Source organism: Pelophylax lessonae (assembly GCF_965119305.1).
Source record: "Pelophylax lessonae genome assembly, chromosome: 6".
Classification (NCBI taxonomy): Eukaryota; Metazoa; Chordata; class Amphibia; order Anura; family Ranidae; genus Pelophylax; species Pelophylax lessonae.
The window spans coordinates 2071093-2213680 of NC_138773.1; the positions used below are offsets into that span (position 1 = coordinate 2071093).

At 50.5% G+C, this 142588-nt stretch overlaps 4 protein-coding genes and 1 long non-coding RNA gene across 5 annotated transcripts; 2 read left to right on the forward strand and 3 right to left on the reverse strand.

Annotated features, from left to right (window-relative positions):
- Positions 1-9685: 9685 nt before the first annotated feature.
- Positions 9686-24458, reverse strand: LOC309558882 (uncharacterized protein). The gene is made up of 13 exons (XM_082261972.1): positions 24375-24458; positions 23763-24176; positions 23632-23681; positions 19357-19438; positions 18832-18893; positions 13773-13906; positions 13457-13559; positions 11993-12059; positions 11765-11831; positions 11582-11684; positions 10216-10332; positions 9948-10007; positions 9686-9862 (listed from the first exon to the last, which is right to left on the reverse strand). Exons 1-13 carry the CDS (start codon positions 24409-24411, stop codon positions 9773-9775), a joined length of 1386 nt encoding a protein of 461 aa, XP_082118098.1. The 5' UTR covers positions 24412-24458; the 3' UTR covers positions 9686-9772.
- Positions 24459-25654: 1196 nt separating this feature from the next.
- LOC309559105 lies at positions 25655-26321 on the forward strand. The gene is made up of 3 exons (XR_014225446.1): positions 25655-25773; positions 25806-25883; positions 26264-26321. It is a non-coding gene; the product is annotated as an uncharacterized lncRNA (long non-coding RNA).
- Positions 26322-37282: 10961 nt separating this feature from the next.
- Positions 37283-43834, reverse strand: ELOB (elongin B). Its single transcript, XM_082262444.1, has 4 exons — positions 43705-43834; positions 37995-38129; positions 37806-37914; positions 37283-37736 (listed from the first exon to the last, which is right to left on the reverse strand). The coding sequence occupies exons 1-4, from the start codon at positions 43705-43707 to the stop codon at positions 37624-37626; spliced, it is 360 nt and encodes a 119-aa protein (XP_082118570.1). The 5' UTR covers positions 43708-43834; the 3' UTR covers positions 37283-37623.
- Positions 43835-50827: 6993 nt separating this feature from the next.
- On the forward strand, positions 50828-78231 carry PKMYT1 (protein kinase, membrane associated tyrosine/threonine 1). The gene is made up of 7 exons (XM_082259941.1): positions 50828-51233; positions 53045-53532; positions 64046-64152; positions 64371-64543; positions 66167-66417; positions 74384-74470; positions 77955-78231. The coding sequence occupies exons 1-7, from the start codon at positions 50877-50879 to the stop codon at positions 78133-78135; spliced, it is 1644 nt and encodes a 547-aa protein (XP_082116067.1). The 5' UTR covers positions 50828-50876; the 3' UTR covers positions 78136-78231.
- Positions 78232-83046: 4815 nt separating this feature from the next.
- On the reverse strand, positions 83047-111496 carry PAQR4 (progestin and adipoQ receptor family member 4). Its single transcript, XM_082261331.1, has 3 exons — positions 109943-111496; positions 85929-86147; positions 83047-83604 (listed from the first exon to the last, which is right to left on the reverse strand). The coding sequence occupies exons 1-3, from the start codon at positions 110106-110108 to the stop codon at positions 83171-83173; spliced, it is 819 nt and encodes a 272-aa protein (XP_082117457.1). The 5' UTR covers positions 110109-111496; the 3' UTR covers positions 83047-83170.
- Between the last annotated feature and the right edge of the window lie 31092 nt (positions 111497-142588).

Sequence of the window (142588 nt, forward strand, 5' to 3'; positions counted from 1 at the left end):
GTGTCGCAGGGTGCTCTGGGTGTCACAAGGTGTTGCAGGGCTCTCTGGGGGTCACGGGGTGTCGCAGGGTGTCGCAGGGCTCTCTGGGTGTCACAGGGTGCTCTGGGTGTCACAGGGTGCTCTGGGTGTCACAGGGTGTCGCTGGGCTCTCTGGGTGTCGCAGGGCTCTCTGGGGGTCACAGGGTTTCGCAGGGTGCTCTGGGTGTCACAGGGTGCTCTGGGTGTCACATGGTGTCACAGGGTGCTCTGGGTGTCACAGGGTGTCGCAGGGCTCTCTGGGGGTCACGGGGTGTCGCAGGGTGTCGCAGGGCTCTCTGGGTGTCGCAGGGCTCTCTGGGGGTCACAAGGTGTCGCAGGGCTCTCTGGGGGTCACGGGGTGTCGCAGGGTGTCGCAGGGTGTCGCAGGGCTCTCTGGGTGTCGCAGGGCTCTCTGGGGGTCACAGGGTGTCGCAGGGCTCTCTGGGGGTCACGGGGTGTCGCAGGGTGTCGCAGGGCTCTCTGGGGGTCACAGGGTGTCGCAGGGCTCTCTGGGGGTCACAGGGTGTCGCAGGGCTTTCTGGGTGTCGCAGGGCTCTCTGGGTGTCACAGGGTGTCGCTGGGCTCTCTGGGTGTCGCAGGGCTCTCTGGGTGTCAAAGGGTGTCGCAGGGCTCTCTGGGTGTCACAGGGTGTCACAGGGTGTCGCAGGGCTCTCTGGGTGTCACAGGGTGTCGCAGGGTGTCACAGGGTGTCGCAGGGCTCTCTGGGTGTCGCAGGGTGTCGCAGGGTGTCGCAGGGTGTCACAGGGTGTCGCAGGGTGTCGCAGGGTGTCACAGGGTGTCGCAGGGCTCTCTGGGTGTCGCAGGGTGTCGCAGGGCTCTCTGGGTGTCGCAGGGTGTCACAGGGTGTCGCAGGGCTCTCTGGTTGTCGCAGGGCTCTCTGGGTGTCGCAGGGTGTCGCAGGGTGTCACAGGGTGTCGCAGGGCTCTCTGGGTGTCGCAGGGTGTCGCAGGGTGTCGCAGGGTGTCACAGGGTGTCGCAGGGCTCTCTGGGTGTCGCAGGGCTCTCTGGGTGTCGCAGGGTGTCGCAGGGTGTCGCAGGGCTCTCTGGGTGTCGCAGGGTGTCGCAGGGTGTCGCAGGGCTCTCTGGGTGTCGCAGGGCTCTCTGGGTGTCGCAGGGTGTCACAGGGTGTCGCAGGGCTCTCTGGGTGTCGCAGGGTGTCACAGGGTGTCGCAGGGCTCTCTGGGGGTCACGGGGTGTCGCAGGGTGTCGCAGGGTGTCGCAGAGTGTCACGGGGTGTCACAGGGTGTCGCAGGGTGTCGCAGGGCTCTCTGGGTGTCGCAGGGCTCTCTGGGTGTCGCAGGGTGTCACGGGGTGTCGCAGGGTGTCGCAGGGTGTCACGGGGTGTCGCAGGGTGTCGCAGGGTGTCGCAGGGCTCTCTGGGTGTCGCAGGGCTCTCTGGGTGTCGCAGGGTGTCACAGGGTGTCGCAGGGTGTCACGGGGTGTCGCAGGGTGTCACAGGGTGTCGCAGGGTGTCACGGGGTGTCGCAGGGTGTCGCAGGGTGTCGCAGGGCTCTCTGGGTGTCGCAGGGCTCTCTGGGTGTCGCAGGGCTCTCTGGGTGTCGCAGGGTGTCACAGGGTGTCGCAGGGTGTCACGGGGTGTCACGGGGTGTCACAGGGTGTCGCAGGGTGTCGCAGGGCTCTCTGGGTGTCGCAGGGTGTCACAGGGTGTCGCAGGGTGTCACGGGGTGTCGCAGGGTGTCGCAGGGTGTCGCAGGGCTCTCTGGGTGTCGCAGGGCTCTCTGGGTGTCGCAGGGTGTCACAGGGTGTCGCAGGGTGTCACGGGGTGTCGCAGGGTGTCACAGGGTGTCGCAGGGTGTCACGGGGTGTCGCAGGGTGTCGCAGGGTGTCGCAGGGCTCTCTGGGTGTCGCAGGGCTCTCTGGGTGTCGCAGGGTGTCACAGGGTGTCGCAGGGTGTCACGGGGTGTCACGGGGTGTCACAGGGTGTCGCAGGGTGTCGCAGGGCTCTCTGGGTGTCGCAGGGTGTCACAGGGTGTCGCAGGGTGTCACGGGGTGTCACGGGGTGTCACAGGGTGTCGCAGGGTGTCGCAGGGCTCTCTGGGTGTCGCAGGGCTCTCTGAGGTCTTTGCCGATAATTTAATGGACAGAAAAGTTTCGTCATATTTTTGGTTGGCTGCGAATTTTCGGAGATGAAAGTAAAATGAAAATAAAATTGGAATCGAATGACAAAAATAAATTACAATATTTGTCAACAAATGAAAATGGAACAAAAATGTGAGGGAGGGGCTTTTACCCACCAGAGCTTCCTCTTTCCTCGGAGCCCCTCCTGTCTGTTAAAGCCCCGCCTCCTGACTCTATCGGCACGCTGTATTGGCTGAGAAACGCAGCCTCCCACCAATTCTTTCCCTTTCCTATTCAGTTGCACACATTCCACTCATTCACATTACCTATTTGGCGCCCTCTGCTGGCCTTTACTAAATCAGCAACACAATTCCACCCCCAGCCAATAATGTATTGCACCACCGCATAATCATCAGTAGGGGGCGTCTACTGAGCTGCGGAAAGGAAAATGGCTCTTCTTATTATTTCATGTTGGTAATATATTGGGGTACAGGGCCGGGACAAGGGGTGGGCAGAAGGGACGGCTGCCCTGGGCGAAGTTGGGGATTTGGAAGGTTGTGCTTGATGATCTGGAGGGGGATTTGTACTGGTAGGGTGGGATTGTGTTAGGAAGAGCAATTGGGGGGGGGGGGGGAGGATTTGTGCTATTAGGTATGAATCGGGGCATTTATCATAGGAGGGGAAATCGGGGGGAGGATTTGTGCTGGGAGAGGGTATTTGGGGGGATTCGTGCTAGGAGAGGATATTTGGGGGGATTTGTGCTAGGAGAGGGTATGGGGGGGGGATTAGTGCTAGGAGAGGGTATTTGGGGGTATTTGTGCTGGGAGAGGGTATTTGGGGGGATTAGTGCTAGGAGAGGGTATTTGGGGGTATTTGTGCTGGGAGAGGGTATTTGGGGGTATTTGTGCTGGGAGAGGGTATTTGGGGGATTTGTGCTAGGAGAGGATATTTAGGGGGATTTGTGCTGGGAGAGGGTATTTGGGGGGATTTGTGCTAGGAGAGGGTATTTGTGCTGGGAGAGGGTATTTGGGGGGTTTTGTATTAGGAGAGGGTATTTGGGGGATTTGTGCTGGGAGAGGATATTTGGGGGGATTTGTACTAGGAGAGGGTATTTGGGAGGATTTGTGCTGGGAGAGGGTATTGGGGGGAAATTTGTGCTGGGAGAGGATATTTGGGGGGATTTGTGCTAGGAGAGGGTATTTGGGGGGATTTGTGCTAGGACAGGGTATTTGGGGGGATTTGTGCTGGGAAAGGGTATTTGGGGGGATTTGTGCTGGGAGAGGGTATTTGGGGGGATTTGTGCTAGGAGAGGGTATTTGGGGGGATTTGTGCTAGGAGAGGGTATTTGGGGGGATTTGTGCTGGGAAAGGGTATTTGGGAGGATTAGTGCTAGGAGAGGGTATTTGGGGGGATTTGTGCTGGGAGAGGGTATTTGGGGGGATTTGTGCTGGGAGAGGGGATTTGGGGGGATTTGTGCTAGGAGAGGGTATTTGGGAGGATTAGTGCTAGGAGAGGGTATTTGGGGGGATTTGTGCTGGGAGAGGGTATTTGGGAGGATTTGTGCTGGGAGAGGGTATTTGGGGGGATTTGTGCTGGGAGAGGGTATTTGGGGGGATTAGTGCTAGGAGAGGGTATTTGGGGGGATTAGTGCTAGGAGAAGGTATTTGGGGGGATTTGTGTTTGGAGAGGGTATTTGGGGGTATTTGTGCTGGGAGAGGGTATTTGGGGGATTTGTGCTAGGAGAGGGTATTTGGGGGGATTTGTGCTGGGAGAGGGTATTTGGGGGGATTTGTGCTGGGACACAGACATCCCCCGATCCTTCTCCCCCAGTACACAGACATCCCCCCGATCCTTCTCCCCCAGTACACAAACATCCCCCCGATCGTTCTCCCCCAGTACACAGACATCCCCCGATCCTTCTCTCCCAGTACACAGACATCTCCCCGATCCTTCTCCCCCAGTACACAGACACCCCCCCGATCCTTCTCCCCCCGTACACAGACACCCCCCCCCCCCCCGACCTCAATCCTTCTTTCCCAGTACACAGACAATCCCTCTGATCCTTCTTCCTAGTACACAAATATCCCCCCAATCCTTCTCCCCCAGTACACAAAGATCCCCCGATCCACCTCCTTCAGTACACAGCCATCCTCCCCCCCCCTTTCCTTCTTCCCTAGTACACAGCCCTCCCCCCTAGCCTTCTTTCTTAGTAAACAGCTCCAGTACACAGACATCCCCCGATCCTTCTCCCCCAGTACAAAGACACCCCCCGATCCTTCTCCCCCAGTACAAAGACACCCCCGATCCTTCTCCCCCAGTACAAAGACACCCCCGATCCTTCTCCCCCAGTACAAAGACACCCCCCGATCCTTCTCCCCCAGTACAAAGACACCCCCCGATCCTTCTCCCCCAGTACAAAGACACCCCCCGATCCTTCTCCCCCAGTACAAAGACACCCCCCGATCCTTCTCCCCCAGTACAAAGACACCCCCCGATCCTTCTCCCCCAGTACACAGACACCCCCCCGATCCTTCTCCCCCAGTACACAGACACCCCCCTAATCCTTCTGCCCCAGTACAAAGACACCCCCTGATCCTTCTCTCCCAGTACACAGACACCCCCCTAATCCTTCTGCCCCAGTACACAGACACCCCCCTAATCCTTCTCCCCCAGTACAAAGACACCCCCTGATCCTTCTCTCCCAGTACACAGACACCCCCCTAATCCTTCTGCCCCAGTACACAGCCACCCCCCCAATCCTTCTCCCCAGTACACAGCCATCCCCCCAATCCTTCTCCCCAGTACACAGACACCCCCCTAATCCTTCTGCCCCAGTACACAGCCTTCCCCCCAATCCTTCTCCCCAGTACACAGACATCCCCCCAATCCTTCTCTCCCAGTACACAGACATCCCCCCGATCCTTCTCTCCAAGTACAAAGACATCTCCCCGATCCTTCTCCCCCAGTACACAGACATCACTCCGATCCTTCTCCCCCAGTACACAGACATCCCCCCGATCCTTCTCTCCCAGTACACAGACATCTCCCCGATCCTTCTCCCCCAGTACACAGACATCCCCCCGATCCTTCTCCCCCAGTACACAGACATCCCCCCGATCCTTCTCCCCCAGTACACAGACATCCCCCGATCCTTCTCCCCAGTACACAGACATCCCCCGATCCTTCTCCCCCAGTACAAAGACATCTCCCCGATCCTTCTCCCCCAGTACACAGACATCCCCCGATCCTTCTCCCCCAGCACACAGACATCCCCCGATCCTTCTCTCCAGTACACAGACATCTCCCCGATCCTTCTCCCCCAGTACAAAGACATCTCCCCGATCCTTCTCTCCCAGTACACAGACATCTCCCCGATCCTTCTCCCCCAGTACACAGACATCCCCCGATCCTTCTCTCCCAGTACACAGACATCTCCCCGATCCTTCTCCCCCAGTACACAGACATCCCCCGATCCTTCTCCCTCAGTACACAGACATCCCCCCTATCCTTCCCCCAGTACAAAGACATCTCCCCGATCCTTCTCCCCCAGTACACAGACATCCCCCGATCCTTCTCCCTCAGTACACAGACATCCCCCCTATCCTTCCCCAAGTACACAGACATCCCCCGATCCTTCTCCCTCAGTACACAGACATCCCCCCTATCCTTCCCCAAGTACACAGACATCCCCCCGATCCTTCTGCCCCAGTACACAGACATCCCCCGAATCCTTCTCCCCCAGTACACAGACATCCCCCGATCCTTCTCCCCCAGTACACAGCCATCCCCCGATCCTTCTCCCCCAGTACACAGACATCTCCCCGATCCTTCTCCCCCAGTACACAAACATCTCCCTGATCCTTCTCCCCCAGTACACAGACATCCCCCCGATCCTTCTCCCCCAGTACACAGACATCCCCCCGATCCTTCTCCCCCAGTACACAGACATCCCCCCGATCCTTCTCCCCCCAGTACACAGACATCTACCGATCCTTCTCCCCCAGTACACAGACATCCCCCCGATCCTTCTCCCCCAGTACACAGACACCCCCCCGATCCTTCTCCCCCAGTACACAGACATCTCTCCGATCCTTCTCCCCCAGTACACAGACACCCCCCCGATCCTTCTCCCCCAGTACACAGACATCTCCCCGATCCTTCTCCCCCAGTACACAGACATCTCCCCGATCCTTCTCCCCCAGTACACAGACACCCCCCGATCCTTCTCCCCCAGTACACAGACACCCCCCCGATCCTTCTCCCCCAGTACACAGACACCCCCCGATCCTTCTCCCCCAGTACACAGACACCCCCCTAATCCTTCTCCCCCAGTACAAAGACACCCCCTGATCCTTCTCTCCCAGTACACAGACACCCCCCTAATCCTTCTGCCCCAGTACACAGCCACCCCCCAATCCTTCTCCCCAGTACACAGCCATCCCCCCAATCCTTCTCCCCAGTACACAGACACCCCCCTAATCCTTCTGCCCCAGTATACAGCCATCCCCCCAATCCTTCTCCCCAGTACACAGACATCCCCCCAATCCTTCTCTCCCAGTACACAGACATCCCCCCGATCCTTCTCTCCCAGTACAAAGACATCTACCCGATCCTTCTCCCCCAGTACACAGACATCACTCCGATCCTTCTCCCCCAGTACACAGACATCCCCCCGATCCTTCTCCCCCAGTACACAGACATCCCCCCGATCCTTCTCCCCAGTACACAGACATCCCCCCGATCCTTCTCCCCCAGTACACAGACATCTCCCCGATCCTTCTCCCCCAGTACACAGACATCCCCCCGATCCTTCTCCCCAGTACACAGACATCCCCCCGATCCTTCTCAACCAGTACAAAGACACCCCCCGATCCTTCTCCCCCAGTACACAGACATCACTCCGATCCTTCTCCCCCAGTACACAGACATCCCCCCGATCCTTCTCCCCCAGTACACAGACATCCCCCCGATCCTTCTCCCCAGTACACAGACATCCCCCCGATCCTTCTCAACCAGTACAAAGACACCCCCCGATCCTTCTCCCCCAGTACACAGACATCCCTCCGATCCTTCTCTCCCAGTACACAGACATCCCCCCAATCCTTCTCCCCCAGTACACAGACATCTCCCCGATCCTTCTCCCCAGTACACAGACATCCCTCCGATCCTTCTCTCCCAGTACACAGACATCCCCCCGATCCTTCTCTCCCAGTACACAGACATCCCCCCAATCCTTCTCCCCCAGTACACAGACATCCCCCGATCCTTCTCCCCAGTACACAGACATCTCCCCGATCCTTCTCCCCCAGTACACAGACATCCCCCGATCCTTCTCCCTCAGTACACAGACATCCCCCCTATCCTTCCCCCAGTTCAAAGACATCTCTCCGATCCTTCTCCCCCAGTACACAGACATCCCCCGATCCTTCTCCCCCAGTACACCGCCATCCCCCCGATCCTTCTGCCCCAGTACACAGACATCCCCCGAATCCTTCTCCCCCAGTACACAGACATCCCCCGATCCTTCTCCCCCAGTACACAGCCATCCCCCGATCCTTCTCCCCCAGTACACAGACATCTCCCCGATCCTTCTCCCCCAGTACACAAACATCTCCCCGATCCATCTCCCCCAGTACACAGACATCCCCCAGATCCTTCTCCCCCAGTACACAGACATCTCCCCGATCCTTCTCCCCCAGTACACAGACATCCCCCCGATCCTTCTCCCCCAGTACACAGACATCCCCCCGATCCTTCTCCCCCAGTACACAGACATCTACCGATCCTTCTCCCCCAGTACACAGACATCCCCCCGATCCTTCTCCCCCAGTACACAGACACCCCCCCGATCCTTCTCCCCCAGCACACAGACATCTCCCCGATCCTTCTCCCCCAGTACACAGACATCTCCCCGATCCTTCTCCCCCAGTACACAGACATCTCCCCGATCCTTCTCCCCCAGTACACAGACATCCCCCCGATCCTTCTCCCCCAGTACACAGACATCCCCCCGATCCTTCTCCCCCAGTACACAGACATCTCCCCGATCCTTCTCCCCCAGTACACAGACATCCCCCGATCCTTCTCCCCCAGTACACAGACACCCCCCCGATCCTTCTCCCCCAGTACACAGACATCTCCCCGATCCTTCTCCCCCAGTACACAGACACCCCCCCCGATCCTTCTCCCCCAGTACACAGACATCTCCCCGATCCTTCTCCCCCAGTACACAGACATCTCCCCGATCCTTCTCCCCCAGTACACAGACACCCCCCGATCCTTCTGCCCCAGTACACAGACACCCCCCCGATCCTTCTCCCCCAGTACACAGACATCTCCCCGATCCTTCTCCCCCAGTACACAGACATCTCCCCGATCCTTCTCCCCCAGTACACAGACATCTCCCCGATCCTTCTCCCCCAGTACACAGACACCCCCCCCCCGATCCTTCTCCCCCAGTACACAGACAACCCCCCCCATCCTTCTCCCCCAGTACACAGACACCCCCCCCATCCTTCTCCCCCAGTACACAGACATCTCCCCGATCCTTCTCCCCCAGTACACAGACATCTCCCCGATCCTTCTCCCCCAGTACACAGACATCCCCCCAATCCTTCTCCCCCAGTACACAGACATCTCCCCGATCCTTCTCCCCCAGTACACAGACATCCCCCCGATCCTTCTCCCCCAGTACACAGACACCCCCCCGATCCTTCTCCCCCAGTACACAGACACCCCCCCGATCCTTCTCCCCCAGTACACAGACATCTCCCCGATCCTTCTCCCCTAGTACACAGACATCCCCCCGATCCTTCTCCCCCAGTACACATACACCCCCCCGATCCTTCTCCCCCAGTACACAGACATCCCCCCGATCCTTCTCCCCCAGTACACATACACCCCCCGATCCTTCTCCCCCAGTACACAGACATCTCCCCGATCCTTCTCCCCCAGTACACAGACATCTCCCCGATCCTTCTCCCCCAGTACACAGACATCTCCCCGATCCTTCTCCCCCAGTACACAGACATCTCCCCGATCCTTCTCCCCCAGTACACAGACACCTCCCCTGATCCTTACATCCTTGAAAGGAACAATACCCAACTACAAATCATTGTCCCGATTGATGTCACCTCACATAACACATCTTCTGGGACATTGACCATCTTTTATTCTGTCATGTTGTATGTACACAGCTGAGTGCCTCCTGGAATAATTTTATCTTTAATATAAAATATCTGACCGACAGGACAAGAAAGGGGACATTACATACAGAGAGGGGACATTACATACAGAGAGGGGACATTACATGGAGGAGGGGACATTACATGCAGAGAGGGGACATGAGACAAGAACCATTTCTGGTATTGAAGTAGTCAGTCTATAATATGAAATACTGATCAGACAACGTCCAAGAGTTGAAGTCCAATCATAATGTAACAATGCAGCCAATCACATAGTCCAATGTTCACCTGGCCGGACAGAGATTATGTACTTCATGTAGAATGGGGCCTCCTTAAATAAAGGAACTTTGTGACCCAATCACAGCAGATAATTCTATCCAATCACAGAGCAGGATCCAGCAGGAAATGCTATCAGTCTATCTTCTGGATCCAGCAGACCATGGTGGACAATCTGGAATTGATTTCCATCTTCATGCCTCGAATTTCTGGTAAATGGATTCAACGTAGAGAAGAACTTTCTGCCAATCGGGGCCCTGCATCTGGAGCATGTGATCTACAGACTGCCGGAAAGAAAGAGAAGAGGGCAAATTAGAAGAAAAGGGGAAAGGGGGACGGTGGTGGTGGGGTAATAATAGGAAGACTTACCAAGAGAGGGGCGATTCCAACACCCTCCGCTACCTGAAACGCCAACTGTAGATTTTTCCTCTGAGGAAAAGGAGGAGATTGGTAATTGGAGCCAACAGTGGGGTGGATTATGAGAGGCCAGAGAAGAGGTGGAGATGCCGGCTATCCCCACAACCATTCCCGTTTCATGCTTTTAGAAGCAACCGGATTTATTATTATGGCCAACGGCCTCACCTGTTCTCTAGCTTCCAAAAATCTGAGATGTGAAATGTATTTATGAGGGTCTTACCTTCTCCAGAGGGCGCAGCTGGTTATAGGGAATCGTCTGCGGGAGGTAGGAGTGAAGGAGCGCGCACAGAGCCATGCCGTCCACCCAGGAAGAGCTGAAGTTTGTAATGACCACATGCTGCAAAAATAGATGTGGTCAGCTTGTATGATGATCAAACAAAAAAGAAGGATGGCGCTCTAGCGTGCGCATATAGATGGTAAAGTTTAAGTAATGACCCCAAAAATAGTCTCATTGTACGCCTTGAAGGTTTAATGAACACACACAGATTAAAATAATTGATCAATAAATATACTTCCAAACCGAACCCTAAAGCCTCTGTATCTCCTTGGGGTGCTGTGGGGATCCCTGATGGTGATCGTGGGACTCCAATAACATCGGGTAACCCAAGTGGGAAAAAAGGTGCTCCCTGATGATAGATGTCAACATCCGATGGTAGTGGCTCACACGGTCCTGTGTGCGGCCTCTACACGGAACCAGGGCCAATGTGTTGTCTGAAACCGAGTCCTCCGTGAGGACTGGAAGTGGCGCATGGATGACGTCACTGGAAGTGACGCTGCGGAGGTAAACAGGAAGCTTTATCAAAGCTAGACATAGCGAAACATGTAGTTGTGGCAACCAGAAGCTCTTCAGAAGCTCTTACGATACTCCCTCCGTCCCGCCTGGCTTCCTGTTTACCTCCTCGGCGTCACTTCCGGTCACTTCCGGTGACGTCATCCATGCGCCACTTCCGGACCTCACGGAGGACTCGGTTTCAGACAACGCATTGGCCCTGGTTCAGTGTAGCGTCCGCACACAGGACCGTGTGAGCCACTACCATCGGATGTTGACATCTATCATCAGGGAGCACCTTTTTTCCCAATTGGGTTACCCGATGTTATTGGAGTCCCACGATCACCATCAGGGATCCCCACAGCACCCCAAGGAGATACAGAGGCCTCAGGGTTCGGTTTGGAAGTATATTTATTGATCAATTATTTTAATCCGTGTGTATTCATTAAACCTTCAAAGCGTACAATGAGACTATTTTTGGGGTCATTACTTAAACTTTACTAACTATATGCGCACGCTAGAGCGCCATCCTTCTTTTTTGTTTGAACTGTTTTTATACACCATCCCATGTTAAGGATTGGGCGGCCAGTGGCGCACTTGATGTACTGTTTTTACTAGTTCACAGCTTTTGAGGTCAGGACACAACAGGAAAATTGCATTTAGGATTAGCGCTTGAACCTTTTTTGTGTTAGCTTGTATGATGTGAAGACCTTGAAGACCTCATAAAAAAAAACCACCACATCTGCAGAGTATTCCACCCTGCCCTATGCTAAGAATCCCAACCCTTGCAAAGAACATATCATAGCTCCTCACCCACCTTATAGCCGCAGGTACGGTCCTGTGCCCAACGCAGGAAGACTCCTCTCTTGGAGCCACCATATCGGCGTAGGAAGGATCCAGAGTCCTCAGTCAGATTCTCTCTGCAGGAAGAAGACGGATAAGAGATCAGAAATCTCATGCGGTGATTACTGGTTGGTGTTAAGGGACACGAAGGACCTACGTGGCTTTAGACTGGTTCAGTAAGGTCTCTAGACTTCCTCTGCGCTCCTTGCGGGCCGACGCCGCGTCTAACAGAGGAAAGACAGACATAAATGTACAATGGTGTCTCTACTGTGGAAAAGAAACAGCAGGACTGGGGCCAGAAATACCACAAACAGGAATAGGACCAGCAGGTGAGGGATGGGAACAAGGAAAAAAGACTACTACACCAAGCCACACTCACCCATACCTGAGTCTGGGGGGGAGGACCCTCTGGGGGGGACACTCATGAGGCTGCTGGACTTCACAATTCCATCCTGCGAAGGAGGGAGATATAAGAATGAAGGTGGTGGGTAGGAAGGTAGGTGATGGGATAGGCAGGAAAGGAAGGTAGGTTATGGGTGTAGGGAGGGAAGGAAGGTAGGGGATGGATGTAGGGAGGGAAGCAAGGTAGGTTATGGGGGTAGGGAGGGAAGGAAGCTGGGGATGGAAGTAGGAAAGGAAGAAGGCATGGGATGAATTAAGGGTTAGGAAGGAAGGTAGGTTATGGGATAGGCAGGAAAGGAAGGTAGGTTATGGGGGTAGGGAGGGAAGAAAGGTGGGGATGGAAGTAGGGAAGGAAGAAGGCAGGGGGCAGATTAAGGGTTAGGAAGGAAGGTAGGTTATGGGATAGGCAGGAAAGGAAGGTAGGGGATGGATGTAGGGAGGGAAGCAAGGTAGGTTATGGGGGTAGGGTGGGAAGGAAGCTGGGGATGGAAGTAGGAAAGGGAGAAGGCTGGGGACAGATTAAAGCTTAGGAAGGAAGGTAGGTTATGGGGTAGGGAGGTAAGCAAGGTAGGTTATGGGGGTAGGCAGGGAAGGAAGGTGGGGGATGGAGGTAGGGAGGGAAGGAAGGTAGGTTATGGGGGTAGGAAGGGAAGGAGGGTGGGGATGGAAGTAGGAAAGGGAGAAGGCAGGGGACAGATTAAGGGTTAGGAAGAAAGGTAGGTTATGGGATAGGCAGGAAAGGAAGGTAGGTTATGGGGGTAGGGAGGGAAGAAAGTTGGGGGATGGAAGTAGGGAAGGAAGAAGGCAGGGGATGAATTAAGGGTTAGGAAGGAAGGTGGGTTATGGGATAGGCAGAAATGGAAGGTAGGTTATGGGGTAGGGAGGGAAGAAAGTTGGGGGATGGAAGTAGGGAAGGAAGAAGGCAGGGGACAGATTAAAGCTTAGGAAGGAAGGTAGGTTATGGGGGTAGGAAGGGAAGGAAGGTGGGGGATGGAAATAGGAAAGGGAGAAGGCAGGGGACAGATTAAGGCTTAGGAAGGAAGGTGGGTTATGGGATAGGCAGGGAAGGAAGGTGGGTTATGGGATAGGCAGGGAAGGAAGGTAGGTTATGGGGGTAGGAAGGGAAGGAAGGTGGGGGATGGAGGTAGGGAGGAAAGGAAGGTAGGTTATGGGATAGGCAGGGAAGGAAGGTAGGTTATGGGGGTAGGGAGGGAAGGAAAGTGGGAGATGGAAGTAGGAAAGGGAGAAGGCAGGGGACAGATTAAAGCTTAGGAAGGAAGGTAGGTTATGGGGGTAGGAAGGGAAGGAAGGTGGGTTATGGGGGTAGGGAGGGAAGGAAGGTGGGAGATGGAAGTAGGGAAGGAAGAAGGCAGGGGATGAATTAAGGGTTAGGAAGGAAGTTGGGTCATGAAGAAAATGAAGGTGGGGATAAAGTAGTGGCACATACATTAACCCTCAGCGAGGAGAGGATGACACCCCGAGGGAGGCTGCGGTATCCTTGGACAGTGCCATTCACAGGGGAGGTCTCAGCCCAGTCCACGGTGTCTGACCTTTAATATAACAAATGGAACACTCAGTACTTTGTCTGTATCTGCTTCATCTTACACAATTTACATCGTCCTCTATGTCCATCCTCTGAGCAGATCACAGAACACTCTCCACACTGTCCAATCCTATATCAGGCCATGTGACTCTACTGTTCAATGCAAATCCTGTCCAGCCTGAACCTCCAATCACAGAACCCCATCTATCATAATTCTCACCCCTTAACTCGTAACCTCTTGTTCTCTTTCTCACTCCTCTCCAGCTTCTCCTGGGCTTCCTCCCGAAATCTCTCTGCTACAGCTACAGCGGTGCGGAGGTCAGACTGGAGAAGGTTCAGATCCTGCACCTCGCCCTGTAGAGGAAGAAGAAATAAAAGTCAGGCATTCAGGATGTTTAAATTTCCGAGCCCCATCCAAGGTGAGCAGAACATCTGATACAACACTGAACTCCATCCAAGGTGAGCAAAACATCTGATAAAACACTGAGCACCATCCAAGGAAAGCAGAACATCGGATACAACACTGAACTCCATCCAAGGTGAGCAAAACATCTGATACAACACTGAGCACCATCCAAGGAGAGCAGAACATCTGATAAAACACTGAACTCCATCCATGGTGAGCAGAAAATCTGATACAACACTGAGCACCATCCAAGGAGAGCAGAACATCTGATACAACACTGAGCACCATCCAAGGAGAGCAGAACATCTGATAAAACACTGAACTCCATCCAAATCCAAGGAGAGCAGAACATCTGATAAAACACTGAACTCCATCCATGGTGAGCAGAAAATCTGATACAACACTGAGCACCATCCAAGGAGAGCAGAACATCTGATACAACACTGAACTCCATCCAAATCCAAGGAGAGCAGAACATCTGATAAAACACTGAACTCCATCCATGGTGAGCAGAAAATCTGATACAACACTGAGCACCATCCAAGGAGAGCAGAACATCTGATACAACACTGAGAACCTTCCAAGAAGGGCAGAACATCTGATACAACACTGAGCACCATCCAAGGAGAGCAGAACATCTGATACAACACTGAGCACCATCCAAGGAGAGCAAAACATCTAAAACAACACTGAGAAACTTCCAGTGAGAGCAGAACATCTGATACAACATTGAAAACTATCCAAGGAGAGCAGAACATCTGATACAACACTGAGCACCATCCAAGGTGAGCAGAACATCTGATACAACACTGAGCACCATCCAAGGAGAGCAAAACATCTGATACAACACTGAGAACCATCCAAGGAGAGCAGAACATCTGATACAACACCGAGCACCATCCAAGGAGAGCAGAACATCTGATACAACACCGAGCACCATCCAAGGTGAGCAGAACATCTGATACAACACCGAGCACCATCCAAGGTGAGCAGAACATCTGATACAACACTGAGCACCATCCAAGGTGAGCAGAACATCTGATACAACACTGAGAACCATCCAAGGAGAGCAGAACATCTGATACAACACCGAGCGCCACCCAAGGAGAGCAGAACATCTGATACAACACTGAGCACCATCCAAGGAGAGCAAAACATCTGATATGGGTTGGGGGTTGGTGTGTTTGGGTTGGGGTGGGGGGGGGTTGGTGTCTATGGGTTGGGGGTTGGTGTGTATGGGTTGGGGTTCGGGGTCGGTGTGTTTGGGTTGGGGTGGGGGGGGGTTGGTGTGTATGGGTTGGGGGTCGGTGTGTTTGGGTTGGGGTGGGGGGGGGTTGGTGTGTATGGGTTGGGGGGGGGGGTTGTTGTGTATGGGTTGGGGGGGGAGTTGGTGTGTATGGGTTGGGGTTGGGGGGGGTTGGTGTGTATGGGTTGGGGGTCGGTGTGTTTGGGTTGGGGTGGGGGGGGGGGGTTGGTGTGTATGGGTTGGGGTTGGGGGGGGGTTGTTGTGTATGGGTTGGGGGGGGAGTTGGTGTGTATGGGTTGGGGGGGCGGTTGGTGTGTATGGCTTGGGGTTGGGGGGGGTTGGTGTGTATGGCTTGGGGTTGGGGGGGGTTGGTGTGTATGGGTTGGGGTTGGGGGGGTTGGTGTGTATGGGTCGGAGTTGGGGGGGTTGGTGTGTATGGGTTGGGGGCTGGTGTGTATGGGTTGGGGCGGGGGGTTGGTGTGTATGGGTTGGGGGGGGGGGGTTGGTGTGTATGGGTCGGGGTTGGTGTGTGTGGGTTGGGGGTTGGTGTGTATGGGTTGGGGTTGGGGGGGGTTTGGTGTGTATGGGTTGGGGGGGGGGAGTTGGTGTGTATGGGTAGGGGTTGGGGGGGGTTGGTGTGTTTGGGTTGGGGTTGGGGGGGGGGGGGTTGGTGTGTACGGGTTGGGGTTGGTGTGTATGGGTTGGGGCTGGGGGGGGGGTTGGTGTGTATGGGTTGGGGGGTTGGTGTGTATGGGTTGGAGTTGGGGGGGTTGGTGTGTATGGGTTGGGGTTGGTGTGTATGGGTTGGGGCTGGGGGGGAGGGTTGGTGTGTATGGGTTGGGGCTGGGGGGGGAGGGTTGGTGTGTATGGGTTGGGGGGGGGGTTGGTGTGTATGGGTTGGGGGGGGGTTGGTGTGTATGGGTTGGGGGGGTTGGTGTGTATGGGTTGGTGTGTATGGGTTGGGGTTGGGGGTTGGTGTGCATGGATTGGGGGGGTTGATGTGTATGGGTTGGGGGGTTGGTGTGTATGGTTTGAGGGGGGGGGGGTTGGTGTGTATGGTTTGGGGGGGTTGGTGTGTATGGGTTGGGGGTTGGTGTGTATGGGTTGGGGGGTTGGTGTGTATGGGTTGGGGTTGGGGGGGGGGTTGTTGTGTATGGGTTGGGGGGGGGAGTTGGTGTGTATGGGTTGGGGTTGGGGGGGTTGGTGTGTATGGGTTGGGGGTCGGTGTGTTTGGGTTGGGGTGGGGGGGGGTTGGTGTGTATGGGTTGGGGTTGGGGGGGGAAGTTGGTGTGTATGGGTTGGGGTTGGGGGGGCGGTTGGTGTGTATGGCTTGGGGTTGGGGGGGGGGTTGGTGTGTATGGCTTGGGGTTGGGGGGGGTTGGGGGGGGTTTGGTGTGTATGGGTTGGGGTTGGGGGGGTTGGTGTGTATGGGTCGGAGTTGGGGGGGTTGGTGTGTATGGGTTGGGGGCTGGTGTGTATGGGTTGGGGCGGGGGTTGGTGTGTATGGGTTGGGGGGGGGGTTGGTGTGTATGGGTCGGGGTTGGTGTGTGTGGGTTGGGGGTTGGTGTGTATGGCTTGGGGGGTTGGTGTGTATGGGTTGGGGTTGGGGGGGGTTTGGTGTGTATGGGTTGGGGGGGGGAGTTGGTGTGTATGGGTAGGGGTTGGGGGGGGGTTGGTGTGTTTGGGTTGGGGTTGGGGGGGGGTTGGTGTGTACGGGTTGGGGTTGGTGTGTATGGGTTGGGGCTGGGGTTGGTGTGTATGGGTTGGGGGGTTGGTGTGTATGGGTTGGGGCTGGGGGGCCGGATTGGTGTGTATGGGTTGGAGTTGGGGGGGTTGGTGTGTATGGGTTGGGGTTGGTGTGTATGGGTTGGGGCTGGGGGGGAGGGTTGGTGTGTATGGGTTGGGGCTGGGGGGAGGGTTAGTGTGTATGGGTTGGGGCTGGGGGGGAGGGTTGGTGTGTATGGGTTGGGGCTGGGGGGGAGGGTTGGTGTGTATGGGTTGGGGGGGGGGGGTTGGTGTGCATGGGTTGGGGGGGTTGATGTGTATGGGTTGGGGGGTTGGTGTGTATGGTTTGAGGGGGGGGGGGTTGGTGTGTATGGTTTGGGGGGGTTGGTGTGTATGGGTTGGGGGGGTTGGTGTGTATGGGTTGGGGGGTTGGTGTGTATGGGTTGGGGTTGGGGGGGGGGGGGTTGGTGTGTATGGTTTGGGGGGGGGTTGGTGTGTATGGGTTGGGGTTGGGGGGGTTGGTGTGTATGGGTTGGGGGGGGGGGGGTTGGTGTGTATGGGTTGGGGGGTTGGTGTGTATGGGTTGGGGTTGGGGGGGGGTTGGTGTGTATGGTTTGGGGGGGGGTACGTGTGTATGGGTTGGGGGGGGGGTTGGTGTGTATTGGTTGGGGGGTTGGTGTGTATGGTTTGGGGGGGGGTACGTGTGTATGGGTTGGGGGGGGGGGTTGGTGTGTATGGGTTGGGGGGTTGGTTTGTATGGTTTGGGGGGGGTTGGTGTGTATGGGTTGGGTTGGTGTGTACAGGTTGGGGTTGGGGGGGTTGGTGTGTATGGTTTGGGGGGGGGGGGGGTTGGTGTGTGTATGGGTTGGGGTTGGGGGGGGTTGGTGTGTATGGTTTGGGGGGGGGGTTGGTGTGTATGGGTTGGGGTTGGGGGGGGTTGGTGTGTATGGTTTGGGGGGGGGGGGGTTGGTGTGTATGGGTTGGGGTTGGGGGGGGTTGGTGTGTATGGTTTGGGGGGGGGGGTTGGTGTGTATGGGTTGGGGTTGGGGGGGGTTGGTGTGTATGGTTTGGGGGGGGGGGTTGGTGTGTATGGGTTGGGGTTGGGGTTGCGGGGGGGGGGGGGGTTGGGGGTCGTGGTTGAGTTCCAGCACCTATTTTCTGAGAAAAAAGCCCTGGAGGGTGAGTATATTGTACAGTAGTATGGAGGGTGGTATATTACTGTGGTATGGAGGTGGTGCATTGTAGTATAAATGGTGGTGTATTGTAGTATAGTTTAGTGGGGAGGGTGTATTGTAGTATGGAGGATGGTGTATTGTAGTATAGTGTGGTAGGGAGGGTGTATTGTAGCATGGAGGGTGGTGTATTGTAGTATGGAAGGTGGTGTATTGTAGTATGGAGGATGGTGTATTGTAGTTTAGTGTGGTTCGGAGGGTGTATTGTAGTATGGAGGGTGGTGTATTGTAGTATAGTGTAGTAGGGAGGGTGTATTGTAGTATGGAGGGTGGTGTATTGTAGTATAGTGTAGTGGGGAGGGTGTATTGTAGTATGTAGGGTGGTGTATTGTAATATAATGGGTGGTGTATTGTAGTATATTGTAGTGGGGAGGGTGTATTGTAGTATGGAGGGTGGTGTATTGTAGTATATTGTAGTGGGGAGGGTGTATTGTAGTATGGAGGGTGGTGTATTGTAGTATATTGTAGTGGGGAGGGTGTATTGTAGTATGGAGGATGGTGTATTGTAGTATAGTGTAGTGGGGAGGGTGTATTGTAGTATGTAGGGTGGTGTATTGTAGTATATTGTAGTGGGGAGGGTGTATTGTAGTATGGAGGGTGGTGTATTGTAGTATATTGTAGTGGGGAGGGTGTATTGTAGTATGGAGAACGGGTATCAGAGACGTCTCACCTGCAGCTCGATGATTCTCTGGGTCAGGGTGACATTCTCCCTCTCCAGCTGATACACCCGATCTAGGAGGAGAGAGCACAGTACTGAGTATACACGCAGACTATTATAGTATCATGTGACCAGATGTTTCAGGCTGCAGCTGCCTGGAACTGCTCTATAGATAACAGTGCATTTCCTGCCAAGACACAAATCTAGGCCTATCACTGACTCTCCACCTTGGTGTGTATCTCTCGCAGAGCATCCCTCCCCCAAGGATCTTAACCCCTATACAATGTGCTTCCCCTGTGAAGCCCCTACCCCTTACAGAGTAGCTCTGCTGCAGTGAACCTCCCCTGTGTAGATCCTCCCCTGAGGAACATCCCTCCCCTGTGTAGATCCTCCCCTGAGGAATATCCCTCCCCTGTGTAGATCCTCCCCTGAGGAACATCCCTCCCCTGTGTAGATCCTCCCCTGAGGAACATCCCTCCCCTGTGTAGATCCTCCCCTGAGGAACATCCCTCCCCTGCACAGCATCCGACCTCTCACCTCTCAGTCTCTCCTTCTCCTTGTTGTCCTCCTGTGAGGGTCTCAGGGGTTCCGGGACATTTGGCACCTCTGTGAGCTCCTCCTGTAGACAGAGATTGGTCAGAGTGGACTGTGAAGTCATTGTGTGCCCCACTGATAGTTTATACTGGGGGTGAGAGAAAACTTACTATGGAATACTTCTAGTGTGGAGCATTCTGGGTAATGTGAAGTGCCATGCAGGGTGGAGCAGTCTATGTGATGTGGAGGAGTACAATGCAGGGTGGAGCAGTCTATGTGATGTGGAGGAGTACCATACAGGGTGGAGTAGTCTATGTGATGTGGAGGAGTACCATACAGGGTGGAGTAGTCTATGTGGTGTGGAGGAGTACAATGCAGGGTGGAGCAGTCTATGTGATGTGGAGCAGTCTATGTGATGTAGAGGAGTACCATGCAGGGTGGAGCAGTCTATGTGATGTGGAGGAGTACCATGCAGGGTGGAGCAGTCTATGTGATGTGGAGCAGTCTATGTGATGTGGAGGAGTACCATGCAGGGTGGAGCAGTCTATGTGATGTGGAATAGTCTATGTGGTGTGGAGTAGTCTATGTGGTGTGGAGGAGTACCATGCAGGGTGGAGCAGTCTATGTGATGTGGAGGAGTACCATGCAGGGTGGAGCAGTCTATGTGATGTGGAGGAGTACCATGCAGGGTGGAGCAGTCTATGTGATGTGGAGGAGTACCATGCAGGGTGGAGTAGTCTATGTGATGTGGAGGAGTACCATGCAGGGTGGAGTAGTCTATGTGATGTGGAGGAGTACCATGCAGGGTGGAGCAGTCTATGTGATGTGGAGGAGTACAATGCAGGGTGGAGCAGTCTGTGTGATGTGGAGGAGTACCATGCAGAGTGGAGCAGTCTATGTGATGTGGAGGAGTACCATGCAGGGTGGAGTAGTCTATGTGATGTGGAGGAGTACCATGCAGGGTGGAGTAGTCTATGTGATGTGGAGGAGTACCATGCAGGGTGGAGCAGTCTATGTGATGTGGAGGAGTACAATGCAGGGTGGAGTAGTCTATGTGGTGTGGAGGAGTACCATGCAGGGTGGAGCAGTCTATGTGATGTGGAGGAGTACCATGCAGGGTGGAGTAGTCTATGTGATGTGGAGGAGTACCATGCAGGGTGGAGTAGTCTATGTGATGTGGAGGAGTACCATGCAGGGTGGAGTAGTCTATGTGATGTGGAGGAGTACCATGCAGGGTGGAGCAGTCTATGTGATGTGGAGGAGTACAATGCAGGGTGGAGTAGTCTATGTGGTGTGGAGGAGTACCATGCAGGGTGGAGCAGTCTATGTGATGTGGAGGAGTACCATGCAGGGTGGAGTAGTCTATGTGATGTGGAGGAGTACCATGCAGGGTGGAGTAGTCTATGTGATGTGGAGGAGTACCATGCAGGGTGGAGCAGTCTATGTGATGTGGAGGAGTACAATGCAGGGTGGAGCAGTCTGTGTGATGTGGAGGAGTACCATGCAGAGTGGAGCAGTCTATGTGATGTGGAGGAGTACCATGCAGGGTGGAGTAGTCTATGTGATGTGGAGGAGTACCATGCAGGGTGGAGTAGTCTATGTGATGTGGAGGAGTACCATGCAGGGTGGAGTAGTCTATGTGATGTGGAGGAGTACCATGCAGGGTGGAGCAGTCTATGTGATGTGGAGGAGTACAATGCAGGGTGGAGTAGTCTATGTGGTGTGGAGGAGTACCATGCAGTTGGGAGCAGTCTATGTGGTGTGGAGGAGTACCGTGCAGGGTGGAGCAGTTTATGTGATGTGGAGGAGTACCATTGAGTAATGTGAAGTATAGTTCAGGGTGGATCTGAGTAATGTGAAGTATGGTTCAGGGTGGAGCTGAGAAATGTGAAGTATGGTTCAGGGTGGAGCTGAGTAATGTGAAGTATGGTTCTGGGTGGAGCTGAGTAATGTGAAACATGGTTCAGGGTGGAGCTGAGTAATGTGAAGTATTGTTCAGGGTGGAGCTGAGTAATGTGAAGTATGGTTCAGGGTGGAGTTGAGTAATGTGAAGTATGGTTCAGGGTGGAGCTGAGTAATGTGAAGTATAGTTCAGGGTGGAGCTGAGTAATGTGAAGTATGGTTCAGGGTGGAGCTGAGTAATGTGAAGTATAGTTCAGGGTGGAGCTGAGTAATGTGAAGTATGGTTCAGGGTGGAGCTGAGTAATGTGAAGTATAGTTCAGGGTGGAGCTGAGTAATGTGAAGTATGGTTCAGGGTGGAGCTGAGTAATGTGAAGTATGGTTCAGGGTGGAGCTGAGTAATGTGAAGTATGGTTCAGGGTGGAGCTGAGTAATGTGAAGTATGGTTCAGGGTGGAGCTGAGTAATGTGAAGTATAGTTCAGGGTGGAGCTGAGTAATGTGAAGTATGGTTCAGGGTGGAGCTGAGTAATGTGAAACATGGTTCAGGGTGGAGCTGAGTAATGTGAAGTATTGTTCAGGGTGGAGCTGAGTAATGTGAAGTATGGTTCAGGGTGGAGCTGAGTAATGTGAAGTATAGTTCAGGGTGGAGCTGAGTAATGTGAAGTATGGTTCAGGGTGGAGCTGAGTAATGTGAAACATGGTTCAGGGTGGAGCTGAGTAATGTGAAGTATGGTTCAGGGTGGAGCTGAGTAATGTGAAGTATGGTTCAGGGTGGAGCTGAGTAATGTGAAGTATGGTTCAGGGTGGAGCTGAGTAATGTGAAGTATAGTTCAGAGTGGAGCTGAGTAATGTGAAGTATGGTTCAGTGTGGAGCTGAGTAATGTGAAGTATGGTTCAGGGTGGAGCTGAGTAATGTGAAGTATTGTTCAGGGTGGAGTTGAGTAATGTGAAGTATAGTTCAGGGTGGAGCTGAGTAATGTGAAGTATGGTTCAGGGTGGAGCTGAGTAATGTGAAGTATGGTTCAGGGTGGAGCTGAGTAATGTGAAGTATAGTTCAGGGTGGAGCTGAGTAATGTGAAGTATGGTTCAGGGTGGAGCTGAGTAATGTGAAGTATGGTTCAGGGTGGAGCTGAGTAATGTGAAGTATGGTTCAGGGTGGAGCTGAGTAATGTGAAGTATTGTTCAGGGTGGAGCTGAGTAATGTGAAGTATGGTTCAGGGTGGAGCTGAGTAATGTGAAGTATGGTTCAGGGTGGAGTTGAGTAATGTGAAGTATTGTTCAGGGTGGAGCTGAGTAATGTGAAGTATGGTTCAGGGTGGAGCTGAGTAATGTGAAGTATGGTTCAGGGTGGAGCTGAGTAATGTGAAGTATGGTTCAGGGTGGAGCTGAGTAATGTAAAGTATAGTTCAGGGTGGAGCTGAGTAATGTGAAGTATAGTTCAGGGTGGAGCTGAGTAATGTGAAGTATGGTTCAGGGTGGAGCTGAGTAATGTGAAGTATAGTTCAGGGTGGAGCTGAGTAATGTGAAGTATGGTTCAGGGTGGAGCTGAGTAATGTGAAGTATGGTTCAGGGTGGAGCTGAGTAATGTGAAGTATGGTTCAGGGTGGAGCTGAGTAATGTGAAGTATGGTTCAGGGTGGAGTTGAGTAATGTGAAGTATAGTTCAGGGTGGAGCTGAGTAATGTGAAGTATAGTTCAGGGTGGAGCTGAGTAATGTGAAGTATGGTTCAGGGTGGAGCTGAGTAATGTGAAGTATAGTTCAGGGTGGAGCTGAGTAATGTGAAGTATGGTTCAGGGTGGAGCTGAGTAATGTGAAGTATGGTTCAGGGTGGAGTTGAGTAATGTGAAGTATTGTTCAGGGTGGAGCTGAGTAATGTGAAGTATGGTTCAGGGTGGAGTTGAGTAATGTGAAGTATAGTTCAGGGTGGAGCTGAGTAATGTGAAGTATAGTTCAGGGTGGAGCTGAGTAATGTGAAGTATAGTTCAGGGTGGAGTTGAGTAATGTGAAACATGGTTCAGGGTGGAGTTGAGTAATGTGAAGTATAGTTCAGGGTGGAGCTGAGTAATGTGAAGTATGGTTCAGGGTGGAGCTGAGTAATGTGAAGTATGGTTCAGGGTGGAGCTGAGTAATGTGAAGTATGGTTCAGGGTGGAGCTGAGTAATGTGAAGTATGGTTCAGGGTGGAGTTGAGTAATGTGAAGTATTGTTCAGGGTGGAGCTGAGTAATGTGAAGTATGGTTCAGGGTGGAGCTGAGTAATGTGAAGTATAGTTCAGGGTGGAGCTGAGTAATGTGAAGTATGGTTCAGGGTGGAGCTGAGTAATGTGAAGTATGGTTCAGGGTGGAGCCCTCTGGGTGGTAGTGCTGTGGATCTCTCACCTGAGTGTCCTTGGAATCTGATCTCCCCGCCCCCACCATCAGTATTTTTCCTGGAAGAGACAGGAGATTGGTCAGAGATATGAGGGACACAGGGAAGATGGCGGAAAGCATTGTCCCCTCCCCCGCAGTACCTGCACTCAGAGCCTCATACTGGCCCTTTAGGTTCCCGAGTTCCCTCAGTCCACACTTCAGTTCTTTTCTGACTTCTGTGAGGCGGGCCTCCCAGCGAATGGCGGAGGCCGCTATCCGGGGCCCATCGCTGCCATTCCCAGAGGCCAGGAGACCCCGGAACTGGCTGTGCATTTCATCCAATGAGAGGGAAGCCTGCTGAATCTGTTCCATCGCTCCGTTAAAGGGGGCGCCCCAACCTTCTAAGTATTTCTGCTCATTACTGGATGCCTTCGGCTCCTCGGGGGCAGGGCCTGTGTCAACGAGGCGTCGCTCAGGACTGGCCACAGGTGTGTAGAAAAGTTCCTCCCTGGGGGTCTGTGAAGGGCTTTGGTGGGGTTTGTACAGAGAAGGCGAAGTTGGGGATGCGGAGGAATCTGAGAAAAGACAAAACATCCGCCATGAAGAGCCCAGAGGAGGAAGAAGAGAGACATCACATGACATGGAGAGATGAGACAGAGGAGGAAGAAGAGAGACGTCACATGACATGGAGAGAGGAGACAGAGGAGGAAGAAGAGAGACGTCACATGACATGGAGAGAGGAGACAGAGGAGGAGCCAGTGGAGGTCACTTACCTGTGTCAGGAGCATTCTTTACACTGTTACCACCCATCACCAATAGACAACCCAGGAGGAGACTGAAGGCCCTTGGAAGAAGATGGAGGTCCGGAGAGGATAAAATGGTCACAGAAAGTGACAGAGGGAGACAATATTCCTGGAGATCGGTCCTAATCCACGACTGACCCGGGAGATGGACGTTGGTCTTGGAGAAGAGCCTGGGAAATGTATGCAAGATGGTGTGCTGGACAGATGGGAGTCCTCAGGGGCTGGGCTCAAGATGGATGGTGTGCTGGACAGATGGGAGTCCTCGGGGGCTGGGCTCAAGATGGATGGTGTGCTGGACAGATGGGAGTCCTCAGGGGCTGGGCTCAAGATGGATGGTGTTCTGGGCAGATGGGAGTCCTCAGGGGCTGGGCTCAAGATGGATGGTGTGCTGGACAGATGGGAGTCCTCGGGGGCTGGGCTCAAGATGGATGGTGTGCTAGACAGATGGGAGTCCTCAGGGGCTGGGCTCAAGATGGATGGTGTGCTGGACAGATGGGAGTCCTCGGGGGCTGGGCTCAAGATGGATGGTGTGCTGGACAGATGGGAGTCCTCAGGGGCTGGGCTCAAGATCATTTAGGTGTCCAAAGAAGAAAATGCCAGTCCTGGAAGATGGATGGTGGTCAAATGACATAACGGGAGGAAGTTGAAGGTTCTCAGGGGGACATGGAAACCTCTGGTGAAGGATGGAGGTCCAAAAAAAAAGAGGAGCTTCTGGAACAGATACCACAGAAAGTGACAGAGGAAACCGTATTCCTGGAGATTGGTCCTAATACACAATTGTCCTGGGAGATAAGCACTGGTCCTAGAGGAGAGCCTGGGAAACGAATGAAAGACCTGCAAGATAATGTGCAGACTGGGCTCAAGACCAGGTAGGTGTCCAAAGATAATACCAGTCCTGGAAAGTGGTCAAATGGACATCATAATAAGAAGTTGAAGGTTCTCAGGGGGACATGGAAGCTTCTGGTGAAGGATGGAGCTCCTGAAGAAAGAGGCAGAGGAGCTTCTGGAACAGAAACCACAGAAAGTGACAGAGGAAAACCGTATTCCTGGAGATCGGTCCTCATCCACAATTGTCCTGGGAGGTGCTGGACTGATGGTAGTCATTAGGGGCTGGGCTCAAGACCAGTTAGGTGTCCAAGGAAAATGTCAGTCCTGGAAGATGGATGGTGGTCAAACGGACATCATAACAAGAAGTTGAAGGTTCTCAGGGGGACATGGAAGCTTCTGGTGAAGGATGGAGCTCTTGAAGACAGATGGTGCTCCTGGTTGTCAGTCCCTGAAGGCAGATGGTGCTCCTGGTTGTCAGCGGCCAGTCCCTGAAGATAGATGGTGTTGCTTGTTGTCAGTGGTGAGCCCCTGAAGACAGATGGTGCTCCTGGTTGTCAGCCCTGAAGACAGAAGGAGCTCCTGGTTGTCAGTCCCTGAAGACAGAATGTGCTCCTGGTTGTCAGTCCCTGAAGACAGAAGGAGCTCCCGGTTGTCAGTCCCTGAAGACAGAAGGAGCTCCTGGTTGTCAGCCCTGAAGACAGAAGGAGCTCCTGGTTGTCAGTCCCTGAAGACAGAATGAGCTCCTGGTTGTCAGTCTCTGAAGACAGATGGTGCTCCTGGTTGTCAGTGGTCAGTCCCTGAAGACAGATGGAGCTCCTGGTTGTCAGTGGTCAGTCTCTGAAGACAGAAGGAGCTCCTGGTTGTCAGTGGTCAGTCTCTGAAGACAGATGGTGCTCCTGGTTGTCAGTGGTCAGTCCCTGAAGACAGATGGAGCTCCTGGTTGTCAGTGGTCAGTCTCTGAAGACAGATGGAGCTCCTGGTTGTCAGTCCCTGAAGACAGATGTTAGTCCCAGGATCAGGCGAGGCAGCAGTGAGACGGGGACACACCTGTAGCAGACGGCTCAGACTGGGATTTCCTGCATTACTTCTTTCTCACTCTCATTCCATCACTTTCCCCGTCACTCAGTGTGCGCAAATCCTGTGTGACCGCATTACTGTGCACACCCAGCACCCCAGCCTGGCACACCGTGAGACTCCACACCCAATCACAACCACTCCCTGCTACATGCCCTGACCTGTGTGCGTACAACCTGACATAAAGCCATCACACACAATGCAGCTTACAGAGATCGAATCCTGCACTACTAATAGTAATAGTGATCACCTGGCATTCCGGGAATCCGGCTCCTCCAGGTTTTATTCGGATTTGGATGGAAACAACAAAGACCTGGCTGGGGTCTCCTCACACCTAATGCCATAACCTGGGGGGAAGTCTCAGCTGGGGTGGGCGATGTGCTCAGATCTGCCTCTTCCAGGGACCCAACTCTGCTGCATTCCTCTATACCAGGCCATGGAGATGTGTGAAATCAGAATTGTCTCTGTCCCAGAGTAGCCAATCAGCACCCTGTACTACAGAAATTCCCGAAAGTCCAATATATAAAGCTGGGGAGCTGCCCGACCTTGTGTACAGAGTGCCCCCTGCTGGTCAGGATATATATATATATATATATATATATATATATATATAGTGCCTTGCGAAAGTATTCGGCCCCCTTGAACTTTTCGACCTTTTGCCACATTTCAGGCTTCAAACATAAAGATATAAAACTGTAATTTTTTGTGAAGAATCAACAAGTGGGACACAATCATGAAGTGGAACTAAATTTATTGGATATTTCAAACTTTTTTAACAAATAAAAAACTGAAAAATTGGGCGTGCAAAATTATTCAGCCCCCTTAAGTTAATACTTTGTAGCGCCACCTTTTGCTGCGATTACAGCTGTAAGTCGCTTGGGGTATGTCTCTATCAGTTTTGCACATCGAGAGACTGAAATTTTTGCCCATTCCTCCTTGCAAAACAACTCGAGCTCAGTGAGGTTGGATGGAGAGCGTTTGTGAACAGCAGTTTTCAGTTCTTTCCACAGATTCTCGATTGGATTCAGGTCTGGACTTTGACTTGGTCATTCTAACACCTGGATATGTTTATTTGTGAACCATTCCATTGTAGATTTTGCTTTATGTTTTGGATCATTGTCTTGTTGGAAGACAAATCTCCGTCCCAGTCTCAGGTCTTTTGCAGACTTCATCAGGTTTTCTTCCAGAATGATCCTGTATTTGGCTCCATCCATCTTCCCATCAATTTTAACCATCTTCCCTGTCCCTGCTGAAGAAAAGCAGGCCCAAACCATGATGCTGCCACCACTATGTGTGACAGTGGGGGATGGTGAGTTCAGGGTGATGAGCTGTGTTGCTTTTACACCAAACATAACGTTTTGCATTGTTGCCAAAAAGTTAGATCTGAGCAGAGCCCCTTCTTCCACATGTTTGGTGTCTCCCAGGTGGCTTGTGGCAAACTTTAAACGACACTTTTTATGGATATCTTTAAGAAATGTCTTTCTTCTTGCCACTCTTCCATAAAGGGCAGATTTGTGCAGTATACGACTGATTGTTGTCCTATGGACAGAGTCTCCCACCTCAGCTGTAGATCTCTGCAGTTCATCCAGAGTGATCATGGGCCTCTTGGCTGCATCTCTGATCAGTCTTCTCCTTGTATGAGCTGAAAGTTTAGAGGGACGGCCAGGTCTTCCTAGATTTGCAGTGGTCTGATACTCCTTCCATTTCAATATTATCGCTTGCACAGTGTTCCTTGGGATGTTTAAAGCTTGGGAAATCTTTTTGTATCCAAATCCGGCTTTAACCACTTAAGCCCCGGAAGATTTTACCCCCTTCCTGACCAGGGCCTATTTTGCCATTTGGCACTGCGTGACTTTAACGGACAATTACGCGGTCATGCGACGCTGTACCTAAACAAATTTGACGTTCTTTTTTCCCCACAAACAGAGCTTTATTTTGGTGGTATTTGATCACCTGTGCAATTTTTACTTTTTGCGCTATAAACAAAAAAAGAGCGTCAATTTTGCAAAAATAACAATATTTTTCACATTTTTTTTATATGAAACAAAGTAAAAATCAAAATTTTTTAACATTTTTGGCCAATTTTTTTTTACCATATGTTTGGTAAAAAAAAACGCAAAAAGCGTATTTTGATTGGTTTGCGCAAAAGTTATTGCGTTTACTAACAAAGGGAAAGATTTTTGTCATTTTTGTTTTTTTTTAACGCGTAATGGCGGCGATCTGCGATTTTTTTTGCGGGACTGCGACATTGCGGCGGACAGATCGGACCCCTAACTGACATTTTTGACACTTTTGGGGTTACCAGTGACATTACTACAGTAATCAGTGCTATACATATGCACTGTTACTGTAAAATGACACTGGCAGTTAACTTTTATGGGGGGTTATGTGTGTCCCTAGGAGCGTGATTCTAACTGTGATTGGCTGTGGCTTGAGGTGTAGGAACAGTGATCAACGGTCCTACATAGTAGAACCGTATGATCACTGTTCATACACAGGGGAGAATGACAGTTTACATTAGTCGCCTGCCTTTCTCCCGCTCTAATGGACGATCGCAAGTGACCGGCGGACATCGGGTCCGCTGGGCACACGCGCGGGGGGGCCCGTGACCGCGCGGGAGCGCGCCTCCGACGGTGCGCACTCGCTCCCTAGACCCTCACAGGCTAGCGACGTAGCCCTACATCGCTTTGCCTGTGAGGGGCTGACCGCCGATGTAAATAGTCGTGCGACGGTCGGCAAGTGGTTAAACTTCTCCACAACAGTATCTCGGACCTGCCTGGTGTGTTCCTTGTTCTTCATGATGCTCTCTGTGCTTTAAACGGACCTCTGAGACTATCACAGTGCAGGTGCATTTATACGGAGACTTGATTACACACAGGTGGATTCTATTTATCATCATTAGTCATTTAGGTCAACATTGGATCATTCAGAGATCCTCACTGAACTTCTGGAGAGAGTTTGCTGCACTGAAAGTAAAGGGGCTGAATAATTTTGCACATCCAATTTTTCAGATTTTTATTTGTTAACAAAGTTTGAAATATCCAATAAATTTCGTTCCACTTCATGATTGTGTCCCACTTGTTGTTGATTCTTCACAAAAAATTACAGTTTTATATCTTTATGTTTGAAGCCTGAAATGTGGCAAAAGGTCGCAAAGTTCAAGGGGGCCGAATACTTTCGCAAGGCACTGTACATATATATATATACACACACACACACAGTGTTTCATAAAATTAGAATATCATCAAAAAGTTAGTTTATTTCCGTAATTCAATTCAGAAAGGTAACCTCCTGTATTTTCTATAGATGTGTCACACAGAGTGAGAGATTTCCAGCATTTCTTTCTTTTATTTTTGATGATTATGGCTTCCAGCGAGTGACGCCCCAAAATTCAGCATCTCAGAAAATTAGAATATTACATAAGACCAATAATAAAAAAAAAAAAAAAGTATTTTTAATACAGAAAAGTTGTCTTAGTGAAAAGTCTGTCCATGTACAGTATAGGAGGAGAAGTCTGTCCATGTACAGTATAGGAGGAGAAGTCTGTCCATGTACAGTATAGGAGAAGTCTGTCCATGTACAGTATAGGATGCACTCAGTACTTGGTCGGGGCTCCTTTTGCATGAATTACTGCATCAATGCGGTGTGGCTTGGAGGCGATCAGCCTGTGGCACTGCTGAGGTGTTATGGAAGCTCAGGTTGCTTTGATAGCGGCCTTCAGCTCCTCTGCATTGTTGGGTCTGGTGTCTCTCATCCTCCTCTTGACAATTCCCCACAAATTCTCTATGGGGTTTAGGTCAGGCCAGTTTGCTGGCCAATCAAGCACAGTGATCCCATGATCATGTGATCAGGTATTGGTAGTTTTGGCAGTGTGGGCGGTGCCAAGTCCTGCTGGGGAAAATGAAATCAGCCTCTCCATAAAGCTGGTCAGCAGAGGGAAGCATGAAGAGCTCTAGAATTTCCTGCTAGAGGGCGGAGCTGACTTTGGACCTGATAAAACACAGAGGACCAACACCAGCAGATGACACGGCTCCCCAAATCATCACTGACTGTGGATACTTCACACTGGACCTCGTGCAACTTGGATTCTGTGCCTCTCTATACCTCGTCCAGACTTTGGGACTATGAAGTCCAGGGTGAAGTTTCCACAGTCAGTGATGATTTGGGGAGCCGTGTCATCTGCTGGTGTTGGTCCACTGTGTTTTATCGAGTCCAAAGTCAGCGCAGCCCTCTAGCAGGAAATTCTAGAGAACTTCACGCTGCCCTCTGCCGACCAGCAGATTTAATTTTTTTTTTTAACTTTTTCCCCTCTTTGCATGGCAAATTTTACACTTCCATCAAGAACAAGATCTATTCAGATCCTCAGTCACGGGGAACAAATGGGGAGCTATATAGGGAAACATCCTGTACATGGTTTAGGAGCGAGAGGCCAACAGTCCCTAAAACAAGATAGACAGAGCAGAAACCAAATTGTCCAAATTAATCCACATCTGATGACCCCTCCCAAGCAGGATGGTCCAATGCTGCAGCAACAGCCAAATCTTTCAAAGCTCCAGGAGGATGATCGGGAAGAGACTAAAGCCCCGTACACATGATCAGATTATCAAAAGAGCTGTCGTCCGTTTTTTGTGGCATGCTAGTCTGATGTGGAAAGTGAAGAGGTTTTTTTCATACGAATTTTCCCGTACGACAGAATTCTACTTCGGAAGTAATGTCATGTGTTGGATTGCTTTGTATGCGTTCTTTCATCTCTGAGAATGCCTAATCTTGCTCTTAAGATTTTTTTCCGTCGAAATCTGTACTAATGAGACAAAAATCAGACGTTGTATTACAGACAGCAAAAATTTTATAGCCTTCACATCAGGATTTTGTCAGCCGAAAAAAAGCACCATACTAACAATCCGAAAATCAGCAGATCGGTCGTCGGACGATAAGAAAATCTGAAGGGAAATTTCGTCCGACGACCGATCTGCCGATTTTCAGCTTGTTAGTATGGTGCTTTCAACAGCCGACTCCGACTTTTCGGCTGACAAAATCCTGATGTGCAGGCTATAAAATTTTTTGTTGTCCGTAATACAACGTCCGATTTTCGTCTCATTAGTACAGATTTCGACGGAAAAAATCTTAAGTGCAAGACTAGGCATTCTCAGAGACGAAAGAACACATACAAAGCAATCCAACACATGACATCACTTCTGAAGTAGAATTCTGTCGTACGGGAACATTCGTATGAAAAAAACCTCTTCACTTTCCACATCAGACTAGCATGCCACAAAAAAGGACGACAGATCTTTGGATAATCTGATCGTGTGTACGGGGCTTAACAAATAAGTCTCCTACACCGGCAAGGTGCCCAGAACTCCTACCCGGCCTGACAGGCTGGTATCCTTTGCGAGGATCTTCCAAAAAGGCAGGAAGTTCCAAATTCAGAGCCCAATTTCTAAACCACCAAGCCTGGGACAAACTGGTTCTCGTGCCAAAACAGATCTGTCTGTCCAGAATTATCTGATGACAACAGAATGTTACATTGTAGAAGTCTGAAGAGAAACTGGGCAAACGGGACTGCCTCGAAAAAAGGCCACCATCAGACCCCAAGAATCATGAAAAAGTTGACTAAATTGAAGATGGGAGAGCTTAAATGACCTCCTGTGGAAAAAAAACACTTTGGTAGTCTGTACTTTGTCCAGGATTAGACCCAGATACTCCAAATAGTGAAAGTTCCAGCAACCATTTCTGAAGGTTCAGGATCCATCCAAACCACTAATGTCTGGGCAGTCAAAGCCACATTTGTCTGGCAGAGCACACGCCGAATGTTCAACAGAAGATTTCTGCAGTTCCAATCCCCACTGCCACAAGAGTGCATTCAACTAGGGCCAGCCAAGGTGCAGACAACAGACAGAAGGGCAGTATCACAAACCGTGTAGTGAAGGGTCCTACAGCAAAATATAAAAAATGCTTGTGTGTTGGAAGGACAGGGGCATGTAGGTACAATTCCTTAACGTCCACCAAAGCTAGAAAGTCTCCCCGGGAAAGAAAGCCGATGACAGACCTGGTGGATTCCACATGGGTTTTCTGAGCTCAAATGAAGACATTCAGTGCTTTGAGAGCCAAGATGGGGTGGATGTCGCCTTTGAGTTAGGGAACAGTAAACAGAAGAGAAGCAGAGAAACTGGCCACCTTTGACAAAGATAAGGAAGACTCCCAAGACAGGACAGCCTCTAGGAGCAGTGGGCAACAAGATTCCAGACTGCAGGCATTGGTGGCATCAGTAGATGTGGTGCAACAGCTACAGAGCTGTACTAAGGCAAGGCTATGGGCACTCATGAACCTGAACAGTTGGTAGTCAATGAAGGTCATGTAGCTCTGGACCAGAGAAGTACTTTGCGACTGTTTACGAGATTGGCATCTGGAAGGTCCCCTATACAAGAGTCAGTCTAGACCAGTGATGGCGAACCTTGGCACCCCAGATGTTTTGGAACTACATTTCCCATGATGTTCATGCACTCTGCAGTGTTGAGTTGAGCATCATAGGAAATGTAGTTCCAAAACATCTGGGGTGCCAAGGTTCGCCATCCCTGTTCTAGACTATGTACTGTCAATGCAGTCTGTGACTTCAGAACATTTAATTAACAGTTTCAGTATAGAACTATGAAAAAAAAAAAAAAGGGACTAGAGGGCGGGGCCCTCCAGGGCCACAGCTACACAGAAGCGTTTTTGTTCTGCTTGATGAAAAATGATCACGGTCCCCAGAGAGCACTGCCCTAATGTAGAACAATTCCATCTCTCTGTACCAATGATCCAATCACAAAACCCAGCTCAGGGTATAGCATATGGCACATGGCATACAACCAATCCCCACCATTACCCTAATCTCCGCAGAGCTAATTCTCATTGCACCATTACCCCAATCTACGCAGAGCTAATTCTCATTGCACCATTACCCCAATCTACGCAGAGCCAATTTCCATTGCACTATTACCCCAATCTCCACAGAACGAATCCCACCACACCATTACCCTAATCTCCGCAGAGCTAATTCAAATTGCACCATTACCCCAATCTCCACAGAACGAATCCCACCACACCAATCTCCGCAGAACCAATCCCACCACACCTTTACCCCAAACAATGCAGACCTAATCCCCACCACACCATTACCCTAATCCCTGCAGCACCAATCCCCTCCCCCACCGCACCATTACCCCAATATCCGCAGTGCCAACCCCCATCGCACCATTATCCCAATCTCCGCAGAGTTAATCCGACCACATTACCCCAATCTCTGCAGAGCCAACCCCCACCGCACTATTATCCCAAACTCTGCAGTGCCAATCCCCACCGCATCATTACCCCAACCTCCGCACAGCCAACCCCCACCGCACTATTACCCCAACCTCCGCACAGCCAACCCCCACCGCACTATTACCCCAAACTCTGCAGTGCCAATCCCCACCGCATCATTACCCCAACCTCCGCAGAGCCAACCCCCACCGCACCATTACCCCAATCTTTGCAGAACCAATCCCACCGCACCATTACCCAAATCACTACAAAGCCAATCCCACCACGCAATTACCCTGATCACTGCAGAACCAATCCCCATCGTACCATTACCTCAATCTCTGCAGAGCCAACCCCCACCGCACCATTACCCCAAGCTTCGCAGAGCAAATCCCCACCACACCATTACCCCAAGCTCCGCCGAGCCAATTCCCACCACACCATTACCCCAATCTTTGCAGAACCAATCCCACTGCACCATTACCCAATTCACTACAGAGCCAATCCCGATCGTCCCCATCGTACCATTACCTCAATCTACACTGTATCATTACGCCTATCTCCAAATAGCCAAACCCCACTGCACCATCACTTCAGTTTCTGCAGCGCCAACCCCTACTGCACCATTACCCCAATCTGTGCAATGCCAATCCCCACCACACCATTTCCCCAGCTTCTGCAGTACCTGTTCCCTGCACCCTTACCCCAATCTCCACAACACCTTTGTGCCAATCTTCACAGCAGCAGTCCCCACCACTCCAATCTTTACAGCACCCATTCCCACCATCTTTCAGTCAATAGATCTACAGAATAAGCCTCCATTCACCAGTGTATAGATGCTATGTCCATCACCAGAGGGAGGAGACACACAATCTCCCACTGGGGCAATTAATGCAGAATTACCCTGCAGAGAGAGATTGGCTCTAACCCCACAAATTAGAAAATTGAGCTTTTCCGGCAATCAGCACTGTAGGGAGCCTCACTGAAGAAGGAAACCTCCAATCAGCACTGTAGGGAGCCTCACTGAAGAAGGAAACCTCCAATCAGCACTGTAGGGAAGCCTCACTGAAGAAGGAAACCTCCAATCAGCACTGTAGGGAAGCCTCACTGAAGAAGGAAACCTCCAATCAGCACTGTAGGGAGCCTCACTGAAGAAGGAAACCTCCACTCCATGGTCATCACACAAACTAAACATCCTGGATATAGTTTGAGTATGGAGTCCCCCGCATCTAATCGCACACTCATGTGACTGGCATTGTCCCTTAATTCTAGCAGCAGCTACAAGTCAAATAAAAGGACATCTCCCACACCAGGAGCTTTGAGAAAACAATGGTAAAAAGGATGGATACTCTTCCTCTTGATCAAAACACTGAGAATGCTCAATGAAACAAAAAAAAAGCCGCTGCTGGTGAGTGAGCCTCTAGGTATTCCCAACAAACACTAGTCAGGTGCTAGCCCAGCTCGCATGCTGTATATCATAAAGGAAATAATTCTGGACGGCTGCACTTCCACAAATTCTTTTATTGAAGCTTCATTTGACAAGTGGTTGACAGATGGTGCAGGGGACAAAGAGGTACCGTAGTAATGACTAAGTGCTAACACTTGCACTAAACAGGTCTGCCTCTTTGTCCCCTGCGCCATCTGTCAACCACTTGTCATATAAAACATCAGCAAAAGGGTTTTTGGAAGTGTAGCTGTCCAGACTTATTTCCTTATGACTGAGAATGCTCAGCTGATAACGAAGGCCGCTACTAGAACCCCTACTTTGGTCAAGCGTACCACAGCCTAACCGCTGTTACTGTGAGAACCCCCCTCCTAAGACATAAGTCACACTTTACTACATTCACTTGTCCCCCAGGTGGCAGATAGACTGCCCCCCCCCCATTAACCACTCCATTCAGATGCCCCCCAGGTGGACCGGCCCCCATCTCCCATTCATTTATCCCCCAGGTGGAAGGAAGGACTGGCCCCCGACCCATCAGTCCATTCAGTTGTCCCTCTGGTGCCAGATGGACTGATGCCCACCTATCCACCACTATTCAGCTGCCCCCAGGTGGCAGATGGACTGGCCCCCTGTAACAGAACCACGACCGCACAAGGTGCTTCCGTCAGAATACCGCTTCCTTCAGTCTGAGCATAGATATCAGATATTCTAGCCGCCCTCATACAAAACTAGCAAAGAATAGCTTGTATAAGATCTGGAACATTTAGTGAACAAACTCACATCGAATATATACCCCACCATGTCAGGTGCCTGATTACATTATCATATGCAGATGAAATTGTGTACAGAATTAACATATCTAAGGAACAACCAACACAAACAGTATTCTACTTTCCCACTAGTAACAGAGATTACAGTGATTTAATTAACTTGGTCTAATTAACTAGCAGACTTGCCATCATCAAGCTCATGAAGTACAATAATTATAAGTGTAAACACATCCCCACAATAGGGGAGTTAATTAGCACAATCAACAATGTGTGGAAGACAGGTGGTTGAGCTGTTGACATTAGCATCTACTATGAGTCCGACTGTGCAGTGCAGTCCCCTATTGGCAATAGGCAGCTAGGCCTTTAACATGGATCCTAGGTCTAGAGTCCCAGAGTCTGTGTGTCTTGGTGAGATGTGGACTTGAATCCAAAACAACATTACTCCAAGGGTCCCCCCAACATACACCCCCACAAAGAGCAGTGTTCCCTCAAAAGCCAGGGCCCATAGTCAGTAGTCAAGAGGCTAGCCTGCAGTCCCCTCCAAAAGCCCCTGTCCTGAGTGAGTTTGTCACACCCCCTATCCATCTACCTCTCCATTCAGTTGTCCCCAAGGGGCAGATGGACTAGACCCCCACCCCTGTCCACCCACAAATGGGTTTCAATAAAAGTGCAGCATCCCTAACATACCATCTAAAGATCTTTTGAAAAAGGAAACATGATGGTACTTTTGAGGCACAATTTTCACAACAACAAATAAGAAACTTACAAATATGTTATTGTACAATACCATCAATGTTGTCCCTTGGGTGGCAGATGGACTGATGGACCCCCCCCCCCCCCCCCCCAGTCAGTTGTCCCTCGGGTGGCACCCCCTCAGCCATATACCACTCTATTCAGGGGTCTCATGGGTGGCAGATATAATGACACCCCCTCCAACCATCCAGATGTCCCCTCGGGTGGCAGAAAGAACAGCCCCCCTCATCCATACACCACTCCATTCCGCTGGACCTCAAGGGGCAGAAAGACCACCCACACACCCCATTCAGATGTCCCTTGGGTGGCATAAAGAACCCCCCCTATACACCACTCCATTCAGTTGGAATTCAGGTGGCAGAAAGACCACCCACCCCCTATCCATACACTCCATTCAGATGTCCCTCGGGTGGCAGAAAGAACTCCCCCCCTCATCCATACACCACTCCATTCCACTGGACCTCAAGTGGCAGAAAGACCACCCACACACTCCATTCAGATGTCCCTTGGGTGGCAGAAAGAACCCCCCCACCATACACCACGCCATTCAGTCATCCTTCAGATGGCCCGAACCCCCCCCCATTCAGGTTTTCCCCATCCCTGTTCATGCACCACTCCATACAGTTGTACCCAGATGGCCTGGCCCCCACTTCCATTCACCTCCCCCTGTTCCCCAGATGGGTAATGGACCAGAAGTACAGAATACAGAGTAAGGATCCTCCAATCACCACGAGACAGGCAAACAAAATTTATTGTGTTTAAAAAATAAAATAAAACAAAACCAATACAAGACCAACCCGAACCCCAAAAACACAATAGAGAGTGTGCGCAGCCAGGAAGGTGACATGGAGGGGAGAGAAGCCTTTTGGGAGGGTGGGGTCACGGTGAATGAGGGGGAGGGGGACTAGAGGAGAAGCATGGGGGTTGGATAGGAAGGGGGAAAAGGATGTTTGAACCCCTTGGCTGGTCGGAGGAAACCCCAAACATTGCTAAGCAGAAACTGTGGCCTCATCCGACAGGGTGGGGGATACATGGAAGATGGGAGGGGCTAGCACAGAGCTCCCATAATTCACTGCACAGCCTGTTCATTAGCACTGCCACTCGTCTCCTGCGGTTTCATGACATCGGGAAGCTCAGGCGGGCTGGAGAAGGGCTCTATTCGGAGGGGCTCGAAGGAGTCACCTGGAAACAGAGACAAACGTTAGGGTGGAGCCATTGGAGAACATTTTACATCTGAGGAGCTCTACTCACCCGAGCAGCGGAAAGCTAATCCGACTGTGGCTGGAGCCTGAGGCCGTGCGGTCTGACTGGTGAAGCCACAGTCGCCCAGGCTTTTATTATCATCTAGGAGCTGGTCATCCTATAAGAGAGGAAAGCAAGGTGAGAATGGAGGAGATAAGGTCAGAGATAGGAAGAGGCTGGAGGAGGACCATCTCCCACCTTGTACAATCTCTGGTCTTCAGGAGCTCGCTTTAAGATTCCTTCCACAATTCTCTTTAGCTCATACACTGTGGTGTTCTCCTTGGCGTCGGTGAAGATTGTGGTCTTGCCATGACGGATCATCAAAAAAACATCCTGTAAAGAGAGGAAATACAACATTCATAGATGATGGAGGATATACAGAGGACAGCTGGAGCAGCTCAGACTCTACATCACGTCTCAAACAAGGCCCGAGAGCCAAAGCCAGGAGGCCCTCACCTCTCCCCCTCACCTCGTCTCAGTAGTCAGCCGCAGAGAGGAGGAATGAGCTCCTCCTACAGATCCTGCACCTTTCTGTGCAGCCACAGAACCCCCTCATTTCTCCCTCTCCTGGTCCTCCTCCAGAAACTGCACTTGGTTTCACAGCTCTGCCCCCAGCGTCTTCCCCGCAGCAGTACAAGGTAAGAGGGGTGCACTGATGTTAGGGAGAGTTGGGGGGGGGGAGGCGACTTCTGATGGTGAGGGGGCTCTGACATCTAATGTAAGCTGGGAGGGCTCTTAAAATCTAGTCTGACAAATACAATAGGCACTTTGAGGGCAACTGTAATGCAGAGGCAGATGTGTGTGTGTAGCTTTTTTTTCTCAGAGAATAGGTGCAGGAACTCCCTCTTTTGGACTTATCCCCTGTCTCCGCCCCTACCTACCTCCGTGAACAGTTCCTTGGTTCCACCCACTACCCACCTCCCAGTACCATCCCTTTTAGAAAATACAGAACAAAGTAACATTTGTAATACTAAGTAATTTGTATAGAATTTGTTAATGATAAACAAAAAAAACAGTAACATAGATCCCATGCAGCCAACAACAATAGATCCCCAGCAACAATAGATCCAGCCAGAAACAATGGGCCCCCAGCAGCAACAACAGATCTCCCAGCAGCCAGCATCAATAGACTGCTGCCTAAACAGTAGATCCCTCCCAGCAACAACTGTGACCCCCTCAGCAACACAAGACCCACCCCAGCAACAATAGATCCCCCGCAGCAATAAATCCTCCTGCAGGAATAGATCCCCTCCAGCAACAATAGGTTCCTCAGCAGCCAGCATCAATAGACAGTGTAGCACAGCCCAGCACTCCTTGCCATTACATACATTCAGTGCTGGAGGTGCCGGAACTGCGTTCCCCCTGAAAAAAAAGCTATATGTGTGTGTGTGTGTGTATATATATATATATATATATGCAGGGCTTTTTTTCTCAGAGAATAGGTGCAGGAACTCCTCCCTTCTGAGTCACCCCTTGACTCCGTCCCCTACCCACCCCCGAGCACCGTTCCTTGGTTTCCCCTCCTACCCACATCCCAGTACCACCCCTTTTAGAGAATTAACGATAACAAGAAAGGCAATATAATAGATCTAGAAACAATGGACACCCCAGCGACAATAGATCCACACCTGCAACAATGTAGCATCAATAGACTCTCCAGTAGCCAGCCGCATTAGACCCCTCCCTCAACAGTAGATCCCCCCAGCAATGATTGATTCCCTGCAACATGATACCCCATCAGCAACAACAGACTTCCCCAGCAACAATATACCCTCTGCGCAAATAGATCCCCTCCAGCAGCAAATAGATCCCCTCCAGCAGCAAATAGATCCCCTCCAGCAACAAATAGATCCCCTCCAGCAACACTAGATTCCCCAGTAGCCAGCATCAATAGACCCTCCAGCAGCCAGTGACAAAGACCCCTCCCTCAACAATAAATCCCTTCCAGCAACAACTGACCAACCAGCAACAAAAGACCCACCCCAGCAACCATAAATCCCTATGAGCAACAGAAGACCTCCCCAGCAACAATAGACCCCCATCCTCTGCAAAAATAGATCCCCTCCAGCAGCAATAGATTCCCTATTAGCCAGCATCAATAGACCCTCCAGCACACCCCAGCACCCCTTGCCATTACATACATTCAGCTCTGGAGGTGCCGGAACTGCGTTCCCCCGCGTTCCCGCTGAAAAAAAGCCATATATATATATTAGAGCTGCACGATTCTGGCCGAAATGAGAATCACGATTTTTTAGCTTGGAATAAAGATCACGATTCTCTGTGTAACAAAAAAAAATTGGGATAACTTTACTGTTACGTTTTTTTTTTATTCATTAAAGTCTATTAATTGCGTTTGAAAGACTGCTGTGCAAATACAGTGTGACATAAAATATTACAACAATCGCCATTTTATTCTGTAGGGTAATATATAAAATGTTTGGGGGTTCTAAGTACTTTTCTAGCAAAAAAAACTGATTTTAACTTGCAAGCAACAAATGTCAGAAAAAGATCCAGTCTTTAAGAGGTTAAACTTCCTTTCTCCCTGGCAGAGGGAAGGAAAAGATACAATGTAATCATTTTGTTTATAGTTACTGGGAGACTTTGCTGATAGCCATTTGCCGGGAGGCTTTTTTTTTTTTCCCACAGCTGTTCTCTCTGCTATGCAAAGAATCGAGCAAATCTCAGGGTTAGATCGTCAGGAGGGGTGAATCGAGATCGCGATTTTCATACGATTAATCGTGCAGCTCTAATATATATATATATATCTCTATCTATATCACCACATTATAGAGATTTCTGTAGGTGCCATAAAATCTCTCTAGGGGGAATTCAGATACAGTCAGGTTATATTACAGCCTGCCGGAGGGTGGACACTGGCAAATGGAAAGATCCTAAGCCAATCCCCAGTATAACCCCTCCCTCCTCTACCCAGCATGCTTCAGTTTTTGGGAAAAGAGCAGCAAGCGTGTGAACAGAAAGTGATGGGACTCGTCTTCCACAATGGACAACAAGAAATGGATTTTACGGTAAGAACATAAATCTTAGAGTTTACTTCTCGATCGAATAGCAGTCCAACTAGGAAGAGGCAACACAAAAATAAACACTACAGGCTACAACCCAGAATCCCCGATGGGCCAAAATCCAAATCTGAAGGGGCTGAGAAGGATAGGGTAGGGGAACGTACCAACACAGCCAAGGGGAGAGCATAAAAAGAACCAACCAAATGCTTCAAACCGGTGTTCCGTGAGAATTACCTACCCGTGAGAAAAACCTACCCCTCGTCACTTCCGGTACTCGGCACTGTATGTAATGCAGCGGGTACATTAAAACAGCTGGGCTGCAATACAAATCATCTCCGCTCCTGTCACTGTCACTTCCCTGATCTCGGATAGTAAATATAAAAGCGGCAGCGGCTGTATGAAAAGATAAATCACGGAGCCGAAAGCCGCTTTTATATTTACTTGCCGAGAGCAGGGAAGTGGCCGGGACAGGAGCGGAGATGATTCGTAGTGCCGCACAGCTGTTTTATGTAAGCGCCGCGTCGGTAGGTTTTTCTCACGGTACACCGTGAGCGTTTCATACTAGTGCGCTTGCGCACTAGTAAGCTCCTCTATTCTTCCATCACGTATCCGGGGCTCTGAGCATGCGCACTGCTGCGCTGCTCAGCTCTTTATGGCCGGAAGTGACGAGGGGTAGGTAATTCTCACGGGGTAGGTAATTCTCACGGAACACCGGAATGGAAAAGTCACAGCCAGAGAGGAAGAACTCCACATGGGCAGGACTGTCTCTGATTACCAGGTTGTCAGACATTGGGGACAATCCATAGGGAAGAACCGGGTCAAGAAAACCAAAAACACAAAGGATGGGTAAAAGACCAACCTGTCCACATGGGAGGGGTCGGCATCTCTGCCCCTTAAAGCCTTTGTGATTAAAGGGGCATCCAAACTCGCTAATAAAAGGTAACACCCTGGGGGCCTCTGAGGATTTATAGAGACCTTTGTATGTACTGGAGAACGCAGGACAAAGGGGAACAAAGAGTGCCGAAGGACACGGCTCCAAGAGCAGGCAGAGAAATGGCAGCCAGGCCATGGATCTACACAGGAGAGATGGGAACCCACTAAGGGTGCAAGGAAGATAAACTTCCCCCGATACTCCTCAGGGACCCGCAAACAAAAAAGTGCTGCCAGACATGACTCCTTACGTTACATCCCCCCCCCCCGGTACACTACATCCCCCCGAACCACCCCCCCCCATACCTTACACCCCCCCGATACATCCCCTGAACCCCCCCTCCCCAGTACGTTACATCCCCCCCGGTACACTACATCCCCCCGAACCACCCCCCCCACATACCTTACACCCCCCCGATACATCCCCTGAACCCCCCCCTCCCCAGTACGTTACATCCCCCCCCGGTACACTACATCCCCCCGAACCACCCCCCCCCACATACCTTACACCCCCCCGATACATCCCCTGAACCCCCCCTCCCCAGTACGTTACATCCCCCCCGGTACACTACATCCCCCCGAACCACCCCCCCCCCACATACCTTACACCCCCCCGATACATCCCCTGAACCCCCCCCTCCCCAGTACGTTACATCCCCCCCCCGGTACACTACATCCCCCCAAACCACCCCCCCCCACATACCTTCCACCCCCCCGATACATCTCCTGAACCCCCCCCCTCCCCAGTACGTTACATCCCCCGAACCACCCCCCCACATACCTTCCACCCCCCCGATACATCTCCTGAACCACCCCCCCCCATACCTTACACCCCCCCGATACATCTCCTGAACCCCCCCCCATACCTTACACCCCCCCGATACATCTCCTGAACCCCCCCCCATACCTTACACCCCCCCGATACATCTCCTGAACCCCCCCTCCCCAGTACGTTACATCCCCCTGAACCACCCCCCCCCACATACCTTACACCCCCCCTCCCCAGTACGTTACATCCCCCGAACCACCCCCCCCACATACCTTACACCCCCCGATACATCTCCTGAACCCCCCCTCCCCAATACCTTACATCACCTCAAACCACCACCCCCCCCACATGCACTCCTTACGTTACATACCACCAGGTACACTACATCCCCTAAACCCCCCCTCCCCAGTACGCTACATCCCCCCCGAACCACCCCCCCCACACACCTTACACCCCCCGATACATCTCCTGAACCCCCTCCTCCCCCAGTACATTACATCACCTCAAACACCCCCCCCCCCTTGCACTCCTTAAGTTACATACCCCCCGGTACATCCCCTTGAACCCCCCCCACATACGTTACATACCCCCCTCCTCCATTACATCCCCTCAACCCCCCCCCACCCTATGTTACATCCCCCCCAATATGTTACTTCCCCGAACCCCTCCTCCCCCAGTACGTTACATCACCTCAAACACCCCTCCCCCAGCAGGTCACTTCCCCCAATTCAGCACAGCAACCTCCCTGCATTATAACTCCTCCCCCCACATTATATATACAGTATATATATATATATATATAGAGGGAGAGAGTCCCACTCAGCAATCAGACTCCTCCCCCCAGGGAAGGGGCTCCTCCCCGGAAGTGAAGGCCGGTCTCCCCTGGTAACCATCCCCCCTCCTCCTCCTGAGGAGCCATCTTGTGGTTGGCGGTATTGGGGGATCCGGGGTGTTCGGTATGAAGGGCCCCCCTCCCATTCCTCTCCTCCGGTAATCCCGGGACAGTCCCCCCTCCCCCATACACACAGCCCCGGTCCGGTTCCCCCCTCCCCCGGGCCGGTCCGCCATGTTGTGGTTGGCGGGGGGGAGGATTCCTCGGTATTCTCGGTGTGTGCGATAACCCCTCCCCCCGGGGGGATCCCTCTACCCGGCCGGTGAGGCTCTCGGTAGACCCGCTATAGTCTCTCACCATCCCGGCGGCGGTACAGCGGCCTCACCACCCGTCAGCCTCCTGTGCTGTGTCCGCACTGCGACCTCCTTCCCGGCATGCACCGCGCCCCGCCCCCTACACTCACCGCCATCTTGTGTGTGGCTTCTTCCGCCCAGAGCCTCCCACTTCCGGGGCGGGGAAAACTGTCCGACTGAGGGCGGAGCGAGAGAGAGATGGTAGCGTCTCCATAGTGACGGGGTGGGCGGAGACGGAGCGTCACTGATCCGCCTCATCGCTGTAGCTGAGAAGTTTTAGCGCCAAATTTACCTCAGAGAGACCGGAAGTGAGAGACACGGAACGGGGGACACCGGAGACACCGAGAGAGAGAGCGAATAACGAGTCCCGGGCCTCTATGGTGAGTGTCACCCCTCCCCCATTATCACTTCATTCCGAACTCTGTCACCCCTCCCCCCCAAACTCTCACACCCTCCTATAGATGATCAATAATCACCCCCAACCCTGACACCCCCCTATAGATGATCAATAATCCCCCAAACTCTGACACCCCTCCTATAGATGATCAATAATCACCCCCAACCCTGACACCCCCCTCCTATAGATGATCAATAATCACCCCAACCCTGACACCCCTCCTATAGATGACCAATAATCCCCCCAAACTCTGACACCCCCCCCCCCCTATAGATGATCAATAATCCCCCCAAACTCTGACACCCCCCCCCCCTATAGATGATCAATAATCACCCCCAACCCTGACACCTCTCCTATAGATGATCAATAATCACCCCCAACTCTGACACCCCTCCTATAGATGATCAATAATCCCCCCAAACTCTGACACCCCTCCTATAGATGATCAATAATCCCCCCAAACTCTGACACCCCTCCTATAGATGATCAATAATCCCCCCAAACTCTGACACCCCTCCTATAGATGATCAATAATCACCCCCAACCCTGACACCCCCCCCTATAGATGATCAATAATCCCCCAAACTCTGACACCCCCCCTATAGATGATCAATAATCCCCCCAAACTCTGACACCCCTCCTATAGATGATCAATAATCACCCCCAACTCTGACACCCCTCCTATAGATGATCAATAATCCCCCCAAACTCTGACACCCCTCCTATAGATGATCAATAATCCCCCAAACTCTGACACCCCCCTCCTATAGATGATCAATAATCCCCCCAAACTCTGACACCCCTCCTATAGATGATCAATAATCCCCCCAAACTCTGACACCCCTCCTATAGATGATCAATAATCCCCCCAAACTCTGACACCCCCCCCCCTATAGATGCTCAATAATCACCCCCAACTCTGACACCCCTCCTATAGATGATCAATAATCCCCCAAACTCTGACACCCCCCTCCTATAGATGATCAATAATCCCCCTCCTATTGATCAGAACTGACACAAGATAGAATATTGATGATCCATTTTTAATAATTCAATATAAAAATATTTCCAATAAATAATCTGCAGATATTCTCCATGTGTGGGAAAAGTCTGCGAATTATTATAAACTTCCAATAAAAGAATAAATAATCTCCTCTATTCATAGGTTATGTATTCCGCTACAGTGGGTGTAAAAGTCTACACCCCCCAGGCACTCTGTCCCCATAAACGGGGGCTAGGCACACAGTACCCATAAACGGGGGCCTGGGCACTCTGTCCCCATAAACGGGGGTCTGGGCACTCTGTCCCCATAAACGGGGGGCTAGGCACTCTGTCCCCATAAACGGGGGGCTGGGCACTCTGTCCCCATAAACGGGGGTCTGGGCACTCTGTCCCCATAAACGGGGGGCTAGGCACTCTGTCCCCATAAACGGGGGTCTGGGCACTCTGTCCCCATAAACGGGGGGCTAGGCACTCTGTCCCCATAAACGGGGGTCTGGGCACTCTGTCCCCATAAACGGGGGTCTGGGCACTCTGTCCCCATAAACGGGGGGCTAGGCACTCTGTCCCCATAAACGGGGGGCTAGGCACTCTGTCCCCATAAACGGGGGCTAGGCACGCAGTACCCATAAACGGGGGCTAGGCACTCTGTCCCCATAAACGGGGGGCTAGGCACTCTGTCCCCATAAACGGGGGTCTGGGCACTCTGTCCCCATAAACGGGGGTCTGGGCACTCTGTCCCCATAAACGGGGGGCTAGGCACTCTGTCCCCATAAACGGGGGGCTAGGCACTCTGTCCCCATAAACGGGGGGGCTAGGCACTCTGTCCCCATAAACGGGGGGGCTAGGCACTCTGTCCCCATAAACGGGGGCTAGGCACTCTGTCCCCATAAACGGGGGCTAGGCACTCTGTCCCCATAAACGGGGGTCTGGGCACTCTGTCCCCATAAACGGGGGTCTGGGCACTCTGTCCCCATAAACGGGGGTCTGGGCACTCTGTCCCCATAAACGGGGGTCTGGGCACTCTGTCCCCATAAACGGGGGTCTGGGCACTCTGTCCCCATAAACGGGGGTCTGGGCACTCTGTCCCCATAAACGGGGGGGCTAGGCACTCTGTCCCCATAAACGGGGGGGCTAGGCACTCTGTCCCCATAAACGGGGGGCTGGGCACTCTGTCCCCATAAACGGGGGGCTAGGCACTCTGTCCCCATAAACGGGGGTCTGGGCACTCTGTCCCCATAAACGGGGGTCTGGGCACTCTGTCCCCATAAACGGGGGGGCTAGGCACTCTGTCCCCATAAACGGGGGCTAGGCACTCTGTCCCCATAAACGGGGGCTAGGCACTCTGTCCCCATAAACGGGGGCTAGGCACTCTGTCCCCATAAACGGGGGCTAGGCACTCTGTCCCCATAAACGGGGGTCTGGGCACTCTGTCCCCATAAACGGGGGTCTGGGCACTCTGTCCCCATAAACGGGGGTCTGGGCACTCTGTCCCCATAAACGGGGGTCTGGGCACTCTGTCCCCATAAACGGGGGTCTGGGCACTCTGTCCCCATAAACGGGGGTCTGGGCACTCTGTCCCCATAAACGGGGGGGCTAGGCACTCTGTCCCCATAAACGGGGGGCTAGGCACTCTGTCCCCATAAACGGGGGGCTAGGCACGCAGTACCCATAAACGGGGGCTAGGCACTCTGTCCCCATAAACGGGGGCTAGGCACTCTGTCCCCATAAACGGGGGGCTAGGCACTCTGTCCCCATAAACGGGGGTCTGGGCACTCTGTCCCCATAAACGGGGGTCTGGGCACTCTGTCCCCATAAACGGGGGGCTAGGCACTCTGTCCCCATAAACGGGGGGCTAGGCACTCTGTCCCCATAAACGGGGGGGCTAGGCACTCTGTCCCCATAAACGGGGGGGCTAGGCACTCTGTCCCCATAAACGGGGGCTAGGCACTCTGTCCCCATAAACGGGGGCTAGGCACTCTGTCCCCATAAACGGGGGTCTGGGCACTCTGTCCCCATAAACGGGGGTCTGGGCACTCTGTCCCCATAAACGGGGGTCTGGGCACTCTGTCCCCATAAACGGGGGTCTGGGCACTCTGTCCCCATAAACGGGGGTCTGGGCACTCTGTCCCCATAAACGGGGGGGCTAGGCACTCTGTCCCCATAAACGGGGGGGCTAGGCACTCTGTCCCCATAAACGGGGGGCTGGGCACTCTGTCCCCATAAACGGGGGGCTAGGCACTCTGTCCCCATAAACGGGGGTCTGGGCACTCTGTCCCCATAAACGGGGGTCTGGGCACTCTGTCCCCATAAACGGGGGGGCTAGGCACTCTGTCCCCATAAACGGGGGCTAGGCACTCTGTCCCCATAAACGGGGGCTAGGCACTCTGTCCCCATAAACGGGGGCTAGGCACTCTGTCCCCATAAACGGGGGCTAGGCACTCTGTCCCCATAAACGGGGGTCTGGGCACTCTGTCCCCATAAACGGGGGTCTGGGCACTCTGTCCCCATAAACGGGGGTCTGGGCACTCTGTCCCCATAAACGGGGGTCTGGGCACTCTGTCCCCATAAACGGGGGTCTGGGCACTCTGTCCCCATAAACGGGGGTCTGGGCACTCTGTCCCCATAAACGGGGGGGCTAGGCACTCTGTCCCCATAAACGGGGGGCTAGGCACTCTGTCCCCATAAACGGGGGGCTAGGCACGCAGTACCCATAAACGGGGGCTAGGCACTCTGTCCCCATAAACGGGGGGGCTAGGCACTCTGTCCCCATAAACGGGGGGCTAGGCACTCTGTCCCCATAAACGGGGGGCTAGGCACTCTGTCCCCATAAACGGGGGGGCTAGGCACTCTGTCCCCATAAACGGGGGTCTAGGCACGGCGTCCCCATAAACGGGGGTCTAGGCACGGCGTCCCCATAAACGGGGGTCTAGGCACGGCGTCCCCATAAACGGGGGCTAGGCACGCCGTACCCATAAACGGGGGCTAGGCACACATTTGGTCACCCTAGATGTTTAACCACCCAAGTTTGGCAAACAGTTCGGCCAAGCATGAGTTCAGGCCGAACGTTGGCTGTTCTCCTTGTTTGGGGAATACCCGAATTTGCAGGGTGTTTGCAAGCTTTGCCCAGTCGGGCGCAGTATAAGCTGGTTGGTAAGGAGCCGGGCTGGAAAGCCGCTCGTGGTGTCCTTAATGACTGAGTCCTCAGCTCTCAATGAGTTATTGTTGGGTGTTGGTTTTTTTTTTTTTTGTTTTTTTTAATGGTCAGTTCTTTTCTAGTGCAAAAAAATAAAAACCGCAGAGTTGAATAAATATTACCAAAAGAAAGCTCTATTTGTGTACCATAGAGAAGCACTGGCCCTAGGTTGATGGGCACCATAGAGAAGCACTGGCCCTAGGTTGATGGGCACCATAGAGAAGCACTGGCCCTAGGTTGACGAGCACCATAGAGAAGCTCTGCCCCCGAGGTTGACGAGCACCATAGAGAAGCACTGTCCCCAGAGGTTGACGAGCACCATAGAGAAGCACTGCCCCCGAGGTTGACGAGCACCATAGAAAAGCACTGCCCCCGAGGTTGACGAGCACCATAGAGAAGCACTGCCCCCAGAGGTTGACAAGCACCATAGAGAAGCTCTGCCCCCGAGGTTGACGAGCACCATAGAAAAGCACTGCCCCCGAGGTTGACGAGCACCATAGAGGAGCAATGGCCCGAGGTTGAGGAGCACCATAGAGAAGCACTGGCCCGAGGTTGAGGAGCACCATAGAGAAGCACTGGCCCGAGGTTGAGGAGCACCATAGAGAAGCACTGGCCCGAGGTTGAGGAGCACCATAGAGAAGCACTGGCCCGAGGTTGAGGAGCACCATAGAGAAGCACTGGCCCGAGGTTGAGGAGCACCATAGAGAAGCACTGGCCCGAGGTTGAGGAGCACCATAGAGAAGCACTGGCCCGAGGTTGAGGAGCACCATAGAGAAGCACTGGCCCGAGGTTGAGGAGCACCATAGAGAAGCACTGGCCCTAGGTTGAGGAGCACCATAGAGAAGCACTGGTCCTAGGTTGAGGAGCACTATAGAGAAGCACTGGCCCGAGGTTGAGGAGCACCATAGAGAAGCACTGGCCCGAGGTTGAGGAGCACCATAGAGAAGCACTGGCCCGAGGTTGAGAAGCACTGTCCCTAGGTTGATGAGCACCATAGAGAAGCACTGCCCCTGAGGTTGACGAGCACCATAGAGAAGCACTGCCCCCGAGGTTGACGAGCACCATAGAGAAGCTCTGCCCCTGAGGTTGACGAGCACCATAGAGAAGCTCTGCCCCCGAGGTTGACGAGCACCATAGAGAAGCTCTGCCCCCGAGGTTGACGAGCACCATAGAGAAGCTCTGCCCCCGAGGTTGACGAGCATCATAGAGAAGCACTGCCCCTGAGGTTGACGAGCACCATAGAGAAGCTCTGCCCCCGAGGTTGACGAGCACCATAGAGAAGCTCTGCCCCCGAGGTTGACGAGCACCATAGAGAAGCTCTGCCCCCTGAGGTTGACGAGCACCATAGAGAAGCTCTGCCCCCTGAGGTTGACGAGCACCATAGAGAAGCTCTGCCCCCTGAGGTTGACGAGCACCATAGAGAAGCTCTGCCCCCGAGGTTGACGAGCACCATAGAGAAGCTCTGCCCCCGAGGTTGACGAGCACCATAGAGAAGCTCTGCCCCCGAGGTTGACGAGCACCATAGAGATGCTCTGCCCCCGAGGTTGATGAGCACCATAGAGAAGTACTGCCCCCCGAGGTTGAGGAGCACCATAGAGGAGCAATGGCCCGAGGTTGAGGAGCACCATAGAGAAGCACTGGCCCGAGGTTGAGGAGCACCATAGAGAAGCACTGGCCCGAGGTTGAGGAGCACCATAGAGAAGCACTGGCCCGAGGTTGAGGAGCACCATAGAGAAGCACTGGCCCGAGGTTGAGAAGCACTGTCCCTAGGTTGAGGAGCACCATAGAGAAGCACTGTCCCGAGGTTGAGAAGCACTGTCCCTAGGTTGAGGAGCACCATAGAGAAGCACTGTCCCTAGGTTGATGAGCACCATAGAGAAGCACTGTCCCTAGGTTGATGAGCACCATAGAGAAGCACTGTCCCTAGGTTGACGAGCACCATAGAGAAGCACTGCCCCCCGAGGTTGACGAGCACCATAGAGAAGCACTGGCCCGAGGTTGATGAGCACCATAGAGAAGCACTGGCCCGAGGTTGACGAGCACCATAGAGAAGCACTGCCCCCCGAGGTTGACGAGCACCATAGAGAAGCACTGGCCCGAGGTTGATGAGCACCATAGAGAAGCACTGCCCCCCGAGGTTGACAAGCACCATAGAGAAGCACTGCCCCCCGAGGTTGACGAGCACCATAGAGAAGCACTGCCCCCCGAGGTTGACGAGCACCATAGAGAAGCACTGCCCCCCGAGGTTGACGAGCACCATAGAGAAGCACTCCCCCGAGGTTGATTAGTACCACCTTTTCTCCGGTGGCACATTGGGCCTTACTAGGATCCCAGCCAGCAGCGGACCAGTGTTACTGATATCCCTGACACCAGGGCTGGAGGTTCCTGAACATTTCAGCCATATTTTGTCGTAAGGTGACATGGGTCATCTCATCAACCTGAGGTGTACATAGTGCCAGGCAGGGGGTATAGGTGAAGGAAGGGACCGCATGTCACGCATGTCTCCTAACATCTTTGTTTCATCTTTTCTGACAGATTCCCTTCTCCAACCACGAGTTCCCCTCCCTGGCAGCGGCGGTAAATCATGCCTTTACCCAGAGATGAGATGGACGAGCATCCTCTCAGCCGCACTCCTATCCCGGTCCCGGCCTACTTCCACCAGGCAGAAGAGAGCTTCTCACTGAAGAAGAGGGGCCGTTCGCTCTGCTACACCCTCCCACCATGTCCTCCGGTCAAGAGAGTGGCCTCCATCACCCGACTCTTCCCCAACAAGCCGCGATCATGGAGCCAGCCTCGTCCCCAGAGTGTGTCCTTCCGCAGCCCCCAACCCAAGGCCCCCGACAGCCAGCTGTATGACCACAGCAAGGGAGAAACCTTCTTTAAGCAGTGCTTCCAGAGCATCTGCAAACTGGGCCGGGGCTCCTTCGGAGAAGTCTATAAGGTGAGTGTAACATAAATATCAGATATAGAATAGCTTTGCGTTAGCGAAATATGAAGTGAGTGATCTGTAGAAATATATAGTGAATTGTGGATGTAGTGTCATTTTGAATTATTAAGTATATCATATAGTATCAGTCAATATGTCCTTTTATTAGCATTGAAAGGACCGAGCTGCTCTCTGGGATAGAGTTGACACCTACATGCCAATAAAGCCTCTCATACGAATGGACAAAAGCTGTCACCTTCCGGGATGCTTCAAAAGAAGACTGCTAGTCATTTTGGCTGTGGAAATCAGCAGGGGGCGGTGGAAGGCTCACAACAGTCTGCAAGTATGGAGTGATACCATCAGATCAAAGGAATGCATTTTATCTCTCATAAAAGTTAAAATATTAGTGGCAGAGAGATGAAAATAATTCCTTCTTGTGGCTCACGTGTGGGGCTGCAAGTATATATAAATCTGTGTCTGTGGCATGGGTGGGGACCTGGAGAATTGCACAAAGCCGTTATACGGCTCCTGATTGCGGCAGGCAGTGTTTGATACTGTCGCGATCAGACCGATGTGCTGGTGTCAGAACTATTCCTGACCCAGCGGTCAGCGCCGTTCTGGGCCAATTCAACTCTGGTCAGTTCAGAACACAGAACATCGTGTGGGCTGAGCAGGGGACACGCCCTGGGGGGGGATTGGCCAAAGGCTAAAGTCCAGCCCACATCAATATTCCAATAAATTGGGAATCTGGGATTTGCACATTGTTCTTCCTTGAAGCCAGTTCTGAACTGGGGAGTTCCGGCATGATTTCCGGCATGCTTCTGCCAACGAGCTAAGCTTTGGTAAAGTTTATTTCAGTTTTATTCCTTTTTATTTTCATAGCAAATTGCCAATTGTGTGTCTTTTTATCTTTTGTATTATTGTAACTGCTTTTGCTTTGTATATATTTTTTATGCACTGCCCACTTTCGTGAAATTCAATTTTAAAATTAATAAGTGACTTCTGTGTACTAAGCTGCCCAAATTGCTTCATCTACGCTACATGCCAATCTGTATGCAATTGCACTGTATGTTGGCAGATTGCATGCAGATTGTACACCAGACAGAGATCTGCGTGTGTGTGGTGTCCCAGCAGACCAGTTTGCGGACAAACTGTTGGGTGGTGGCAGGCTATCGTTTGTGGTGTGTGGGGGTGGGGACAGTGGGAAGAGTGATTAGCACAGGGGTTCTGGCTTATAGGATAGCTGGAGGAATCCTAGTAGTGTGTGGTAATTGCTAGACTGCTCCCCCACCATTAGAGTGCACCAGATTGTATGTAAGATTTGTATCTGCCTATGTGTGGTCAGCCAGCTGGATTGGAGTGGAGTCTCCCTCTAGTGGTGACCGAAGGCAGTGCAGGCTGTGAAAGTGTCACAGCCAATCTTATTACTTAGTAGGAATTTTCTTTATTCCGTTATCCCCTTCTACTCCCCAGTCACGATTCACCACGTCTCGGTTAGCTAGTGGGCGTGGTTGAATCGTGACAGTGAGCAATGGTGGAGGCAAACGACATGGCGGTAGGCACTGGACAGGCTTGTTCTAAAGTGAGCCTATCAGGATAGCCGAGGATTCAGTGCTGGCCCATACCTGACTCCAGGGCAGAGCAAACATCTCGTATAGTTGCCAGCCTGGAGCCAGATATTGGCAGCCTGTGCTGTGCCAGCTGCCGCCAAAGCTCAGAAGTTCCCTACTATGACCTAATAAATCTACACATTGTCTTTATTTTAGTAGAATTCTAGAAACCTTCTTCTCGCCTTGTAAATCGTTGTAACTCTGAGTCTCTTGAAGGTGCGAAGTCACGAGGACGGATGTCTTTATGCCGTGAAGCGCTCGGTATCTCCGTTCCGGGGCGAGTCTGACCGCCAACGCAAACTGGAAGAAGTGAGAAAACACGAACGCGTCGGAGAGCACCCCAACTGCCTGCGCTTTGTGCGAGCCTGGGAGGAGAAACGCATGTTGTATCTACAGACGGAGCTCTGCATGGGCAGCCTGCAGCAGCGTTCTGAGGATTTTGGCGCTCCTTTACCTTCCCGACAAGTGTGGGACATCGCATGCGACCTCCTGCGGGGGCTGAAACATCTCCACGACCGAAACCTGCTGCATCTGGACATCAAACCAGCCAACGTCTTCATCTCTTTCTCTGGGCTCTACAAGTTGGGGGACTTTGGGCTGATGGTGGAATTGGATGGAAACGAGGATGCACAGGAGGGGGACCCTCGGTATATGGCTCCTGAGCTGCTGGATGGGGTGTTCACCAAAGCAGCGGACGTGTTTAGGTGAGGGGAATGTGGATTTATACTATAAAGTATTTGGCACGCTTAAACAGCTAAACAGTCCATCGTTCATTGGGTGACACAGGAATACAGATAGCCGGGTTATACTGCTGCCTACAGGCAGATGGGACACTGGCAAACAGAAAAGTTGTAAGCCAGCCTTGTATAACCCCTCCTCTACCTAGCATGCCTCAGTTTTTTTTTTTTTTATTGGTATCCTAGAAGTTTGGAGGCCTTTTCTGAAACAAAGTCTTCTTTCTCTTTCGTCATTGATGGACGCAGCTCCTGTCATTCTTGACAATTGGGTTATACTGACACCTACAGGAGTAGGACACTAGGCAGAAAATAATTCTGGCTACACCAATGGGCAGTCCCAGGGGGTATACTCCCTCTCTGCTATATTCACTCAGTTTTATTCTGTCTAGTCAGGAGTAAGGGCCTAGTTCCTTGCTGAAATCTTTGGTCCTGGCAACATTTTTTAGATAGAAATTTTTTCCCCCTGGATTTTTCCTGTAAGATCTACTATCTACTGCCAGGCTGGGCGACAGGCTGGATAATCTAGATCCAGTGGTCACCCCAGTCTGGCCAGCGAGCGTGGGCCTCAGCTCCGCGCTAGGTCGGTCACGAAATACCCCCACTGGACAGGGTATGGCCTGCCAGTTAAATCCTCACGAGGTTGCATACGTCCTGGCCTCGGCCTGAGTCGCAACGTTCCTCCTGGCCTACAGCCCCCCATTTCGATAAAGAGGATGATCTGTCAGGAGCGGTGGCCACCTGGTTCCTGGTAGGGTGAGTAGCTGTCCCCCCTCTACCCCTGGAGGGGTTTAGTGTGGACGCGGGCCCCTCCTTGAGATGGTCAGATCCCCGGGTTCCTCTCCTTCCTGCAGGCACCCTCCCTTGCCAAGTCCCTCATCCTGCACTCCCCCACCCCACATGCTGGGGATGTATATTTTTTTGGTTGGTCTGGCCACTTTCCTGGGCTGGGGGCAGGGCGCTAACTGGCGATGGGTGAGCTGCCGGCAACCGGACGATTGATTGACGGGGGGGATTGTACTACGTGGTGGGGGCTCCTGCCAGGGCCCCCCATCCTGCCTGATTCTGTCCCGAGGCCTGGTCTCCCAGTTCTGGGTCCCTGTAGGCCTTGTGGCACTGCCATTTTGTTGTAGCCTTGTGTATTTCTATACACAGTAGCCATGTTTGTGTAGTCTGGTGGCCATTTTCTTGTGGTTTGCATTGCCGATCTCGGCAGCCATGACAGTGGAGCCCTGTGGGTGGCGATTTTGGCAGTGGGAGCCCTTCCTTATCCCCTGGTGCTGACTCCTGGATCATTTAGCTTCCTGATCCCTGCATGAGTAGTGCAGATTCTCCTGGTGGTTGCAGGTGGGGGTGGCGAGTCTGGTGGGGTCCTCTCCCTCTCTGCTGAGGATCGCTTTGTGCTTGGCGACCGGCTGGTGCTGCCAGCATGGTGGGGGTTGTCCCTTAGCAGTGTGCTCCTTTTTGTGTGGGGTCCCCCTGGTGACTCATGGAGTCTTTGCAGCACGTTTCGCTCACCTGATCCCCTCCAGGTCCCAACCATCTATCCATGCACTGACGGCGGTCTCGGAGTCCCTTGTGTCCTGCGTGGAGGCGGCTTGTGGGCGTCGGGCTAGCAAAACCCCAACCCCCACCCCCCCCACCCCGCCCCGCCTTCCCCTGCCACATCTGTCTCATCTGACCCTGAATCTGATTCGGCTGCCACGGATGTGGGTCACCCTGCTAGATCTGTGACCACGCGCCTGGAATCCTCTTGATAGTGTGGATGATTCCTCCATGTCTGCAACTGCTCATGGAAAGGCGCTGGTAGATGCATTGATTGTATCTGTGCGTGAGATGCTCAAGCTGGTTCCGCAATGAGGCCGGTATTTGCCTTTGCCCTAGTGTCGCAAACTTTGACCGAGTGGGCTAAGCTCCTACGCCATGACCTGGAGAGAGAACAACTTCCTCCTACCTTTGCTGAGCTAGCGGACCAGCTGGTCCAGGGGCTGCAGTTTATCTGTGATGCCTCTTTGGATGGGGCTCCCCTGATGGCTCGCCTCTCCATTTTGGCGGTGGTCATTCAGCGTGTCTTTTCACTCAAATGCTGGTCTGCAGACCAGACTTATAAAAAGGCCTTGACTGATCTTCCCTTTCAAGGAGATTGTCTGTTTGAAGCTACCCTGGATGACATCATTAAAGGTCTTACAGGGGAGAAGAGTACCTTTCTTCCGCAGGCTACTAAGTGGACCTTCCTTCTTGGCTCATAAGTTTTTCTTTTTCATCCCTCAGGGTCGACTGACTAGGGCTCAAAGCCTTTCAGGGCCTCCTCTGGTGGATCCAAACGAACCTGGGCTGGCAAGCCGAGAGCTGCTTCTCCAGACTCGTGGACAAGGCTCCTTCTGCATGAAGGTGCGCCCTCACCCGTATCGGGGGTTGGGGGAAGTCTTCGCTGGTTTCCAGACCCGTGGACCTCCCTGGTGCAAGACGGGTGCGTCCACAATGTATTTTTGGTCCGGTTACAAGATCGAGTTTCACTCTTGTCCCCCTGCAAGGTTCTTTCCTTCCAACCTCCGCCTGTCCACAGACCGCTTACAGGGCCTGTTTGAGGCAGTACAAGACCCGTTCCTTCAAGGGGTGATTGTCCCGGTTCCAACTTCTGAAGTTTTCAGGGTTTTTACTCAAACCTGTTTACAGTCCCCAGGAAGGAAGAAAAAGTACGTCCAATCCTGGACCTCAAGGCGCTCAACTGCTTTGTGCGGGTACAGAAGTTCAGAATGGAGTCCATTTGAACGGTGGTGGCATCCCTGCGTTGGGGATATCAAGGATGCCTATCTTCACATTCCAATATGTGCCAGTCACCAGCGTTTTCCCTGCTTTGATGTGGGAGAGGAGCATTATCAGTTTGTGGCATTACCCTTTGGTCTCGCCTCTGCTCCTCGGGTCTTCACAAAAGTGTTGGCTCCGGTGCTAGCCTTGCTACGCCAACAGGGGATCACGGTACTGGGCTACTTGGACGATCTCCTTCTGCGAGCGGAGTCTCCCTCTGCTCTGGTGGAGAACCCGGAGATCACAATATGAACTCTGCTGGAGTTAGGCCAGATTCTGAATTCTCAGAAGTCTGCTCTTGTTCCGTCCACAAAGCTGAACTATTTGGGCCTGACTCTGGACTCGGCCTTAGCCAGAGTGCTCCTTCCTCTAGACAAACTCCAGAAATTTCAGGCTGCATAATTGCCTCCTGCTGTCTAACAAATTGTCATCCCTCCGGACTTGCATGCGGGTGCTGCGCCTGATGGTATCTACCTTCGAGGTGGTTCTGTTTGCACAGTTCCATTGGACAATCAGATTCGGCTGAGTCAGGGAACAAGGGAACTGAGTCCCTGATATGGTGGCTTTGCTCTCCGACGCTTCGGCTGGGAAAATTCTTCCTCCCCTTGTATTGGACAGTGGTCCCCATGGATGCCAGCCTGTCCGGCTGGGGAGGTGTCCTCGGCAAGCATTCTGCTCAGGGGATCTGGACGCTGGAGTCTAGACTACCGATCAATGTCCTGGAACTCTGAGTGATCAGACTGTGTCTGGATCATTGGATGAATTTTCTTCAGGGATGCCCAGTGTGCATTCAATCGGACAATGCCACAGCTGTGGCTTTTGTCAATCACCAAGGGGGCATAAGAAGTGCCCTGGCTGCTCTAGAGGTAGCTGGCAAATTGGCAGACTGATTACCTCAGTTTGCAGGCATTGGACCAAGGGGAGAAGTCCCTTCATCCAGAGGTGTTTCATCAGCTGTGTCTCCAGTGGGTCACCACCGAGGTGGATCTGTTGGTGTCTCAGGTCAACAGAAAGGTGTATAGGTTTGTGGCTCGGTCAAGCGATCCTCTAGCAGATGCCACAGGTGTGCTGGTGGCCCGTGGGGTCAGTGTCATCTGATCTACGCCTTCCCTCCTCAATCTTCTGCCCAGACTCCTACGCAGGATTGAGGCAGAAGGGATTCTGGTCATCTTAGTGGCTCTGGACTGGCCTTGCCGGGCCTGGTATGCCGTTTTATTGCAGTTGGTAGCCGACGTTTCTTGGAAGCTTTGTCTCAGGCTGGATCTGCTATCCCAAGGACCAATATTCCATCCTGTTTTACAGTCACTGGTTTTGATGGCTTGGCTGTTGAACACCAGGTGCTGAAGGATAGAGGTTTATCTGAGTCTGTGATTCCTACCCTGTTGAAAGCTAGGAAATCTACTTCTAGGAATATATACCATTGTACGTGGAAGATGTACAATGCGTAGTGTGAGTCTTTTGGGGTTCATTATCGCTCCTTCTCGGTGGCCCGGACCTTAACCTTTCTTCAATGGGGGGGCTGAACAGAATTTGGCCTTAAATACCATCAAGGGCCAGGTATCGGCCTTGGCGGTCTTTTCCCAACACACTCCCTGGTGCGTACTTTTCTTCAGGGGGCACGACATTTGATTCCTCCAGTACGGGCTCCGTTGCCGCCTTGGGATCTTAATTCGGTGCTTTCAGCTCTACAGAAGCCTCCCTTTGAAATTATTCGGGAGATTCCACTGCTTACGCTGTCCCAGAAAGTGGCCTTTTTGGTGGCTATCACTTTTTTCTGCAGGGTGTCAGAACTGGCGGCGTTATCCTGTCGTTCACCTTACCTGGTGATTCACAAGGATAAGGTGGTGCTTGGCCCCTGTCCGTCATTCCCTCCTAAGGTGGTCTCTGACTTTCATTTGAATGAAGACATTGTGTTGCCTTCTCTGTGTCCCAGGCCTAAACATCCAAAGGAAATTGCCTTGCATGCTTTGGATGTGGTCCCAGCAATTAGGGTGTACCTGGCAGCTATGAAGTTTTTCAGGAAGTCAGACTCTCTATTTGTGCTCACGGATGGACCTCGTAGAGGGTTGTCCGCTTCCTCTGCGACCATTTGCGGATGGATCAGACAGACGGTAGTTCAGGCCTATTCCATCAGGGGTCAGGTTCCTCCTTTCCCTGTTAAGGCGCACTCTACTAGGGTGCTTAGTGCCTCCTGGGCCCTTATGTCATCAAGCGTCAGTGACGCAGGTTTGCAAGGCAGCCACCTGGTTGTCTGTGCACACTTTTTTAGAAAGTTTTATAAAGTGCATGTGTCGGCATTTGCAGATGCTTCCTTTTGGCTGCAAGGTTTTGCAGGCTGCTGTTTGAGGATCTGGTCCTCTTTGAGGCTGTATAGTACTTTTTTCAGGTGAGCTCCAGTTGTTTTGGTTGAGCCCCTGTTGCCTAGTTGGCTAATGTTTAGCCTTCCGAATTTTTTTTGGTTTTTTCCACCCCTCATGTTTAACACTGCTTTGGGACGTCCCTATGGTCAAGAATGACAGGAGCTGTGTTCATCAATGAATGAAAGAGAAAATAGGATTTTTGACTTACTGTAAAATCCATTTGGTTGATGTTCATTGACAGACACAGCACCCACCCCTCTGTTGAGTTATAATTCTCCGGACACTGCTTGCAACAAAACTGATAGGCTATAGCAGAGAGAGGGAGTATACACCCTGGGACTGCCCGTGGGTGTAGCCAGAATTATTTTCTGCCTAGTGTCCTACTTCTGTAGGGGGCAGTATAACTCAATGGTCAAGAATAACAGGAGCTGTGTCCGTCAATGAACATCAGAGAAATGGATTTTACGGTAAGTAAAAAAAAAATCAGGCTTTATATACTTCCTCCAGGGGCCCCAGGTAGCCTTCTCACTATGTATAATCTTTTCCCAACTCTTCTTTCAGTAGAGCACCTGAAGAGAGCATAGCTCCACCCATTTTCCCAGGAAACACTGCCATTTTAATCATTAAAGGCAGGACACTTCCACCATGGCCCCAGTTATAGTGTTTCCTCCACCATTGTGGAAGTGTTTGGATGTACCCTATCTCCCTGTTGGAGATGGGGTACATCCGAGGGCCTTACATGCGGCCTGATAACCTTGCAAAATAGGTCCTTCTTCCATGGCTGATCACAGCCTCCTGAGGAAGTTCCTTCTGCACCCTTCATTAATCAGGTGAATGTTCTTAGCTGTTTGGCTGAGGCTCCTTCCCCTCACTTCACTGCTGTGCATGCTTCACTGGACCAGGCCAGGTCAGATGATTCTTAGTCTTCCTCATTCTTTTGCTCTTTTTGTGCTCACTTGCACTATTCTAGGGTTGTGGTTTACTTTCATCCCTGTCTACCTATTCTACTGTCTTGCAGGGGGCTCCTCCTTATCTGGATCAGATTTGGGAGTTGTTCCCTAATGTAGTCCTTAGTTGCTGGCAGTCCCTAGTCCATAGTTGAATATGTCCTTATCTGTTGGCCACCCCTCAGTTGGACTGCTTTTGGGCATCCCTGCTGTGTCTAAATTCCTGTGTCCCTCTATGGACGAGGGATAAAATGTATTTACAGATATATGTGATCAGATGGAAGTTCTGTTGGACTGTAGTTAGCAAGTGGAGTTGGGTTATACAATTTACAGTTTTATGTTTCCATGTTTCTTAAACCTGACAGCCTGAGGACATTGATTGGGTTGATGGTGTATATGTTCCTCCAGCCTGAGGACATTGATTGGATGTAGATTGATGGTGTACATGTTCTTCCAGCCTGAGGACATTGATTGGGTTGAGGTTGATGGTGTATATGTTCCTCCAGCCTGAGGACATTGATTGGATGGAGATCGATGGTGTATATGTTCCTCCAGCCTGAGGACATTGATTGGGTTTAGATTGATGGTGTATATGTTCTTCCAGCCTGAGGACATTGATTGGGTTGAGGTTGATGGTGTATATGTTCTTCCAGCCTGAGGACATTGATTGGGTTGAGGTTGATGGTGTATATGTTCCTCCAGCCTGAGGACATTGATTGGGTTGAGGTTGATGGTGTATATGTTCCTCCAGCCTGAGGACATTGATTGGGTTGAGGTTGATGGTGTATATGTTCTTCCAGCCTGAGGACATTGATTGGGTTGAGGTTGATGGTGTATATGTTCCTCCAGCCTGAGGACATTGATTGGGTTGAGGTTGATGTGTATATGTTCCTCCAGCCTGAGGACATTGATTGGGTTGAGGTTGATGGTGTATATGTTCCTCCAGCCTGAGGACATTGATTGGGTTGAGGTTGATGGTGTATATGTTCTTCCAGCCTGAGGACATTGATTGGATGGAGATCGATGGTGTATATGTTCCTCCAGCCTGAGGACATTGATTGGGTTGAGGTTGATGGTGTATATGTTCTTCCAGCCTGAGGACATTGATTGGATGGAGATCGATGGTGTATATGTTCCTCCAGCCTGAGGACATTGATTGGGTTTAGGTTGATGGTGTATATGTTCCTCCAGTGAGAGGACATTGATTGGGTGGAGGTTGATCATGTAAAGAAAAAAGTATTTGAACCCTAGCCGATTTTGTTCCTTTGCCCACTGACAAAGAAATGATCAGGCTATAATTTTATTGGTTGGTTTATTTTACCAGTGAGAGACAGAATAAGAACAAAAATATCCAGAAAACGCATTTCAAAAGTTATAAATTGATTTCCATTTTGAGTAAAATAAGTTTCTTACGTCCTCCGACAGTCGCCGCCTCTTCATATTCGTCACATATGGGGGTATTAGACTTTGCTCCGAAGGAGTAGCTAGGCAACAGAATATGTTAACATTAAAGCTTTTAACATATCCCACCCTCAAGGGGTGGTCCCCTCAGTCAATACCCTCCTACTTCCTGCAACCATATCTCAGTTTTAATGTCTAGCTTGTCAGTGCTTCCTTTGGCCGCAAGGTTCTTAGTGCGGCAATTCCCTAGGGTCCCTTATATGGGGACCTCTGGCTGTTGGGATAAGTTTTTTATCCCCTGGTTATTTGTCTTTTCCTGGGTTGTTGCTCCTGTTGAGCACTTGTTTTTCCTGTTGCCCAGCTGGTTTCCTTCCTTTGGTAAGGTTCCTTTCTTTGATGCGGAGACTGCGTTGCCTTTTCGGCGCGGATGTGTTTCCCACCCCTCATGTTTGCACTGCTTTGGGACGTCCCCATATGTGACGAATATGAAGAGGCGGCGACTGTCGGAGGACGTAAGAGAAAACGGAATTTTTGTAAAATCTTACCTGTAAAATTCCTTTCTCTGAGTCCTCCGACAGTCTCCGCCCCCGCCCCTCCTTTTGGGGTTTGGTTGTATACTCTACTGCTATTCCACTAAAACTGAGATATGGTTGCAGGAAGTAGGAGGGTATTGACTGAGGGGACCACCCCTTGAGGGTGGGATATGTTAAAAGCTTTAATGTTAACATATTCTGTTGCCTAGCTACTCCTTCGGAGCAAAGTCTAATACCCCCATATGTGACGAATATGAAGAGGCGGCGACTGTCGGAGGACTCAGAGAAAGGAATTTTACAGGTAAGATTTTACAAAAATTCCGTTATTTGAACCCTTTGCAAAAGATGACTTATTAGTTGGTGGAGAAACCCTTGTTGGCAATCACAGAGGTCAGACGTTTCTTGTAGTTGGCCACCAGGTTTGCACAGACCCTCTCCAAGTCATTAAGGTTTCCAGGTTGATGTTTGGAAAACTCGAACCTTCAGCTCCCTCCACATATTTTCTATGGGATTATGGTCTGGAGACTGACTAGGCCACTCCAGGGCCTTAATGTGCTTCTTCTTAAGCCACTCCTTTGTTGCCTTGGCCGTGTGTTTTGGGTCATTGTCATGCTGGAAAACCCATCCACAATCCATTTTCAATGCCTTGGCTGGGGGAAGGAGGTTCTCACCCAAGATTAGATGGTACATGGCCCCATCCATCGTCCCTTTTGATGCGGGGAAGTTGTCCTGTTCCCTTAGCAGAAAAACACCCCAAAGGCATAATGTTTCCACCTCCATGTGTGACGGTGGGGGATGGTGTTCTTGGGGTCACAGGCAGCATTCCTCCTCCTCCAAACATGGTGAGTTGAGTTGATGCCAAAGAGCTCAATTTTGGTCTCATCTGACCACAACACTTTCACCCAGTTCTCCTCTGAATCATTCAGATGTTCATTAGCAGACATCAGACGGGCTGTACCATGTGATTTCCTGAGCAGGGGGACCTTGCGGGTGCTGCAGGATTTCAGTCCTTCATGGTGTAGTGTATTACCAATTGTTTTCTTGGTGACTGTGGTCCCAGCTGCCTTGAAATCATTGAGAAGATTCTCCCGTGTAGTTCTGGGCTGATTCCTCACCGTTCTCCATCATCATTGAACCTCCATGAGGTGAGATCTTCCATGGAGCCCCAGACCGAGGGAGACTGACAGTTATTTTGTGTTTCTTCTGTTTGTGAAAAATCGCACCAACTGTTGTCACCCTCTCACCAAGCTGCTTGGCGATGGTCTTGTAGCCATTTCAGCCTTGTGTAGGTCTCCAATCTTCTCCCTGACATCCTTGGACAGCTCTTTGGTCTTGGCCATGGTGGAGAGATTGGAATCTGATTGATTCTGTGGACAGGAGTCTTCTATACAGGTAACAAGCTGAGATTAGAAGCACTCCCTTTAAGAGAATCCTCCTAATCTCAGCTTGTTACCTGTATACAAGACACCTGGGAGCCAGAAATCTTGCTGATTGATAGGGAATCAAATACTTATTTCACTCATTAAAATGCAAATCAATTTTATTTATTTTTTTTTAATTGCGTTTTCTGCATATTTTTGTTTGTTCTGTCTCTCACTGGTAAAATAAACCGACCATTAAAATTATAGACTGATCATCTCTTTGTTAGTGGGCAAACGTACAAAATCGGCAGGGGGTCAAATGCCTTTTCCCCTCACTGTTTGTTCCTCCAGCCTGAAGGCATTGATTGGGTTGAGGTTGACGGTGTACATGCTCTGCCAGCCTGAAGGCATTGATTGGGTTGAGGTGGATGGTGTACATGCTCTGCCAGCCTGAAGGCATTGATTGGGTTGAGGTTGATGGTGTACATGCTCTGCCAGCCTGAAGGCATTGATTGGGTTGAGGTTGACGGTGTACATGCTCTGCCAGCCTGAAGGCATTGATTGGGTTGAGGTTGACGGTGTACATGCTCTGCCAGCCTGAAGGCATTGATTGGGTTGAGGTTGATGGTGTACATGCTCTGCCAGCCTGAAGGCATTGATTGGGTTGAGGTGGATGGTGTACATGCTCTGCCAGCCTGAAGGCATTGATTGGGTTGAGGTGGATGGTGTACATGCTCTGCCAGCCTGAAGGCATTGATTGGGTTGAGGTGGATGGTGTACATGCTCTGCCAGCCTGAAGGCATTGATTGGGTTGAGGTTGACGGTGTACATGCTCTGCCAGCCTGAAGGCATTGATTGGGTTGAGGTTGATGGTGTACATGCTCTGCCAGCCTGAAGGCATTGATTGGGTTGAGGTTGATGGTGTACATGCTCTGCCAGCCTGAAGGCATTGATTGGGTTAAGGTTGATGGTGTACATGCTCTGCCAGCCTGAAGGCATTGATTGATTGGGTTGAGGTTGATGGTCTAAATCTTTCTCCTAACTGTGTCTATCTTTGTCCTCCATTCTTCTAGTCTCGGCATGACACTGCTGGAGGTCGCCTGCAATATGGAGCTCCCAAAGGGAGGGGAGAGCTGGCAGCAGCTACGGCGAGGTCATCTTCCCACAGAGTTCACCTCAGGTGAGTTCCCAGGCTGGACTGGAAGGAGAGATGGGTCCACGTGTTCAGGTTAGAATACATGGATCCTCTTTTCCTGTCACTGGGGAGCCCCCCCTCACATCCTGTCCCAGGGACCGGTCCCAGGAAGTGAGGAGGAATCTTTCAGCCCAGTCACCAATACAATCATCCTCCTGGAATAATTCTGGTACATTGATTCTATCATTTTACCGGTTTTCTAGAATTACCGCCGGATTTCCTGAAGGTTCTGGGCGGCATGCTGGAGCCGGATTATCGATGCCGTGCCACTGTGGACTGGCTACTCTCCCTTCCTGCGATTAGTAGAGCTGAGCGATGGAGAAAAGTCACTCTGACTACCAAAAAAATACTTTCCAAAATATTTGTTGTCTTTCAGGTATGATCACTCTGTGCTTACCAGGTCTTCATGCTGTGCCCCACCTCTCCTCCATTCTATCTATCGTCACCGGGTATATGATTTTAGTTATGGGAAAAGCTTTCCTGAGAGAAACACGGAGGCAGATGTTACTTCCTGGACTGTTATGCTGATCCTCCTGGCTTCGGTTCTCCAAGTCTCTGACCCTTCGGACTTTCCAGATGTACTTACTTATCCCAGGACAGTGGTTGGGAAATAATTGAGAGGCTAACTTTGCAAACCATGCACACTCTTACCTGTCCGCTGCCGGCACCACCAAATCCTGATTCACTAAGGAGACACCCCCCCCCCAGCTCCTGGTGCTGGAATTACCTTCTGCCAGCTACTACATTGGTACAAGACATGGTAGTGGCCTAGAGGACGATGGAAGGAACTATAAAGGGTGAAAAAAAAACAGTGTCCAGAGGACAGGACACACCACAGGGGAGTAATGATAGGAACCACAGGGCCCAGAGGAGAGGACCAGGACACACCACAGGGGAACAATGATAGGAACCACAGGGCCCAGAGGAGAGGACCAGGACACCACAAGGGAACAATGATAGAAACCATAGGGCCCAGGGGAGAAGACCAGGACACCACAGGGGAACAATGATAGGAAACACAGGGCCCAGAGGAGAGGACCAGGACACCACAAGGGAACAATGATAGGAAACCTAGGGCCCAGAGGAGAGGACCAGGACACACCACAAGGGAACAATGATAGGAAACACAGGGCCCAGAGGAGAGGACCATGACCGATGAGATGATGGCTGACGCGTTTCGAGGCCCAGCCTCTTCCTCAGAGGTGGCTCTGAGGAAGAGGCTGGGCCTCGAAACGTGTCAGCCATCTCATTGGTCATGGACAATTCTATGGACTGACCCGGACATTTGAGCAGTTTAGCTCGATATGCTTTACTTTCATCTACGTCTGTGAGTAGCCATTTTTAATGTTACACAATAAAGCCTGTTATTGAGGATAATGCGCTAGGTCGGTGCGCCCTCTTTTTGTTTTCTTTGCTTCTAGTATCGGTGGACTACCCCAGTCCGTTTTGGGCAGCAAGACCATAGCCATCTGAGAAGCCAGGTGTGAGTCCCGTGAGGAGTGTGGTAGAGGGGCTGGGATACCAAGCGCAGGAGAAAGGTGGTCACACCTTATTGTCTTTTGGACCAGAACACAGCACAGGGGAAGATGATAGGAACGGGGGACCAGGACAAGCCATAGGTGACAGTGGAAGGAACTGCATGGACCAGCGGGGGACAGGGACACACCCAGAAGTTTTGCCAGATTCTGACATGAGATAGTTGCTGAAAGATCTCCAGCACATTGGAGTTTGTCGGTTCGGTCAGCGGGATGGGTGAATTGGTTTTTGCTTTGGATGGATGGAATGTTTTCACAGTCTGAGAGGCAGTATTTTAAAGGATTTAAAGGAGGAGTCAGCTGTGGCCACCCCCTCATTTCAGGTCAAAATAATGTTAAGTGATGCCCCTGATCCATAGAATTTGGCAGGAGTAGAAGGCCATGGCTCAGCCTTTCACCTTTATAATTGGGAGACTGCCCTTCACATGTGTACCTCTCATTTCTCTTCTCTATCTCCCTTGCAGCTTTTCATGTGGCTCATGTCAGTGGTGTTCCAAGGCCTGAAGCGCCCAGTGATGTGGCTGTGGCGACGGGGGAGGGGTATCTCTCCTTTACAATCCCCGCCTTCCTCTCCTTCGCCCAACCTCCTTGCTGAGAGCAGCCTGTCCAGTGAGTGGGATGATGACAGCTTTGGGGAAGATGTGTTTGAGGTTCCACCCAGCCCACTAGGCATCATCCAGAGACTGACCTATGACGGACCGGAGTTCTCTCTCAGGTAAATATGTCACATTATGTTGACTTTCTGTTCTATACCCACCCGCAGTACAACTGCTGCCATCCAGAGACTCCCCTATGACGGACCGGAGTTCTCTCTCAGGTAAATACAGTGCCTTGCAAAAGTATTCGGCCCCCTTGAACTTTGCGACCTTTTGCCACATTTCAGGCTTCAAACATAAAGATATAAAACTGTAATTTTTTTGTGAAGAATCAACAACAAGTGGGACACAATCATGAAGTGGAACGAAATTTATTGGATATTTCAAAGTTTGTTAACAAATAAAAAACTGAAAAATTGGGCGTGCAAAATTATTCAGCCCCTTTAATTTCAGTGCAGCAAACTCTCTCCAGAAGTTCAGTGAGGATCTCTGAATGATCCAATGTTGACCTAAATGACTAATGATGATAAATAGAATCCACCTGTGTGTAATCAAGTCTCTGTATAAATGCACCTGCACTGTGATAGTCTCAGAGGTCCGTTTAAAGCGCAGAGAGCATCATGAAGAACAAGGAACACACCAGGCAGGTCCGAGATACTGTTGTGGAGAAGTTTAAAGCCGGATTTGGATACAAACAGATTTCCCAAGCTTTAAACATCCCAAGGAGCACTGTGCAAGTGATAATATTGAAATGGAAGGAGTATCAGACCACTGCAAATCTAGGAAGACCTGGCCGTCCCTCTAAACTTTCAGCTCATACAAGGAGAAGACTGATCAGAGATGCAGCCAAGAGGCCCATGATCACTCTGGATGAACTGCAGAGATCTACAGCTGAGGTGGGAGACTCTGTCCATAGGACAACAATCAGTCGTATACTGCACAAATCTGCCCTTTATGGAAGAGTGGCAAGAAGAAAGCCATTTCTTAAAGATATCCATAAAAAGTGTTGTTTAAAGTTTGCCACAAGCCATCTGGGAGACACCAAACATGTGGAAGAAGGGGCTCTGTTCAGATGAAACCAAAATCAAACTTTTTGGCAACAATGCAAAACGTTATTTTGATGGTGTTCTCCATCACTGGAATTTAAGGACAGATGGGTGAGGGGTTGAATTGCTTCATTTTTGTCAGCAAGGTCCATTGTTCCCTTTGCCATGAGGTTTCTGAGCAGGAAGTCCACTCCTTATATGGTCATCCCAGGAAGTTCTGAGGAGCCGGACTGTCTAAGGTGGCTCCCCATTCAACTATTGTCAGGTGTGCTAATGACCGCACCTGTTGTCTGCTAAGGGAGGTATTGACACAGAGTAATGTGTATTGAGGGCTCATTAGGGAACCATTGTTCTGTGTCTGACTATTATGTACATTGATTGCCCCCTGGGGCTTCTGTCTCCTTGCATTGGTCAAAGCTATCTGACCAATCCCTGTTGACTCATTTTCAAGTCCTCATTTGCATTTCCTGGTCAAGCTATCTGACCAATCACTACTGACTCATTTTCGAGCCCTCATTTGCATGTCTGGAGAGGACCAGAATGGGAACTGCAGGTACTTTACAATTGACCAATAGGAAAGCGGTTGTTGGGGGCAGGATGTTCCAAATTCTGTATAAAAGTGTGCTGTGTTCTTCCAATAAATGGTCTTTCTGTTTGAACTTGCATACAGCTTGCTTGGTGTTTGTTCTAATGGATTCCGGACGGCACATAGCTGTAGTTCGGATCCCGGATCCTTGGTTGACCGAACCATCAGACGTGATCTGCAAGCTGACTTACTAGAAACAGAGGAGTGTCGGGAGAGAGGACAGAGCGAGCAAGGGTCTCGTCACGGTTATGTTTGGCGTAAAAGCAACACAGCTCATCACCCTGAACACACCATCCCCACTGTGAAACATGGTGGTGGCAGCATCATGGTTTGGGCCTGCTTTTCTTCAGCAGGGACAGGGAAGATGGTTAAAATTGATGGGAAGATGGATGGAGCCAAATACAGGACCATTCTGGAAGAAAACCTGATAGAGTCTGCAAAAGTCCTGAGACTGGGACGGAGATTTGTCTTCCAACAAGACAATGATCCAAAACATAAAGCAAAATCTACAATGGAATGGTTCACAAATAAACATATCCAGGTGTTAGAATGGCCAAGTCAAAGTCCATACCTGAATCCAATCGAGAATCTGTGAAAAGAACTGAAAACTGCTGTTCACAAACGCTCTCCATCCAACCTCACTGAGCTCCAGCTGTTTTGCAAGGAGGAATGGGCAAAAATTTCAGTCTCTCGATGTGCAAAACTGATAGAGACATACCCCAAGCGACTTACAGCTGTAATCGCAGCAAAAGGTGGCGCTACAAAGTATTAACTTAATGAACTTCTGGAGAGAGTTTGCTGCACTGAAAGTAAGGGGGCTGAATAGTTTTGCACGCCCAATTTTTCAGTTTTTTATTTGTTAAAAAAGTTTGAAATATCCAATAAATTTCGTTCCACTTCATGATTGCGTCCCACTTGTTGATTCTTCACAAAAAATTACAGTTTTATATCTTTGTTTGAAGCCTGAAATGTGGCAAAAGGTCAAAAAGTTCAAGGGGGCCGAATACTTTCGCAAGGCACTGTATGTCACATTATGGTGACTTCCTGCTCTATACCCAATCACAGTACAACTGCTGCCAGCTAGTAACCCCTCCCTGGTGTCCTATCACATGACAGAATCACCTGAACCAAATTCTGTGGAGGACAGAACCCAGACTAGATCTTCACATGTATAAAGAACGCCCAGTAATACAGCGCTGATAACCTTAACCAAAGAGCAACCAGCACAGCAGAGGACATCTGTATACAAAATTAACCACTTAAGGACCCGAAGGTTTTACCCCTTTTTTTTTTTTTTTTTTTGCCATTTTTTGTGATTCGGTACTGCGTTACTTTAACGGACAATTGCGCAGTTGTGCAACGCTTTACCCAAATAAAATTGATGTCTTTTTTCCCCACAAATAGAGATTTCTTTTGGTGGTATTTGATCACCTTTTTTATCATTTTTTTTATTTTTTGTGCTATAAACAAAAAAAGAGCGACAATTCTGAAAAACAAAAACAATATTTTTTACTTTCTGCTATATGACAATCCCAATAAAAAAAAAAATCCAATTTTTTTCATCATTTTAGGCCAATTTGCATTCTGCTACATATTTACGATTAACAAAAAATCCCAATAAGCTTATTTTGATGATTGGTTTGGGCAAAAGTTATCACATCTACAAGCTAGGGAAAAGATTTTTGTCATTTTTATTTTATTTTTTTTATTCCTAGTAATGGCGGCGATCAGCGATTTGTAGCAAGACTGCGACATTGCGGTGGACAGATTGGACCCCTAACTGACCTTTTTTTGACAGTTTTGGGGGGGACCAGTGACATTACTACAGTAATCGGTGCAAAAAATATGCACTGACACTGTACTAATGACACTGGCAGGGAAGGGGTTACTACCAGGGGCAATCAAAGGGTTAAATGTATTCCTAGGGGATGTTTTCTAACAGTGAGGGGGGTGGGCTTATTGAATTAACATAGAGATCTGTGTTCCTAAATAGGAGGATCCCTGTGTTGATTGCTGACAGAACAATGGTCTGCCGTGTTTACAACAGCAGAGCGACGTTCTGTCTCCATGGGGAGCGATCGCGGGTGCCCGGTGGCAATCAGATCAGCTTCTCCTCTCACGAATTGCTGTGCGCACCCCCCCCCCCCCCCCCCACGTTTAAGGAGTGATGTACAGCCGAGCCAGCCTACCGCAGTATATCTGTGGCGGGCGGTTGGCAAGTGGTTAAAACAAGATGTGCGGCACTATTATACCCTAGATGGCACCAGTGATGGAAAAATAAATGTGCGTAAAATCACAAATCAGCCATGAATAGTTGATAGATGAAATCAATAACTGTTATCACCACAAAAATATACAGTGTAACTATACAAATAATAAAACATAGTGCATATGATAAAGTGAGCTGCATAATAGTACAATGATACATAATAAATGTACCGTGATAGAAAAGGAAAAAAGTCCATAAATTAAAAACTCCAAGCCGGTGTGTAAACTTGAATCTTCAATATGCAATCCAAGTGAATGTGGAATAACACTGTGAATAGATTCACCACCACTATCACCACCATCATCATCATCATCACCACCATCATCATCATCATCATCACCACCATCATCATCATCACCACCATCATTATCACCACCATCATCATCACCACCACCATTATAATTATCATCATCACCTTCACCACCACCATCATCGTCACCACCACCATCATCGTCCCCACCACCATCATCATTATCGCCACCATCCTCATCGCCACCATCATCATCAAGGAGGCTTTCTGGAACAAGTAGACCCAGTTTAGCATACGCCTATTGGGTCAGCAGCAGTGATGTATATACACCTAGTAGGGAAGGGGAGAAGGTGGTTGAAATCTCTCCCACCACTTTCCACTCTGCTCTCCGCACACTGGAATGTTCCACATCCACCCTCAATGGGTGGATGTGGAACATTCCGGTGTGTGGAGAGCAGAGTGGAAAGTGGTGGGAGAGATTTCAACCACCTTCTCCCCTTCCCTACTAAGTGTATATACATCACTGCTGCTGACCCAATAGGCGTATGCTAAACTGGGTCTACTTGTTCCAGTAAGCCTCCTTGATGGTGGTGGTGGATCTATTCAGTGTTATCCAACATTCACTTGGATCACATATTGAAGATTTACGTCTACACGCCGGCTTGGAGTTTTAATTCATGGACTTTTTTTTTTTTTCCCTTTTCTATTACTTATTTTATACCAGTGTCAGGTACCTTTTTATTATGTATCGTTGTACTATTATGTAGCTCACTTTATCATATGCACTATGTTTTATTATTTATATAGTTACACTGTATATTTTTGTGGTGATAAGTTATTGATTTCAATTATAAACTATTCATGGTTGATTTGTGATTTTACGCACATTTATTTTTCCATCACGAACGCCATCTAGGATATAATAGTGCCACACATACAGTTGGGCAAAAAAGTATTTAGTCAGCCCCCAATTGTGGAAGTTCTCCCACTTAAAAAGATGAGGCCTGTAATTTTCATCATGGGTACACTTCAACTAAGAGAGACAGAATGGGGGGGGGGATCCAGGAAATCACAAATTAATTGGTAAATTCCTTGGTAAAATAAGTATTTGGTCCCCTACAAACAAGCAAGATTTCTGGCTCTCAAAGACCTGAACTTCTTCTTTAAGAGGCTCCTCTGTCCTCCACTCCTTACCTGTATTAATGGCACCTGTTGGACCTTGTTATCAGTATAAAAGACACCTGTCCACAACCTCAGTCACACTCCATTTTAGACCAATTTGTTTTATGCTACATATGTTTGGTAAAAAAAAAAATCGCAAAAAGCGTATTTTGATTGGTTTGCGCAAAAGCTATTGCGTTTACTAACTAAGGGAAAGATTTCTGTAATTTTTGGTGTTTTTTTTTTTTGCGGTACTGCGACATTGCAGCGGACAGATCGGACCCTTGACTGACATTTTTGACACTTTCGGGGTTACCAGTGACATTACTACAGTAATCAGTGCTATATAATTGCACTGTTACTGCAAAAATGACACTGGCAGTGAAGGGGTTAACATTTTTTTTTGAGAGGGAGGGGTTAAGTGTGTCCCTAGGGGCGTGATTCTAACTATGATTGGATGTGGCTACTGGTGTAAGAACAGAGATCAACGGTCCTACATAGCAGAACCGTATGATCTCCATTCTTACACAGGGAAGAATGACAGACGGCTTTGTTTACATTAGCCGCCTGCCTTTCTCCCGGTGTAACGGACGATCGCGAGTGCCTGGCGGACATCGGGTCTGACAGGCACACGTGCGGGGGGGTCTGTGACCGGGCGGGAGCACGCCTCCGGCGGCGCGCGCTCGCTCCCTAGAGCCTCACAGGCTAGCGACGTAACCCTACGTCGCTTTGCCTGTGAGGGGCTGACCGCCGACGTAAATAGTCGTGCGGCGGTCGGCAAGTGGTTAAGAGGCTCCTCTGTCCTCCACTCGTTACCTGTATTGATGGCACCTGTTTAAAACTTGTTATCAGTATAAAAGACGCCTGTCCACAACCTCAGTCACACTCCAAACTCCACTATGGCCAAAACCAAAGAGCTGTCGAAGGACACCAGAAACAAAATTGTAGACCTGCACCAGGCTGGGAAGTCTGAATCTGCAATAGACAAGCAGCTTGGTTTGAAGAAATAAACTGTGGGAGCAATTATTAGAAAATGGAAGACATAAAAGACCACTGATAATCTCCCTCCATCTGGGGCTCCACGCAAGATCTCAGCTTGTGGGGTCAAAATGATCACAAGAATCCCAGAACCACACAGGGGGACCTAGTGAATGACCTGCAGAGAGCTGGGACCAATGTAACAAAGGCCACCATCAGAAACACACTACGCTGCCAGGGACTCAAATCCTGCAGTGCTAGAAGTGTCCCCCTGCTTAAGCCAGTACATGTCCGGGCCCTTCTGAAGTTTGCTAGAGAGCATTTGGATGATCCAGAAGAGGATTGGGAGAATGTCATATGGTCAGATGAAACCAAAGTAGAACTTTTTGGTAAAAACTCAACTCGTCGTGTTTGGAAGAGAAAGAATGCTAAGTTGCATCCAAAGAACACCATACCCACTGTGAAGCATGGGGGTGGAAACATCATGCTTAGGGGATATTTTTTTTCTGGAAAGGGACCAGGACGACTGATCCGTGCAAAGGAAAGAATGAATGGGGCCATGTATTGGGAGATTTTGAGTGAAAACCTCCTTCCATCAGCAAGGACATTGAAGATGAAACGTGGCTGGGACTTTCAGCATGACAATGATACCAAACACACCGCCCGGGCAACGAAGGAGTGGCTTTGTAAGAAGCATTGTAAGGTCCTGGAGTAGCCTAGCCAGTCTCCAGATCTCAACCCCATAGGAAACCTTTGGAGGGAGCTGAAAGTCCGTGTTGCCCAGCGACAGCCCCAAAACATCACTGCTCTAGAGGGGATCTGCATGGAGGAATGGGCCAAAATACCAGCAACAGTGTGAGAGAACCTTGTGAAGACTTACAGAAAACATTTTACCTCTGTCATTGCCAACAAAGGGTAAATAACAAAGTATTGAGATGAACTTTTCTTATTGACCAAATACTTATTTTTCCACCATAATTTGCAAATAAATTCTTTAAAAATCAGACAATGTGATTTCCTGGATTTTTTTTTCTCATTTTGTCTCTCATAGTTGAAGTGTACCTATGATGAAAATTCTAGGCCTCTCTCTCTCTCTCATCTTTTTAAGTGGGGGAACTTCCACAATTGGTGGCTGACTAAATACTTTTTTGCCCAACTGTATTTTAGATCTTCACATGTCAGTCCACCTAAGGATGGATCCAGCTAAGGCTGGAGATTCCTGGGGAAACCACCTGACAGCTGCTTAGAGGTACACATACCTACAGCAGCTTTCATTGGGCTCCATTCTCTCCTTGGCTGTCATTGGGGCCCTGCTCCCTCCTACTCTGCTTTCATCAGGGCCCTCATTCCCTCCTCCTCTGCTTTCATGGGGGGCCCCGCTCCCTCCTCCTCTGCTTTCATCGGGGGGCCCCGCTCCCTCCTCCTCTACTTTCATCGGGGGGCCCCGCTCCCTCCTCCTCTACTTTCATCGGGGGGCCCCGCTCCCTCCTCCTCTACTTTCATCGGGGGGCCCCGCTCCCTCCTCCTCTGCTTTCATCGGGGGCTCCGCTCCCTCCTCCTCTGCTTTCATCGGGGGCTCCGCTCCCTCCTCCTCTGCTTTCATCGGGGGCTCCGCTCCCTCCTCCTCTGCTTTCATCGGGGGCTCCGCTCCCTCCTCCTCTGCTTTCATCGGGGGCCCCGCTCCCTCCTCCTCTGCTTTCATCGGGGCCCCGCTCCCTCCTCCTCCAGCTGTTATTGGATCCATCTTTGCATATTGTGTCTCTTTTCCATTTCCCTTCCGTTTTTTACTTTTCAGACATTCTCCAGATCTGATGTCACGGCCGTCCCTGGGCAGCACGTCGACGCCTTGCAACAAATCTCCCGATTACAGCACAAGGAAGAGGTAAGTTCTTGGTCTCTTCTCTGTAGGTGCTTTATCTTTCATCTCTACTCCTTTCCACATCATTCTCGTTCGATACTCCTTCCCTCCATACTCCTTCCCGCGTCCTCCTTCCCTCCATACTCCTTCCCGCGTCCTCCTTCCCTCTATTCTCCTTCCCACGTCCTCCTTCCCTCCATACTCCTTCCCTCCATACTCCTTCCCGCGTCCTCCTTCCCTCTATTCTCCTTCCCACATCCTCCTTCCCACATCCTCCTTCCCTCCATACTCCTTCCCTCCATACTCCTTCCCTCTATACTCCTTCCCGCGTCCTTCTTCCCTCTATATACTCCTTCCCGCGTCCTCCTTCCCTCTATACTCCTTCCCGCGTCCTCCTTCCCTCTATACTCCTTCCTACGTCCTCCTTCCCGCGTCCTCCTTCCCTCCATCCCGCGTCCTCCTTCCCTCCATACTCCTTCCCGCGTCCTCCTTCCCTCTATACTCCTTCCCGCGTCCTCCTTCCCTCTATACTCCTTCCCGCGTCCTCCTTCCCTCTATACACCTTCCCGCGTCCTCCTTCCCTCTATACTCCTTCCCGCGTCCTCCTTCCCTCTATACTCCTTCCCGCGTCCTCCTTCCCTCTATACTCCTTCCCGCGTCCTCCTTCCCTCTATACACCTTCCCTCTATACTCCTTCCCGCGTCCTCCTTCCCTCTATACTCCTTCCCGCGTCCTCCTTCCCTCTATACTCCTTCCCGCGTCCTCCTTCCCTCTATACACCTTCCCGCGTCCTCCTTCCCTCTATACTCCTTCCCGCGTCCTCCTTCCCTCTATACTCCTTCCCGCGTCCTCCTTCCCTCTATACTCCTTCCCGCGTCCTCCTTCCCTCTATACTCCTTCCCGCGTCCTCCTTCCCTCTATACACCTTCCCGCGTCCTCCTTCCCTCTATACACCTTCCTACGTCCTCCTTCCCGCGTCCTCCTTCCCTCCATACTCCTTCCCGCGTCCTCCTTCCCTCTATACTCCTTCCTACGTCCTCCTTCCCGCGTCCTCCTTCCCTCCATACTCCTTCCTACGTCCTCCTTCCCGCGTCCTCCTTCCCTCCATACTCCTTCCTACGTCCTCCTTCCCTCCATACTCCTTCCCGCGTCCTCCTTCCCTCCATACTCCTTCCCGCGTCCTCCTTCCCTCCATACTCCTTCCCGCGTCCTCCTTCCCGCGTCCTCCTTCCCGCGTCCTCCTTCCCTCTATACTCCTTCCCTCTATACTCCTTCCCTCTATACACCTTCCCTCTATACACCTTCCTACGTCCTCCTTCCCTCCATACTCCTTCCCTCCATACTCCTTCCCGCGTCCTCCTTCCCTCTATACTACCTTCCCTCTATACTCCCTTGCCACGTCACCCTCTCCCCTCTATACTCCCTTGCCACGTCACCCTCTCCCCTCTATACTCCCTTGCCACGTCACTCTCTACACGTTATTCTTCGTCATCAATCTTCTCTATACTCCTTCCCACATCATCCTTCCCCCAGTATTGGTTTGGGAGGTGTGGAAGGTATGTGCTTGTTTTAGTGAGTTCCCGATACTGAGGGACGGTATTGGTATTGGTATGGGAGGTATGGGGTATGTGCTCATCATGGTGAGTTCCCGATACTGATGGACAGTATTGGTTTGGGATGTGTGGAAGGTATGTGCTCCTCATAGTGAGTTCCCAATACTGAGGGGGACGGTATAGGTTTGGGAGGTGTGGCAGGTTTGTGCTTCTCATGGGGAGTTCCCGATACTGAGGGACAGTATTGGTTTGGGAGGTGTGGAAGGTATGTGCTCCTCATGGTGAGTGCCCGATACTGATAGGGATGGTATTGGTTTGAGAGGTGTGGAAGGTAGGTGCTCATCATGGTGAGTTGCCGATACTGAGAGACGGTAGTGGTTTGGGAGGTGGGGAAGGTATGTGCTCGTCATGGTGAGTTCCCGATGCTGAGGGAAGTTATTGGTTTGGGAGGTGTGGAAGGTATGTGCTCCTCATGGTGAGTTCCTGATACTGAGAGGGATGGTATTGGTTTGGGAGGTGTGGAAGGTAGGTGCTCGTCATGGTGAGTTGCCAATACTGAGAGACGGTAGTGGTTTGGGAGGTGTGCAAGGTAGGTGCTCATCATGGTGAGTACCTGATACAGGCGGTCCCCGGGTTACAAACAAGATAGGGTCTGTAGGTTTGTTTTTAAGTTGAATTTGTGTGTAAGTTGGAACAGGTTTTAAGTGTAGCTCCAGCCTAAAGAATAATTTTAAGTTTTTTGGATAGCATAGGGAAGGGTTAACACCCCTGTAACATTTGTTTTGCTGTCTGTGCCCCTGTTAAGAAGATTTCACTTTCTGTCTCTATGATAATTGGATTTTGAAAATTTTGGGTTGTTGGGGAATTAAGGATTGGTGATAAAGCTTCAGTGGAGACACATTTTTTCAATGAGAACTCTTCCAGAAGTGAATTTCCCTTCCTAGGGGGAACATTTCCTCTCATTTCCTGTTGTCTCCCTCCATTTGTAAGTAGGAGATGTTTGTAACCCGGGGATCGCCTGTACTGAGGGATGGTACTGATTTGGGAGGTGGTCATGGTGAGTTCCCCATACTGAGAGACCGTATTGGTTTGGGTGGTGTGGAAGGTATTTGGTTATGGTGAGCTCCCGATACTGAGGGACGGTATTGTTTGGGAGGTGTGGAAGGTAGGTGCTCCTCATGGTGGGTTCCCGATACTGAGGGACAGTAATGGTTTGGGAGGTGTGGAAGGTATGTACTCCTCATGGTGAGTTCCTGATACTGAGGGATGGTATTGGGTTTAGGAGGTGTGGAAGGTATGTGCTCCCCATAGTTAGTTCCCGATACTGAGGGGGACGGTATTGGTTTGGGAGGTGTGGCAGGTTTGTGTTCCTCATGGTGAGTTCCCGATACTGAGGGATGGTATTGGTTTGGGGGGTGTGGAAGGTATAAGTTTCTCATAGTGGGTTCCAGATACTGAGGGACGGTATTGGTTTGTGCTCCTCATGGTTAGTTCCCGATACTGAGGGACAGTATTGGTTTGGGATGTGTGGAAGGTATGTGCCCCTCATGGTTAGTTCCCGATACTGAGGGACAGTATTGGTTTAGGTGTGGAAGGTATGTGCTCCTCATGGTGAGTTCCCGATACTGAGGGGGACAGTATTGGTTTAGGAGGTGTGGAAGGTATGTGCTCCTCATGGTGAGTTCCCGATACTGAGGGATGGTATTGGTTTGGGAGGTGTGGAAGGTATCCGTTTCTCATGGTGAGTTCCCGATACTGAGGGATGGTATTGGTTTGGGAGGTGTGGAAGGTATCAGTTTCTCATGGTGGGTTCCAGATACTGAGGGACGGTATTGGTTTGGGGGGTGTGGAAGGTATAAGTTTCTCATAGTGGGTTTCAGATACTGAGGGACAGTATTGGTTTAGTATTTTGGAATAATCTCCTGACTAGATATCGAATTATTCTGTCTCTCTAGGTCGGCATTGACCTTGACCCCGAACATCAGTCGTATCAGCCAGGATTCTCCACGCAGCGTGAAGGCCGTTACCCCGGACACCAGTGGCAGCTCCTCAGGATTTATAGACACCGAAGGGCCACGCTCTGGATTCCTCCCCCGCAATCTTCTCACCATGTTCGATGAGGCTTTGGATCAATAAATCCCGTTATGTGAAGCTAGCAGACTATTGCAGCAATAAAGCAAGATCACCTTCCACGTACCCACACCCCTGGCGCCCCCTCTGGCCAGAAACTGCCAACACTTCTGTTTTTTTTTTTTTTTTTTTTTTTCTTTTTTTTATTATAAGCTGGTGCCATCACAAGGTGCGTTATGGAGGACACTGCCAGGACCAGCACAGCCAATCACTTCCAGGTTTATACTGGAAGAGGCGGCACAGGAAGTGTTAGTGGGCAGTACAGACTGTTTACGTTAATTAAATAAGAATTACTTTCAGGTTTTATCAAATGTACGTTACCCAACATCTTGATTGTGTTTTCTTCTCTGAGGTGAGACAGTGCCCCCTACTGTGTCGTGTGAGAACATGTATCAGAAGTGGTCTGTGTTTGCAGAGCTTGTGTGTGAGAACAGTGTGTATTGTGCCTGAGGAATCTCTTGTAGCAGAGGTGGTCTGTCTCTGCGGAGCTTGTGTGTGAGAACAGTGTGTATTGTGCCTGAGGAATCTCTTGTAGCAGAGGTGGTCTGTCTCTGCGGAGCTTGTGTGTGAGAACAGTGTGTATTGTGCCTGAGGAATCTCTTGTAGCAGAGGTGGTCTGTGTTTGCAGAGCTCGTGTGTGAGAACCATATGTATTGTGCCTGAGGAACCTCTTGTAGCAGAGGTGGTCTGTCTCTGCGGAGCTCGTGTGTGAGAACAATGTGTACTGTGGAGAGATGGTCTATCCCTGCGGAGCTTGTGTGTGAGAACTATGTGTACTGAGGAGAGATGGTCTATCCCTGCGGAGCTCGTGTGTGAGAACTATGTGTACTGTGGAGAGATGGTCTATCCCTGCGGAGCTCGTGTGTGAGAACTATGTGTACTGTGGAGAGATGGTCTATCCCTGCGGGGCTCGTGTGTGAGAACTATGTGTACTGTGGAGAGATGGTCTATCCCTGCGGAGCTCGTGTGTGGGAATCGTGTATTGTGCCTGAGGAATCTCTTGTAGCAGAGGTGGTCTGTCCCTGCAGAGCTCGTGTGTGAGAACAATGTGTATTGTGCCTCCAGAATCTCATGTAGCAGAGGTGGGTATGGGATTGTGTATATGGGATTCTATGATGTTTTATTTTTTTTTTTTGGTTGAACTAGATGAACTTGTGTCTTTTTTCAACCTGACTAACTATGGTCTGTCCCTGCGGAGCTCATATGAGAATTAGAGATCCCTAACACACACAAAAAGACAAAAAGCACTTAAGTGTCATAAAAGAAATTTATTATTGCATCAGTAATACTGGCCTCGTGCAAAGCCCTGTGGGATATGCTCCAGCCATCCTCCGCTCCCAGAAAAAGTATTTTATTAGAAGAGGCTGCAGCATGGGGTGTAAGGCGACTCCACCAACAACAGAAGGTGTGAGTGAGGTTTCCCAGATTTAGTAAGTAACCCACCTTCCTGTGTGGTGCTGACATGGATAGGTGTGTAGTACAGATTGTGTCTGTGGATGGAGACAATAGCCGCTGTTCAGCCTGTAAAAATACATTTTTCTCCCCTTCCAAATTTCAAGGTTTTTCTTTTAAGATCTGGAGAAAAGGGCTGAATTCAGTTTAGCAGCAAAATGACAAATATGTCTTTCCCTAACCTTCATTTCCTGCCTCCCCTCAGCGGGAATAGCCAAGGAAACCCGCTGCCATCCACCCGGCACTGACAGGCCCCTCAGTGTGAGGAAGGAAGGGAACTATTACTTTATGGAAACAGCTATGATGCCCCTAGTCTTCATTTAAGGGCCCCTCTGGCAGGAAACCTGCTACTTTCTACCCAGCACGGACTGGCCCCTCAGTGTGAGGAAGGAAGGGAACTATTACTTTACGGAAACAGCTATGATGCCCCTAGTCTTCATTTAAGGGCCCCTCTGGCAGGAAACCTGCTACACAGCACTTACTGGCCCCTCAGTGTGAGGAAGGAAGGGAACTATTACTTTACGGAAACAGCTATGATGCCCCTAGTCTTTTAAGGTCCCCTCTGGCAGGCAACCTGCTACCGTCTATATGACACTGAATGGCCCTTCCATGTGAAACTATAAAGGCCGAAGGAATTAACGCAGAAATAAACTCTAAAATCTCAACATCTTCCAATACAAGTGCCATAGAGTTGTTTGGACTCCAAGCTCCTGGAATGAGTTTGGTTTTTAGTTGGCTATGCAGTCCACTGAAGCTGGTGCTATCTTGGCTCAATTCCAGCATTCCACTCCCTTATTGGTAGGAACCACCGCCATTACTACTGAATTTGGCAGAGTGAATCCAAGCCTCATTCCAGAAGACTAGTTTCCCGTGAGACAAAAAAAAACACATCACAACCCTTCTTCATGGCTGTGGGCTAGGAACTCAAAAGAGCAAGCACTCCTAAGGATAGGAGAGGAGTAGTGGAGACCACTGCCTGGCACAGCGTAGAGCAAATCCCAGCACCTGAATGATGCCAAGACTTTAGCAGCAACTGCTCCACATTGGCAAACAAAAAAAAAAAAAATGCAATGTTCTCCTGCATGGCTGGTCATCTATGGACCTTATGTAATATGAACCTTTATATGGGACAGTTTAATTGGTGAGTTTAGTTTCCCTTTAGAAAGCAGCCATGACACCCCCTTGTCATTGGTGGATGTAAGGTGTGCGGATCCTACGGCTGGAGCATATCATAAGACTAAAGTGTAACAGATTAACACAACCCAACGACACAAGGTCAGAAAACAACGCCATGGTCAGCCGCACCAGAGATCGACTTATACATGAGCGTTAAAAGACTCCATACAGAAGGCGTATATACCTTGTCCATCCATAGGTAGAGGTCACTGTGTCTTCTGGGATCTGTGCCCAATTGTCTACGTTCTGCACCATGTTACAGCCAACTGGCCATCAGTGTATGTTAATATAGAAAACTTTCAGAAATCCAGTAAGTCTCACGCAAAGCCAAACTGGAGAGGTCATTCAGTAGATCACAGTTCAGAAACCCACAAGTCTCCCTATTGGGGCCAGTGAATAGAGGTTGTTCCATTGATCAGAATACAGAAATCCTGCAGGTCTCCCTACCGTGGGGCCAGTGTGTAGAGCACATTCCACTGCTCACAATATATAAATCTTGTAGGTTTGGGAGTGGGAAGTTATCTTATTGATTGCATTTCAGAAACCCCACAAATCTCCCTAGTGGAGCCGTTGAAGAGGGGCCATGCAATTGATCACAATAGCCCATAGGCTATTGATCAATCATAATTGATCATTGATAGCCCATAGGTCTTCCTAATGGGACTGGTAAGGAGAGGCTATTCAATTTCTCAAAATCAATAAATCCCATTGGGCTCCCTAACATGGGACTGGTGCAGAGAGGTCATTCCATTGCTTTCAATATGTGAATCCCATTGGTCTTCCTAACATAAGACTGGAGAGGTCATTCCATTGCTCTCAAATATATAAATCCTGCACGTTTTCCTAACGGGGCTGGTGGGGAAAGGTCATTCCGTTGCTCTCAATATAAATCCCATTGGTCTCCCTAGTATGGGACTGGTGGGGAAAGGTCATTCCGTTGCTCTCAATATAAATTCCATTGGTCTCCCTAGTATGGGACTGGTGGGAAAAGGTTATTCTGTTGCTCTCAATAGATAAATCCCTCCCTAATCTGAGACCAAAGAGGAGAAAGTCATTCCATTGCTCACAATTTGGAAAGCCTGTAGGTGTCCCTAGCCGGGAACCGGAGTGGAGAGGTAATTTCGTTATTCACGATTCAAAAACACCACAGGTCTCCCCCACATGAGGCTGGATTGGAGAGGTCATTCTATTGATCTCAATGCAGTAACCCCACAGGTCTCCCCAACATGAGGCTGGATTGGAGAGGTCATTCTATTAATCTCAATGCAGAAACCCCACAGGTCTCCCCAACATGAGGCTGGATTGGAGAGGTCATTCTATTGATCTCAATGCAGAAACACCACAGGCTCCCCCAACAATGAGGCTGGATTGGAGAGGTCATTCTATTAATCTCATTGCAGAAACCCCACAGGTCTCCCCAACACGAGGCTGGATTGGAGAGGTCATTCTATTAATCTCATTGCAGAAACCCCACAGGTCTCCCCAACACGAGGCTGGATTGGAGAGGTCATGCTACTGATCTCATTGCAGAAACCCCACAGGTCTCCCCAACATGAGGCTGGATTGGAGAGGTCATTCTATTGATCTCAATGCAGAAACCCCACAGGTCTCCCCAACATGAGGCTGGATTGGAGAGGTCATTCTATTGATCTCAATACAGAAAACTCACAGGTCTCCTCAACATGAGGCTGCAGTGGAGAGGTCATTCTATTGATCTCAATGCAGAAAACTCACAGGTCTCCCCAACATGAGGCTGGATTGGAGAGGTCATTCTATTGATCTCAATGCAGAAACCCCACTGGTCTCCCCAACATGAGGCTGGATTGGAGAGGTCATTCTATTGATCTCAATACAGAAAATTCACAGATCTCCCCAACATGAGGCTGGATTGGAGAGGTCATTCTATTGATCTCAATGCAGAAAACTCGCAGGTCTCCCCAACATGAGGCTGGATTGGAGAGGTCATTCTATTGATCTCAATGCAGAAAACTCACAGGTCTCCCCAACATGAGGCTGCAGTGGAGAGGTCATTCTATTGATCTCAATGCAGAAACCCCACAGGTCTCCATGACACGGCTGGAGTAGGGAGGTCATTCAATCGATCACAGTTGTGTCTGTGCAAAGGCTCATCTCTGGCTAATACTGATATGTGAAAACTACATTCACCCACATTTGTGACCATACTAAAGACACAAATTGTATTAGACATTCTTAGTATTAATTATCCCTCCCCCCTTATCCATAGAAGTCGGAGCATCACTGCGTCAAGTTTTGAGATGCAACGACAGTTCTACTTCAGTAAACAAGTCTGGTTTTTGCTGGTTATGTGTGCAGCTACTTATATTGTCCACTACATCCTGTCCCATGTCCAATGCCGGTCCTAAGCTACCTATGCCTAGAGTTTTTGCCGGCTTCACTCCGGAGAACACGTGTAGTTGCTTAGCCACGTGAGGTCAGAGGTTACTCCCCAGTGCAAGTATAAGATGCTTATTACGACCAGGACGTGCATAATCTGGTGGCTGTTGAACCAGTAGTCAAACTTTCCCGGCCGCAGGCGCTCGGGGAGGCGGGCAATGTTGATGATCCCTCCGAGCAGGGCTAGGCTATCCATCAGGAGGTAGCAGCGTAGAGAGGATGGATGTCCAGGTCCCAGTCCGGCCCAGCGTAGGTAGAAGAAGAAGAAGCGGAAAAAGGCCTGCCAGGTGAACGAGCAGAGTCGTCTCACGTTGCTCTGTGCGCTGATGGCACAGAAGATGACGTAACTTGACAAGGCGGAGTACACCAACAGGGACAAGCTCCGCAAGGACGGGTAGCACAGCAAGGTACAATAGATGATGGGGAGAGCACCTGCAGGGGAGAAAAACACCAGCGTGAGTAACAAATAAAATCTCCGCACATAAACTTCAATGTGAACGGCCTAAGAGCCAACTACAGGATACCTCATTGGGGGCCCAACTTTTCCTGAAGTTCTACCTGTGGCCTGCTGCTGTCCAATGAGAATTCCTCTATGACCAGGAAGGACACTCTTATTGGACAATGATTGCTAGTAAGCTGTATTATCTCCTGTTAGGCAGAACTATTACTTCTTAAAGCCCAGTTTAGGCTTTCCTTTCTATGAACTAGGAGTGGTAATATCTTTATAGACGTAGACCTTACAGTGGGGAAGATAATGATTTGATCCCCTGCAGATTGTGGAAGTTTGTCCACTTACAAAGAAATGAAAAGTCTATACAGCGAGTAAAATATTAAACGTGTCCCCCGTTTTCTAGGTGATTTTACACTATATTACTAAAAGTATTGGGACGCCTGCCTTTACACACGCAAGAACTTTAATGGCATCCCAGTCTTAGTCCGTAGGGTTCAATATTGAGTTGGCCCACCCTTTGCAGCTATAACCGCTTCAACTCTTCTGGGAAGACTGTCCACAAGGTTTAGGAGTGTGTCTATGGGAATGTTTCACTATTCTTCCAGAAGCGCATTTGTGAGGTCGGGCACTGATGTTGGACGGGAAGGCCTTGCTCGCATTCTCCACTCTAATTCATCCCAAAAGTGTTATCGGGTTGAGGTCAGAAGTCTGTGCAGGTCAGTCAAGATCCACCACCCCAAACTCACTCAGCCATGTCTGTATCGACCTTGCTTCTCTGTTCCCTTTATTATTCTGCCTATCTTATTTCATTGGCTCCCACTAAAGACAGTGAAAACTTGACCCCATAGCAATAAGAGATCCTAAAGAAACTGGGCACAGTACTCCTGATAATGATGACGACCACTGTACAACATGGACTGGATGACCCGGCATTGCAACCCTCTCAAGACTAGGGAATTTTGTACTGCACAGACAAAAAAAAGAAAAAATGGTGCAAATGCCTAGTGCACTATCCCAAGCACTTTATTAGAGGATAAAAGATACAAGGTATACTCACAAAACTAGTGTAAATCTTAGCGTTGTATATGACCCAGGAATCGAAAGAAAGCCCATCACAGAACTCCTCAGGTACAGAAGGATGATAATACTAGGCGGACGGGTTTCAGGGGACATACCTCCCTCATCAGAGGTTAGGGTTTGCTTTTATGCACGTGGCATGTCCTCGAAACCTGTCAGCCTGGTATTATCATCCTTCTGTACCAGAGTGGTTCTATGATGGGCTTGCGTCTGGTTCCTTGGTTATATATAACGCTATGATTCATAGTGGTTTTGGGAGTGTATCTTTTATCCATTAATAAGTGCTTGGGATAATGTATTAGGCCTTTGTGCTTTTTGTTCATTGGCTCCTGTGCTCTGCTGTTAGGTCTACACTGCGGAAGTGACTAGCTATAGCCGCGATTAGACATGTACGCAACGGAAAAATTTGTTTTGTTTTGGATAGATTCATTGTTACTCATTTCGATTCGGGATTCGTTTAGTTTTCGTTAAATTATCATAACAATTGTTTTGTTTATTCATTTTCTAACTAATTCCAAATTTTGGAAACAATTTGGATCGGTCGAAAAATGATCAACCAATTTGAATTCTGTGTGAAGAACAGCTGGTTGTTAAGCAGCAGGTCGGAAAGCCGGTCAACGCATCAATAGCAACCGATTCAGTCATCAGCTGTCAGCAGGTTTCCACATTGACAGCTGAAATGTAAACAAAACATTACCGGAAATAAAAAATGCAGAAAAAAAAAAAAAACAGCGTGAGGCCTACCCCCCATTTTAGGCACTCCCCATGTTGAGGGAATGTAGGCTGGTGTGGTTCAGGAGGAGGTGGCTGCTCACTTGTTCCCCCCCCCTTTACCTTGCCTGCCGGGCTGCCTGCTCGGATAAGGGCCTGGTATGGATTGAAAGGGGGGAAGCACGTTGGATTTTTTTCCCCCTGCATATTTCATTGCTGGCATTGTTTTGTTAACATTTCCACCTGCTGCCAGCTGATGGGTCATCGGTTGTTAAGGATGCGGCGGCAGGCTTCCCGTCTTGCTGCTTAAAAACCCACTATTCTTCGTAATTCAAATAGTTCCGAAAATTTGGAATTCATTAGGATTAGTTTTGTTTATTCATTTTCTCACAAATTTCAACAAAATCCGTTACTATTTAGTTTGCAGATTCAAAAATTAGTCCGAATTTAAACAAGTCTAGCCGTGCTGGGATGAGTGGCTCTTTTCCAAAGTGAAGTAAAAGTCGTCAGAACTCACCTAATGTATTAACGAGGCAAATCCCGCACATGTCCAGAGTGAGCAGCTTGCGATAGACGGGTGCCCCACCATGGTGGTTCATGAAGAGGTGGTAGAGAACACTGCCCAACTGGGGGCTGACACAGGCCAGATAATGGACCAGACCGAGCCACGGTACCGCCAAATGGCGCCAAGGAATCTGAAGAGGGAGGAGGAAGAAGAAACCGAGCAGAGGGATACCTGAAAGAGACAAAAAGGTTCTGTGTGATTGATGTCCAAGACTCCGAATTACTTTCCAGGCGACAGAAGACCACACACACCCAGCTCAACTGGCACTGCGCACACTCGTATAGTAACTGGCACTGTGCACAGGGGATCATATACCGCACACTCATATAGTAACTGGCACTGCGCACAGGGGATCATATACCACACACTTGTATAGTAACTGGCACTGCGCACAGGGGATCATATACCGCACACTCGTATAGTAACTGGCACTGTGCACAGGGGATCATATACCGCACACTTGTATAGTAACTGGCACTGCGAACAGGGCATCATATACTGCACACTTGTATAGTAACTGGCACAGGGCATCATATACTGCACACTTGTATAGTAACTGGCACTGCGCACAGGGCATCATATACCGCACACTTGTATAGTAACTGGCACAGGGCATCATATACTGCACACTTGTATAGTAACTGGCACTGCGCACAGGGCATCATATACTGCACACTTGTATAGTAACTGGCACTGTGCACAGGGGATCATATACCGCACACTTGTATAGTAACTGGCACTGCGCACAGGGCATCATATACCGCACACTTGTATAGTAACTGCCACTGCGCACAGGGCATCATATACCGCACACTTGTATAGTAACTGGCACTGCGCACAGGGCATCATATATCGCACACTTGTATAGTAACTGCCACTGCACTCAGGGGATCATATACCGCACACTTGTATAGTAACTGCCACTGCACTCAGGGGATCATATACCGCACACTTGTATAGTAACTGGCACTGCGCACACTTGTATAGTAACTGGCACTGCGCACAGGGCATCATATACCGCACACTTGTATAGTAACTGGCACTGCGCACAGGGCATCATATACCGCACACTTGTATAGTAACTGGCACTGCGCACAGGGGATCATATACCGCACACTTGTATAGTAACTGGCACTGCGCACAGGGGATCATATACCACACACTTGTATAGTAACTGGCAATACGCACAGGGGATCATATACTGCACACTTGTATAGTAACTGGCAATGCGCACAGGGGATCATATACCGCACACTTGTATAGTAACTGGCAATGCGCACAGGGGATCATATACCGCACACTTGTATAGTAACTGGCAATGCGCACAGGGGATCATATACTGCACACTTGTATAGTAACTGGCAATGCGCACAGGGGATCATATACCGCACACTTGTATAGTAACTGGCAATGCGCACAGGGGATCATATACTGCACACTTGTATAGTAACTGGCAATGCGCACAGGGGATCATATACCGCACACTTGTATAGTAACTGGCACTGCGCACAGGGGATCATATACCGCACACTTGTATAGTAACTGGCAATGCGCTCACTTGTATGGTAACAGAGGAGATTGCTGGCGCCTGAATGATAAATCGCAGGAAGTGAGCCGTGTTTGCTGAACACGATACCTGTAAGTGAAGTACTTGTATCACCTCTGTAATCTCATCCACATCTTATTTACTCTCCTGCGAGATCAAAATACATCGGCAGGGAGTCACCAACAGGGAGTCCCATGCTCTCTAATCTTCATTCACTTCCATGAAAGTTTAATTCCAGGTTCTCGGCTGTATTTACATGAGATCAGGGAGGATTACATTCACAGAAATACAAAGGAGCATAAAAAGACATCCGGGCTATGGCCAGCTTCATCATCGTACTTCAGAGGAGGCAAAACAACTCCCCCCCCCCCCCCCCCCCACCTAGGGCAACTATGCTGAATGACACAAAGGGGGAATCCTTCCTTACCCCATCAATTCCCATACCATACACCCTTACAAGACCAGCTCGCCCTATTTTTATACTGATTAAAGTATTGGAGGTGATCAGTGGTATCACACTATCTAATATAATAGAATGAAAAGTGTAACCATTTCTATGGATAAAGCAAGAAAAGACCTATGAATGTAACTGGGATAGGAGGTGACTCTATATCTCCCCAACAACCTGTAACCTGCTCTATCCAGTACAAACACATACAAAAATTCCTAAATCCCTTCCTTCTTTCAGAGCTGGTAACTTCTCCATGGATGGTGGGCTGCAGGTAGGTCTCTATTAGCCCAAACATACCCATGGATGGAAGCTTTGCTCAATAGGACTAACTAGAGTGGGGGATAGGCAACCTAAGGCACATGTGCCAGTATGGACACTCCGTGTAATTTCTGGTGGCACCCAGAAGACCATCACGTCACATGTGCAGGCTCAGAGTTGGCCCTTTAGGGGAATGGAGAATTCTTCTGTTTGCCCCTGCGGCCTACAAATACAGCATTACTTCCATTAGCTATAACTGTCAACTTGCCAGACGTTAATGGTGTTCAGATGACAGCCCTCCTCCCAATACCAACGAAGATAAGAATTTGCAGGAATTGGGGTGATCTGAAGCATGAAGGTGCACAAATTTAAACTGATCAGAAACCTAAAGTCGCAGGAATTGGGGTTGATCTTGAGACCCTCTGTCTACAGCCCACCCACCTACCTTCATGAGTTTTCAGAGAGGCCTACATGACAATACTGATGTTCAGGTGCTGTCCCTTCACCCAATACAAATGAAACCTTGCCTGCAGACATCATTATAAGAAGCCTACCCTCTTCCTCCTCTGAGGATGCAGGAACTGGGACTGGTCTAAGGTGTGAAGGTGCAGGAATTTAGCTGACCTGAGATATGAAGTTGTAGGAGCTGCAGTTGATCTGAGGTGTGAAGGTGCAGGAATTGGGATGATCTGAGGTGTGAAGGTAAAGGATTGGTACTGATCTGAGGTGTGATGGTGTAGGAACTGGGGTGACCTGAGATGGGAAGGGGCAGGAATTAGGGAAATCTGTGGGGTGAAGGTGGAGGAAATGGGGGGTCAAAAGGCACAGGAATTGGAATGGTCTGAGATCTATAGTGCGGGCATTAGTGTGAAGGTGGAGGAACTGGGGTGATCTGAGGTGTCAATGTGCAGGAATTGGGCTGGACTGCAGGAATTAGCATGATCTGAGGTGTGAAGGTGCAGGAATTGAGGGTGATCTGAGGTGTGAAGGTAAAGGAATTGGCACTCATCTAAGGTGTGATGGTACGGAAACTGGGATGATCTGAGGTATGAAGGTGCAGGAATTGTGGGTGATAGCAGGTGTGAAGGTGCAGGAATTGGGGGTGATCGAAGGTGGAGGAATTGGGGTGATCGGAGATGTGAAGGTGGAGGAATTGGGGTGATCTGAGGTGTGAAGGTGCAGGAATTGAGGGTGATCTGAGGTGTGAAGGTGGAGGAATTGGGGTGATCTGAGGTGTGAAAGTGGAGGAATTGGGGCGTGAAGGTAAAGGAATTGGCACTCATCTAAGGTGTGATGGTGCGGGAACTGGGATGATCTGAGGTATGAAGGTGCAGGAATTGGGGGTGATAGGTGGTGTGAAGGTGCAGGAATTGGGGTGATCGGAGATGTGAAGGTGGAGGAATTGGGGTGATCTGAGGTGTGAAGGTGCAGGAATTGGGGTGATCTGAGGTGTGAAAGTGGAGGAATTGGGGCGTGAAGGTAAAGGAATTGGCACTCATCTAAGGTGTGATGGTGCGGGAACTGGGATGATCTGAGGTGTGAAGGTGCAGGAATTGGGGGTGATAGGTGGTGTGAAGGTGCAGGAATTGGGGGTGATCGAAGGTGGAGGAATTGGGGTGATCGGAGATGTGAAGGTGGAGGAATTTGTGTGATCTGAGTTGTGAATGTGCAGGAACTGGGCTGACCTGATATATGAAATTGCAGGAATTGGCATGATCTGAGGTGTGAGGGTGCGGGAATTGGGGGTGATCGAAGGTGGAGGAATTGGGGTAATCTGAGGTGTGAACGATCAATACACAGATCGTAAACTCATGCTATACGGGTCAGGTACACAGACTACACACCACTTTGTTTGAACAGTATTGTTGGCCTGGTGGATCTCTGCCAGTCCTGGTCCTCAGTGAACTGTCACTTCCATCCCCTCCCTGTGTACACACTATGAATCAGCAGAGATGAGAAGCAGTGAAGTCACACCTGGAGGGAAACGCTTCTATTTATAAAAGGTTTTATTTGCATTTCTTCTATAAATGACAAACTCCGTCTTCGTTCTGTGTCGCTGTACAGATAAGAGGCACCATCAGAACTTCTATCACATCCAGAATCGGCAGATCCAAATCCTACTCATTGCCATATTAATAACCAGACTGACCTACCACTGGAAGAAGTGCCCCAACACCGGAGCTGGCCTGGTATGTCAGCTACGCCAGGTTCAGGGTCTTGGTAAATGGTTCAGTATAATTACTTATGAGGATTGCCCACTCGGTATAAGGGGCGGTCGTCCCTAACCAAAGTAAGAGAGCAACCCCAACATGTGACAGAGGAAGTGACATCACTCCTGAGTGCCTGGCTGCCTCCATCTATCTGTTCTTTTCAAGGATTTAGGAAGGACATGTGACCCGTGTCCTGTCCTGGTAGTGGGGTGTCACATGGGGTCCTGGTTTAAATGACGGATAATTCTGAGGGTGGGGGAATCTGTGTTCTGTCCTGATGGTGGCATGACTCACATGGTGGCTTTGATGTCCCCATGTTCTGTCCTGGTGGTGGAGTGTCACATGGTGTCCCAATTTATGTGATACAAGTAGACTGATGATTTAGGGGGGACTCTTCCTGTGTTCTGTCTGGCAGGTGGGGTGTCACATGGGGTTCTGGTTTATGTGATACAATCAGACTGATGTTTTAGGGGGGGATTCTTAGGTGACCCGTGTTCTGTCCTGGTGGTGGGGTTTCACATGGGGTCCTGGTTTATGTGATACAAGTAGACTGATGATTTAGGGGGAACTCTTCCTGTGTTCTGTCTGGCAGGTGGGGTGTCACATGGGGTTCTGGTTTATGTGATACAATCAGACTGATGTTTTAGGGGGGATTCTTAGGTGACCCGTGTTCTGTCCTGGTGGTGGGGTGTCACATGGTGTCCCGATTTATGTGATACAAGTAGACTGATGATTTAGGGGGGACTCTTCCTGTGTTCTGTCTGGCAGGTGGGGTGTCACATGGGGTTCTGGTTTATGTTATAGTCAGACTGATGTTTTAGGGGGGATTCTTAGGTGACCCGTGTTCTGTCCTGGTGGTGGGGTGACTCAGTTGGTATTGTGGTTCATATGACATAGACTGTCACGTGGTGGCCCTGTGTTCTGTGTGACGTTCTCCTCACAAAGGTATATAGGAATTCCTGCATGCTGGAGATACCTACACAGACTACACCCAGGAAATCCACGTGTAACTCCACACCGTGCAGCAGTTTACCATTCCAGGCTGTGATACGTCAGTTTATATGTGTAATAATATCTACCGTCTGACATACAGCAGCACTCACTACAGAACAATGCTGCTGCCGTGACAAGGCCACAGAGACTCGAACCTGAAAAGTCACTTCTGAATGTTCCTGGAGGGCAAATGGCATTCAGAATTGTAACATGGGGCAGCCAAACATGAAACATAGGACAGAGTGATATCTCAGATCCAGATGGAGTCAGGAAGGCGATGGAAGGAATGGAGACTAAAAGGCGGTGGGGGGGGGGGGGGGGGGGAGTCTGGAAGGCGGTGGGGGGGGGATGGTGTCTGGAAGGCGGTGGGGGGGGATGGTGTCTGGAAGGCAGTGGAAGGAATGGAGACTAAAAGGCGGTGGGGGGGGTGGAGTCTGGAAGGCGGAGGGGGGGATGAAGTCTGGAAGGTGGTGGGGGGTGGTGGTGTCTGGAAGGCGGTGGGGGTGGGTGGTGTCTGGAAGGCGGTGGGGGTGGGTGGTGTCTGGAAGGCGGTGGGGGGGGGTGGTGGTGTCTGGAAGGCGGTGGGGGGGGGGTGGTGTCTGGAAGGCGGTGGGGGGGGGTTGGTGTCTGAAAGGCGGTGGGGGGATGGTGTCTGGAAGGCAGTGAGGGGATGGAGTCTCCAGGAAAATCTGCAAAGACCTCATCACCCCATCAGATATAAGGAGCCCTCGCTCTTATCTGTCAACTGCTAAAATAGTTCTGGGTGAAGAAATGTTTTTACGCCAAGAACTTTCCGATTTTCATCATGAGGAACTAAACAAACTCCTGCTGAGCTCCAAATCTGGACCTGGCAGGTTGTCATACCCTTGTCACTGCGCAAACACCTCGCCGGTGACGCACCATATTTACATGTATCCACACACAATAGTAAGCTGAACTGGCTGGGAGCGAGCTATTGACACAAGGTGTGCATGTCAGCGAGCTACCAATGTTTGGCCAAGGCTGTGAAGGTGACGGCTATTCACCAGAAGTTGTATGTTCTGCTCCAAGCCACCCCCAGTTCATGAGTAAATGGTCGGCTGACTGAGCAACAATCACAACCTGTTCACCGAAGCTGCCATGTTCCTCCACCTCCCAATTCTTGGATAAATGATCAGCTGACCAAGGTACAATCACAGCCTGTCCACCGCAAACCGCAGATGAAGATGCCATGTTCCTCCACCTCCCAGTTCATGAGTAAGCCATCGTTTGACTGAGCTACAATCGCAGCCTGTCCACTACAAACTACAGCCAAGGCTGCCATGTTCCTCCACCCCCAAGTTCTTGCTCTACCTCCACATTCTTGAGTAAAAGCTCAGGTGACTGTGCTACAATCACAACCTACAGTACACTATATTCCATGGCAAAAGCTGCTATGTTCCTCCACCATCTATTTCTTGCGTAAATGGTAAGCAGACTGAACTACAATCGTAGCTTGTCCACCGCAGACCATGGCCAAAGGTAAAAGGTTCCTCTACCTTCCAATTCTTGAGTAAAAGATCAGGTGACCGAGCTACAATCACAGCCTGTACACCATACACCATGGCCAAAGCTGCCATATTCCTCCACCGTACAGTTCTTTAGTAAATGGTCAGTGGACCAAGCTACAATTGCAGACTGACCACCGCAAAACCGTGGTCAAAACTGCCGTGTTCCTCCACTTCTCAGTTCATGAGTAAATGGTGGGCTGACCGAGGTACAATCACAGGATAGCTGTCACACACCACGGCTGAAGCTGCCATGCCCCCCCATGTCCCAGTTTATGCGTAAAGGGTCAAATGACTAAGCTATAATCCCAGCCTGTCCACCACACACCAAGGAGAAAGCTGCCATGTTCCTCCTCAATTCAAGTTCTTGAGTAAATGGTCGACTGATCGAGCTACAATAGCAGCCTGTACATCGCAAACTGTGGTCAAAACTGCCATATTCCTCCACCTCTTAGTTCATGAGTAAATGGTTGGCTGACCAAGGTAAAAATTGCAGGATGGCTGCCATGTTCCCCCATCTCCCAGTTTATGTCTAAAAGGTCACGCCAGCCCCCATGCAGACACGTTTGTAGCCGCGGCCATCTTCTTTATTACTACATGCCTGTATCAAGCAGTTAACATGTGAGTGCTTTTACCATTGTTTTATCAATACATTTGTACATACTTCACTATGTGAGCCCCCATTTGTATCTTTGGAGGAACACCAATGTCTATTACTTGGGGTATATGAAGTTGACAGAGTCTACGGTCCTGTTTGAATATTCCGTGGAGGATTGGAGGAAGATTTGGTGCGGGCCCTTCCTTGATGATCATTTACACCTCATGCTTGGTGGACCTTCCTTAACAGGGGGTCTAAATTTCTGGTAAGGAGACAACCTTATTTTTTCGCACGTGGTGATCGTCAGGAATGTATTTGCACCATTGGTGTTGGAATATACGAGCATATCTTTCTACACCTGAATAATCAGCCTCAGACTGACTTTTGTGGACTCTGTTTATTTCTTTCAATTTTAGGGTTTCCCTTCATGTACTTGAACATTATTACTAAAAGGTCAAATGACTAAGCTATAATCCCAGCCTGTCCACCACACACCAAGGAGGAAGCTGCCATGTTCCTCCTCAATCCAAGTTCTTGAGTAAATGGTCGACTGATCGAGCTACAATAGCAGCCTGTACATCGCAAACTGTGGTAAAAACTGCCATATTCCTCCACCTCTTAGTTCATGAGTAAATGGTTGGCTGACCAAGGTAAAATCGCAGGATGGCAGCCATGTTCCCCCATCTCCCAGTTTATGTCTAAAAGGTCAAATGACTGAGCTACAATCACTCCCTGTCCAGCACACACCAAGATGGAAGCTGCCATGTTCCTCCACAATCTAAGTTCTTGAGTAAATGGTTGACTGATCGAGCTGCAACTGCAACCTCTCTACCGCACACCACAACTGAAGCTGCCACGTCCTTCTCCCTCTTAGTGACTATAGCTTGGTCATCTAACTTTTTTGCACATTATTCTCTGTCCACTACACACCAAGGCGGAAGCTGCCATGTATCTCCACCTCCCAGTGCTTGAGTAAACGGTTGGCTGACTGGACTATGATCACTGCCTGTCCACCACACACCATTGCTGAGGCTGCCATGTTCCTCCACTTTCCCTTCTTGTGTCAGCAGTATTGGGCTACATTGCAAGAAGCTGACTAAGCAATGTCCTCCGGCCTAAAACTTCTCTGCAAGCAGCCAGACGGCGTTCAGCAGTGGGGGGGTGAAAGTGAGTTTGTGTGCTGACGTACATCAGGAAGGTTATCTGTGTAAGCACATAATAAGATTGGAGTTAAGGAGCCTGTACCTGGGAAGGAGAGCAGCCATGACCTCTAAGCTGCCCACGAGGCTGATAAAAGGACTCAGACTCCGAAGCTTCCTGGGCCACAGGCAGCCCTCACACCCCCTCCACCCGGATCTTCCAGAACAATTCCAGCCTGGCTTCCGGTTTACTGATTATTTACGAATTTAAACGTTTTTCTTCTTAGTGAATAATTGGGGAATTGGTAATTTACAGAGAATACATTATACACAGTATATTGCATATATCGGCATGGCTGCCAACCCCACTCTCATCACCTAACCTGCAGGCCTGCCCATCCCACCAAGGTGCCTGACCCCCATTCCCTCCTGATTCTTGCAACCACAGCTGTGTTAATCCCTGTATTCAAACTGGATACCCCCCTCAATCCTGCACCCCTCTCACCTGGACCGCAGGGCTTGACTTCCACCCACTCTCACCACCATTATCTCCATGTCTGTTCACCTCGTCTCTCACCTCTGCACCATGGACCTCACCTCCTCGCTCGCACCTGTGTGTCTGAGCTCTCCACATTCTCTCACCACTGCACCTCACCTCTACTGCGTCTGCACACTGACTCCCCCATAACCATGCCTGCACACTCCTCCGCTGTCTTCACCGCACCCGACCTCTTCAACCCCAATATCCCCTGACTCTCACCACCACACCCGACTCCCCCTTCAACCTGCCACCACCACTAACCCCAGACTCTCACCACAACACCTGACCGCCTTTAACCTGCCAGCACCACTAACCCCCGGTTCTCATCACCACACCCGACCCCCTTTAACCTGCCACCACCACACCCAACCTCTTTAACCTGCAACCACCACACCCGACCCCTTTAAACTGCAACCACCACTAAACCCAGACTCTCATCACCACACCCGACCCCCTTTAACCTGCCACCACCACACCCGACCCCCTTTAACCTGCAACCACCACCAAACCCAGACTCTCATCACCACACCTGACCCCTGCCACCACCACTAAACCCCGACTGTCATCACCACACCGACCCCCTTCAACCTGCCACCACCACTAACCCCCCGGCTCTGATCACCACACCCGACCTCCTTTAACCTGCCGCCACCACTATACCCCGACTCTCAGACCACACGCGACCCCTTTCAACCTGCCACCACCACTAACTCCCGGCTCTCACCACACCTGGCTCCCTTTAACCAAGCCCTTATTATTGGTTGCATTGGCCTTTTTTGCTTTATATGTTTGTTTATGGATTTTATTTGCACTGACACTATATATATGAAACACCTACCTATTTAGTCATTTTTTTTGTCACTTTCTAGTTATTGTTACCTTGAATTTAGAGGAAGCGAGATTACACATTTTAATATTGATTTATTGCAGATGTGGCAACACATTTGGTGATAGCAGCAGCTGCACCTTGTAATCTCCTAATTTCTACCAATAGGTGGCAGCGCGCTACTTCCACATTTATACTGCTTGTATACTTGTCTTGCTGGTTAGTGGAAGCTTCTCTACTGCTATAGCTTCTGGTTTCCAAGCCTGACTATGACACCTAGGGCAGCACGGCTCAGTCAGCCTGGCACGGGGTGATGACACAGCCGGACAGGGACTGGGACGGTATGGCCAAACTTATTCACCAAGGTCTTCCCTGTAGCATTGTCTGCGCACCCCCCATTCCCAGACTGCCCACATTAGTCAGATGTGACATCACTGAGGTCAGCCGATCTGCTCAGGTCTTCTTGTGCTGTACTAAAATTGGGGTGATCTACATCTGCTGTGATTGGGGGGCTGAACCCTTTCAGCCAGGTTTCTATTTCAGGAAGAGAGGGTACACAAAGCTGGTTTATCTCTCAGTCACTTTCTTTGATTGGCATTAGCAGCGTGTTGTAAGGCGTTCCCTATCTCTTGATGTGGGGTACACGTGATCCCCTCTATTGGATAGATATAAGATTTTGGGATGGCTCGGTTCTCTTCTTTGGGTTTACATTTCCAGAAGTATTGATCCTGAGGAAAGGGTCCAAGTTATCCCAAATCTTGTATCTGTGGTCACCCTTACATTTCACAGATGGTGCGATCCCGAGGCTTCATTATTTCTACGGATGGTTTTCAGGCCATTTCCCAGAAGACTTGGAAAGGTCACGTACCATTCAGAGTACAATACCAGTATAAGGGCAAGGTGAGCATCCAGTAGCCGGGACTGTAGCCGTATCTGTAGTGCGGGTGCTGAGTAAGCAGACTCCCCCCCCCATCTCTGCAGCTAACCAGAGACTCCATCCAATGACAGAGGAACAGGCTCAGCTTTCAGGAATCGCTCACGCTGCAAGCCGAGTACGACGAGAGCGGCCCAGCTGTACCTGGGAAATATTTATCCTTCACATCAGTAGAGAGCAATAATATGGGAGAACTGAATATAAACTACCGATGTCCACTTCCCTCCGATCCCCACCATTCCATTGTCCTGGGACACCCAATCTCAGCGACAGAGCCGTGCCGTCATAGTGCTGGCAGGTTCCCCCGTATTCAGGTCACTACTAAAGAGATTACCAATCCGAGCTCCTTATATGCCCAGGTCTCAGAGTCCGCTCAAAGCTTCTGACGACTTTAAACTCCTATATTAACCCATTCCTGACACCTCAGTGATTGGACAGACATGAACATCTCAAAAATACATCTGAGGAGCTCCGGGAATATGTCGGGGAAGGGTTCCATTCACGGTACAGCTAGTAATGGTGTCACTCATCCTGATCACGGTACAGCTAGTAATGGTGTCACTCACACCGATCACGGTACAGTTGGTAATGGCAACATTCATCCCGGTCATGGTACAGATAGTAATGGTGACACTCACCCTGATCACGGTACAGCTAGTAATGGTGTCACTCATTCCGGTCACGGTACAGCTAGTAATGGTGACATTTATCCCGGTCATGGTACAGCTAGTAACGGTGAAACTCATTCCGGTCATGGTACAGCTAGTAACGGTGACACTCATTCCGGTCACGGTACAGCTAGTAACGGTGACATTTATCCCAGTTTCGGTACAGCTAGTATTGGTGACACTCACCATGGTCACGGTACAGCTATTAATGGTAACACTCATCCCCGTCACGGTACAGCCAGAATAGGTGACATTTATCCCGGTCACGTTACAGCTAGCAATGGTGACACTCACCCTGATCACGGTAAAGCTAGTATCGGTGACACTCATCCCAGTCACGGTACAGCTAGTAATGGTGACATTCATCCCGGTCACAATACAGCTAGTAACGGTGACACTCATTCCGATCACGGTACAGCTAGAAATAGTGACATTCATCCCCGTACAGCTAGCAATGGTGACACTCATTCCTGTCACGGTACAGCTAGTAGCGGTGACATTCATCTCAGTCACTGTACAGCTAGAAATGGTGACATTCATCCCCGTACAGCTAGCAATGGTGACACTCATTCCGGTCACGGTACAGCTAGAAATGGTGACATTCATCCCAGTCACGGTACAGCTAGAAATGGTGACATTCCTCCCCATACAGCTAGTAATGGTGACACTCATTCCGGTCACGGTACAGCTAGTAGCGGTGACATTCATCTCAGTCACTGTACAGCTAGAAATGGTGACATTCCTCCCGGCTAGGGTACAGCTAGTAGCGGTGACATTCATCACGGTACAGCTAGTAATGGTGACATTCATCCCGGTCACAGTACAGCTAGTAATGAAGACACTCATTCCGATCACGGTACAGCTAGTAATGGTGACACTCATTCCGATCACGGTACAGCTAGTAATGGTGACACTCATTCCAGTCGCAGTACAGCTAGTATCGGTGACATTCATCACGGTCACAGTACAGGTAGTAATGGTGACACTCATCCCGGTCACAGTACAGCTAGTAACGGTGACACTCATCCCGGTCATGGTACAGCTAGAAATGGTGACATTCATATGGACTTGTCCTGTGATGAAGATGTGTGGCTTTGTAGCTTCTCCAAGTCACTTCATCTCTACAGAACAAGGCCAGATGAATGTGACCAACTACAACTAGCAAGCCCAGAAATTCAGGGAGTTCCACCATCCGGCCCTGCATTGTATATACTGTATATCGCTAATTACTAAGATGGTTATAGAAAACGAAGACTGGAATCAGAAAACTACCCCCACTGGCAGAGCCAGCAGTCCGAATAAAAACTTTATCAGCCAAAGAAAGTTCACAGCTACGAAAGATAAAGAACAAAGATGGAAGTTTAGCAGAGGAAACCTACATTCCCTATGAGAACCAACGTAAAAAGGAGTGTTAACCCCGAAGAGAAGTCAGAGACGGTGCCAGCATTCAGGGAATAAGGGGAAATGGGTCTGAATAGGTAGGATGGAGAGGAGTGGGGTCTACAAATTACTGGGATTACATCATATAAAGTACGTAGAATGGAGAGGAGTATGAGATAGGAGCTTACATGTAGGATAGAGAGGAGTTCTTACATGTAGGATGGAGAGGAGTTCTTACATGTAGGATGGAGAGGAGTTCTTACATGTAGGATGGAGAGGAGTTCTTATATGTAGGATGGAGAGGAGTTCTTATATGTAGGATGGAGAGGAGTTCTTATATGTAGGATGGAGAGGAGTATGAGGTGTGTACACTACTGTGAGATAAGATCATATTTGTAGGATGGAGAGAAGTGTGAGGTGTGTACAGTACTCGGGTATAGGATCATACGTGTAAGAAGGACAAGATTATTTGCATACAGTTTGCGTTGATTACAGCCAGGCATTTTTTACAACCATAATAGGGGAAGTACTGATCAGGACTGGATGCGGGAAGAATTTAGGAGGAAGTGGAGCTACTACTACTACTGAAGGAACAAGGGGGCAAGAAGAACTTAGGAAGAAGTGGAGCTACCAATAGAGGAATGAGGGGGCAGGAATAGCTCAAGAAGAAGTGGAGCTACTACTGGAGGAAAGAGGGGGCAAGAAGAACTCGGGAAGAAGTGGAGCTACTACTGGAGAAAGGAGGAGGGGGGCAGGAATAACTCAGGAAGAAGTGGAGCTACTACTGGAGGAAAGAGGGGGCAAGAAGAACTCGGGAAGAAGTGGAGCTACTACTAGAGAAACGAGGGGGCAAGAAGAACTCAGGAAGAAGTGGAGCTAATAATGGAGGACCGAGGGGGCAGGAAGAATTCAGGAAGAAGTGGAGCTACTATAGGTAGAACAAGCCAGAGATGGGTGAAGGAAAAACTCAGGAAGAAGTGGAGCTACTACTGGAGGAACAAGGGGGCAGGAAGAAGTGCAGCCATCTATACATTTCAGATACAGTAGCTGTGAACATTCGATCTGACCATAAAATACAACATTTTCCTACAAAAACCTTTGGATTAGGCCAGGCCTATGGGGGGCGGATAGGAATAGCTGAAGACAACAATCTGCCAGAGGAAATCTAACTCAATCAAATGTTGGGCCTTGGGGTGGAGGGAGTCTACAGACATAGCACTATCTACGTATCCAATTACTGTATAATTGATCAGACCTGCTCAGCTAAACTCACTGTCCTTTTCCAAATTTTCACGTTCCGCAAATCTACCTCTTTAATTACTAAAATTTTACATCCGTTCTGTTTGTTACTATCCAGTCTATAAGGAGTCTTCATAGTCACCAACCCCGAAGACGCATCAGACGAGTTCATGTGACAACACACTAAGTAGCACCGTAAGCCTCGTTCAGTCACCGTTCCCGAGAGAGATAGATGATCATACATATATTGTTCCTGCAACACGTATAGAGAAAACTAGGCCATGCTCCACTTTCTTCCTGTATGTACAGCAGCTGATTGGCTGAGCCAGGCATACCGATCATTCACCTTTCCCTCCTTTCAGTTCCTGATGTCTGTATACATCCTCACATACAATATTACACTTAGGGAGCAGAAAGTCATTGGGTTGGGGTGGGGGGGGGGGTTTGGCGCTCCAGATTTTTCTGGTTTCCGGCAGTGTATCCTTAAGGTAACCAAATTCCTTACATAGAGGAGATAACCCCACTCCAACCAAACAGAAAATGATCTAAAATAGTATACGGGAACAAACCATCTCAGTATGAAGAACCCCGAGAAATAGAGATCCTCACGTGGTGACTTATGTGTAAAACAGCTAATAGGAATATGGAGCCCCCCCCCCCTTTTTATGTTATTTAACAGCATGTTTTTTTCTAGAAAATTATCAAACATGATATATTTTCTGAAAGCAGAGGCCCTGGAGAATATAATGGTGGTTGTTGCAATTTTTTTATGTCACACAATTTTAATGAAAATCCTTTTTTCCAGAAAACAATAGACTAAAATGAATTTTCGCACCCCCCCCCCTTTTTTTTTTTGTAAAATATAAAAGATGGTGGTAGATCGAGTAAATAGATACCAAACATGTCAAGACCTAAAATTGCATGTGCCGAAGAAATGGCGACAAACTACGGTACCTAAAACTGTCCATAGGTGACGCTTTAAAAGCCTTTACAGGTGATCAGTTTAGAGTCAATTGTGAATGATCGCTCTCACTCTGACGTTCGCAGCGACACCTCACGTCTGTAAGACTGGTGTTGCGTCACCAGTGCCTCAGGGAAACCAGGAAGTAACCATCTGAAAATTGTAAGTAAAAACAAAATGGTTCAGTTTACAGAGAACTAGGAGAGGTTTGGAAATCAGCATGTAACGTGAATTTTTAGCTTGGGAGGGAGGGGGACATTTTCTGCTCACGCCACTTTCACCGGTGTTGCTAGTTGATAGCAGTCAGATGAAGCTGGTCCTGGATATGACTTCAATATGATGCAAGAACATGAAAGAACACTTCCTACGGACACTTTTAGGCGGAGCGCCTTCCCTTAATCAGGAAGACCGAGTTGCCGTTGTAATTGTATTCCTGATGAAGGGAGGGAGCTCGTTCTGAAACATGTTGGAATCAAATTTTCTTTCACATTCTGTTTGCTCCATACTGGCCTTACGGAAGTCATATCCAGGACTAGGTGCATCTGACTGCTATCGACAAGCCACACCAACACAACCTGCCGGCAGCAGTCAGCTTTGCAAGCCTATTAGCTGGGTTACACATATATGCTAAGCAGGCAGCTTACACAGTGAGGATAACCCTACGGTATTCCCGGCAATTGTTCAGACTGAGATGGATCCTCTTAGAAGAGCTTTCCCATATACTTAGAACATACAATCACCTAACATGTACAACTGTAGAATTCATCCTGTTAGACCTCGAACACATGGCTGCTCAAAAAACTGTGTGTACTGACCAAATGAAGAGTCACCATACACACCCAATCCCATGTCTTAGTAGTTGTGAATGGCTCAGAAGTGAAAATGACACACCATAATAGCCCTATCCATCAGAAGAAACCTCTACCTCCTCCTTCTGCTCAGGCCACCATGGTGCTCCTCCACGCATAACAAGCAATCCCCTGGTGACTGGTATGTCTATAGATGGTGGAAGAGAAGCCAACCTCTAATTGTGAAAGGTTTAGAAGTGAACTAAGAGCACCATAATAGCCCTATCCATCAGAAGACATCTCTACCTCCTCCTTCCACTCAGGCCACCATGGTGCTCCTCCAAAGATAACCAACAATCCCCAGGTGACCCATATTGTCTATAGACAGTGGAAGAGAATTCCACCTCTAATTGTGAAAGGTTTAGAAGTGAACTAAGGACACCATAATATCCCTATCAGAAGACACCTCTACCTCCTCCTTCCACTCAGACCATCATGGTGCTCCTCCACACATAACAAGCAATACCCAGGTGACTGGTATGTCTATAGACGGTGGAAGAGAAGCCAACCTCTAATTGTGAAAGGTTTAGAAGTGAACTAAGGACAACATAATATCCCTATCCATCAGAAGACACCTCTACAACCTCCTTCCACTCAGGCCACCATGGTGCTCCTCCAAAGATAACCAGCAATCCCCAGGTGACCCATATGTCTATAGACGGTGGAAGAGAAGCCAACCTCTAATTGTGAAAGGTTTAGAAGTGAACTAATGATACCATAATGGCCCTATCCATCAGAAGACACCTCTACCTCCTCCTTCCACTCAGGCTACCATGGTTCTCTTCCACACATAACCAGCAATCCCCAGGTGACTGGTATGTCTATAGACGGTGGAAGAGAAGCCAACCTCTAGTTGTGAAAGGTTTAGAACTGAACTAATGACACCATAATATCCCTATCCATCAGAAGATACCTCTACCTCCTCCTTCCACTCAGGCCACCATGGTGCTCCTCCAAAGATAACCAGCAATCCCCAGGTGACCCATATGTCTATAGACGGTGGAAGAGAAGCCAACCTCTAGTTGTGAAAGGTTTAGAAGGGAACTAATGACACCATAATATCCCTATCCATCCGAAGACACCTCTACCTCTACCTCCTCCTTCCACTCAGGCCACCATGGTGCTCAGTAATAGCTCCTGTTCACCATAAAGTGAGTGATATAGGAAGATACCGGCACACAGTGGAGTATTTCATACAAATGTTTATTTGTTATACAGCAACTACTCTGAGCACGATGGTCACGCTTACACATTTCAGCCTACACAGCCCTATTCATGGCTACAATGAAGGCTGAGACACACAAGGATGGTCATCGTGTTTGCAGCTGTAGGCCGTTCTAACGAATAACTTTTGTATGGAATCACTGCTTTGTGTCTTCCCTACATTACTATCCACATATACATTATACAGACCAGATCCAGTCCATGGACACCTCCACACAATCATGGTGGAAACAGTAACTGGACATTACAGAGAACATGATCAGATTGTTCTACCCATAGACAAGAGGTCCACCTCCACATTTAACCAGCAATCCCAGGGTGACCGATATTTTTATAGACGGTGGCAGAGAAGTCACCCTGTACCAGGGTCGATAACATTTTTTTTTTTTCTATTTCAATCTGATTTTTTTGTGATTTTTGTCAAGTTTATTTTAATAAAATGCTTTTGGAGTAAAAATCTATCTATCTATCTAAAGATAGTTTTCTATTTAAGATACATTAATAATTTAGTTTTTTCAGCATGAAATGGAGCTTAGTTTTGTAGCATGAGGCTGTATATTCTGCAATATTTACATTTTTGGTAAACTCATTCAATAAATCCAAGCTCTGCAAGCTGATATTACATGCACTGCATTGATGCAGTCCCACAATTTCACAGTAACCGTGAGATAAAACAAAGTTCAGGAATATTCCTTTATCCCATTGTTCTGCAAATCAATGTACACTACAAACTGTATGACTGAATGGGTTCTGATATCGCTGTTTTACTAAACTGACAGATTATTGTTCTAAACAGGAAACCTTCATTTTTTTTTGCAAATAATAAAGATTCTAACTACCAGCAAGAATAAGTCCTTACATTTAAAGAGCACCCACCTATCATTTCAGATCCATCATGGCAGCGCCTGTTAGCGGGCATCCACTCACCTGCTGCCACCATGTCCCTCACCTTGTTGTCTCATTGCAGCATCACCAGCCAACCCATTAAAGTGAATGAGATTGTTGGTGAGTCAACAGTGGGTGATAGGAGGAGCCGCTGTGGGACACTAATGACAGTTGCTCTTTAAAAAACTGGATTTTTGTCTTACCATGAAGTCCTTTTCTCTGATGTTCACTGAGGGACACAGCTCCATATCTTCTTTGACCCTTGGGTTATGCTGCTCTCCTTAGGAGTAGGACACTAGGCGGAAAATAATTGATTACGCCCATAGGGCGGTCCCAGGGGGATATACTCCCACATCCTGCTATAGGACTTCAGTTTTGTAACAAGCCGTGTCAGAAGATTACATAATCCAATTCAACAGAGGGGTGGGTGCTGTGTCCGTCAATGAACATCAGAGAAAAAGATTTTACGGTAAGACAAAAATCCAGTTTTCTCTAGCGTTCATTGACGGACACAGCTCCTGATCTTCTTTGACCCTAGGGAAGTCCCAATGCTGTGTCAACATGAGGGGTGGGAAAACCACAGCAATAAATAGATTTCCCAAAAGGGCTAAACTTAGTCAACCAGGTAAACCAGGAGCTCAACCAGGCAGGAGCTCAACCAGGAACAACTGGAGCTCACCTACCAAGAAAAATACACTCTCAAGAGGCAGGAGCCTCTGCAACAGCAGCCTGCAAAACTTTGCGGCCGAACGCAGCATCCACCTTGTAAAACTTCGTGAATGTGTGTACAGACGACCAGATGGCCGCCTTGCAAGCCTGGACCACTGACTCCTGATGACGGAAGGCCTAGGAGACACTAAGTGCCCTTGTAGAATGAGTCTTAACCAGGAAAGGAGGAACCTGAACCTTGATAGAATAGGCCTGCACCACTGTCTGCCTGATCCATCTGGAAATGGTCGCAGCAGATGCAGCCTGCCTTTTAAGAGAACCATCCGTAAGGACAAACAAGGAATCCGATTTGCAAATTGACTCAGTCGCCGCCAAGTACACCCTGATGGCCCCGAACAACATCCAGGGAATCACTGTTCCCGAGAGAGATGGAAGCAAGTACACCTTGCTTTGTTCCCCTGCCAGAGCGCTGGGGAACAAAGCCACTACAGAAAGCTTTCCCTCGTACTCCGGCCCAACAGGATCAGATTGTCCAGAGACCGAACATTCTTGTCCCATTTGGCCAAAAGCTCGTTTTGCAGAGGTCCAGTACGAAACTGAGAAAACGGAACCGCCTCGAAGGTGGACACCATCAAACCCAGCACGGACCTGGTCTTCCTTCCTGGGAACAGTAAATAGATTTGAATAAAACCCTTGCCCCACTTTGGACACCAAGGACTGCAGGACCACCATCATGGCAGCCAGGTGAGGAAAGGGCGCCATAAGGGTAGGAAGAACACATGGGGGGCCCACCAACCCGGGGAGGGGCCCGTGTCCACCCCAAAATTTCCCAGAGGGGACACTACTCACCACACCTTGGGACCAGTGGTCACCACTCCGGGCAGATCACCTTCTCATCTTGGAATTGGGGTTGCTGCGGTCCAGAGGTATGCTGCGACTCAGGCCGCAATTTGGTTGCCTGTGTCCTCACGAGGCGTTTCACTCGCAGGCCATCCACTGTCCAGTAAGGCTATGTCACGGCCGACCAAGCATGGAGCTGCGATCTGCACGGGCTCACTGACCAGACTGGGGAGACCGTAAGGATCTAGGATATCCAGTGCATCACCCAGTCCAGCAGTTGATTGTGGTGGTCACTGGAACAGACTTGATTGTAGAAAGAAAACAACAAAAAGGAAAAAAGTTCAGTTTAAAAAGAAAAAAAAAATGCCAGGACCAGAGATCCTGGCAGGTATACCTCCTGGGACTGCCCTATAGGCGTAGTCCATTATTTTCCACCTAGTGTCCTACTCCTAAGGAGAGCAGCAAAACCCAAGGGTCAAAGAAGATATGGAGCCATGGCCATCAATGAACGAAAGAGAGATTATGATTTAAATCGAGTTGATTTAAATCAAATTCACCCTGCCCTGTACACATACCCAGCAATTGCAGGGGTGACCGCATGCTTATAGATGTTGGTAGAGAGGCCCACCTGCACACAACCAGTAATCCCGGGGTGACCGGTATCTTTATAGATGGTGGCAGAGAAGTCCTCTTCCACACATAACCAGAAATCCCGGGGTGAAAGGTATCTTTATAGATGGTGGAAAAGAACTCCACCATTATATATAACCAGCAATTCTGGGGTGACCGGTATGTCTATAGACGGTGGTAATGAAGTCAACCTCTACACATAACCAACAATTCTGGGGTGACCGGTAGGTTTATAGACAGTGGTAGAAAAGTCTTCCTCCACTCATACCTAGAGATCCTGGGTTGACCGGTATGTTTATAGATTGTGCTAGAGAAGTCCTCATCCACACATAACCAGAGAACCCGGGGCGACCAGTAATGTCTAAAGACGGTGGTAGAGAAGTCACCCTCTACAAATACCCAGCAATTCCAAGGTGACCGGTATGTTTCTGGATGAGTTGAACCTAAACACAATTATGCTATACCTAAACATCCAATTGGCATCGACAAGATCTACAACAGGCAGCCACAACAATCTCCTTCATGGACTACCACACAATCTCCTCCATGGACTACCAAACAATCTCCTTCATGGACTACCAAACAATCTCCTCCATGGACTACCAAACAATCTCCTCCATGGACTATCAAACTTAATTTATTGGATATAATTTCAGTTGATATTCCCAGAAGAATATTTAGGGTCGGTGTTCAGATTTCGGGAAGTGTATATGGTGTCCACTAACTGATACAAAGTAACCAGACATAAAATACGTCCAATATCTCTCAGTGTGTACGCTCGGCATCGCGCTGCTACCAACGTGTCCGATAAAAGCCACATGGTCAGGGTGGGAGTATAGAGGAGGATGATGGGACGGTAGAATGAGTTTATCAGAGAGGATGATGGGAGGACAAGGATAACAATCTTGTAGTAACGATAGGATGGTGGATTGAGATTATAGGGGGATGATAATGAGGACGAGAATGACAAGCTTGCAGCAATGAGGGGATTGTAGAATGAGATTAGAAGGGACGATTATGGGGGGGATGAGGATGATGAGCGTGCAGCAATGAAGGGATTGAAGAATGAGATTAGAGGATGATAATGGGGGGGATGAGGATGACAAGCTTGCAGCAATAACAATGTCGGGAGGACGAGGATGACGAACTCGCCAGTAACGATTGGGACGGTAGAATGAGATTAGATGGGCTGATAATGGGGGATGAGGATGACAAGCTTGCAGCAATGACAGAATGATAGAATGAGATTAGAGGGGCTGATAAAGGGGGGATGAGGATGACAAACTCGCCAGTAATGATTGGGACGGTAGGATGAGATTAGAGGATGATAATGGGGGGGGGGGATGAGGATGACGAGCTTACAGCAATGACAATGTCGGGAGGATGACGAACTCGCCAGTAATGATTAGGATGGTAGAATGAGATTAGAGGGGCTGATAATGGGGGGATGAGGATGACAAGCGTACAGCAATGACTGGACTGTAGAATGAGATTAGAGGATGATAATGGGGGGGGGGGGGTGAGGATGACGAGCTTACAGCAATGACAATGTCGGGAGGATGAGGATGACGAACTCGCCAGTAATGATTAGGATGGTAGAATGAGATTAAAGGGGCTGATAATGGAGGATGAGGATGACAAGCTTGCAAGGACTGGACTGTAGAATGAGATTAGAGGGGCTGATAATGGAGGATGAGGATGACAAGCGTGCAGCAATGACTGGACTGTAGAATGAGATTAGAGGGGCTGATAATGGAGGATGAGGATGACAAGTGTGCAGCAATGACGGGATTGAAGAATGAGATTAGAGGGGCTGATAATGGGGGGATGAGGATGACGAGCGTGTAGCAATGACAATGTCGGGAGGACAAGGATGACGAACTCGCCAGTAATGATTGGGACGGTAGGATGAGATTAGAGAGGATGATAACGGGGGGATGAGGATGACAATGTCGGGAGGGCGAGGATGATGAACTCACAAGTAATGATTGGGATGGTAGAATGAGATTAGAGAGGATGATAATGGGGGATGAGGATGACGAGCGTGCAGCAATGAAGGGATGGTAGAATGAGATTAGAGGGGACGATAATGGGGAGGGATGAGGGTGACAAGCGTGCAGCAATGACAGGATTGTAGAATGAGATTAGAGGGGCTGATAATGGGGGGGATGAGGATGACGAGCGTGCAGCAATGACAATGTCGGGAGGACAAGGATGACGAACTCGCCAGTAATGATTGGGACGGTAGGATGAGATTAGAGAGGATGATAACGGGGGGATGAGGATGACAAGCGTGCAGCAATGACAATGTCGGGAGGACGAGGATGATGAACTCACAAGTAATGATTGTAATGGTAGAATGAGATTAGAGAGGAGGATAATGGGGGATGAGGATGACGAGCGTGCAGCAATGATGGGATGGTAGAATGAGATTAGAGGGGCTGATAATGGGGGATGAGGATGACGAGCGTGCAGCAATGAAGGGATGGTAGAATGAGATTAGATGGGACGATAATGGGGATGAAGATGACAAGAGTGCAGCAATGAAGGGATGGTAGAATGAGATTAGAGAGGATGATAATAGGGGATGAGGATGACGAGCGTGCAGCAATGATGGGATGGTAGAATGAGATTAGAGGGGGGCGATTATGGGGGGGATGAGGATGACGAGCGTGCAGCAATAACAATGTCGGGAGGACGAGGATGACGAACTCTTCAGTAATGATTGGGACGGTAGGATGAGATTAGAGAGGATGACGAGCTCACAGCAGCAACGGGACGCCGGAGACTTCTGACCAATAAGAAAAGAATGAAATTACTTTTGTGAGATCCCAGCAGACCATGAGGAGCTCTGACAAGGTGGAAGGACGTGCACTCTGCACCGAAGCTGAAAGGGGAAGCTGAGCGACAGGAGCTGCAAACGTTTACCGAACAGTCGTCCTTCTTCATGACTGGTTCACCCGGTTCCACCAGAAACAGGGAAAAAGAATAACCTCAAGGGAAGAGCTGTCAGTGCTGCACACAGCAGAGGAGGAGGAGGAGGAGGAGGAGGAGGCAGAAGCCAGGCAACCCACATAACACACAGCGTGCTGACAACTGACTGCACACAGCCCAGCAACACACAAACATTGGACATAAATGATGTACATGGCACACGGACAATGGACAGTTGGACACAAATGATGTACACGGATAATGGGCACAAATGATGTACATGGACAATGGGCACAAATGATGTACATGGACAATGGGCACAAATGGTGTACACGGACAATGGACACAAATGATGTACACGGATAATGGACACAAATGATGTACACGGATAATGGACACAATTGATGTACACGGGCAATGGACACAAGTGATGTACACGGGCAATGGACACAAATGATGTACACGGGCAATGGACACAAATGATGTACACGGGCAATGGACACAAATGATGTACATGGGCAATGGACACAAATGATGTACACGGTTAATGGACACAAATGATGTACACGGTTAATGGACACAAATGATGTACATGGGCAATGGACACAAATGATGTACATGGGCAATGGACACAATTGATGTACACGGCCCTCGGCCAGCTCTTACCATGTGTGTAGATGTTGCCCAGCTCGTTGTGTAGGTAGAACAGGCTCCTCATACATTCCGCTCCGCTGGCCACAGGACGGTACCCCGTCAGCACAAACTTATTGAACTGAAGGTGAGGGGGGGAGCTGGCCCAGTCCAGCAGCCGGGGGCCACTCAGAAACGCCATGGGTCCCCGCAAAGGTAGGCCCGTCCTCCGTACAGAAAGGATTTCCAGACAAGTGCAGGCTTATCGAGTAACGTCCGAGCAGCAGCTGCTCCACATGTAACAGTATTTGAGATATGTCAGCAGTTCTTACTCCACCTGTAAAGATATTCATGTCCTAGCTGTGACATTGCAGAATCTATGGAGTTTCATTGTGAAGTAGTCCGTACCGGGGGTGGGGGGTAGGGGGGGGGGAATAACGTGCGGAGGACACTTCTGGCAGGCGGCTCAGCCCTGGAAGGCTATGCAGTCTGTTTGCTGGTATTAGCAAGATGCAAGTTGAGACTAAGCTGTGAGGAGGTCATCAGGAATGCCGCGATCTTGTCTATTCTTCCACACACACACAAATATTTGTCATGCCTCTTCATTCACGGGTACATTCCATCCAGTGTCATCATGCTGAACTTTTTCTCCGGCGGAGACGATCGCCCGGTTGCTGCTGCTGCTGGACACCGGCCGGCTTCTTAACTTGACAAACTTGTCACACGAGGGGAGCAATTCCTGAAAAGCCTTAGTCAACGAGCATCCAATCAATAAGCGGGGCTCCACACACATAGGACAATTCCTTCGCTTTCTAACCTGTACAAAAACGGAGGACGGCCAGGAAGTGTCCGGCCAGCCGGCAGCTAAGCAACTTCACACAATGACAGACGGCAATCCGTTTCCTGGAGATTAAGAGAATTTGTCATTCAAGTTTCTGCTGCCTCCTCTGAGTGATTGTAACATGTCCTTCTCCACCACAAACACTGAGATACTTCCACCTGATGTCCACACACCATCCTTGATCAGATCCAATCCAGAAGGTTGTCCTAGACGCCTGACCTAAATAATAGAGCCCACCATCTATCTGTCCTACAAATTCCAGTAAGAATACACTTTATAAGAATATCCACACAGGAGGAAGGGGTCTTGATATCTTTATGGTCACCCTAAGTCCAGAAGTAGAAAGAGCCCTCCAACTGAAATCATGCAATTTATAATATCCAGAGAATAGAAAGGTGTCTCCTGGTCCAGCTGTAGGTTCAGGGGTGGAAAAAGTCCTCCAAGAATACAATTTATAATATCCAGATAAGAGTTAGGTGTCTTCTGGACTTCATGGTCACATTATGTCCACCTGCGTGGTCAGAGGTAGAGAAAGTTCTCCAATTGAAAGAATACCCTTTATAAAACTATCCAGACAGGAGGAAGGTGTTTTCTGATCTTCATGGTCACCCTATGTCCCGGGGTAGAAACAGTCCTCCAACTGAAAATACACTTTATAAAATCCAGAGAGTAGGAAGGTGTCTCCTGGTCCAGTTGTGTGGTCAGGGGTGGAAGGAGTCCTCCAACTGAAAGAATTTTTTTATAAAATCCAGAGAGTAGGAAGGTGTCTCCTGGTCCAGTTGTGTGGTCAGGGGTGGAAGGAGTCCTCCAACTGAAAGAATACACTTTATAAAATCCAGAGAGTAGGAAGGCGTCTCCTGGTCCAGTTGTGTGGTCAGGGGTGGAAGGAGTCCTCCAACTGAAAGAATACACTTTGTAATGTCCAGATAGGAGGTAGCTGTCTTCTGGGCTTCGTGGTTACCCTATGTTCAGCTTTGTGGTCAGAGGTGTAGAAAGTTCCCTGATTGCAAGAATACCCTTTATAATACTATCCAGACAAAAGCAAGGAGTCTTCTGCTCCTCACGATCACCCTATTTCAGCTGTGTGTTCAGGGATAGACAGAGTCCTTCAACTGGAGGAATATACTTTATAATTATATTCAGAGAGTAGGTCCTCACAATCGCCAAGATACACTTTATAATATCCAGATAGGAGGTAGGTGTCTTCTGGTCTCCATGGTCACCCTACGTCCAGCTTTGTGGTCAAAGGTGGAGAATGTTCTCAAATTGAAAAAATACCCTTTATAATATCCAGAGAGTAAAAAGGTGTCTCCTGGTCCTCACAATTGCCAAGAAACACTTTATAATGATATCAAGATAAGAGGAGTCTTCGGGTCTTCACGGTCGCCCTAAGTTCAGTTGTGTGGTAAGAGGTGTAGAAGGTTCTCAGAAATAAAAGATTACTCTTTATAATACTATCCAGATAGGTGAAAGGTATCTTCTGATCTTCATTGTCACCCTATATTCAAGTGTGTATTCAGAAGTAGAAAGAGTCTTCCAAATGAAAGAATACAATTTATAAATCCAGAGTAGGAAGGTGTCTCCTGGTCCTCACGGTCACCCTATCTCCAGCTGGGTGATAAGGTGTGAAAAGAGTCCTCCGACTAAAAGAACATACTTTATAACAATAGCAAATGTTCTTTCAGAGTTGGAAAGAGTCCTTTGACTGAAAGAATATACTTTATAATAATATTCAGACAGGGAAAGGTGTCTCCTGGTCTTCACGGTCACCCTATGTCCAGCTGTCATCCGTGTGGTCATGGGTGGAAAGAGTTCTCCAACTGTAGGAAAACAATTTACAATATCCACACAATAAGAAGGTGTTTCCTGGTTTCCATTGTTATCCCATGTCCAGCTCTGTCTTCAGGGGTTGAAAGAGTTCTCGAATTGCAAGAATACACTTTAAATAATATCCAGATGGAGGGGGGGGGGGGGCGTCTCCTGGTCGTCACCCTATGGCGAGCTGTGTGTTTAGAGGTAAAGAGAGTTAACTTAAGGTAAGAATACCCTTTATGATAATATCCAGACAGGAGGAAGGTGTCTTCTGGTCTCCACAGTCACCTAAGGTCCACTACATGGGCACACTTCTCTATGACGAGACTCCATCTTGGTAAATGAAGAGGTCCCCCAGTACCGGACATGGTCAGTTTCTATGTGAAAGAGCTGGTTCATCAGCAGCAGCAGTCTCTGCAAGAAATCTTTCACAGTCTTATGTGTGACATCTGAGGTCATCTGAAGCTATTTGTCAGGAGAGGATGGAAATGACCCTCACCATAGGAGACAAAGGCTCCAACATGTAGCTAACTTTCAGCAATGTGAAGATCAAGGTCTTCTGGGAAAACATTGAATGTGGTCTCTGGCATAAAACTATGTCTGTTTGTATAATGTGAGGGTGCCTCTTCCCATGGGATGGTCTCTAGGATGTAAAGAGGTCTAGTTGGAGAATGTAGGGATGTCTATCACCATAAGAAAGTCTCTAGGGTGTAAATATGGATAGTTGGAAGATGTGGGGATGTCTCTCACCATGGGAAGGTCTCCAGTATGTAGCCAAGTCTAGTTGGTAAATGTGGGGATATCTCTCACCATGGGAGTGTCTCTTAAATGTAGCTATGTCTAGTTGGAGAATGTGACAATAACTATCACCATGGGAGGGTCTCTTGTATGTTGCTATGTCTTGATGGAGAATCTGGGGGGGTGTCTCTCACCTTGGGAAGGTCTCTAGCTATGTCTTGATGGAGAATCTGGGGGTGTCTCTCACCATGGGAAGGTCTCTAGTATGTAGATATGTCTGGATGGAAATTGTGGGGATATTCATCACTATAGGAGTTTCTAGATGCAGAATCTGGGGGTGTCTCTCACCATGGGAAGGTCTCTAGCTATGTCTTGATGCAGAATCTAGGGGTGTCTCTCACCATGGGAGGGTCTCTTGTATGTAGATATGTCTGGATGGAAATTGTGGGAATTCCTATCACCATGGGAGGTCTCTTGTATGTAGCTATGTCTAGTTGGAGAATGTGGGAACGTCTCTCACAAACAGATGGCCTCTACTATGTAGCTATGACTAGGTGGGTAATGTGGGAATGTCTCTCACAATGAGACAGTCTCTATTACGAAATTATGTCTAATTCTAGAATGTGAGGATGTCTCGAACCATGAAATAGTTTGTGTTATGTAGCTATGTCTAGTTGGAGAATGTTGGGATGTATATCATCATAGGATGGTCTCTGGTATGTAGCTATATCTAATTGGAAAATGCGGGGATGTCTCTTATCATAGGACTGTCTCAAGTAAAGTCTGGTTGGAGAAAATGGAGAGGTTTCTCACCATCTCTGGTAAGGTCAAGTTGGAAAATGTGGAGATGTCTCTTACCATAAGATGGTCTGTAGTAGGTAGCTGTATATAACTGGAGAGTTTGGGAAGGACTCTTCCCATAGGACAGTCTCTGTCCACTCGAGGATTGCGGAGATGACCTTTACATATGACGGTCTCTAAATGTAGCTGTCTACCTGGGTAATATTAGTACGTCTCTTGTTATGGGACAATCTATATATTTCTAGTGAGTTATTGTGGGAAATTCTCTCGATAGGACAGTCTCTCTGTGTCTAGAGGAAGAGGATAAAGAAGAGTCTGAGTGCATGACACTATGTGAGGTGGCCTCAAATGTCTCCTAGGGAAGGCCTCTGGATCAATCCGGAGCTCTCTGGAAATGTTATTTTACTGAAAGGAATGTCTCTAGGAAGTGTGTGGATCCTAACACAATGTCTCTAGGCAGAGGATGGATAACGTCAGGTCTGTCCTCTGGATGGAAATGTGTCTGGGCACAGGACAGTCTCAGGATGGGATTCTGGGTCAAGTCACTCCTCTGGAGGGAGATGTCTCTGGGTCGAGCACTGTCGCAGGAGGATGGGATCCTGGGTCAGGTCTCTGCTCTGGATAGAGATATCTTTGGGCAGAGGATGGAATTCTGGGTTAGGTCTCTCCTCTGGATGTAGATGTCTATGGGCGAAGGATGGACTCAGAAAGGCATAGTTCTGGATAAAGTCTTTCCTCTGGAAGGAGAAGTCTCTGGGTGGAGGATGGGATCCTGGGTCAGGTCTCTCCTCTGGACGGAGATATTTCTGAGTGGAGGATGAGATACTGGGTCAGGCCCCTCCTCTGGATGGAGATTTCTCACAGTGGAGGATGGGATCCTGGGTTAGGTCTCTCCTCTGGATGGAGAAGTCTCTGGATGGGGGATGGGATCCTGGATCAGGTCTATCCTCTGGATGGAGAGGTCTCTGGGTGGAGCATGGTAGTCTGGGTCAGTCAGGTCTCTATTCTGGATTGAGAGGTCTCTGGGCAGAGGATGGGAGTCTGGGTCAGGTCTTTCCTCTGGATGGAGATGTCTCTGGGAGGATTGGATTCTGGGTCAGGTCTCTCCTCTGGATGGAGATGTCTCTGGGAGGATTGGATTCTGGGTCAGGTCTCTCCTCTGGATGAAGATGTCTCTGGGAGAATTGGTTTCTGGGTCAGGTCTCTCCTCTGGATGGAGATGTCTCTGGGAGGATTGGATTCTGGGTCAGGTCTCTCCTCTGGATGAAGAGGTCTCTGGATGGAGGATGGGATCCTGGATCAGGTCTCTCCTCTGGATGGAGAGGTCTCTGGGTGGAGGATAGTAGTCTGGGTCAGTCAGGTCTCTATTCTGGATTGAGAGGTCTCTGGGCAGAGGATGGGAGTCTGGGTCAGGTCTTTCCTCTGGATGGAGATGTCTCTGGGAGGATTGGATTCTGGGTCGGGTCTCTCCTCTGGATGGAGATGTCTCTGGGAGGATTGGATTCTGGGTCAGGTCTCTCCTCTGGCTGGAGATGTCTCTGGGTGGAGGATGGGAGTATGGGCCAGGTCTCTCCTTTGGATGGAGAGGTCTCTCCTCTGGATGGAGATGTCTCTGGGTGGAGGATGGGAGTATGGGCCAGGTCTCTCCTTTGGATGGAGAGGTCTCTCCTCTGGATGGAGATGTCTCTGGGCTGGTCAGGTCTCTCCTCTGAAAGGAGATGTTACTGGGCGGAGGATGGGATCCTGGGTGAAGTCTCTCCTCTGGGTGGAGGATGGGATCCTGGGTGAAGTCTCTCCTCTGGGTGGAGGATGAGAGTTTGGGTCAGTCAGGTCTCTCTTTTGGATGGAGATGTCTTTGAGTGAAGGACAATCTCGGGAGGATTGAAGGTCGGGTTTCAGCAGAGATGATGTCTCTATGAGGCTCTTCTAGGGGTCCTATTGGCGGATGGATAGGACTCTGGTATGAGGTCTCTTCTCAGAGATGTCTCGGGTACGAGGCAGTCTATACTTCAGAGGTATTTTCAGAGGATGGAGATGAAGGTGGTATTGGGATGTCTCTCCGAAGAATAGAGATGATGGTGGCAGTAGTCTCTCAAAGGATGGAGATGATTGGGATATCAAGCTATTTCCTCAGAACATAGGGATGATGTTGGTAGTGGTCTCTTTAAGAGGATGAAGATGGTGGTGCTAGTTGTCTCTTTTCAGATGATGGTGGTAGTAGTCTGTGACTTCTCAGAGAATGGATGTAGCACTCTCTATTCTTGGATGATGGTGGTAGTAATCTGTGTCTTTTCAGGTGATGGTGGTAGTAGTGGTCTCTCTTCTTAGATGATAGTGGTAGTAGTCCGTGTCTTCTCAATGGATGGAGATGATGGTGGTGGTGGTCTTTCCTCAGATGATGGTGGTAGTAGTTGGTATCTTCTCAAAGGATGGAAATGGTGGTAGTAGTCTGTGTCTTCTCAGATGATGTTAGTAGTAGTGGTCTGTCTTAAGAGGATGATGACGATGGTGGTAGTAGTCTGCGTTTCCCAGAGGATGGTGGTAGTAGTCTTTTCTTAGATGATGATAATAGTAATAGTCTGGAGATGATGATGCTGCTGGTAGTCTGATTCACCTCAGAGGGTGGAAATGATGGTGGTAGTAGTTGTCTCTCCTCAGATGATGGTGGTAGTAGTCTAAGCCACCCTTAGATGATGGTGGTAGTAGCCTGCATCTCCGCAGTGAATGGAGGAGATGATGGAGGTAGTAGTCAGTGTCTCCTCAGTGGATGGAGAAGATGATGGTGGTAGTAGTCTGTGTCTCCTCAGAAGATGATGGTGGTGGTAGTAGTCCGTGTCCCCTCTGTGTCACTTCAGATGATGATGGTGGTAGTAGTCTGTCACCTCAGATGATGATGGTGGTAGTAGTCTGTGTGTCTCCTCAGTTGATGATGATGATGGTGGTAGTAGTCGGTGTCTCCTCAGGTGATGGAGGAGATGATGGAGGTAGTAGTCTGTCACCTCAATTGATGATGATGATGGTGGTAGTAGGCTGTCACCTCAGATGATGGTGGTAGTAGTCTGTCACCTCAATTGATGATGATGATGGTGGTAGTAGTCTGTGTTCCCTCTGTGTCTCCTCAGATGATGGTGGTAGTAGGCTGTCACCTCAGTTGATGATGATGGAGGAGATGATGGATGTAGTAGTCTGTGTGTCTCCTCAGTTGATGATGATGATGGTGGTAGTAGTCTGTGTGTCTCCTCAGGTGATGGAGGAGATGATGGATGTAGTAGTCTGTAATCCCTCTGTGTCTCCTCAGATGATGATGATGGTGGTAGTATTCTTTCTCCCTCTCCCGGTGGTAGGCCGGTGTCCCCCCGGTGGGTGAGGAGGGGGATGGGGATGTATAAGGCCGGGAGGGTCACGTGACAAGGACAGATCTCCGGACCTTTCCAGACGGAGGAGGCGGATCATCACCGGACACGGCCGGGCCCCGCCCCCAGCCCGATATCACCGCCCACCACATCACAGCGGCCCGCCCAGAGCATGATGCAGTCTCCTAGCAACCGCAGAATGCGCCCATCGTTGGGTCTTACCAATCCAGAGAGAGGACATCCGAGGGATCCAATCAGAGGAAGAGTGAGAGGATAACTACCGTCTGAGGGGGAACTACAGACCGTCTGAGGGGGGGGGGGGAACTACCGACCGTCTGAGGGGGAACTACAGACCGTCTGAGGGGAGGAGGAGGGGGGGGGGACTACCGACCGTCTGAGGGGAGGGGGAACTACCGACCGTCTGAGGGGGAACTACAGACCGTCTGAGGGGGGGGGGGAACTAGCGACCGTCTGAGGGGGGGGGAACTAGCGACCGTCTGAGGGGGGGGGAAACTACCGACCGTCTGAGGGGAGGGGGAACTACCGACCGTCTGAGGGGGGGGGGGGGGAACTAGCGACCGTCTGAGGGGAGGGGGAACTAGCGACCGTCTGAGGGGAGGGGGAACTAGCGACCGTCTGAGGGGAGGGGGAACTAGCGACTGTCTGAGGGGAGGGGGAACTACCGACCGTCTGAGGGGGGGGGAACTACCGACCGTCTGAGGGGAGGGGGAACTACCGACCGTCTGAGGGGAGGGGGAACTAGCGACTGTCTGAGGGGGGGGGGGAACTAGCGACCATCTGAGGGGAGGGGGAACTAGCGACTGTCTGAGGGGAGGGGGAACTACCGACCGTCTGAGGGGAGGGGGAACTAGCGACCGTCTGAGGGGAGGGGGAACTAGCGACCGTCTGAGGGGGGGGGGGGGAACTAGCGACCGTCTGAGGGGAGGGGGAACTAACGACCGTCTGAGGGGGGGGGAACTAGCGACCGTCTGAGGGGAGGGGGAACTACCGACCCTCTGAGGGGAGGGGGAACTACCGACCGTCTGAGGGGGGGGGGGGTAACTACCGACCGTCTGAGGGGGGGGGGGTAACTACCGACCGTCTGAGGGGGGGGGGGTAACTACCGACCGTCTGAGGGGAGGGGTAACTACCGACCGTCTGAGGGGAGGGGGAACTACCGACCGTCTGAGGGGAGGGGGAACTATCGACCGTCTGAGGGGAGGGGGAACTACCGACCGTCTGAGGGGAGGGGGAACTAGCGACCGTCTGAGGGGGGGGGGAACTACCGACCGTCTGAGGGGAGGGGGAACTACCGACCGTCTGAGGGGAGGGGGAACTACCGACCGTCTGAGGGGAGGGGGAACTAGCGACCGTCTGAAGGAAGGGGGAACTACCGACCGTCTGAGGGGGGGGGGGAACTAGCGACCGTCTGAGGGGGGGGGGAACTACCGACCGTCTGAGGGGAGGGGGAACTACCGACCGTCTGAGGGGAGGGGGAACTAGCGACCGTCTGAGGGGAGGGGGAACTAGCGACCGTCTGAGGGGAGGGGGAACTACCGACCGTCTGAGGGGAGGGGGAACTACCGACCGTCTGAGGGGAGGGGGAACTACCGACCGTCTGAGGGGGGGGGAACTACCGACCGTCTGAGGGGGGGGGGAACTACCGACCGTCTGAGGGGAGGGGGAACTACCGACCGTCTGAGGGGAGGGGGAACTACCGACCGTCTGAGGGGAGGGGGAACTACCGACCGTCTGAGGGGAGGGGGAACTACCGACCGTCTGAGGGGAGGGGGAACTAGCGACCGTCTGAGGGGAGGGGGAACTAGCGACCGTCTGAGGGGGGGGGAACTACCGACCGTCTGAGGGGAGGGGGAACTACCGACCGTCTGAGGGGAGGGGGAACTACCGACCGTCTGAGGGGAGGGGGAACTAGCGACCGTCTGAGGGGGGGGGAACTACCGACCGTCTGAGGGGAGGGGGAACTAGCGACCGTCTGAGGGGGGGGGAACTAGCGACCGTCTGAGGGGGGGGGAAACTACCGACCGTCTGAGGGGAGGGGGAACTACCGACCGTCTGAGGGGGGGGGGAACTACCGACCATCTGAGGGGAGGGGGAACTACCGACCGTCTGAGGGGAGGGGGAAACTAGCGACCGTCTGAGGGGAGGGGGAACTAGCGACCGTCTGAGGGGAGGGGGAACTAGCGACCGTCTGAGGGGAGGGGGAACTACCGACCGTCTGAGGGGAGGGGGAACTAGCGACCGTCTGAGGGGAGGGGGAACTAGCGACCGTCTGAGGGGGGGGGGAACTACCGACCGTCTGAGGGGAGGGGGAACTAGCGACCGTCTGAGGGGGGGGGGAACTACCGACCGTCTGAGGGGAGGGGGAACTACCGACCGTCTGAGGGGGGGGGGAACTAGCGACCGTCTGAGGGGAGGGGGAACTACCGACCGTCTGAGGGGAGGGGGAACTAGCGACCGTCTGAGGGAAGGGGGAACTACCGACCGTCTGAGGGAAGGGGGAACTACCGACCGTCTGAGGGGGGGGGGGAACTAGCGACCGTCTGAGGGGAGGGGGAACTAGCGACCGTCTGAGGGGGGGGGGGAACTAGCGACCGTCTGAGGGGAGAGGGAACTACCGACCGTCTGAGGGGGGGGGGGAACTAGCGACCGTCTGAGGGGAGGGGGAACTAGCGACCGTCTGAGGGGGGGGGGAACTAGCGACCGTCTGAGGGGGGGGGGAACTAGCGACCGTCTGAGGGGAGAGGGAACTAGCGACCGTCTGAGGGGAGGGGGAACTAGCGACTGTCTGAGGGGGGGGGGAACTAGCGACCGTCTGAGGGGGGGGGAACTAGCGACCGTCTGAGGGGAGGGGGAACTACCGACCGTCTGAGGGGAGGGGGAACTACCGACCGTCTGAGGGAGGGGGGGGGAACTACCGACCGTCTGAGGGGGGGGGGGTAACTACCGACCGTCTGAGGGGGGGGGGTAACTACCGACCGTCTGAGGGGAGGGGGAACTACCGACCGTCTGAGGGGAGGGGGAACTACCGACCGTCTGAGGGGAGGGGGAACTACCGACCGTCTGAGGGGAGGGGGAACTACCGACCGTCTGAGGGGAGGGGGAACTAGCGACCGTCTGAGGGGAGGGGGAACTAGCGACCGTCTGAGGGGGGGGGAACTAGCGACCGTCTGAGGGGAGGGGGAACTAGCGACCGTCTGAGGGGAGGGGGAACTAGCGACCGTCTGAGGGGAGGGGGAACTAACGACCGTCTGAGGGGGGGGGAACTAGCGACCGTCTGAGGGGGGGGGGAACTACCGACCGTCTGAGGGGAGGGGGAACTACCGACCGTCTGAGGGGAGGGGGAACTACCGACCGTCTGAGGGGAGGGGGAACTACCGACCGTCTGAGGGGAGGGGGAACTAGCGACCGTCTGAGGGAAGGGGGAACTACCGACCGTCTGAGGGGGGGGGGGAACTAGCGACCGTCTGAGGGGGGGGGGAACTACCGACCGTCTGAGGGGAGGGGGAACTACCGACCGTCTGAGGGGAGGGGGAACTAGCGACCGTCTGAGGGGAGGGGGAACTAGCGACCGTCTGAGGGGAGGGGGAACTAGCGACCGTCTGAGGGGAGGGGGAACTAGCGACCGTCTGAGGGGGGGGGGAACTAGCGACCGTCTGAGGGGGGGGGGGGAACTAGCGACCGTCTGAGGGGGGGGGGGGAACTAGCGACCGTCTGAGGGGAGAGGGAACTACCGACCGTCTGAGGGGGGGGGGGGGAACTAGCGACCGTCTGAGGGGAGGGGGAACTAGCGACCGTCTGAGGGGGGGGGGAACTAGCGACCGTCTGAGGGGAGGGGGAACTAGCGACCGTCTGAGGGGGGGGGGGAACTACCGACCGTCTGAGGGGAGGGGGAACTACCGACCGTCTGAGGGGAGGGGGAACTAGCGACCGTCTGAGGGGAGGGGGAACTAGCGACCGTCTGAGGGGGGGAACTAGCGACCGTCTGAGGGGGGGGGAACTAGCGACCGTCTGCGGGGAGGGGGAACTAGCGACCGTCTGAGGGGAGGGGGAACTAGCGACCGTCTGAGGGGAGGGGGAACTAGCGACCGTCTGAGGGGGGGGGGGAACTACCGACCGTCTGAGGGGAGGGGGAACTAGCGACCGTCTGAGGGGAGGGGGAACTAGCGACCGTCTGAGGGGAGGGGGAACTAGCGACCGTCTGAGGGGAGGGGGAACTAGCGACCGTCTGAGGGGAGGGGGAACTAGCGACCGTCTGAGGGGAGGGGGAACTAGCGACCGTCTGAGGGGGCGGGAACTAGTGACCGTCTGAGGGGAGGGGGAACTAGCGACCGTCTGAAGGGGGGGAACTAGCGACCGTCTGAAGGGGGGGAACTAGCGACCGTCTGAAGGGGGGGAACTACCGACCGTCTGAAGGGGGGGAACTACCGACCGTCTGAGGGGAGGGGGAACTACCGACCGTCTGAGGGGGGGGGAACTACCGACCGTCTGAGGGGGGGGAACTACCGACCGTCTGAGGGGAGGGGGAACTACCGACCGTCTGAGGGGGGGGGAACTACCGACCGTCTGAGGGGGGGGAACTACCGACCGTCTGAGGGGGGGGAACTATCGACCGTCTGAGGGGGGGAACTACCGACCGTCTGAGGGGGGGGAACTACCGAGTATTGACTGTCTGAGGGGAGGAGGATGGGGGGGAACTATTGACTGTCTGAGGGGAGGAGGGGGGGGGGACTATTGACTGTCTGAGGGGAGGAGGATGGGGGGGGAACTATTGACCATCTGAGGGGGGGAGGGGGGTGTATTAAGCTGCTCCCAGTGAGCGCGGTGCTTTGTATGACCGGTGTCTGGATGCTCGGTAATACATTCTCTCCTGGTGTATCAATGTTAATGGTATTTTGCAGTGAAAGGATTAATGATTGGTGGTGGGGGTGCCTCTCCCCTGTTTGTGTCCCTCCTGGTGGTGTGTCAGGGGGAAGGCAGTGTGACCATACACAATGTAGTCGTTGTTCAGGATTGGGGTTATGGTGTAGCGGGACACTGATTTTGTACATGGAAGAAGAAGAGAAAGGTGTTGCAGGTGATTTTGGAATGCACTGTGCTGTGATATCGGAGGATCGGCCTGTGTAAGGGAGTCACTGGAGTAGAAGAAATTCCGGTTACAGGACAATGTCTGTGTGGAATTTGTTGAAGAAGGGAGAACGTGCCTTTAGGGGGGGATTTGTGAACTGAGGAACAAAGTGTCAACTTTCAAGTTAAAGTGAGGGGAGGGGGAACTAGCGACCGTCTGAGGGGAGGGGGAACTAGCGACCGTCTGAGGGGAGGGGGAACTAGCGACCGTCTGAGGGGAGGGGGAACTAGCGACCGTCTGAGGGGAGGGGGAACTAGCGACCGTCTGAGGGGAGGGGGAACTAGCGACCGTCTGAGGGGGGGAACTAGCGACCGTCTGCGGGGAGGGGGAACTAGCGACCGTCTGCGGGGAGGGGGAACTAGCGACCGTCTGAGGGGGGGGGAACTAGTGACCGTCTGAGGGGAGGGGGAACTAGCGACCGTCTGAAGGGGGGGAACTAGCGACCGTCTGAAGGGGGGGAACTAGCGACCGTCTGAAGGGGGGGAACTACCGACCGTCTGAGGGGAGGGGGAACTACCGACCGTCTGAGGGGGGGGGGAACTACCGACCGTCTGAGGGGAGGGGGAACTACCGACCGTCTGAGGGGAGGGGGAACTAGCGACCGTCTGAGGGGAGGGGGAACTAGCGACCGTCTGAGGGGAGGGGGAACTAGCGACCGTCTGAGGGGAGGGGGAACTAGCGACCGTCTGAGGGGGGGAACTAGCGACCGTCTGAGGGGGGGGGAACTAGCGACCGTCTGAGGGGAGGGGGAACTACCGACCGTCTGAGGGGGGGGGGAACTACCGACCGTCTGAGGGGGGGGAACTACCGACCGTCTAAAGGGAAGGGGGAACTACCGACCGTCTGAGGGGAGGGGGAACTAGCGACCGTCTGAGGGGAGGGGGAACTAGCGACCGTCTGAGGGGAGGGGGAACTAGCGACCGTCTGAGGGGAGGGGGAACTAGCGACCGTCTGAGGGGGGGGGAACTAGCGACCGTCTGCGGGGAGGGGGAACTAGCGACCGTCTGAGGGGAGGGGGAACTAGCGACCGTCTGAGGGGAGGGGGAACTAGCGACCGTCTGAGGGGGGGGGGAACTACCGACCGTCTGAGGGGAGGGGGAACTAGCGACCGTCTGAGGGGAGGGGGAACTAGCGACCGTCTGAGGGGAGGGGGAACTAGCGACCGTCTGAGGGGAGGGGGAACTAGCGACCGTCTGAGGGGAGGGGGAACTAGCGACCGTCTGAGGGGGCGGGAACTAGTGACCGTCTGAGGGGAGGGGGAACTAGCGACCGTCTGAAGGGGGGGAACTAGCGACCGTCTGAAGGGGGGGAACTACCGACCGTCTGAAGGGGGGGAACTACCGACCGTCTGAGGGGAGGGGGAACTACCGACCGTCTGAGGGGGGGGGAACTACCGACCGTCTGAGGGGGGGGGAACTACCGACCGTCTGAGGGGGGGGAACTACCGACCGTCTGAGGGGAGGGGGAACTACCGACCGTCTGAGGGGGGGGGAACTACCGACCGTCTGAGGGGGGGGAACTACCGACCGTCTGAGGGGGGGGAACTATCGACCGTCTGAGGGGGGGAACTACCGACCGTCTGAGGGGGGGGAACTACCGAGTATTGACTGTCTGAGGGGAGGAGGATGGGGGGGAACTATTGACTGTCTGAGGGGAGGAGGGGGGGGGGACTATTGACTGTCTGAGGGGAGGAGGATGGGGGGGGAACTATTGACCATCTGAGGGGGGGGAGGGGGGTGTATTAAGCTGCTCCCAGTGAGCGCGGTGCTTTGTATGACCGGTGTCTGGATGCTCGGTAATACATTCTCTCCTGGTGTATCAAGGTTAATGGTATTTTGCAGTGAAAGGATTAATGATTGGTGGGGGGGGTGCCTCTCCCCTGTTTGTGTCCCTCCTGGTGGTGTGTCGGGAGAAGGCAGTGTGACCATACACAATGTAGTCGTTGTTCAGGATTGGGGTTATGGTGTAGCGGGACACTGATTTTGTACATGGAAGAAGAAGAGAAAGGTGTTGCAGGTGATTTTGGAATGCACTATTCTGTGATATCGGAGGATCGGCCTGTGTAAGGGAGTCACTGGAGTAGAAGAAATTCCGGTTACAGGACAATGTCTGTGTGGAATTTGTTGAAGAAGGGAGAACGTGCCTTTAGGGGGGGATTTGTGAACTGAGGAACAAAGTGTCAACTTTCAAGTTAAAGTGATTGTAAACAATCACCTTGTAAAACAATCTGTTCAGATTAAAATAGAAATAAAAGGCAAAACATTTCTGTATAGATATAAAAATAATATATACATTTTCCCTTTTTTATATCTGTAGCCCCCTACAGGTAGGTGCTTGGTAAATGTATAGTGGGCCTTGTCTGCCTAACAGCAGGGCTGTGATTGGTTAGGGAGGGTGTCAGGGCTTCCAGGTGTGCCTGCTGAGGGGAGAAGTATCCCCACTGGCTCCTGTGAGAGGCTTCTCATAGGGCAGTGTGGGAGGCCCAATCAGGGGACACATCCAAGGTTATAACTACCCCAGAAGGCAGATTATGCTGCGAAGGATTCTGGGAGTGGGTATAAGTTTGGGGGGAAGTGCGTGACCCGGTGTCTTTTGTAGGAGCAGAGTCCCAGGAGGGAGATAACGGCTGTCTGTCCTCCTGTCTGAGGAAGTGGATGTCTCGGGGTGTTGTTTGAGAATCCAGATAGTGCTTAGTGAGCTGAGGGGATCCGGTGTGCCGAGAACCAGCAGAGAACGAGAGGGGTCCAGTCCCAGGAAAGCCTACACAAGTCGCGAGTACTGAGGATTGCCCCTGGGGGTCTGCCTGAAGTGATAGAGGAGACCACTCCGGAGGAGGTTCTGGGACCCAGTGCCAGCTAGCTATAAAGGGGGTACCTAGGTTGAGGACCCTGAAGTAGTAAAGTGTAAAGGGGGCGCCTGCGGTTTGGGCCCTGAATTGTAGAGTACCAGTTGAGAGTTGCAGCTATACAGTTAATCACAGCAAGCTACCTCCATTCAGTGCCAGGCTGGAGAGAGTGGTCAGAGACTTAGCATTGCAGTGGTGTCAGTAGTTCTATGCTCCACAGTCCTGAGTCTTCTGGATCTAGAGTCGACGATTCAGCACTTTTGTCCAGTTACAGTGTGTTCTAAGCGTCAGTGAGCGCTGGCCAGCGTCGGCTGGTGTCAAGGCAGCGTTAACAGACATTTTATGGATAAAGTCCCAAATTGTATTCAGTTAAAGAGGTTGTAAACTCGTTTGAGTTTTTTTTTTTTTTTTTACACCCTGCAAAAGAAAGACATAATGAGCTAGTATGCATCGCATATTAGCTCATTATGCAATACTTACCTCAGAACGAGCCCCGCCGTGCCGCTCACTCACCTCTATGACGGGCGACATGTCAAATCGCCCGTCTTCCGGGATCGCGGCATCCGGCCATCTGATTGGCCGGAGCCGCGGTGACGTCACTCCCGCGCACGTGCGGGAGCCGACAGTCACGGCACGGGGCTCTGAAGGAACGGCACGATCGGCCGTTCCTTCAGAGCGCATGCGCCAGTGACGTCACTGGCGACATGTAAGGTAAATATCTCCTAAACGGTACATGTTTAGGAGATATTTACAGTACCTATAGGTAAGCCTTATCATAGGCTTGCCTATAGGTACAAGTTGTAGAGGAGGGTTTACTTCCTTTTTAAGCCTAAAGGAGAATCCCACTTATTCCCTTCTCCCATCCCCTTTTATCTACAATAAAATCACAAACAAAAATGCCGGACTTGTCGATGTCTCAGTTCTCACACCCATGGTCGCAGCTCACATGGGCTGGAGAGGTAAACGGTAACAATAGCAGACCCACATCAGGCCACAGGCCTGGAAAACCTGCTACATTTGGGGGCTCGTCTGGGATTTTGCCATTAGTTACTGGGCCAGTTGCCCTTGGCAACGGCAACAAGAATAGTCCAAAAAATCCCTTTTTGTGTCCGGAACTGCTATTCAAGCGCCAGGCTGGGTGTGAGACTGCAACCATGGGAGGCAGGGAGAGTGGGATGAAGTTGGAAGCCCACATGGAAGGATGTTTGTGCCAACGTAAATGTTCTAAGAAGAATTGTGATTTGACAAAGACTTTTCATATGGACTATGACATGTATTCTATCAGAAAGGGGAGAGCAGGAGGCAATGGTGTCAGAGTGTATGAATGCTGCAACTGCTTAACAGTGAGAAGTCCCAGGGTGGGCAGTGAAGATGGCGTTGGGGGTCCCAGGGAGGACAGAGAGGAAGCCGGAGGTCCTAGCGGGGACCGTGAAAATGGAGGCCAGGGGCACAGGAAGAGAGGTGCCAGGGGCCTGGTGGTGGTGCACGCTATGTGGAAGGATGTTGACCATGCATTTGACAGCGGGACATTTATTCTTTATAGTTGCTGCACACATACTGTGGGGATTGTAGTCGGCCATGCCGAGAAGGGCAGTGGGGTTAGTCCCGGAGCCAGTATGGAAGATGAGGATTGCACGTGTGGCAAGGAAGAGGAGCATCGGCCGTGCAACCGGCAGCTGGAAGCTACTCTTGCCAAGCCAGAAGGGACAGCTGGCTTCAGTTAGGAAAAGTGCAGTGGAGGCCCTAGTGCAATTGAGATGGGCGGATGTGTGTCTGGCCAGTGACACAGTCCGCTTTGCAGCTACTTCGCAAAGGTGGGCAGCGAAGCCGCATGGCAGGGGAAGAGTACCGCACAGGAAAGCACGCCAAGTGCAGGTCTGCCCAGTGGGAGGAGTAACCGCCCAATATGGCGAAAGGGTGGAGACAGCGGGAACATCTGGCCAATCAGAAGTGATCCAGGGGACTCCTTCGGGTGCGGCTGTGTGGGAGACACGTGTAGGAGAAGGAGGCATGTAGTTCATGAGAGTTGCGAAGAGTGGTCCCGCAATTACTGCCACCATGGGCAAAAACCCTGTGGAGCAGAGCCAGGAGCAAATCCAGCAGCCCCACCCCCCCCCCCCCCTAGTCTGGGATACCGGCATCTGGATGGTGCCGGACGGCGAACTCACGTTGTGCACCGGAGGAGGTTGAGAGTTCCTTGGAGTGGTATGTCCCCAATGTGCCACCATTACTCTGAAAGTGGGCAATGCAGTGATCTACTGCTCAGGGCTGAGAAGGGCGAGGGCCATCCCAGGAAGCTGACTGTTATGTGGGAGACAGGCCTCATCCAGGAGGTGACGGAAAACGAGTCCAAGTTCCTCCGCAGAGCAGGAAGGAACATGTTCAGGCTGATGATACAGCTAGAGACCCTGCCAGCAGTCAGTGGGCCTACAGTCTGCGGGAAGGGAGTTTGGTCGCAGAACTCCATAGGGAGGGGGTCCGTGTCAACCCAAACTGTAGGAGAGTGGCCAGAGATGCCTGCAGCAAGGGCCCTAACCGGATCCGCCCCTATTACTGTCCCACAGTCTGTCAAGACAGAAGTCACACAAGTGTCCTCTTCCAACAGTGAGGGTGGGAGATGCCCTGTTAGAGTCGATTCCCCATCATTCTATATGAAACACGAGTCATTTGAAGACGGCATGGATGAGTGGGGATCGATTGACGATACCGAGTGGGAATGGGGGTCAGAGGCTGGGAGCAGCTCGCCAGGTCCCGAAGTAACTGTGCTTTTAGATCAAGAGGCTATTGAAATGGGGAGAATTGGCCCAGAGATTGTGGCTCCATGACGCCTATGTTGTAAGAGTCCCAGACCTCACCCCACCAGGGAATATTGGCAGGGCCAGAGACCAGAACACAGCATATGAAGAGATGATTCAGAGGATATGCACCCCTTTTTCTTCACCAGGGAGAGGAAACCGGAGGACCCTTCCCCGGTTGTCCTGAATGCAGCGATGGATGCAGAAAAAGGTTGCATTGGAGTATGGGTATGACTACCCTTATTCACCAAGGGAAGTAATGTTGCTAGTAGAAAAATACAGGGACTTTTGGTGCGATTAACTCATCTGGGATTACCTGTTTGTTCCAAAACCTTACCGGGACTCCCCAGAGGAAGTTTAACAAGGTCAAAGCCCAGTGGTATTACAGGCGCTCCATCTACATAGATAGGGTGGAGGTCCGCCGCCCAGACGGCTCAAGACATGCTTGGTCCATCCGGGTCAAAAATGAGAATGGGGAATATGTCCAAGTGCCCCATCCAGAGTACTACATTTAAAGATTGACAGCGTTTCATTAAAAGGAGGCGTTTCAGGAGCAAGTAAAGGGACATTTGTGTGGGCGGCTGGCTACCACAACTGACCAAGGAAATGTTTAAGTGATATAATGCTGAATTCAAGTTTTCATCTGTTTGAAGCTAAAACAGACCCCTTGGGCCATCGGGCCAGGGTCCTTTTAGAAAGCAAGTGTTGTGATGTTAGACCTTTTGGGACCATCGGTTCCGGATCTTCTGAAAAGCTATTTTTGTGTGCTAGGTCCCTTGGGCCATCGGGCCAGGACCAGGACCTGTTGTGGATTACAAATGGCTGTGTGGGACTTCATCCACAGTCTCTACAGATGAAGATGTTGCTACAGAGGTCAAGTTACATAGTAGGTGAGGTTGAATAAAGACAATAGTCCATCCAGTTCAACCTGTGTAGGTGTGTGTGGCCGTAATCATCTCACATATCCCTGAATGTTCTGATCCTTTAGATGTACGTCTAAGAGTCTTTTGGAAGCCACCATACTTCCCTCAGAAACCACTTCTTGTGGTAGAGAATTCCACAATCTTGTAGCCCTAACAGTAAAGTGCAAGAACTTTGGTGGGTGCCCTGCTGAACCCCGTGATGTTTCCCTGACTCAGCAGGACTGTAGATCATGACAGACTGTGACCTGCCCTGTTTCCTCATTGATGTGCTCAAAAGGACAGCAGAGGGCGCTGTGCTTCACTTCAACAGAAAGGACTCTGTCTAGGCAGCTAGTGTTAGGGGACCAGGCTGGCCTAGTCCGATGGGGAATCGGTGGATGGCTGACTGGATGGAGCAGGGAGGGCCACTGACGGATGGCGTTGCTGCCCAGAAAAGCCGCGGACAGACTGGAGCCAAGCCAGGCCTGCCGGTGCTCCTGTGTGACATCCCCGTGACTTGGAATCAAAGGGTGGAAGTGTCATACCCGGAAGCAGGAAGGGCCAGCTTGGAACCCATGGGGGCGCATTGCCGTGACGACTAGGGTTAAGCGAACCCGAACTGTAAAGTTCGGGTTCGTACCGGACTTTAGGGTTTTTGGTACCAGGACCCGAACATCTTACTGTATGTTCGTTATCGAGGTCGGTGTTCGGCAATTTAATGGCGCGTTAAAAAAAGATGCAGGGCAGCCAATACACAAGCGTTTAACTGGTGTGCCCTTGGAAGCCATCACAGCCATGCCTACTAATGGCATGGCTGTGATTGGCCAGTGCAGCATGTAACCCAGCCTCTATATAAGCTGGAGTCACATAGCGCCACACGTCACTCTCCTCTATCTAGTGTAGGGCAAGGCTACGGCTTCTGCTTTGAGGGAGAGAATAGGAGGAGGACAGAATCTTTATTCAGAACTCACAGCGATCTACATAGATTTTGTTGTGTGGGTGCAGTGCACAATCTTTTTACCCTGCCCTGAACCCAGTGACATAAAAATACTTTTATCCGTCTGTCAGTTAGGTGGGTGGCGGGGGGCATTTTATGCAAGCTCAGTGCACCAGCATATTCAGTGTGCATTTTAAGCTATCATTTTCTGGGTTTTTAAAAACACCCTTTTTGGGCTAAAATCCACAATTTTATAGCCCTTGCTTGCTGCATCTGTACCTGTAGAATTCAAGCTGCTGTCATATTGTCTTAGTAAAAAAAAACACCCTTTTGGGGCAAAATATACAACATACTGTTGTTCTATTCTGCTATTCAAAAAACACCCATTTAGGGCAAATAAAATAATTTTGCAGCGTTTGCTGCATATGTTACTGTGAGATACACCCTTTAGATACTGTTGTTCTATTTTGCTACTCAAAAAACACCCATTAAGGGGAAAAAAATCTTAAATTGCGGCCTAGTCTGTATCTGTACGTGTGAGATACACCCTTTAGATACTGTTCTATTCTGCTATTCAAAAAACACCCATTTAGGGCAAGATCCTAAATTTGAGAAATATGAGGAGAACGTCAAATAAGGGACGTGGCCCCGGTCGTGGTGCTGCTGGTGGAGCTCCTGTTGCAAGGAGAGGACGTGGTCGATCTGTGCCAGCTACACGCACAAGTGAAACACCTTCCTCAGGTGCGAGTAGGTGACAGAAACTGCAGCAGTATTTGGCAGGGCCCAATGCGGCTCTACGAATGTTGATAGTACATTGGGTTGCCTCCAGTGCCGTCACATTGTCTCCCACCCAGTCTCCTGCTGAAAGATCAGAGTTGGCACCTGCAGCCGATGTCCACAAGTCTTTCACCTCACCCCCTTGCAAATCAGCCAAGCAGTCTGAGCCCCAAGTCATGCAACAGTTTCTTCTGCTTTTTGATTACTCTGTTAGCATAGTTTCCCAGGGCCATCCACCTAGCCCTGCCCCAGAAGTGGAAGAGATTGAGTGCACCGATGCCCAACCACTTATGTTTGAAGATGAGTACATGGGAGGACCATCGCAGCACGTCTCGGATGATGACCAAACACAGGTGCCAACTGCTGCGGCTTTTGGAATTGTGCAGACCGACAAGGAGGAAAGGGGTGAAGACTGGGTGGAAGATGATGTGGAGGACGATGAGGTCCTCGACCCCACATGGAATCATCGTCATGCAGGTGACCTATGTAGTTCGGAGGAAGAGGCGGTGGTCGCACAGAGCCACCAGCACAGCAGAAGAGGGAGCAAAGTGCAAAAGCAGAGCGGCTGTCCCCTAGAAAGTACGCCTGCTACTGCCCAACGCAGCAAGGGACAGAGCGCACCAAAGCCAGCTCCAAGGAGTTCCCTAGCGTGGCAGTTCTTCAGACAATGTGATGATGACAAGACACGAGTGGTTTACACGCTGTGCAATCAGAGCCTGAAGCGAGGCATAAACCTTCTCAACCTGAGCACAACCTGCATGATCAGGCATCTAAGTGCAAAGCACGAGCTGCAGTAGAGTAGACACCTCAAAAACTAAGAAAGGTCTCTGGCTCCTCCTGCTTCCTCTTCTGCTGCAGTCTCAGCCTCTTCATCCACCTCTGTAGTGACAGTGGCACCTGCCACCCCGCAAGCAGAGGATCTGTCAGCAACACCACCACCTGGGTCACCAACCATCTCCACAATGTCCCATGGAAGTGTTCAGCTCTCTATCTCCCAAACACTGGAGCGGAAGAGGAAGTACCCCCCTACCCACCCGCGATCCCTGGCCCTGAATGCCAGCATTTCAAAATTCCTGGCCTTTGAAATGCTGTCATTCCGTCTGGTGGAGACGCAGCAGTACGTCGTGCCCAGCCGCCACTACTTTTCCAGGCGAGCCATCCCTTCCCTGCACAACCAAGTGGGGGACAAAATCAGGTGTGCACTGCGCAACGCCATCTGTGGCAAGATCCACCTAACTACGGATACGTGGACCAGTAAGCACGGTCAGGGACGTTATATCTCCCTAACAGCACACTGGGTAAATGCAGTGGCGGCTGGGCCTGAGGAGGATAGCAGTTTGGCGCATGTCCTTCCACCACCGAGGATTACAGGGTGCTTCAGTTTACCTCCTGTTCCTAACTCCACCTACTCCGCTTCCTCATCCTCTACCGCCTCCTCATCCAGTCAGCGTAACACCTTCACCACCAACTTCAACACAGACAGGGGTAAACGACAGCAGGCGGTTTTAAAACTTGTCTGTTTGGGGGAAAAACCCCATACCGCGCAGGAGTTGTGGAAGGGCATTGAACAACAGACCGATGATTGGTTGGTGCCAGTGAGCCTCAGGCCCAGCCTGGTGGTGTGCGATAACGGGCGAAAACTGGTAGCAGCTCTGGGCATAGCCGGTTTGACGCACATCCCTTGCCTGGCACATGTGCTGAATTCGGTGGTGCAGAGGTTCCTTAAAAATGACCCCGATATGTCAGAGCTGCTGCAGAGAGTTCGGGCCGTCTGTGCACACTTTCGGCATTCTCACCCTGCTGCTACTCGCCTGTCAGCGCTGCAGCGTAACTTTGGCCTTCCCGCTCACCGCCTCATATGCGACGTGCCCACAAGGTGGAACTCCACCTTGCACACGCTGGCCAAACTGTGCGAGCAGCAGCAGGCAATAGTGGAGTTTCAGCTGCAGCACGAACACATGAGTCGCTCTGCGGAACACCACCACTTCACCACCAATAACTGGGCCTCCATGCGAGACCTGTGTGCCTTGTTGCGCTGTTTTGAGTACTCCACCAACATGGCCAGTGCCGATGACGCTGTTCTCAACGTTACTATCCCACTTCTATGCCCCCTTGAAAAAATGATTTGGGCAATGATGGAAGAGGATGTGGCACAGGAGGAGGAGGAAGAGGGATCATTTCCAAGGCTTTCAGGGCAGTCATTCACAAGTGGCTCCGAGGGTGGGTTCCTGCACCCACAAACGCCAGGTACACAATTGTCCAGCAAGGGCACAGTTCTGGAGGATGCCGAGGTGGAGGATGAGGAGATGGAGGAGGAGGAACCATGTTCACAGCAGGGTGGCATCCAGACCAGCTCATGGCCATCACTGGTGAGTGGCTGGGTGGATAAAGAGGACACAGATGATACACCTCCCACAGAGGACAGCTTTTCGTTGCCTCCGGGCAGCCTGGCACACATGAGCGATTACATGCTGCAGTGTCTCCGCAATGACCGCCGAGTTTCCCACATTATAACTTGTGCCGATTACTGGCTGGCCACCCTGCTGGATCCCCGTTACAAGGACAACCTACCGTCCTGGAGCGTGATCGTAAGATGTGCGAGTACAATCGCACGCTGGTAGACGCGCTGCTGGTGGCATTCCCACCTGACAGCAGGGGCACAGTGGAAGCACAAGGCGGAGGAGGAGGAAGAGGTAGCCAACACAGCCGGGGCACCGCCAGCACCTGAGAAGGCAGGGTTAGCAAGGCCAAAATGTGGAAAAGCTTTGTCAACACGCCACAAAAACCAGCACCACCAGCTGATATGGAACGTCTTAGCAGAAGGCAGCATTCCACCAACATGGTGGAGCAGTATGTGTGCACACGTCTAGAAGTACTGAATGACAGGTCTGCCCCCTTTAACTTCTGGGTCTACAAATTGGGCACATGGCCTGAGCTTGCCCTTTACGCCTTGGAGGTGCTGGCCTGCCCTGCAGCCAGTGTATTATCATAACGTGTATTTAGCACGGCTGGGGGCGTTATCCCAGACAAGCGCAGCCGCCTGTCCAGAGCCAATGTGGACAAGCTCACGTTCATTAAAATGAACCAGGCATGGATCCCACAGGACTTGTCCGTACCTTGTGCAGAATAGACATGTATATCAGCCTTACTGTTGTATTTTTGATCTTTCTCACTCTTTTGGGGTAAAATAAAATTAAAAACCAAAAGCAGTGTTGGCTACCTCGTCCTCCACTGCCGCTTCCACCTACACCGCTACATCCACCACCTCAACCTCCTAGTCCATATGGACCTCGTCCTCCTCCACCGCAGCTTCCACCTGCACCGCCACATCCACCGCCACCTCAACCTCCTACTCCATATGGACCTACATCAAGATTATTATTTTTAATGTATTTTAAGTTATTTCCCTATCCACATTTGTTTGCAGAACACTTGCCATGCTCTTGGCAACATTTTGCTTTCATTTGCAGCCCTCTAGCCCTTTCCATTACTTTTTTATAGCCACTTTAGTGCTCAAAAGTTTGGGTCCCCATTGACTTCAATGGGGTTCGGGGTCAAGTTCGGGGTGCCGAACTCGAACTTTTTTGCAAAGTTCGGCCGAACCTGAACATCCAGGTGTCCGCTCAACTCTAGTGACGACGCGTTTCGCGCACATGCGCTTTTTCAAGGCATACGATTGATAAACTGTACAACTCAGTTTAACAACTGGGGGGGGGGGGGGATAAAATAATAAAAAACTAAATAATGTGGTTGCATGAAGGGATTTTCTATACTTGTAAAGAAAGTGGCAGAAAAGGGCGGCTCCTTCTATGGGTATTCAGCAGATGCCGCCTGCATTGCCACGTGCCGCTCTGATTTCTGTGTTTCCCAGAGATTGCCAGGTAATTCTTTTCATTGTCAGCATAATGTCACAGCAAGACATGACATTTTCTGTGGGGGTGGAGACACAACAAGAGACGGAATCCTTCCAGGTTGGGAAGTGCCCAGACAAGGGAAACGCTCGGTTCACAAGGGGAACATGGAAGGTTCAACAGAATTATGAAGTGAATAAAGAACGGCTGCTTAATGTCAGTTATGTTTTTTTTTTTTTTTTTTTGCATATCATACTTTTCTTGCCGTACCGCAACTAGAGGGCGCTCTCATACAATTCATTGCTACCTGTGAGAGTTAAAGTGGTACAACAGTGAAGAGTTAAAAGGGATTTGCTGAGTTTATTCTAGAAAGAGACAGGTTAGTACTACAAACAGGCATAGGTGAGAATCGCACACCTTCATGAAGCTCTCATTCCTCTGCGTCTACGAGAGACACTGATCCAGATCCACCAACTATCTACAATTAAGATCTACCACTCTCGGCCAATAACCTCTTAACCACTTCCGGACCCCCCGCCGCAATTATATGTCGGTACTTTGACGTTAAATACCAGGGTTATGGTAGCAGATAGCTGCCATAACCCCAGTATTTTTCTAAACTAGAACGGTGGTCCCAGCAGGCAGATTCGCTGCAGGATCACCCTCATGGATGGCGGGAGAGGTGCCCCCCTCCCGCCGCTTCCCGGTCCCGTCGGTTATGGATCGACCGATTATTGGCAAAGCTGATATATCGAGGGGCCGATATGCACTTTGCCCGATATATCGGAATTGGCCCCCAAGGTGGCCGATATTTCGGAAAGTGCTGTACTGGAGGGATGCCTGCAGCTAGAGGCATCACCCCGGTACCGGCGTCCATAGCTGACGGTGGGCTGTCTTGTAATTATATTCACTATAATATTATTGAGATTGGTGTATTGCACAATACCCCCTATTTGTTCACATTAGCGCAGCTTATTTCTATTTACAGATATAGTGAATGCAGAGTCCTGGGGAGATCAGATATAGTGAATTCAGAGTCCTGGGGAGATCAGATATAGTGAATGCAGGCTCCTGGGGGGATCAGATATGGTGAATGCAGAGTCCTGGGGAGATCAGAGATAGTGAATGCAGAGTACTGGGGAGATCAGATATAGTGAATGCAGAGTCCTGGGGGGATCAGATATAATGAATGCAGAGTCCTGGGGGGATCAGATATAATGAATGCAGAGTCCTGGGGGGATCAGATATAGTGAATGCAGAGTCCTGGGGAGATCAGATATAGTGAATGCAGAGTCCTGGGGAGATCAGATATAATAAATGCAGAGTCCTGGGGGGATCAGATATAGTGAATGCAGAGTCCTGGGGAGATCAGATATAGTGAATGCAGAGTCCTGGGGAGATCAGATATAGTGAATGCAGAGTCCTGGGGAGAGCAGATATAGTGAATGCAGAGTCCTGGGGAGAGCAGATATAGTGAATGCAGAGTCCTGGGGAGAGCAGATATAGTGAATGCAGAGTCCTGGGGGGATCAGATATAATGAATGCAGAGCCCTGGGGAGATTGGATATAGTGAATGCAGAGTCCTGGGGAGATCAGATATAGTGAATGCAGAGTCCTGAGGGGAGATCAGATATAGTGAATCCAGAGTCCTGGGGGGAGATCAGATATAGTGAATGCAGAGTCCTGAGGAGATCAGATATAGTGAATGCAGAGTCCTGGGGAGATCGGATATAGTGAATGCAGAGTCCTGGGGGGGAGATCAGATATAGTGAATGCAGAGTCCTGGGGGGAGATCAGATATAGTGAATGCAGAGTCCTGGGGGGGGGGGGAGATCAGATATAGTGAATGCAGAGTCCTGGGGAGATCAGATATAGTGAATGCAGAGTCCTGGGGAGATCATAAATAGTGAATGCAGAGTCCTGCGGGGATCAGATATAGTGACTGCAGAGTCCTGCGGGGATCAGATATAGTGAATGCAGAGTCCTGCGGGGGATCAGATATAGTGAATGCAGAGTCCTGGGGAGATCATAAATAGTGAATGCAGAGTCCTGGGGAGATCAGATATAGTGAATGCAGAGTCCTGCGGGGGATCAGATATAGTGAATGCAGAGTCCTGGGGAGATCAGATATAGTGAATGCAGAGTCCTGGGGAGATCAGATATAGTGAATGTAGAGTCCTGGGGAGATCAGATATAGTGAATGCAGAGTCCTGGGGAGATCAGATATAGTGAATGCAGAGTCCTGGGGAGATCAGATATAGTGAATGCAGAGTCCTGGGGAGATCATAAATAGTGAATGCAGAGTCCTGCGGGGATCAGATATAGTGACTGCAGAGTCCTGCGGGGATCAGATATAGTGACTGCAGAGTCCTGGGGAGATCAAATATAGTGAATGCAGAGTCCTGGGGAGATCAGATATAGTGAATGCAGAGTCCTGGGGAGATCGGATATAGTGAATGCAGAGTCCTGGGGAGATCAGATATAGTGAATGCAGAGTCCTGGGGAGATCAGATATAGTGAATGCAGAGTCCTGGGTAGATCAGATATAGTGAATGCAGAGTCCTGGGTAGATCAGATATAGTGAATGCAGAGTCCTGGGTAGATCAGATATAGTGAATGCAGAGTCCTGGGGAGATCGGATATAGTGAATGCAGAGTCCTGGGTAGATCAGATATAGTGAATGCAGAGTCCTGGGTAGATCAGATATAGTGAATGCAGAGTCCTGGGGAGATCAGATATAGTGAATGCAGAGTCCTGGGTAGATCGGATATAGTGAATGCAGAGTCCTGGGGAGATCAGATAGCAGAGGCTTAACTAGAACCTTCAGGGGCCCTGGTGCAAGAAACCATGAAGGGCCCCCTGACCCCCCAGCCAGGGCCCTTCCCACTGATACTGGGGCCTGAGGGCAGCAGGACCTGGATAGGAGAAGCAGCGAGGGCGACATATAGAGGAACAAATCCCCTCCATTTTCCTCCTGGAGCCTCTGAATGCCTATGGGAGGGAGAGGAGGAGAAACTGGCTTTTAGTGGCTGCAGGAGAAAAATGGAGGGGATTTGTTCCTCTACATGCTGCCCCCATCCAGGTGTACAGGGGCAACAAATGGACCATTGCAATTGCAACCTCTGTAGTTACGCCCCTGGGATGAGTGGCAGTGGTGGGGGATGGGAGCAGTAACAGAAGTGGTGGTTGGGTGGGGATGGGAACAGTGGCAGCTGTGGTGGAGGGAAGGAATGGGATGATTGGAAGCGGTGGTGGTGGTGGGGGGGATAGAATGGAATGAGATATGTGGTGGTGGCGGGGATGGGATGAGTGACAGTGGTGAGGGGGGATGGGATCAGTGGGTGGATGGAATAAGTGGCAGTGGTGATGGGGGCGTGGGATCAGTGGCAAGGGGATGGGATGGGATTGGTGGCAGCAGTAGGGGTGGGATCAGTGTCAGCAGTGGTGGGGGGGAAATCAGTGGCAGCAGGGGGGGGGGAAATCGGTGGTGTGGAGGGAAAGGAGTGTCACTCACTTGCAGATCACTCGGTTCCCCCTCCTTGACAAGTCTCAGTGCCTTTGGCTTTCTTCCTGTGTCTCCTGTAACTCCTATCCAGACATGGGGTCTCCTCACACGGTGGAGAGCTCCTCCCCCTTCACTCTACTGGCCCGACCCAGGTCACTTGATTTTCTCTTTCAGTCTCCCGAGTCCCGACACAGCATCTCCCTACCCTACTGAGCTCAATGGGCGGGCGGAGAGCATGGGTGGGGACTGTTTGCCTGTGAGAGTGCACATGAATGACCAATGTGCTATCTCCCAGGGCGGCACCTGTGGCCACCCCCCTACAGTTGCCAGGGCCCCATCGCAAGTGTGACTGCTGTGGCCCTGGTAGTTCCGCCACTGTCAGATATAGTGAATGCAGAGTCCTGGGGAGATCAGATATAGTGAATGCCGATTCCTGGGGAGATCAGATATAGGGAATGCAGAGTCCTGGGGAGATCAGATATAGTGAATGCAGAGTCCTGGGGAGATCAGATATAGTGAATGCAGAGTCCTGGGGAGATCAGATATAGTGAATGCAGAGTCCTGAGGAGATCAGATATAGTGAATGCAGAGTACTGGGGAGATCAGATATAGTGAATGCAGAGTCCTGGGGAGATCGGATATAGTGAATGCAGAGTCCTGGGGAGATCGGATATAGTGAATGCAGAGTCCTGGGGGATCAGATATAGTGAATGCAGAGTTCTGGAGAGATAAGATATAGTGAATGCAGAGTTCTGGAGAGATAAGATATAGTGAATGCAGAGTCCTGGGGGGATCAGATATAGTGAATGCAGAGTCCGGGGGGGATAAGATATAGTGAATGCAGAGTCCTGGGGAGATCAGATATAGTGAATGCAGAGTCCTGGGGAGATCAGATATAGTGAATGCAGAGTCCTGGGGAGATCAGATATAGTGAATGCAGAGTCCTGGGGAGATCAGATATAGTGAATGCAGAGTCCTGGGGAGATCAGATATAGTGAATGCAGAGTCCTGGGGAGATCAGATATAGTGAATGCAGAGTCCTGGGGGGATCAGATATAGTGAATGCAGAGTCCTGGGGGGATCAGATATAGTGAATGCAGAGTCCAGGGGAGATCAGATATAGTGAATGCAGAGTCCTGGGGATATCAGATATAGTGAATGCAGAGTCCAGGGGGGATCAGATATAGTGAATGCAGAGTCCTGGGGAGATCAGATATAGTGAATGCAGAGTCCTGGGGAGATCAGATATAGTGAATGCAGAGTCCTGGGGAGATCTGATATAGTGAATGCAGAGCCCTGGGGAGATCAGATATAGTGAATGCAGAGCCCTGAGGAGATCGGATATAGTGAATGCAGAGCCCTGGGGAGATCGGATATAGTGAATGCAGAGTCCTGGGGAGATCGGATATAGTGAATGCAGAGTCCTGGGGAGATCGGATATAGTGAATGCAGAGTCCTGGGGAGATCGGATATAGTGAATGCAGAGTCCTGGGGAGATCGGATATAGTGAATGCAGAGTCCTGGGGAGATCGGATATAGTGAATGCAGAGTCCTGGGGAGATCGGATATAGTGAATGCAGAGTCCTGGGGAGATCGGATATAGTGAATGCAGAGTCCTGGGGAGATCGGATATAGTGAATGCAGAGTCCTGGGGAGATCGGATATAGTGAATGCAGAGTCCTGGGGAGATCGGATATAGTGAATGCAGAGTCCTGGGGAGATCGGATATAGTGAATGCAGAGTCCTGGGGAGATCGGATATAGTGAATGCAGAGTCCTGGGGAGATCGGATATAGTGAATGCAGAGTCCTGGGGAGATCGGATATAGTGAATGCAGAGTCCTGGGGAGATCGGATATAGTGAATGCAGAGTCCTGGGGGGATCAGATATAGTGAATGCAGAGTCCTGGGGAGATCAGATATAGTGAATGCAGAGTCCTGGGGAGATCGGATATAGTGAATGCAGAGTCCTGGGGAGATCGGATATAGTGAATGCAGAGTCCTGGGGGGATCAGATATAGTGAATGCAGAGTCCTGGGGAGATCAGATATAGTGAATGCAGAATCCTGGGGAGATCGGATATAGTGAATGCAGAGTCCTGGGGAGATCGGATATAGTGAATGCAGAGTCCTGGGGGGATCAGATATAGTGAATGCAGAGTCCTGGGGAGATCGGATATAGTGAATGCAGAGTCCTGGGGGGATCAGATATAGTGAATGCAGAGTCCTGGGGAGATCAGATATAGTGAATGCAGATTTCTGGGGAGATCAGATAGCAGAGGCTTAACTAGAACCTTCAGGGGCCCTGGTGCAAGAAACCATGAAGGGCCCCCTGACCCCCCAGCCAGGGCCCTTCCCACTGATACTGGGGCCTGAGGGCAGCAGGACCTGGATAGGAGAAGCGGCGAGGGCGACATATAGAGGAACAAATCCCCTCCATTTTCCTCCTGGAGCCTCTGAATGCCTATGGGAGGGAGAGGAGGAGAAACCGGCTTTTAGTGGCTGCAGGAGAAAAATGGAGGGGATTTGTTCCTCTACATGCTGCCCCCATCCAGGTGCACAGGGGCAACAAATGGACCATTGCAATTGCAACCTCTGTAGTTACGCCCCTGGGATGAGTGGCAGTGGTGGGGGATGGGAGCAGTAACAGAAGTGGTGGTTGGGTGGGGATGGGAACAGTGGCAGCTGTGGTGGAGGGAAGGAATGGGATGATTGGAAGCAGTGGTGGTGGTGGGGGGGATAGAATGGAATGAGATATGTGGTGGTGACAGGGATGGGATGAGTGACAGTGGTGAGGGGGATGGGATCAGTGGCAAGGGTGGTGGTTGGGGGATGGGATCGGTGGCAGCAGTAGTGGTTGCGTAGGGTGGGGGTGGGATCAGTGTAAGCAGTGGTGGGGGGGGATCAGTGTAAGCAGTGGTGGGGGGGGATCAGTGGTGTGGAGGGAAATCAGTGTCAGCAGTGGTGGGGGGATCAGTGGCAGCAGTGGTGGGGGGATCGGTGGTGTGGAGGGAAATGAGTGTCACTCACTTGCAGATCACTCGGTTCCCCCTCCTTGACAAGTCTCAGTGTCTTTGGCTTTCTTCCTGTGTCTCCTGTAACTCCTATCCAGACATGGGGTCTCCTCACACGGTGGAGAGCTCCTCCCCCTTCACTCTACTGCCCGGCCCAGGTCACTTGATTTTCTCTTTCAGTCTCCCGAGTCCCGACACAGCATCTCCCTACCCTACTGAGCTCAATGGGCGGGCGGAGAGCATGGGTGGGGACTGTTTGCCTGTGAGAGTGCACATGAATGACCAATGTGCTATCTCCCAGAGCGGCACCTGTGGCCACCCCCCTACAGTTGTGAAATTGCTAGGGCCCCATCACAAGTGTGACTGCTGTGGCCCTGGTAGTTCCGCCACTGTCAGATATAGTGAATGCAGAGTCCTGGGGGGATAAGATATAGTGAATGCAGAGTCCTGGGGGGGGATCAGATATAGTGAATGCAGAGTCCTGGGGAGATCAGATATAGTGAATGCAGAGTCCTGGGGAGATCAGATATAGTGAATGCAGAGTCCTGGGGAGATCAGATATAGTGAATGCAGAGTCATGGGGAGATCAGATATAGTGAATACAGAGTCCTGGGGAGATCAGATATAGTGAATGCAGAGTCCTGGGGAGATCGGATATAATGAATGCAGAGTCCTGGGGAGATCAGATATAGTGAATGCAGAGTCCTGGGAGATCAGATATAGTGAATGCAGAGTCCTGGGGGGATCAGATATAGTGAATGCAGAGTCCTGGGGAGATCAGATATAGTGAATGCAGAGTCCTGGGGAGATCAGATATAGTGAATGCAGAGTCATGGGGAGATCAGATATAGTGAATGCAGAGTCCTGGGGAGATCAGATATAGTGAATGCAGAGTCCTGGGAGATCAGATATAGTGAATGCAGAGTCATGGGGAGATCAGATATAGTGAATGCAGAGTCCTGGGGAGATCAGATATAGTGAATGCAGAGTCATGGGGGGATCAGATATAGTGAATGCAGAGTCCTGGGGAGATCAGATATAGTGAATGCAGAGTCCTGGGGAGATCAGATATAGTGAATGCAGAGTCCTGGGAGATCAGATATAGTGAATGCAGAGTCCTGGGGGGATCAGATATAGTGAATGCAGAGTCCTGGGGAGATCAGATATAGTGAATGCAGAGTCCTGGGAGATCAGATATAGTGAATGCAGAGTCCTGGGGGGATCAGATATAGTGAATGCAGAGTCCTGGGGAGATCAGATATAGTGAATGCAGAGTCCTGGGGGGATCAGATATAGTGAATGCAGAGTCCCGGGGGGGATCGGATATAGTGAATGCAGAGTCCTGGGGGGATCAGATATAGTGAATGC

Bases quoted from the DNA above. Each gene is read 5' to 3' on its own strand.
- ELOB (XM_082262444.1), bottom strand. The intron at 37,915-37,994 runs GTGGGAGATGGT...CCTCTCTTATAG, and splicing joins AAGACCAGAGATTGTACAAG to GATGACCAGCTCCTAGATGA. The intron at 37,737-37,805 runs GTGAGTAGAGCT...CTCTGTTTCCAG, and splicing joins ATTAGCTTTCCGCTGCTCGG to GTGACTCCTTCGAGCCCCTC.
- LOC309558882 (XM_082261972.1), bottom strand. From the start codon at position 24,411: ATGGGTGGTAACAGTGTAAAGAATGCTCCTGACACAG. The intron at 23,682-23,762 runs GTACTGCGGGGG...TGTCTCTTCCAG, and splicing joins GTATGAGGCTCTGAGTGCAG to GAAAAATACTGATGGTGGGG. The intron at 9,863-9,947 runs GTAAGTCTTCCT...TCTTTCCGGCAG, and splicing joins TTGGAATCGCCCCTCTCTTG to TCTGTAGATCACATGCTCCA.
- PAQR4 (XM_082261331.1), bottom strand. From the start codon at position 110,108: ATGGCGTTTCTGAGTGGCCCCCGGCTGCTGGACTGGGCCAGCTCCCCC. The intron at 86,148-109,942 runs GTAAGAGCTGGC...TGTCTCTTTCAG, and splicing joins GGGCAACATCTACACACATG to GTATCCCTCTGCTCGGTTTC. The intron at 83,605-85,928 runs GTGAGTTCTGAC...TCTCCCCTGCAG, and splicing joins TTGCCTCGTTAATACATTAG to GTGCTCTCCCCATCATCTAT.
- PKMYT1 (XM_082259941.1), top strand. From the start codon at position 50,877: ATGCCTTTACCCAGAGATGAGATGGACGAGCATCCTCTCAGCCGCACT. The intron at 64,153-64,370 runs GTGAGTTCCCAG...CCGGTTTTCTAG, and splicing joins TCCCACAGAGTTCACCTCAG to AATTACCGCCGGATTTCCTG. The intron at 64,544-66,166 runs GTATGATCACTC...TCTCCCTTGCAG, and splicing joins AAATATTTGTTGTCTTTCAG to CTTTTCATGTGGCTCATGTC.